The 144,179-nt window shown below is 35.1% G+C and overlaps 2 protein-coding genes and 1 long non-coding RNA gene across 3 annotated transcripts in view; 1 reads left to right on the top strand and 2 right to left on the bottom strand.

Moving 5' to 3' along the window:
* Nucleotides 1-23,385: 23,385 nt before the first annotated feature.
* On the bottom strand, nt 23,386-64,579 carry LOC129232801 (inactive hydroxysteroid dehydrogenase-like protein 1). The gene is made up of 8 exons (XM_054866901.1): nt 64,296-64,579; nt 39,916-40,038; nt 36,674-36,784; nt 34,492-34,550; nt 33,981-34,060; nt 30,539-30,620; nt 27,174-27,401; nt 23,386-23,634 (listed from the first exon to the last, which is right to left on the bottom strand). Exons 1-8 carry the CDS (start codon nt 64,546-64,548, stop codon nt 23,527-23,529), a joined length of 1,044 nt encoding a protein of 347 aa, XP_054722876.1. The 5' UTR covers nt 64,549-64,579; the 3' UTR covers nt 23,386-23,526.
* Nucleotides 64,580-95,510: 30,931 nt separating this feature from the next.
* Nucleotides 95,511-106,496, top strand: LOC129232790 (uncharacterized). Its single transcript, XR_008581395.1, has 3 exons — nt 95,511-95,614; nt 99,396-99,530; nt 106,366-106,496. It is a non-coding gene; the product is annotated as an uncharacterized LOC129232790 (long non-coding RNA).
* A 2,104-nt stretch (nt 106,497-108,600) lies between these two features.
* Nucleotides 108,601-144,179, bottom strand: part of LOC129232827 (hamartin-like) — a 115,516-nt gene continuing 79,937 nt past the window's right edge. Inside the window, exons 14-22 of the mRNA XM_054866926.1 lie at nt 141,358-141,764; nt 139,083-139,249; nt 137,666-137,796; nt 135,624-135,720; nt 129,360-129,597; nt 126,301-126,389; nt 124,556-124,624; nt 112,796-112,898; nt 108,601-108,689 (exon numbers count right to left, since the gene is read on the bottom strand). Coding sequence (XP_054722901.1) covers nt 108,601-108,689; nt 112,796-112,898; nt 124,556-124,624; nt 126,301-126,389; nt 129,360-129,597; nt 135,624-135,720; nt 137,666-137,796; nt 139,083-139,249; nt 141,358-141,764 — 1,390 coding nt within the window. The remainder of the gene's footprint in view (nt 108,690-112,795; nt 112,899-124,555; nt 124,625-126,300; nt 126,390-129,359; nt 129,598-135,623; nt 135,721-137,665; nt 137,797-139,082; nt 139,250-141,357; nt 141,765-144,179) is intronic.

Here is a 144,179-nt window from a genome sequence, read left to right as displayed (position 1 = left end):
GAATAACAAATTTACAAATCGGAATCCATAAAAGATCATTCTTCCGTGTTCCATCAATTCTATTTATTTTATTTCGCTGATTCGCAATTCTATTTATTTTATTTATTGATCGTCTGCTACGATTAACGCCCGCTGTTGCTAGGATATCCACCAGTCACATGGTTTGGTTTATGAGCAGCAAAAGGGTTACCATAGCTCGGTCTACTCTTATTATTAGTCTATGGAAATATTATCTCAATGATTTAAAATTTTTAACTGCTGCCATCTTATGTTTGTTAACAAATAAAATATTTGTAATTAATCCAAGTAAGGCTTTTGAAGTAACTTTCAATTTTCACTCTTTGCTTTGCTTTCGCAATAATTCAGACATTGGGGTGGTCGTCAAGTTTTTGCATGTGTCATTTTGTTTTTGTTGGGAATATTGCTTCCTCGTCAAGCATGGGGAGGGATCAGAAAAAAAAGAAAAATATAGAAGAAAGTTCCGTGATGGCCACAACATATTAGTTTTACTCGTCGTCTTTTCTTTCTCTTTTTTCCGGACGAATAACTTTGTTTCCGGCACAAGATTTTAGATGTCACGTAGGTCTTGTATAATTAAGAGTTATTTTTTCCAGACTGTGCGTGCGCGACGCAAAGCAGGGTAATGTGTTTATGAGTCCATGTACGTATAATTGTTCCTATTTGGCGTTGTACAGGCTAAATCCCTTGACCGATTTACATAAATCTTGCGTCAATCGATTTGTCTTAACCTTGGGAGTGTCCCTAATCACATAACTGTAATCAAAATTCACCGTATCAAAAATTAGTTGTCAAATTGTCCGTTCAGGATCGTGTCGCACGCTATCTGCTTGCTACACAGCGTGCTACAAATGCAGGTAGCGTTTTCGCTGCATGAATTTTTTGTTTACTAAGTTTACTAATTCGATTTTCATCTCTAACATGTTGCTTTTTTGAGCAATCACGATTGCTTATTGTTCTCACTTGACTGTTTTTGGCGTCTTTTGATTTCCCCCCCGCCACCCTCCGCACCATCACCTCCACTCCTCACGATGCTGCTCCTCTAGCGAAAGCCGTCTCCAGGTTGCATCCATGTCCTACACACACGCGCATACACCTACACACACATACACAAACACATACACACGCATACATACAGACACCCACACATACACACACAACTACCCACACATTCATGCCTGCACACAGACTCAAACACATATGCCTACACACACATACACATATCCCCCCACACACACATTCATACACACAACTACCCACACACTTATGCCAGCACACAGACACAAACACACATACCTACACACACACATACACATACCCCCTACACACAAACACACAAACCCCCCACACACAAACACACACGCCTACATACACACGTGATTGCGAAAAACATAATTTGAATTCAAGATGTCGAAATTCAAATTATTTTTTTTTTTTTGAGCAATCACAATTGCTTATTGTTCTCATTTGACTGTTTTTGGCGTCTTTTGATTTCCCCCCCGCCACCCTCCGCACCATCACCTCCACTCCTCACGATGCTGCTCCTCTAGCGAAAGCCGTCTCCAGGTTGCATCCATGTCCTACACACACGCGCATACACCTACACACACATACACAAACACATACACACGCATACATACAGACACCCACACATACACACACAACTACCCACACATTCATGCCTGCACACAAACTCAAACACATATGCCTACACACACATACACATATCCCCCCACACACACATTCATACACACAACTACCCACACACTTATGCCAGCACACAGACACAAACACACATACCTACACACACACATACACATACCCCCTACACACAAACACACAAACCCCCCACACACAAACACACACGCCTACATACACACGTGATTGCGAAAAACATAATTTGAATTCAAGATGTCGAAATTCAAATTATTTTTTTTTTTTTGAGCAATCACAATTGCTTATTGTTCTCATTTGACTGTTTTTGGCGTCTTTTGATTTCCCCCCCGCCACCCTCCGCACCATCACCTCCACTCCTCACGATGCTGCTCCTCTAGCGAAAGCCGTCTCCAGGTTGCATCCATGTCCTACACACACGCGCATACACCTACACACACATACACAAACACATACACACGCATACATACAGACACCCACACATACACACACAACTACCCACACATTCATGCCTGCACACAAACTCAAACACATATGCCTACACACACATACACATATCCCCCCACACACACATTCATACACACAACTACCCACACACTTATGCCAGCACACAGACACAAACACACATACCTACACACACACATACACATACCCCCTACACACAAACACACAAACCCCCCACACACAAACACACACGCCTACATACACACGTGATTGCGAAAAACATAATTTGAATTCAAGATGTCGAAATTCAAATTATTTTTTTTTTTTTGAGCAATCACAATTGCTTATTGTTCTCATTTGACTGTTTTTGGCGTCTTTTGATTTCCCCCCCGCCACCCTCCGCACCATCACCTCCACTCCTCACGATGCTGCTCCTCTAGCGAAAGCCGTCTCCAGGTTGCATCCATGTCCTACACACACGCGCATACACCTACACACACATACACAAACACATACACACGCATACATACAGACACCCACACATACACACACAACTACCCACACATTCATGCCTGCACACAAACTCAAACACATATGCCTACACACACATACACATATCCCCCCACACACACATTCATACACACAACTACCCACACACTTATGCCAGCACACAGACACAAACACACATACCTACACACACACATACACATACCCCCTACACACAAACACACAAACCCCCCACACACAAACACACACGCCTACATACACACGTGATTGCGAAAAACATAATTTGAATTCAAGATGTCGAAATTCAAATTATTTTTTTTTTTTTGAGCAATCACAATTGCTTATTGTTCTCATTTGACTGTTTTTGGCGTCTTTTGATTTCCCCCCCGCCACCCTCCGCACCATCACCTCCACTCCTCACGATGCTGCTCCTCTAGCGAAAGCCGTCTCCAGGTTGCATCCATGTCCTACACACACGCGCATACACCTACACACACATACACAAACACATACACACGCATACATACAGACACCCACACATACACACACAACTACCCACACATTCATGCCTGCACACAGACTCAAACACATATGCCTACACACACATACACATATCCCCCCACACACACATTCATACACACAACTACCCACACACTTATGCCAGCACACAGACACAAACACACATACCTACACACACACATACACATACCCCCTACACACAAACACACAAACCCCCCACACACAAACACACACGCCTACATACACACGTGATTGCGAAAAACATAATTTGAATTCAAGATGTCGAAATTCAAATTATTTTTTTTTTTTTGAGCAATCACAATTGCTTATTGTTCTCATTTGACTGTTTTTGGCGTCTTTTGATTTCCCCCCCGCCACCCTCCGCACCATCACCTCCACTCCTCACGATGCTGCTCCTCTAGCGAAAGCCGTCTCCAGGTTGCATCCATGTCCTACACACACGCGCATACACCTACACACACATACACAAACACATACACACGCATACATACAGACACCCACACATACACACACAACTACCCACACATTCATGCCTGCACACAAACTCAAACACATATGCCTACACACACATACACATATCCCCCCACACACACATTCATACACACAACTACCCACACACTTATGCCAGCACACAGACACAAACACACATACCTACACACACACATACACATACCCCCTACACACAAACACACAAACCCCCCACACACAAACACACACGCCTACATACACACGTGATTGCGAAAAACATAATTTGAATTCAAGATGTCGAAATTCAAATTATTTTTTTTTTTTTGAGCAATCACAATTGCTTATTGTTCTCATTTGACTGTTTTTGGCGTCTTTTGATTTCCCCCCCGCCACCCTCCGCACCATCACCTCCACTCCTCACGATGCTGCTCCTCTAGCGAAAGCCGTCTCCAGGTTGCATCCATGTCCTACACACACGCGCATACACCTACACACACATACACAAACACATACACACGCATACATACAGACACCCACACATACACACACAACTACCCACACATTCATGCCTGCACACAAACTCAAACACATATGCCTACACACACATACACATATCCCCCCACACACACATTCATACACACAACTACCCACACACTTATGCCAGCACACAGACACAAACACACATACCTACACACACACATACACATACCCCCTACACACAAACACACAAACCCCCCACACACAAACACACACGCCTACATACACACGTGATTGCGAAAAACATAATTTGAATTCAAGATGTCGAAATTCAAATTATTTTTTTTTTTTTGAGCAATCACAATTGCTTATTGTTCTCATTTGACTGTTTTTGGCGTCTTTTGATTTCCCCCCCGCCACCCTCCGCACCATCACCTCCACTCCTCACGATGCTGCTCCTCTAGCGAAAGCCGTCTCCAGGTTGCATCCATGTCCTACACACACGCGCATACACCTACACACACATACACAAACACATACACACGCATACATACAGACACCCACACATACACACACAACTACCCACACATTCATGCCTGCACACAGACTCAAACACATATGCCTACACACACATACACATATCCCCCCACACACACATTCATACACACAACTACCCACACACTTATGCCAGCACACAGACACAAACACACATACCTACACACACACATACACATACCCCCTACACACAAACACACAAACCCCCCACACACAAACACACACGCCTACATACACACGTGATTGCGAAAAACATAATTTGAATTCAAGATGTCGAAATTCAAATTATTTTTTTTTTTTTGAGCAATCACAATTGCTTATTGTTCTCATTTGACTGTTTTTGGCGTCTTTTGATTTCCCCCCCGCCACCCTCCGCACCATCACCTCCACTCCTCACGATGCTGCTCCTCTAGCGAAAGCCGTCTCCAGGTTGCATCCATGTCCTACACACACGCGCATACACCTACACACACATACACAAACACATACACACGCATACATACAGACACCCACACATACACACACAACTACCCACACATTCATGCCTGCACACAAACTCAAACACATATGCCTACACACACATACACATATCCCCCCACACACACATTCATACACACAACTACCCACACACTTATGCCAGCACACAGACACAAACACACATACCTACACACACACATACACATACCCCCTACACACAAACACACAAACCCCCCACACACAAACACACACGCCTACATACACACGTGATTGCGAAAAACATAATTTGAATTCAAGATGTCGAAATTCAAATTATTTTTTTTTTTTTGAGCAATCACAATTGCTTATTGTTCTCATTTGACTGTTTTTGGCGTCTTTTGATTTCCCCCCCGCCACCCTCCGCACCATCACCTCCACTCCTCACGATGCTGCTCCTCTAGCGAAAGCCGTCTCCAGGTTGCATCCATGTCCTACACACACGCGCATACACCTACACACACATACACAAACACATACACACGCATACATACAGACACCCACACATACACACACAACTACCCACACATTCATGCCTGCACACAAACTCAAACACATATGCCTACACACACATACACATATCCCCCCACACACACATTCATACACACAACTACCCACACACTTATGCCAGCACACAGACACAAACACACATACCTACACACACACATACACATACCCCCTACACACAAACACACAAACCCCCCACACACAAACACACACGCCTACATACACACGTGATTGCGAAAAACATAATTTGAATTCAAGATGTCGAAATTCAAATTATTTTTTTTTTTTTGAGCAATCACAATTGCTTATTGTTCTCATTTGACTGTTTTTGGCGTCTTTTGATTTCCCCCCCGCCACCCTCCGCACCATCACCTCCACTCCTCACGATGCTGCTCCTCTAGCGAAAGCCGTCTCCAGGTTGCATCCATGTCCTACACACACGCGCATACACCTACACACACATACACAAACACATACACACGCATACATACAGACACCCACACATACACACACAACTACCCACACATTCATGCCTGCACACAAACTCAAACACATATGCCTACACACACATACACATATCCCCCCACACACACATTCATACACACAACTACCCACACACTTATGCCAGCACACAGACACAAACACACATACCTACACACACACATACACATACCCCCTACACACAAACACACAAACCCCCCACACACAAACACACACGCCTACATACACACGTGATTGCGAAAAACATAATTTGAATTCAAGATGTCGAAATTCAAATTATTTTTTTTTTTTGAGCAATCACAATTGCTTATTGTTCTCATTTGACTGTTTTTGGCGTCTTTTGATTTCCCCCCCGCCACCCTCCGCACCATCACCTCCACTCCTCACGATGCTGCTCCTCTAGCGAAAGCCGTCTCCAGGTTGCATCCATGTCCTACACACACGCGCATACACCTACACACACATACACAAACACATACACACGCATACATACAGACACCCACACATACACACACAACTACCCACACATTCATGCCTGCACACAAACTCAAACACATATGCCTACACACACATACACATATCCCCCCACACACACATTCATACACACAACTACCCACACACTTATGCCAGCACACAGACACAAACACACATACCTACACACACACATACACATACCCCCTACACACAAACACACAAACCCCCCACACACAAACACACACGCCTACATACACACGTGATTGCGAAAAACATAATTTGAATTCAAGATGTCGAAATTCAAATTATTTTTTTTTTTTGAGCAATCACAATTGCTTATTGTTCTCATTTGACTGTTTTTGGCGTCTTTTGATTTCCCCCCCGCCACCCTCCGCACCATCACCTCCACTCCTCACGATGCTGCTCCTCTAGCGAAAGCCGTCTCCAGGTTGCATCCATGTCCTACACACACGCGCATACACCTACACACACATACACAAACACATACACACGCATACATACAGACACCCACACATACACACACAACTACCCACACATTCATGCCTGCACACAGACTCAAACACATATGCCTACACACACATACACATATCCCCCCACACACACATTCATACACACAACTACCCACACACTTATGCCAGCACACAGACACAAACACACATACCTACACACACACATACACATACCCCCTACACACAAACACACAAACCCCCCACACACAAACACACACGCCTACATACACACGTGATTGCGAAAAACATAATTTGAATTCAAGATGTCGAAATTCAAATTATTTTTTTTTTTTTGAGCAATCATCATTGCTTATTGTTCTCATTTGACTGTTTTTGGCGTCTTTTGATTTCCCCCCCGCCACCCTCCGCACCATCACCTCCACTCCTCACGATGCTGCTCCTCTAGCGAAAGCCGTCTCCAGGTTGCATCCATGTCCTACACACACGCGCATACACCTACACACACATACACAAACACATACACACGCATACATACAGACACCCACACATACACACACAACTACCCACACATTCATGCCTGCACACAGACTCAAACACATATGCCTACACACACATACACATATCCCCCCACACACACATTCATACACACAACTACCCACACACTTATGCCAGCACACAGACACAAACACACATACCTACACACACACATACACATACCCCCTACACACAAACACACAAACCCCCCACACACAAACACACACGCCTACATACACACGTGATTGCGAAAAACATAATTTGAATTCAAGATGTCGAAATTCAAATTATTTTTTTTTTTTGAGCAATCATCATTGCTTATTGTTCTCATTTGACTGTTTTTGGCGTCTTTTGATTTCCCCCCCGCCACCCTCCGCACCATCACCTCCACTCCTCACGATGCTGCTCCTCTAGCGAAAGCCGTCTCCAGGTTGCATCCATGTCCTACACACACGCGCATACACCTACACACACATACACAAACACATACACACGCATACATACAGACACCCACACATACACACACAACTACCCACACATTCATGCCTGCACACAGACTCAAACACATATGCCTACACACACATACACATATCCCCCCACACACACATTCATACACACAACTACCCACACACTTATGCCAGCACACAGACACAAACACACATACCTACACACACACATACACATACCCCCTACACACAAACACACAAACCCCCCACACACAAACACACACGCCTACATACACACGTGATTGCGAAAAACATAATTTGAATTCAAGATGTCGAAATTCAAATTATTTTTTTTTTTTTGAGCAATCATCATTGCTTATTGTTCTCATTTGACTGTTTTTGGCGTCTTTTGATTTCCCCCCCGCCACCCTCCGCACCATCACCTCCACTCCTCACGATGCTGCTCCTCTAGCGAAAGCCGTCTCCAGGTTGCATCCATGTCCTACACACACGCGCATACACCTACACACACATACACAAACACATACACACGCATACATACAGACACCCACACATACACACACAACTACCCACACATTCATGCCTGCACACAGACTCAAACACATATGCCTACACACACATACACATATCCCCCCACACACACATTCATACACACAACTACCCACACACTTATGCCAGCACACAGACACAAACACACATACCTACACACACACATACACATACCCCCTACACACAAACACACAAACCCCCCACACACAAACACACACGCCTACATACACACGTGATTGCGAAAAACATAATTTGAATTCAAGATGTCGAAATTCAAATTATTTTTTTTTTTTTGAGCAATCACAATTGCTTATTGTTCTCATTTGACTGTTTTTGGCGTCTTTTGATTTCCCCCCCGCCACCCTCCGCACCATCACCTCCACTCCTCACGATGCTGCTCCTCTAGCGAAAGCCGTCTCCAGGTTGCATCCATGTCCTACACACACGCGCATACACCTACACACACATACACAAACACATACACACGCATACATACAGACACCCACACATACACACACAACTACCCACACATTCATGCCTGCACACAGACTCAAACACATATGCCTACACACACATACACATATCCCCCCACACACACATTCATACACACAACTACCCACACACTTATGCCAGCACACAGACACAAACACACATACCTACACACACACATACACATACCCCCTACACACAAACACACAAACCCCCCACACACAAACACACACGCCTACATACACACGTGATTGCGAAAAACATAATTTGAATTCAAGATGTCGAAATTCAAATTATTTTTTTTTTTTTTTGAGCAATCATCATTGCTTATTGTTCTCATTTGACTGTTTTTGGCGTCTTTTGATTTCCCCCCCGCCACCCTCCGCACCATCACCTCCACTCCTCACGATGCTGCTCCTCTAGCGAAAGCCGTCTCCAGGTTGCATCCATGTCCTACACACACGCGCATACACCTACACACACATACACAAACACATACACACGCATACATACAGACACCCACACATACACACACAACTACCCACACATTCATGCCTGCACACAGACTCAAACACATATGCCTACACACACATACACATATCCCCCCACACACACATTCATACACACAACTACCCACACACTTATGCCAGCACACAGACACAAACACACATACCTACACACACACATACACATACCCCCTACACACAAACACACAAACCCCCCACACACAAACACACACGCCTACATACACACGTGATTGCGAAAAACATAATTTGAATTCAAGATGTCGAAATTCAAATTATTTTTTTTTTTTTGAGCAATCATCATTGCTTATTGTTCTCATTTGACTGTTTTTGGCGTCTTTTGATTTCCCCCCCGCCACCCTCCGCACCATCACCTCCACTCCTCACGATGCTGCTCCTCTAGCGAAAGCCGTCTCCAGGTTGCATCCATGTCCTACACACACGCGCATACACCTACACACACATACACAAACACATACACACGCATACATACAGACACCCACACATACACACACAACTACCCACACATTCATGCCTGCACACAGACTCAAACACATATGCCTACACACACATACACATATCCCCCCACACACACATTCATACACACAACTACCCACACACTTATGCCAGCACACAGACACAAACACACATACCTACACACACACATACACATACCCCCTACACACAAACACACAAACCCCCCACACACAAACACACACGCCTACATACACACGTGATTGCGAAAAACATAATTTGAATTCAAGATGTCGAAATTCAAATTATTTTTTTTTTTTTGAGCAATCACAATTGCTTATTGTTCTCATTTGACTGTTTTTGGCGTCTTTTGATTTCCCCCCCGCCACCCTCCGCACCATCACCTCCACTCCTCACGATGCTGCTCCTCTAGCGAAAGCCGTCTCCAGGTTGCATCCATGTCCTACACACACGCGCATACACCTACACACACATACACAAACACATACACACGCATACATACAGACACCCACACATACACACACAACTACCCACACATTCATGCCTGCACACAGACTCAAACACATATGCCTACACACACATACACATATCCCCCCACACACACATTCATACACACAACTACCCACACACTTATGCCAGCACACAGACACAAACACACATACCTACACACACACATACACATACCCCCTACACACAAACACACAAACCCCCCACACACAAACACACACGCCTACATACACACGTGATTGCGAAAAACATAATTTGAATTCAAGATGTCGAAATTCAAATTATTTTTTTTTTTTTGAGCAATCATCATTGCTTATTGTTCTCATTTGACTGTTTTTGGCGTCTTTTGATTTCCCCCCCGCCACCCTCCGCACCATCACCTCCACTCCTCACGATGCTGCTCCTCTAGCGAAAGCCGTCTCCAGGTTGCATCCATGTCCTACACACACGCGCATACACCTACACACACATACACAAACACATACACACGCATACATACAGACACCCACACATACACACACAACTACCCACACATTCATGCCTGCACACAGACTCAAACACATATGCCTACACACACATACACATATCCCCCCACACACACATTCATACACACAACTACCCACACACTTATGCCAGCACACAGACACAAACACACATACCTACACACACACATACACATACCCCCTACACACAAACACACAAACCCCCCACACACAAACACACACGCCTACATACACACGTGATTGCGAAAAACATAATTTGAATTCAAGATGTCGAAATTCAAATTATTTTTTTTTTTTTGAGCAATCATCATTGCTTATTGTTCTCATTTGACTGTTTTTGGCGTCTTTTGATTTCCCCCCCGCCACCCTCCGCACCATCACCTCCACTCCTCACGATGCTGCTCCTCTAGCGAAAGCCGTCTCCAGGTTGCATCCATGTCCTACACACACGCGCATACACCTACACACACATACACAAACACATACACACGCATACATACAGACACCCACACATACACACACAACTACCCACACATTCATGCCTGCACACAGACTCAAACACATATGCCTACACACACATACACATATCCCCCCACACACACATTCATACACACAACTACCCACACACTTATGCCAGCACACAGACACAAACACACATACCTACACACACACATACACATACCCCCTACACACAAACACACAAACCCCCCACACACAAACACACACGCCTACATACACACGTGATTGCGAAAAACATAATTTGAATTCAAGATGTCGAAATTCAAATTATTTTTTTTTTTTTGAGCAATCACAATTGCTTATTGTTCTCATTTGACTGTTTTTGGCGTCTTTTGATTTCCCCCCCGCCACCCTCCGCACCATCACCTCCACTCCTCACGATGCTGCTCCTCTAGCGAAAGCCGTCTCCAGGTTGCATCCATGTCCTACACACACGCGCATACACCTACACACACATACACAAACACATACACACGCATACATACAGACACCCACACATACACACACAACTACCCACACATTCATGCCTGCACACAGACTCAAACACATATGCCTACACACACATACACATATCCCCCCACACACACATTCATACACACAACTACCCACACACTTATGCCAGCACACAGACACAAACACACATACCTACACACACACATACACATACCCCCTACACACAAACACACAAACCCCCCACACACAAACACACACGCCTACATACACACGTGATTGCGAAAAACATAATTTGAATTCAAGATGTCGAAATTCAAATTATTTTTTTTTTTTTGAGCAATCATCATTGCTTATTGTTCTCATTTGACTGTTTTTGGCGTTACGCTGATTTTATTTTCCCGCCAGCACCCTCTGCTGCATCGCCGTTGACCGGCCGTTTCACGATGCTGCTCCTCTTGCGAAAACCGTCTCCAGGTTGCGTCCATGTCCTACACACACACACGCATACATGCACACACCTACATATACTCACATTCATGCCTGCACACAGACACAAACACACATGAATACATAAACACACGAACGCCTACACGCACAGCACTGCATACACAACACTAACACACATGCATACATACACTCACACGCACACACACATGCGCCTACACAAACACACACACATGCGCCTACACAAACACACGCGCATACATACACGCTCGTGATTGCGAAAAACATATTTTGAATTCAAGATGCCAAAAATTCAAATTAATATTTTTTTTTTTAAATTTTTGTCGTGATTCAGGGGATTGATTTTCGCGACGTGTAACTCTCATGAGGAGCTGTTTTAGTTTTGGGAGAAAGATTTGACTGACGATGTTTTAGAGCTCGTGTCATTATGAGTTATACAGGATTTTTATCTAGCTGTGGTTGACTTAAGTTCGCGCATTTTTGCTAAAGGTCAAGCATATGTAGCTTTAAGCCGAGTATGGTCCCTGGAGTGACTAATGATCAGTGGTCTAGACCCAGGGTTGGCAAAAACCCGGGTTATTTTAAAAAAAACCATGGACCTAGGGTTTTTTTTAAATAAAACTCAAAAAACCCAACTAAAGCTGGGTTTTTAAAAGAAATGTGGGTTTTTGTCTTTTTTTAGGGAAAATGTGGAGTACTAGTAGCATATTGTAGCGTAAGTATATGGACAAAGCGCAAAAATTGTCTTGGGGTAAAAAAAGCTGGAAAACGAGTTAAAATTCAGCGTTTTCTGAAGAAAAGTATAAAAGACGACAGAACCGAAGAATGGTGAAGTTTCAGATTTTTTAGTTTCCATTATTACAAACAGTTAAGGCAAATTTACTTCTTGAGTGATAAAATCTATTGTTCGTTTGTTTGTTTTTAATTACTAATTTTATTATTTATTTATTTATTTATTTATTTTGCATTTTACTTTATTGTATTTCATTTTGTTATGCAAAACTACTGTTGAACCTCAAGTATTTTGAATCCTTTTTACTGAATTCCAGCTTAATCAAGACATTTCTTTGAACTTTATGTTGCCTGTTTTTCTATTTCTTTTTACAGAGTAAGAAATATTAAACCTTTTCGTAAGATATTGAAAATACTGTACATCCTATTCTGTTTTCTGTCTAACCGTTTGAGAAACCTGTCAATTTCTAAAAAATATACCTTGTTTATTTAAGATTTGTGACGTGTTGGTTTGTAGAATTCACATGAAAGCCTTTCAGCCAGAGTAGTTTCCTCTGTACAATCTACAAATATTGAGAAAATCAGACGTGACAGGACTTAGTCAAGATAATTTGAGTTATTTATTGACCAGTTAAAGAAAAAAGTTAAATATATTTATTTAAAATCTTTGAAGTATTTTTTAAATGCCGTCAAGAGTTAAGAAATGCTATTTAGGTTCAAAATTCATTTTTTATGTCCATTGTCTGTGGTAAAGAACAAATAAAAAATAAATTTAAACTGTGAAAGTATTTAAATTAATCAATTTTTTCTAAAAACTTCCCCAAATTTTTAAAAAACCCAAAAGTGGGCTAAATAATGTTTTTTTAAATGGGTTTTTTCAAAAAAAACCCATTGGGCTCAACCCAATTGGGTCCAATCCGACCAACCCTGTTTAGACCACCGCAAGTTACTTAATAATCCTCACAATAAAAACTCTCTCAATAAAATGACAATATTGCAAAATTTACCGTCTTGTAATCATGATAACTAAGTCAATGAAAATTAACTAAAAAGTGTAAAATTAAAAAAATATGTTAAATAAAAACAAAAAACCCGACTGCGTAAAAACCAAAAAAACTAAAAAGAACAAAAATATAAACCCAGCAGTTTTTAGAATGTTATTAAGTGCTATTAATAACTACACCATTGAAATAGTTTTATAATCGATGCACACATAAGACAAATTATAAATTCAAAAGCAGAATAGAAGGATCAACAGTCGGGGCCCTTTCAAGTTTTACGAAGTTCCTTGATTGGTCAAAAAAGAATGGGCCCTGATTGTTGTTCTTTTTATGCTGCTTTTGAATTTATGATATGTATTATGTGTGTATCGATTAAAAAACTATTTCAATGGTGTAGTTATTTAATAGCACTTAATAACATTCTAAACTACTGGGCTTATAATTTTTTTCTTTTTAGTTTTTTACTTCCTTTTACGAAAAAGGAAGTATTGTATTCGCGAAAAAATTTTCACTCAAAAATCGATCTTAATTTCCATTTTGCTCACCCCCAAATGAATGCTGAGTTTTTTTTTTCGACTCGACCACACGTACATATATATACCTAAGAACGTATAGACGCCCGAAATATCCATTTTGAAGTTTCCCGAGTTAATTACAACGACTTTTCTCGTGACGTCTGTATGTACGTGCGTATGTATGTCGCATAACTCAAGAACGGTATGTCCTAGAAAGTTGAAATTTGGTACGTAGACTCCTAGTGGGGTCTAGTTGTGCACCTCCTTTTTTGGTTGCATTCGAATGCTCCAAAGAGGGTCTTTTGCCTCTTTTTGGAGTGAAATCACTGTTAATTTCGATGTAAACTCAAGTGGTGTTATAATTTGGCGGACACTTGGCAATATATCGCCAGTCTTTTGGTCGCCAAGTTTTGTAGCCAACTTGGCGACAAATTTGGCGATTTTTTATTTATTATTATTTATTTTTATAATGTCGTTTCTTTTAGTTTTTTTTTTTTTTTTTTGGTTTTTACGCAGTCGGGATTTTTGTTTTTATTTAATAATTATTTGATGTGTGTACTCTAACTCTTCCCATTTCTTTTCAGCAATGGTTTAGAATGCATCACGTTGGACATCTGCAAGTAGACATCGACATGCTTTGACTCACTGAACTTTTATTTGTGCTTTCATCTGAAGGAATTAAACAAATTGTTTGCCTGAAGAAATGCAGCGGGGATTGAAATTTTCCGAAGTTTTTAGATTAGAACTTAGAAATAACATGACATTTCTTATCCAATCCAGGCGACGCAGCATCAGTAGGTTGTTCTTGTGAGCTTTACAAAGAAACATTTTTCATATTCTTCCGCAATGGCACATACCTCCGAAATCCAACACGGATCTAAACATTCGTATTCTTCCGCAATGGCACATAACTCCGAGATCCAACACGGATCTAAACATACCTGTGAACTCTGTTCGAAAGTGTTCGCTTTTCGTTCGAATCTAACGAAACACCTGAAAGTCCACAGCGGCGAAAAGGCCTATTCCTGTGACGTCTGTTCGCGGAAATTCTACGACAAAGGACACCTGAAGAGACACTGGGGAACGCACGATGGCAACAAGCCCTACCCCTGCGAAGTGTGTTCTAAGAAGTTTTCTGAGCTATCGAACCTGAGGGAACACATGAGGACCCATACGGGGGAGAAGAGATTTTTCTGCGAAGTGTGCTCTAAGGGATTTTCTGTGCGGTCAGCCCTGAAAGCACACTCGAGGACGCACACCGGCGAGAAGCCATTTCGCTGCGAAGTCTGCTCTAAGGGTTTTGCTCAGTCATCAGGCATGAGGGCACACTTGCGGTCGCACACCGGCGAGAAGCCATTTTGCTGCGAAGTGTGCTCTAAGGGATTTTCTACGCAGGGAGGCCTGAAAGTGCACTCGAGGACGCATACTGGCGAGAAGTTGTTTTTGTGCCAGGTGTGCTCCAAGGGGTTTTCCCGACACGAAACCCTGAAAGTACACATGAGGACGCACACTGGAGAAAAGTCGTTTTCCTGTGGAGCTTGTTCTCGGGAGTTTTCGCAATCGGTCAATCTAAAACGACACATGAAAATTCATGCTAAGGGGAAGCCATATTTGGAAAGCGATGTTTGACTTGAATTCTTTTCTAGAATAAGAAACGTGGGGGAACGTCTTGGAATCTTCTGCGAAGTGTGCTCTAAGGGATTTTCTGTACGATCAGCCACAGCCATCTTAACACAAGGCCTGCGCGCTCATTCAACATGGCCGCCCGTGAAGGCGGTTTGTTTACATCTCATAATAGCTCTACCGTGAATAAAAATTTAAGATGTTTTTTAAATCCATATAGAGAGTAAATGGTTTTCACATGAAGTACTCTGATACATCTCCCATTTAAAACTTTATATCGTTTAAGATTTAATATCGACACAAATAGTTCTTAAATACTAACTTAAATTAAACTGTATGCATATGACACATTAAAATATTACGCAACATTATACAGATAAGAAAGGAAAATAAAAATTTATTTGCATGGATATGAAGAAAATACTCTTGAAATTTAAATCCTAACGTAAAAGAAAGTACGAAATAAATTTTGCTTACTGTAAATTGTAAAATGAGTTAAGATAAACGGGAAGTGCATATTGTTATTCATAATCTAATAATAATTTTTCCCGCGAATGATTAACAGTAGTATTGATTTTCTTTGATATAAATGTAAACAAATGAAAGAATACTATAAATTGGAATTAAAAACCTATATGTTTAGACATTTTTCTAACTGTTAAAAATAAAAAAACAGCATACGTTTTTGAGAAATGAATCGCTATAATACCCAATAATAATTACAAAACATCTAAAAAAATGAAACAAACCAAACAATTGATATATTATGACAATACTGATGCATATATTTCAGAGCAAAAAATGTATGGATTTATCATAAGCTTTTACTGGGAATCTATTTATTGTGAATTAACTTCTTTATTTTTCTTTTACCTACTTTTTCATTACTACTTCTCTTTTTTTTTTTTGAAAAGTTATTCAACTGTGGTGTTCCCATAGGGTATATTCGATACGCCGTATACTCTCAAACATTTTTTAGACATATAGCGTATACCCTCAAGTTTCATAAATTTTCATATTATGACATGCATTTGATCACATACACAAATTGTGCGTAATGGATTACTGGGAGTAAACCCTCAGAAAAATTGATGGGAACATTATTGTACAACAGTATTTTATAAATCGTTTGCATTACATTCGCAAAATCAAGAAAATGTTGTGAGACCAAAGCTTGTAATGATCATGTACCAGATTTCTAATGCATGGCTCGCCAATATTTGCTTAAAGCTTTAATTAATTTTCATTTGATACGAATTCCTCCTAAAAATTTTCCACAACATTTTGAAATATATTTGTACAAATAGAAGGTGCTTTAAAAGTTGAAACAGTTGGCCCTTTTAAAGAGCCGCGGTCTAATGTATCTATTAAACTGCACTCTTCAGATAATTTATGTAAAAAGTTCCTTTAAACATTAGTTACAAAAAAAAAATCATTGCTTAAACTGAGGGCAAAAAAGCTTCGTCACTAAAATCGAAAGTAATAAAAATATATAGCATGAAAAAAAAACCATACATAAAAATGTGTATCTTACAGTAATAGAATACAGTACCAGTACCTTACAGTAATGGAAGCTGCTTTAAAATATAAAACAATTGGTCTTTTTAAAATGCCGCTATTTATTGTATTCTACCAAAACGCACTCTTAAGACAATTAATGCTAAAAAGTTCCTTGAAACAATATTTACAAAATATAATTATTACCCAAAGTGAGGGCTAAAAACCTTCGTCACTGAAATTGAAAGTAATGAAAATGTATAGCATGAAAAAAACCACACATAAAAATTTGTACCTTACAGGGAAAAAATAATTAAAAAATTATTTAACTAGTAATTATTTTTTATTATCGATTCTATTAAAAAAAAAAAGCATTGATAATCAGACTTACCTTCTTAAAAACATGTTATAGTCCAAAAATGTAACTTCCAAACATATTCGGAAATATTAAAACGTTAAATGTTCACTACTAAGCATCCTAACGGCTTCTGCAGCGTTAAGCACAACAATACAAAGAAAGGGAAAAAGAACATCATTCCAAGTCTTCAGTAAAAGACTACTGAATAACATAAACTGAACATTCACACATACTTTTCGAATAATTATTATTTGCTTACTAATTCCAGAGTTGTTTTGCAACGATCAGCTAGTCCACCAACGTTGTTTGAACTAAAGGGAATTTACCGCTCATCGCCTCTGCGAGGTTACGTGACATCGATTGCGCTGTACAGCACGTAGGCCTGATATAAAGAAGGCTGTGGATCAGCACTTAAAGCACACTCGAGGACGCATACTGGCGAGAAGTTGTTTTTGTGCCAGGTGTGCTCCAAGGGGTTTTCGCGACACGAAACCCTGAAAGTCCACATGAGGACGCACACCGGAGAAAAGTTGTTTTCCTGTGCAGCTTGTTCTCGGGAGTTTTCACAATCAGTCAACCTTAAACGACACATGAAAATCCATGCTAAGGGGAAGCCATATTTGGAAAGCGATGTTTGATTTGAATCCTTTTCTGGAATAAGAAACGTGGGGAAACGTCTTGGAATCTATGCTGGTGTAAAGCAACTTATTGTTATTCATTTTACGGTGTTTAGCAAAAGTGGGTCAACTCACCAAACACTATTTTTGAATAGGGTAAAGGCACCAGTAACACACAAGGGTCCATCAGTAACAGACAGTTATAAGTTTGGATTTAAATAATAAGAACTTTAGGCCGGTAAAACTGATGTTGCTGTGGCCCATGAGTACGGGTCAATCATCTAGTGTTTATTAGAGTGAACTTTCTGAGCCAATACCAATTTATACAAGGCAGTGGTGGAAGGTGATGAACAGCCACCACGAGGTCTGCCGGTGTTTCATGTTCATTCATAGACTAATAATAAGAGTAGACCGAGCTTTTCCAGACTCGCTGATGAAAAAATGGGTTCATGGATACATCATGTGACTGGTGGGAGGTTTGGCGAACACTTTGGCAGCACGGTTGCTAGATGGCAGGATTATCTATGGTTTGGCACTCGACATGTATTTTGAGACCTAATGTGTTTTCAATGTAATTTTTTTTTTCCGGGTGCAGAGATTGAACTGTTTTTCTTTTAGTTATGCATTATTTTGACATTAGTAATTAGTTTTTGATCACAGTTTTCAGTTTTTATTTCATTCGGAACTGCTACGTCAGCGTTTGCGTGAACGTTTTGCGTCAACGCAAAAATGTACTAATCGGTATCTTAAATTGAAAGTGTAGGTAAAAATCTTACCCTTTGCCGATTCTCTTTGGGCTCTTGCATCTTTAATTGCTTAGAGAGTTATTGAAATTGACTAAAGAAAATGCACAATACTATCTAAACGAAAAACTCACTATATTAACAAAATATTTACGACTTAGAATAACAAATTTACAAATCGGACTCCATAAAAGATCATTCTTCCGTGTTCCATCAATCCTATTTATTTTATTTCTCGCGATCGTTGATCGTCTGCTACGATCAACGCCCGCTGTTGCTAGGATATCCACCAGTCACATGGTTTGGTTTATGAGCAGCAAAAGGGTTGCCATAGCTCGGTCTATTCTTATTATTAGTCTATGGGTAAAACTGATATTGCTGTGGCTCATGAGTACGGGTCAATCATCTAGTGTTACCAGAGTGAATTTTCTGAGCCACTTGGTATTTACAAGACAAAGTGGAAGGATATGATCAGCCACCACGAGGTCTGCCCGTGTTTCATGTTCATTTAATTTAATAAAACTTTAGACCTAATAACAGAATTTTATTAAAAAATACTAAGCACTTTTCATAACGCACTCAAAAGGACAAAATAACCTTTCTGGGTCATAAAGGGCAATTTAAGCATTCCTGTAGTTTTTGAAAATTCCAAGAAAGTGACATCACAAACGAAGAAAAGTGCGGCTCAAGTCATGAAGAGAATTTCTTTTCATTATCTAGCTTTCAATCGTAACTTTGAATGTTCAAACATGCATAGTTTTCTTATTGGGAAAGTTTGGTTTGAAATGACTAGAGCCGCACTTTTCTTCGTTTGTGGTGTCAGTTTCTTGGAATTTTCGAAAACTACAGGAATCCTTAAACTGTCCCTTCTGACCCAGAGAGGTTATTTTGTCCTTTTGAGTGCGTTATGAAAAGTGCTTAGTATTTTTTAATAAAATTCTGTTATTAGGTCTAAGTCATGAAGAGAAAAGCTCTAGTCATGAAGAGAATTTCTTATCATTATCTAGTTTTCAATCATAACTTTGAATGTTCAAACATGCATATTTTTCTTATTGGGAAAGTTTGGTTTGAAATGACTACACCCGCACTTTTCTTCGTTTGTGGAGTCATTTTCTCGGAATTTTCAAAAACTACAGGAATGCTAAAATTGTCCTTTTTGCCGCAGAAAAGTTATTTTGTCCTTTTGAGTGCATTATGAAAAGTGCTTAGTATTTTTTTAAAAAAATCTCTTATTTTATTCTTTTTAGTGTAAATGTATTTCAGACCCTCACGAACCCTTATTTTTTAATATAAATGCTCGGTACTAAAAGGAAAAAAAACTATATAAATGACTAAAACTTTAAGCAGTTGGCACTAAAATTTAATCATTGTTCCTCTCTAGGATTTATGCTTGCTTTAGAGAAGCTTTGATTCAAAATTTTCATCATGATTGCTTTTAACATTACTGTTGCTAGGCAACAAAATTTGTAACAATGGGTTTTATATTTAAACATTTAATAGGGAAATTTGCTGTATTCCATCCTAACTGAAATAATAATTTTATTTTAGAATTTTAATTTTTCAGCGCTAAGTTGTACCTTAAGATTAAACAAATCATTTAGTGAAATCCCGAAGTCTCTAAGTGGTCTAGTTGCAGAGATATAAGCAAAACGAGGTCTCAGATTTCTCCGAGACATAATCAGGCCAAGTATAATAAAAGTGCTTAAAAAATAAATAAAAATGAGAAATAAAGAAGAGTCCATTATTTCTGAAATAATAGCATAAAGATTGAATTTATTTAACTTTGTATTTAAGAAAAAAACTTATCTTCACCATTTATTACTTGGCCCTTAAAACATTAATGGATCAACAAAAACATGAATCACCAATTCCAAGCTCTCTGAACAAACTCTCTAACACATTTCAACTTTACCTTAAAAGTTAATTTCATTTGTTTTATTTTATGATTTTCTTTTTTAAGTTTTTGGTAGTTAATATATTTGGACATTGATTTTTGCAAATTCAAATTACAAAAATAAAATGACTGTCTGCACTTTCCAGGTTTTTAAGGACATTTCCCCTCTCCCCCTTTATTTTGAAATCCCTGTATTTTCCCTGCTTTCTTTTATTTGTGGTTTCCCTGTGGCGTGGTCACCCTGTGTGTTTTGTCGCTAACTTGGCGACTAATTTGGCGATTTTTTTTAAAATTTGGCTTCAATTTGGCCACTGTTGGCCAAGACCTAGAGAGTAAACTATTGAATCACATTAAAATTGACTCCCTGGGTTTTTCCTGTATACAGTACAGTATTACAACAGTACAGTATTATTTACATACAGTATTACAAGCGAGCAAACACGGATAGTTGAAAAAGAACATTTATATCTTGATAGTTTCATCACAGAAGGAAAAAAATAAATAAATAAAAATGAGAAATACAGAAGAGTACATGAAATCTGAAATAGCATAAGGATTGAATTATTTAACTTCGTATTTAAGAAAAAAAGAAAAACTTATCTTCACCATTTATTACTTGGCCCTTAAAAAATAAAGAAAACAAACATGGATTACCAATTTCACGCTCTCTGAACAAACTCTCTAACACATTTTAACTTTATTTTATACTAGTGGTGCCCGCACGGCTTTGCCCGTCATAGAAAAATTAAAAGGTCTTTTGGTTCGCCTGTATATTTACAAATGTATGGTGAATTTTCTCGCCAATTGGCTTGTACCCATGTTACGGTTCCACGTTATGATAATTTCGTAAATTACTCGTCCATTTTATAATATTTTTGTTCTTAAAATTTAAATAGAAAAAGAACCACATCGAATTTTCGAAAAATCGCTTCGAGGTGCACACCCCCATGCTATAAACTCACTTTGTGCCAAATTTCATGAAAATCGACCGAACGGTCTAGGCGCTATGCGCGTCACAGAGATCCTGACAGACAGAGATCCGGACAGAGATTTTGACAGACAGAGGGACTTTCAGCTTTATTATTAGTAAAGAAGTTCAATTTTCATTTGTTTTATTTTGTAATTCTCTTTTTTTTTTTTAAGTGTTTGGTAGTTAATATATTTGGGCATTGATTTTTGCAAATTCAAATTACAAAAATAAAATAATTGTCTGTACTTTATTTTTGTAATTTTATTAACTCTCTAACACACTTTAACTTTACCTTAAAAGTTCAATTTTCATTTGTTTTATTTTATGATTTTCTTTCTTTTTTTAAAATTTTTGGTAGTTAATATATTTGGACATTGACTTTTGCAAATTCAAATTACAAAAATAAAATAATTGTCTGTACTTTATTTTTGTAATTTTATTACTCTCTAACACACTTTGACTTTACCTTAAAAGTTCAATTTTCATTTGTTTTATTTATGATTTACTTTCCTCTTTTTTTAAAGTTTTTATTAGTTAATTTATTTTACATTGACTTTTGCAAATTCAAATTACAAAAATAAAATAATTGTCTGCACTTTCCAGGTTTTTAAGGATATTTTCAAAACTCCCTGGATTCCCCCCCCCCTTTTTTTGATATCCCTATATTTTCCCTGCTTTCTTTACTTGTGGTCACCCTGTGTACTATTATTTTGGAGAGAATTTTGTTAAAAAAATGGTTCACCACAACAAAAGAAGACACATAATGAATATAAACTTTATTAAACCGGAATCCAATGTCAAACACGTCCAATAAATGATGAAAAATATTAAGTACTCTCTTGATCCAGTATCACAGAAGAGGGATGACAAAAAAAAGGACATGAAAATAATACTGGGTGTCCTCAGGTGTGCTTGTCCTTGTCCTGTCGATCGTGGTTGTCGATGCTCTTCTGCATGAACCAGGAGATGCGGTACCAGAGGGAGATGGGGGTCAGCTCGTACATCCAGTACTGGAACAAACAGATACAGTTTGTGAGTGCAGATACTGTCTATCTCCGGGAAGTTGAGCTCTGCTGCCCGACAGATTAAACAATTCCATTCGTTGAAATAGGGATGAGGACAAACGACTTAAGAGCTTGCGGATTTAGTTGGAAGTGTTATTGCCCGTTTGCCGAACAATATTGTTAAAAATTTCGTAAATATAGTAATTGTTTTTATGATTTATTTGTAACAATCGAGCTAAATGTGGCATACGTTCCATTAATTTTTATCCAAAATTTTCGTAGTAACTTAACCTGTAAATAGTTTGTAGTAAATATCAAGGGTCCAGAAATTAGAATTTCCTTGCTTTTAGTACGTTTTTCTTTGCAGAAATGTAAAAACATTTCTTCTCCAGACATTAATGAATAATTAATTAAAAATGTCAAAGATTAAAAACTCTAATCTGTACTGAAATCAGTTTCTATGGGGAAAATATCTGAGTCTCCCCCCCCCCCTTAAAATTTTGCATTGGGGCGCCCATGGTAAATGTACACCCCCCTTACATTTGAATGGCGTATATGGTCCCCTGATAAGATTTGTGAATGGAATAAAAAGAAAATATGAGAAATTGGTAGAACGTTGTAGGATTTTCTGGATATTTCTTTGCCGAGTATAAAAGCCATGTGTGGCATTTGAATGAGAGTGTTTAGTTTGCTTTGATCGCATCAGCCATTGTGCTGGAGAGTGTGTATTAGCTTTGTTATTGTGAAGCCTTTGCACTGTGTTTTTGAGTATTTTGATGTAAATACATGTGCTATTGTTGAGTTTATGGTGTTCATTGATATTTGCCTAATTGCTACAGTTAATTTAGCAGTTGTCTACTAGATTTTTTGTACATAGCTGTAAATAAATCTGTGTTTTTCTCAAGAACTGTGTCGTCATTTAAGAATTTCTAGAAGTTGCTGGACTAGTAACAATATATATTGTCGATGGTTTAGGGGGGAGGGGTCGTGACCCCCCATGAAAGGTTGCAAACAAGTATTCCAACGAGTGTTGCCAGATTGGGGGAAATTTCCCCATTTTGGGAAAATCTTGTGCTCCAGGGGGAAATTTTGGGGAAATGGGTTTTAAGGGGAATTCTTTGGTAAAAATATATTTTCTTGTGGAAAACCTGAGGGGAAAAAAAAATTCGTAATTTGAAGACAAAAAAAGCGAAAATGAAAAAAAAGTAAAAATAATAATAATTGGGGAATTTTAGAAGAAAATTTGATTATTTGGAAGGAAAAAAATTTAAGAGAAAAAATATCATAGGAAATTGTGGAAACTTTTCGATATCTATAAATAGCCGTCCTGCATGATAAAAAGTCAGTCTCGATCGAGAATTTGTTCTGAGAGTGTATTAGCTCTGTTTATTGCGAGGCATTTCCCTGTGGTGTTTTGCGTATTTCAATGTAAATACGTGTGTAACTGTTGAGTTTATGGTGTTGATTGATATTTGCTTAACTGCTGATGATTCATTTAGCAGTTGTTTACTACATTTCCTGTACATAGCTGTAAATAAATCTGTGTTTTCTCAAGAACTGTGTCGTCATTTAAAGAAATTTTTAATTTGCACCGAACTCTTAACAATACAATTCAGGTAAGAGGTAGCAAACGGTACAGGATTTTCTCTCCAATAAAAGGGTTGCGATGGTAGCCCAACTCTGCGCCTAACAATTCTTTTCTCTTCCTTCCTCTCCCTTGAAAGAAATGGACTCGTTCAAGGCCATGGCTCAACTTCTCAGAGGCGGACAGTAGTTGATTCTAATGTAACTTTATTCTACGCTTAACCTTTGAGCTGGCGCGCTTATCTCAGGAATACACTAACGAGGAAGGAAATCGCATGAAATAAGCAAACTAGGAGACTGCAGCGTAGGTAACTGTTACATAAAGTTCGATAAACAATCAAGCCAACTGGTTGCCATAATGACAGTAATTTTCTTATTAGTAGGCCTTTATACATGTAATCAAATTAATTGGTAGTCAGTTTTAAAAAAAATGTAAGGAGAGTCAGTGAAAATTAAAGGAAAAAAAAGAAACCCGGAGTCAGCATGTTTTCTCAAGACTCAGACTCCACAGCCCTGTTTAGCACAGGGGCCGCATCCGCTGTGAGGCTAAATTAACTCCATTAAGTTTGATAAAAATGTAAAATGAAATATTAGATATAAATAATGAGAGAAACCTTAATTTTAACCCCTTCAGACCTGGTGTCCGGTATACCGAACAACCACTTTAAACAGCCGCTAATCATTTAATAATTGATTTAATTCGTTGATTTTTTTTTTGTAGTTGACTCTTTACATTCTGCTTATTATAATCTATGAAATAATTTTTCGTTTTGGGATTGACAACAATAAGGATTGAGAGATAGAGAGTGGCTCCTTTTTCCAACCATGGATTTTCATCTGAAAAGCGGGGTTTTTTTCCTGATTTTTAAAAAAACATCTAATCTTTAATTGTTTCAAACGCTTATATTATGTTTTATAATTGTTTGTAGAACATTTTATAATAAAGTTTGTTTGGTATTTTATCGTTTTTGAATATGAAATATTGATTTCAAAAGTATAAGTCCGGAATATGGGACGCGCCATAACTCTTTTATTTTTGTCTTACAAACTCAAAATGTTGTCTATAAGATACCCTTTACCATAGTACACTGTGTACCAAATATCAACATTTTTGGTCAAATGTTTCATAAATCCGACTGAAGGGGTTAAGTCTACAAATTGTAATGTATTTGAGGATGCATTTGCTAATTTGAAAACTTTAGTTTGCCAATTGAAAATATCAGATACATAGTCGCCTCAGAGCAACAGTGAGATATCTTAGTGTTACTTCTGAGATTAAATATCTTACTGTTGCTCTGCGGTGACAATATATCAAAATATCAGATATTTTCAAACTCTGGGTGTTTTATTTTGTAACTTTCTTGTTAGTACAGACAGGGTTTGAAATAGGGTTCGATTTCTAGGGGGGAATGTCCCCCTTTGCTTCAGATTCCAGGGGGGATTTTTTGAAATCGCTTGATGTCAGAGGATCGGAAACGGTTAATGTCGGCGGATCGGAATCGGTTGAGGTCAGCGGATCGGAATCGGTTGATGTCGGCGGATCGGAATCGCTTGATGTCGGTGGATCGGAATCGGTTGATGTCGGCGGATCGGAATCGGTTGATGTCAGTGGATCGGAATCGGTTAATGTCGGCGGATCGGAATCGCTTGATGTCGGTGGATCGGAATCGGTTGATGTCGGCGGATCGGAATTCGTCGATGTAACATGCATTGCTTTGAATTGACGGACGCTTTATTAATTTTTTTCCAGCTTTCCAAAATAAAAATGGATTTTGAAATTTTCTTTATCTTCTCCGCTCTCCCGGTATGGGGTTCGTTAAAGAGTTTAAGAATTTACGCGGGGGGAGGGGGAATCCCCCACGGACCTTCGGATTGCGCGGGATTTACCGATTTTGTGCGCGTTTCGCGCAATCCCGCACTCTATTTCAAACCCTGGTACAGATGTCGGAATGTCAACCAACCTGAAGTCCGTGGGACCAAAATCCGGTGGTCCTGTCGGCCACCCCCAGCGTGCAGATGGCGCTGCGCACGAACCGCTCCGGGTCGGGCACCAGGAAGGAGGGGCGCTGCAGTAGGCTGGAGAAGCGAACGAGGGAGGTGGCGATATAGGAAGGCACCAGACTCTGCACAATCACGCCCTCGTCCTTGTATTCATAGGACAGGGCCCTGGAAAACCAGTCCACGTACACCTGGAACAAAGTACACAGTCAGGGGTAGAAGTGATCGACTTGTCACATATAGGACATTTTCCACAAAAAATATAGGACACATTATCATACCTGCCAACCTCTGAGAAAAAAAATCCGGAAGAGTTTTTTATTTTTATCCACAAGATTTTAACGCAAAATAAAATCAAACAGGACACCTACCCTCTTTACATTTAACAATATATTAGTTAAGAATTTCATATCAATTGAACTTACTTTCGTTTAGTAAATATTACTTTTATTGCTTTTTTTAAAAGTTTGGAAATAACATTTGTTACTCATCTTAAAAAAAGAACGAAGCAAAAACAGCTCGAATTGAGAGAATGAGAAGATAACTGGCGCCGAAATTGTGCCCCTAGTTGCCCGCCGCGGCGCTTGCTTTGATTGGATCCCGATGAAGTCATGCGCTGTATCACTCAGTGACGTCATAATCTTGCCCCGCTTCTTCTCGTGCCATTCTCTTACGGCAACCTTTCCTTGGCTACTTGGCCTAAAACGCGGTGCCGCGTTCCACAAAAGTATCGTTAGCGCCAAAATTGGCGAGATAATTATTTTTTCTACAAAACGTGAAAAATCCGGAAGATTTTGCTCATAACCGGAAAAACGGAAAAGGACATAAAAATCCGTAAAACTTCCGGGAAATCCGGAAGGGTTGGCAGGTATGCATTATATGAATAGTTTCGCTATGAAAAAAGAAATAATACATACATATTATTTATTTATTCTTATCAGTGATTTTGTTTAAAAAAAAAACCTTCAAACAAAATTATAACTTACACCTGAAATGACTTTCCTGTAGTTGAAAGAAACATTATTGAAAAATAGTGTACTTTGTAGACAAAAAAAAAAGAACAAAGTGAAATTTATTGATTATTAACACAGCAACTCACAATTTTTGCAGGGATAGAAGTGTCACAAACTCAGCTTATATAAATAAATAAAAACCGTCTTTGTGTTGAGAACTAACAGGAAATAACCAATGCTTTGTAGCACAAACATACAGATATTTTGTTCTATAAAATTCCACAAAAAGAAAAGATTGCAAAAAGACTATTAGAACATTCCGATCAGAAAATGCACTGAGCACAAAAATATACCCGCGAAAACAAAAACCAAAAAAAACCACGAAAACAAAACCAAAAAAAAAAAAAAAAACCATGCTGGAAAACAAAACAAACTGCTGTTGCCGAACGCAAAATTCTAAAACCTACTTCAGAATTCGTTCTCGAAACTCCACCCACTACAGTGACGTCATATTGCTGTGGCCAATGACAGAAGATGCCTGTTGCAGGATTTAGTGAGTTGTGTTTTTTAATTTGAAATTCGTTTGCACACGTACTTACGACGAAAAACCCGAGGTCAGATAGTTTATTTACTGTTGTTTTAAAGAAATAAATTGGATAAAAAAACAGGAATATAGGAAAATGTAGGACATTTTCCAGAAAAATATAGGACGATTTTCATACTTTTTTTTGAAAATATAGGAAATATAGGATATACTAGGACCACTTCGACCCCTGCACAATGCTCAAAAGCAAGATAAAACAAAGAACATACAGCAGAAGACCATTATGACGCCGACCTGTATAACGCAATTCTCTGTAAACCGCACAACTTTTCAGAAGTAAACAATAGGTTTTGAAGTTTATAACATCCCTCTGTTTTGCATTGCAAGCATAAAAAATGTTCGGCAAATTAAATTTTGAAAGTTTTTCATCTTTCCATCTTAAATTCAAAGCTAGCTTTTAAAGAAAAATTAGTACTTACAGTAAATAGAAAATACCAGATGGCTGTTGAAAATGCAGCTGTTATGCAAACCATGAAGCTAGCAGAAGTGCAGGATATTTTACTTTCTTGTAATAAAGAAACATATTTATTTGTGAATAACTAATTGTAAAGAAGCTTTTAGAAGCATCCAATTTGCTTGCAGGTTTTTGGCTCTAAACCAGGGATGGCCAAATTGGACGCAATGGGTTTTTTTTTTTTTTTTTTGAAAAACCCATTTTAAAAAACCCATTATTTAGCCCACTTTTGGGTTTTTTTTTTTTAATTTTCTGAGAAGTTTTTTAAAAAAACTAATTTAAATACTTTTACAGTTTAAACTTCTTTTTTATTTTGTCTTTACCACACACAAGGGACATAAAAAACGAATTTTGAACTTTAATAGTATTTCTTTACTTTTAAAGGCATTTAAAAAATACTTCAAAGATTTTAAATAAACATATTTAACTTCTATCTTTAACTGGTCAATAAATAACCCAAATTATCTTGACCAAGTCCTGTCATGTCTGTTTTTCTCAATATCTGTAGATTGTACAGAGAATACGACTCCAGCCAAAATGCTTTTATGTGAATTATTTTCTGCAAGCCAACACCTCACAAATCTCGAATAAACAAGGTATATTTTTTAGAAGTTAACAGGTTTACAAACAGTCGTACAGAAAACAGAATAGGATGTACAGTATTTTCATTATCTTACGAAAAAGTTTTAACATTTGTTACTCTGTACACAGAAATAGAAAAGCAGGCAACATAAAGTTCAAAGAAATGTCTTGATTGAGCTGGAATTCAGTAAAAAAGGATTTAAACTACTCGAGGTTCTACAGTAGTTTTGCATAACAAAATGATATACAGTAAAGTAAAATGCAAAAAATAAATAAATAAATAAATAAGTAAATAAAAAATGTAGTAATTAAAAATGAACAATAGAGTTTATCACTCAAGAAGTAATTTTGCCTTAACTGTTGGTAATCATGGACACTAAAAAATCTGAAACTTCACCATTCTTGGGTTTTGTCGTCTTTTATACTTTTCTTCAGAAAATACTGAATTTTCCAGCTTTTTTTACCCCAAGACAATTTTTGCCCTTTGTCTATATACTTACGCTACAATATGCTACATATACCCCACATTTTCCCTAAAAAAAATACATTACTTTTAAAAAATCCAGTTCAGTTGGGTTTTTTTGGGTTTTATTTTAAAAAACCTAAAAAACCCTGGGTCCATGAGCTTCTTTAAAGAGCCCGGGTTTTTGCCAACCCTGCTCTAAACGCATAGAGTTTTCCACGGAACCTTTTTCCCACAGGCTCAAAAGTCCTGTTGGACTCATTGTTACTCACCTTGGATGCAGAGTAGACAGCCATGAGGGGCAGGGGGTTAAAGGAGGAGATGGATGACATGTTCACTATGATGCCTTTCTTCCTGCAGAGACACAAACACACGCATTAACACACAGAAGAATACGTCAAAAAACACATTTTTATGGGGGGGCATTTATGAATGTTATCGGGGTCCGTGGTGTAGCAAGAAAAAATCCTCGGGAGGGGGGTAATTTTTTCTGAAGTTTAAAGTAAAGCCGTGCCCTCAAGTTTATACACACATATATATATATATATATATATAATAATAAAAGTGAAAAATATTGAAAAGACCACACCAAAAGCCCATAGATGCACAACCCAGCAAAACTAAAAAGCCAAGTAAATATAGAATAAGCAAACAAAATTTCAAATATTAAACAAATTATTTATTTAATTCCTATTTAACAGCTTTTTGCAATTTTCCTTTTTATCAGCATTATTTTTATATAATTTGTTTAATATTTGAAATTTTGTTTGCTTATTATATATATATATATATATATATATATATATATATATATATATATATATATATATATATATATATATATATATATATATATATATACATATATATATATATATATATATATATACATATCTACATAGTATAAAATGAAGTCCCCAAAAAGCGTCTGTGTGTTTGAACTCGCAAAACTCGAGAACTACCCGGCCGATTGCGCTGAAATTTTCAGTTTGTTCCTTTGAGTCCTGAGAAGGTTTGCAGACTAGTTCGAATAAAATTCGATGAATAGTTCTTTTTTTATTCCAGTTTAGGCTCAATTTTCACATATATTCCCGAATATGGGGGTGAAAAATTGCTCGCGAATCCACTATAATATTAAAATCTGTTCGCGTCCGTCTGTCTGTCTGAAGATCGATCTTCTCGAGAACCGCTGCGAATCGAGAGTCAAACGAGATACCGATCAATTCGGAATTTTCCAAAGAAAACAATAGGACCAATCTCGTAATTGTGCGATTTTAATTAGCGGATATATTAATTAAAACGTTAATTAACATAACGCTATTCAGGAATTTTTATTTCTTTCCTGTTGCCATTTTGCATATGCGTGAGCGAGTAAAATCCTACTAATTGTTTCAAAAGAGATTTTTTTGGCTGCTGTCCAAATCTTAAAACAACGTTTCCATTTAGAATTTCATTTTAAATTAGTTTAAAATTGGTTGCCCTATTCGGACAACCTTTTATTTTATCGTCTGTCCTTGTTTTATTTTTTACATTCAACGTTCTTAACTCTTTTCAGTATATGAAAGTTGTTTCTTTAGACATGTTTATTGATTGTAGTGTAAGTTTATCATTCACCGGCCTCATATTTTGGTACACTTAGGATGTGCGACTAAATATGGTTATTTTGTTGGACTTTTTGCCGTCACATGGGTGAGTTTTCGAATTGTAATAACTCTATTTTTCCTTCCTGTTTCTATTTTTAAAATACAGTTTATATCATTAAAAGAACATGCTAAATTAAGATTGTTTGGATTTTTTTGTGAAACTGATTTGAACACAAAAGATTGTTTTTAAGGATTTTAACCAAAGCTAAATTGGAATCTAATGACTTGGTATTAAATTAATGCTTATTGGTAGTTATTTAGTCTTGGTGCTTTAGTATCACGTTATCAACCAAAAAGTGTGTGTCATTTTATGTAAAAGGCTGATTGTAATTGCACATAAATATTTCAGATATAGTCTATCAGATGTAATTCATTTTAACGTGAGCACAGATTATAGTTGATAATGCATATATTTTCATCTTTTGTGCTAATTGAAGATACTCATAACTTGTATTATTGATAAATATGTTAAGAGGTTTTTGCCAAAAATATGCTCTACTGGTGTTTTGCAAACCTTGCATTACGCGTAATTATTTACTCCTTAGCGCTTTAGAAACTGATGTCAGAATAATACAAAAACATCAATTGGACATCTCTTTCATTTTTTAAGTAGCCCGTGCAACGCCGGGCACGCAGGCTAGTAGTAATATTATATATCGTTGGAATGGGAAGAATTTTCCGCGTTCTAGGCAATTTGTTCCAATGCTCTAACTTAATTGCGGCAGGAGTTTTTTACGTTTTTAGCTCGAATTTGTTTAGGCTTAGCTGAAATTTAGGCACTACTTTCCTCATTAAATCCATCAACAAAAGTGAAGGAATTGTCCCACAGTTTTCTTTTTGACAGCATTGGAAAGAGCTGATTTTTTTACTCCAGATCTAACTCGACCTATGGTCGAAAAAATAAGCTGTTATCTCGAAAGGAAAAAAAATGTACAAGCCTTTTTAAATCGAGTTTAAGAAATCTAGATTTCATTCAAATTGTGAAACATTTTCTTTCGCATTTTAATTCCTCAAACTTATTTTATTTTGTTTCCATGGTTGTGCATTTTAAATTTTCTTTCTGGATTTAATTTCTTGACAGTATTTTAATGTCTGTCGTAATTGTTTGGCAGGGAAATCATGATGTTTTTCTTATTTATTTTTTACGCCTGGTTGTTGAATATGACACAATTGACACTTCACACAACTTTTATTTTCAAGGTGGACCGGGCAAAGCCGGGCAACGCAGCTAGTATATATATATATATATATATATATATTACTCTTTATCAATTAAACAACAAAGAACATTATAAACGAATTTCTTCTTTGAAAATACTTTGATCAGTGCTGCCGTCATAAAAAAGAAAGCCCTGTCTCCAAGAGAAAAAATGTTGCGCAAAAACATAACATAAGGAAGACATAAGCTTTTCACTGTCATAACATTTATTATATTAAATAAAAATCTTTTAGCTCATAAACAGAGCCCTTCAGGTTCGACTGAAAAATGATTTTTTGGGGCTCATGGGGGGTTCTGACCCCCTATCCCCCCATGGCTACGCCACTGATCGGGGTTAGCCAATAGGGTGCTGTTGTTTCCGATGCAAAATTGTTTTTTTTTTAATTATACAACTTGTTTACTTCTGAAAACAGGGGTGCCCGTTCACCCCCCCCCCCTTCCCCTCACATTCGACACATCTCGCTTTTTTGTTGGCTCCCCACAAACACGATATAACAAGGGGTTGCAGCTTTTCAATTAAATTCATCTTTTCAATATTAGGAGACTCATTATGAGCTTTAAAAAACAGAAATTCCAGTAACAGTAACTAATTTCTCGCAAATAAGTCCAAAGTCGGTCCGTAAAAAAAATACAGCAAGCCTATTCCACTCTCTTCTTTATACTATGCAGGGGCTACCCCAAACTTAAAATTTTTGGAGGGCAGAAATTTTCTATCAACCGATGTCTAATTTTACCAAACCGTCAGGTGAAAATTGTCAAGTAAGGAAATGTTTGGGAAGTCAAAGTGACCTCCCATTGGGACACCCCCTGCACATGCATTAGCAAAAGAGCAAGCACCAGAGAGAGACTCACCTCTGTATCATCTGAGGAATGACGATGTAAGTCATCATGGTGACAGATGCAATGTTGATGTTGATGAGGTCCCACAGTTTCTGAAAGAGAAGAAACAGCGTCACAGTCTCTCACACACACACGTGTTAGTGCAGCAGGCGGTCTACCGCCCTTACTTTATAGCTACTCAATAGATGGCGCCATTGAAATCATTCGCTCATTATCTTTAGTTTAAGTGGCGCCATCTATTGAGTAACTGGGTAAGGAGAGTGGTAGATCACCTGCTACAGTAATACTCTAATGTTATACAGTATTAATGCCATATACATTATGTAATTACATTTTTAAATAAATTTTAACTCTTATTTGTGTGCTGAATATAAATAAAGTTTAATTAAAACTTAAAAAAAAAGCGCTTGGATTCTCGACATTGATTTTTTTTTTAAAGTTAAGTTGATTTTTTTGTAAATATCCTTCATTATTTAAAAACCAAACAACTTTACTCCACATAAAAAAAAAAATGGAAGCTCACCTGTTCGGGAACGTTCATGAAGCACTGGGGGTATTCGTACATGCAGCCCACATTGTTAACTGGAAAAGAAAAAAACAATAATGTCGAATAAATAGACTCTGAACAGAAAATGAAACAATACAGGATGCCTCTAAAATCATTCACTACTGAAAAAAAAAATCATAAAAAAACTAGGTCCAAACATTCTTAAAATGTATTTTATTTTATTTATTTAATTTATTTATTTAATTAATTTATTTATTTTTTATTTCTTTACTTAATTATTTATTTATTCACTTTTTTGTTTTGTAATTGTTTTACCGTAGCTGGTCGATATCAATCTTAAAGATGATTCAGTAAGGTAGAAACTTCTTTAAGGGACAACTCTTTATATCTAGGGACATTCTTTCTGGTGCCTTTGAGTTCGGAATCCCTATTCAAAACTGTCCATAAATGATGGCACACCCCCTCCCCCGCCCCAATGTGTCACTCTTTATCCTTGCCCCCACCCCTTCCCTTGTCACAGTTTTCCATAAGCGTCTACTAAAATAGTGCCCGTCTGTTTCTGTGTGCCAGTAACCCTATCTGCAGCAGAACCGATATCTCCCAGGCCGTTGGGTACAGGATATCTGGATGAAGCTATTCTGCCCTGTCTCACATCTCCAAACCTTAACTGAAGATAAAAATGGAAAACGATACCATTAAAATCCTTAAAACCATACTGGGGCGTCAAATTTGGCGACATTTATCCGATTTGGCCACTAAATCTGCTTAGAAATTACCAGCACTGTAGCCAAATTTGGCGACATTTATCTGATTTGGCCACCAAATCTGCGTAGAAATTACCAGCACTGTAGCCAAATTTCGCGACATTTATCCGATTTGGCCACCAAATCTGCCTAGAAATTACCAGCACTGCAGCCAAATTTGGCGACATTTATCCGATTTGGCCACCAAATCTGCCTAGAAATTACCAGCACTGTAGTCAAATTTGGCGACATTTATCTGCTTTTCCCACCAAATCTGTGTAGAAGTTACCAGCACTGTAGCCAAATTTGGCGACATTAATCCGATTTGGCCACCAAATCAGCCTAGAAATTACCAGCAGCACTGTAGCCAAATTTGGCGACATATATCCGATTTGGCCACCAAATCAGCCTAGAAATTACCAGCACTGTAGCCAAATTTGGCGACATTTTTCCGATTTGGCCATTAAATCTGCCTAGAAATTACCAGCAGCACTGTAGCCAAATTTGGCGAAATATCGCCAAGTAAAATCGATAAGGGGGCGGAGTTTCCGAGGTACACCGACGAAGGCGGGTGAATGAGTAGCCGTCCCAGGCAGTCCCCCGCCGAAGGTAGTAACAAAATGTCTGATGTCACTTTTCTTGTTATCCTGTTCCGTTGTCACAAACTGTCAAAGTGTGACCCAGGGCCGGATTTAGGGGAGGGCAGGCGGGGCTATAGCTCCGGGGCACAACAAAGGGGCCCCCACAATGAAATGTTTTAAAAATATCCTAACTTTCACGGGTCAGGGAATGTATTTACTATTAAAGTGCTGATCGAAAATATCGGATATATACATATACAGTAAACTCCCGATTATCCGCAGAAAAGGGTGGCACGGTAACCGCGGATAAGCGAAAACCACGGATAATCCGAACAATGGGTAAAAGACGATACTACTGTATACAATAGCTAAAAAATATGAATAAAACTCAAACATACATTTAAGTTATAGCTAAAAACGTTGCTACATTGCATCTACTAACATTGAATGTAAAAGAATATACGCATGTAAAAGCTAAAAACGAACAGTAACGCAATCATAAGTTTATAAAAACATTTAATGACCGTTAAAAAAAATTAATAAAATAAATTGTCGAAAGACCAGCGGATAATCCGAACCGCGGATAATAAGACCGCCGATAATCGGGAGTTTACTGTATATCAAAATATTCAGATATAAATCAAAGTATCGGATATTTTCGAAAAGATGATGATCTTTTCGAACCCTGATTAGGGGCCTCCACTCCTTCGTTGCCCCGGGGCCTCCACACTTCCAAATCCGGCCCCTGTCACACCCTCAAAGCGTGACGTCATTTGTGGGACAACTCCTTACCTTAATGTTGTAGCAGAGTAGGCACAGTCTGGAAAAAAAAAGGATGAGATCTAATTTGTTGAAAAGAGGGCGAAAACTTACTGAGGATCCCGATTTCCTTGTCCTTGAGCTGCCTCTCGATGTCCTCGTAGATCTCGCGACCCTTCGAGAAGTCGGCCTGGATCACGAACGTCTGCACCTTGAACTCGTCCTCTGCCACAAACAGAACACTGTTAGAACGTTTCGCATGCAGTTTAGTGGTGCTTATGAAAAAAAAAATGAATAAATCATCAGCAGACCTGCCAACCAGGGTTGGCAGATTTAAAAACAGTGAATACGGGACAGGCTTCTAAAAGTGAAAAGGAGGGGGGGGGGTATTTTAGAGATTGAGTGCTGTTTTATATGCACAATAATATAACATCGCTTATAAAAAAACTAAACATTTAATAACGCTACTACTTATTTGGTTACAACCATATTCAAAAGTATTAATTCATGGAATGCAGTCTTGTTGCCAATCGCTATTATAAAAAGTCTTGTTGCCGAAACATGCTAATACATTACAAGTGCAATTACTGGTTATGGTGTATTTTCAAGGAGTAATAAACAGCGATGTTTTTATAGCTTTCCGAAGATTCCTCTCAGTATGTTTATGGGTGAGCACAATTTTGGAGGAACTCTATCTCAGAGAATAAAGCAAGCAATAGAACGCTGTTCAGTGTACGGATCGACGTTGATAGGAACAGGTCTTAACTAGTTTTTTACTTGCGTTTGCAATAAGAGAAACAGTGCAATCGAAAAAATTTCTTGTTAAATGCGAGTACTTTATCAAAAAAAAAAGTAATAGAAAGAATCGCGGAGCAAAAATTATTTTTGAATGCCACACCAGTCAATGTGGAAATCTGAATGAGTAAGCATCATGGTCTGCCGCCAAAACAAAAACGTACAAACCAAATAAAAACGATAATAATTTTTGCATTTGCTTCCAAATTATTTTCTTTTAGCCCCTTTTTTTCGCGTGTTTTGTTATTTGTTTTCCTTAAAATAATAATTCGTTTTGTAAAATACTGTTATTAGCCAGAGTACGGGACTTTTTAGCCGTCCCGTATCGATGTTCTCCGGGACGCGGGACAATTGTTCAAAATACGAGACTGTCCCTTGAAATCCAGGACGTCTGGCAACCCTGCTAGCAATCTGTGTAATAACCAAAACGTGTAACAATGAAAAATATTCAAATAAGTAGCAATTTCACAAGAACACCTTGTGACATATTTTTGACGCAAAACTGATTCGCCCTCGTCCACCCATTATCGAGATATAAGGTCCGAAAGTCGGCCGAAGTTAAGAAAAGCACCAAACCTAAACACTTGGCAAGAGATCGATCTCACAATTTCGCCATCTGCATCCATCAGCAAAGATGTCTTCCATTACACTCGCTAAATTTGGCGACTTCTCTTAAAACTATGGCAAATTTTGAGACCTTATATTTCCATAACTGGGACACGAGAGCAAATAGTTTATGCATTGAGAAACACGTTTAAGAACGCTCTTTAGATTGCTAGTTAGTTATTTTTATTTTAATTGTTACACTATCGTGAGGCTACAACCAGATAAAGGCTAGTGCAAAAACGATCCGTCTCGTATGTTCTTCGACAAAAATTGCAGGAAAATCAATCCATAAGTTATAGCATGTTTATTTTTAGTTAACAATTTTGAAGACTTTTTTTTCTGTAACAAACATCTGATTCATGATTCCTTTGCTGTAACAGTCATTTTTCCTGAAGATTAAAGCAAAATTAAAAAGACTCTCGACAGACTTGAAAGTTTGACGATCGCACACCTTCATATATATATATATATATATATATATATATATATATATATATATATATATATATATATATATATATATATATATATATATATATATATATATATTCAGCAATCACGATTGCTTATTGCTTTCATTTGACTGTTTTGGCCGTCTCCAGGTGTTTGTGTGTTGACACATACACACAAACACACACATACACCTACAAACACATACTCAAACACACACTCATACATACAGACATCTATACATACACACACACACCTACACACAACTACCCACACTCTCATGCCTGCTCACAGACACAAACACACATGCCTACACACACATACACATTCCCCCCCCCCCCCACACACAAACACTCATACACACAACTACCCACACACTCATACCTGCACACAGACACAAACACACATGCCTACACACACATACACCCCCTACACACAAACACACATACCCCCACACATACACATAACCCCAACACACAAACACACATACACACACTCGTGATTGCGAAAAACATAATTTGAATTCAAGAGGTCAAAATTCAATTTTTTTTTTTGGAAGTTTGAAATTTCTTGTTAATAAACTGTTGCCCCTTTTGCTCCACGTATACCACAAAAATATTTATCTGAATTAAAATATATTTAATTGTCCAGCAGAAGGCCTAAAAATTGTAATTTTCTTCAAAAAATTGATCTTTTTCCATACATTTATATAAAAATGTGAGATATATTTTAAGAAGAAAAATATAAACAGTAAACTCGGCGATTAGTGCTAAATAGAAATTTTTGCTCTCTTGCAATAGTTAAGTCTCCCCTCAAAATATGGATTTTTTCAAGTTTAAGTTAAATTTTCGTTTTAAACATATTTTGACGTCTTGAATTCAAATTATACTTTACGCGATGATGTTTGCAACAGGAACCATTTACAGAAACAAGTGCGGTCCCTGCGCAATTCATGATCACAAAAAACATAACTTGAATTCAAAACGTCAAAATTCAAATGAATGCCAGGGGCAGGATGCTGGTTTGATCCGTCTTTCCCCCTTTTCTTATGCTTGTGACCAGGGCCGTATACAAAGGGGGGGGGGGTCTTAAAGGTTCAAACACCCCGCGAAAAGTTCGGTTTGACATTCAAATGTTCGTTTCTATTTAAAATTTCCAAAAAATTCTGTTTTGTTAATTTGAGTTAGGAAACATTGAATTGTTTTCTAAATGTTTACATCCATATTGTCCGAAGCAGAAAAAGAAATATTTCGAGTCAAGGATCAAGGAAATAGTCCAAACATCTATTACTAAGTTTAAAATTTTAAATTAAATAGCGTGTAATAAGTCGTGGAATGGTGAATAATTATGGATATTTGGAGCAGTTGCTCATTTGGGGTTTTAGAAAAGTAAGTTTTTTTACTTTTTTTCACACCCCGATATTACGAATAACCCAGATTTAACGCATAAAAGTTTCGGTCTCGGTGAATTCGTTAAATATATTTGATGTAGGAAGAGGCACTGACCTATCTCTTTGGCCGTTTTGTCCAGTTTTTCTTTGCTCCTGCTGATGATGATGATGTTGAGGCCGCGCCGAGCCAGCTCCCGGGCGTAGGCTTTGCCGATGCCATCCGTGCCACCAGTCACCACTGCAGAAAGAAAGAAAAAAAATTAATTTGAATTTTGATATCTTGAATTCAAATTATGTTTTTCACAATCACGAGTGTGTGTATGTAGGCGTGTGTGTTTGTGTGGGGGGGGGGGTATGTGTGTGTGTGTGTACGGGTTATGTGTATGTGTGCGTAGGCATGTGTGTTTGTGTCTGTGGGGGGCGGGTATGTGTCTGTGTGCAGGCATGAATGAGTGGGTAGTTGTGTGTATGTTTTTGTGTGTATGTGTGGGTGTTTGTATGTATGCGTGTGTGTATGTGCGTGTAGGTGTGTGTAGGTGTATGTGTGTTTGTGTGTGCGTGCGTGCGTGCGTGTGTGTGTAGGACATGGATGCAACCTGGAGACGGCTTTCGCTAGAGGAGCAGCATCGTGAGGAGCAAGTCGACGGTGATGGTGCGGGGGGGGGGGGGGGGTGGCGGTGGGGAAAAATCAAAGGAACGCCAAAAACAGTCAAGTGAGAACAATAAGCAATCGTGTTTGCTCAAAAAAAAAAAAAAACATTCCATTGGTCGCCGCATCTCTTACGAAAAACAATTCAAAATGCCTCAGAAACCAAAGTTTGAGTCAACATCGACTCCCCGTCAACTTTTTAGGAAACAAATTTTGAGGGCAGATCTGTTCATTTCACAGGCGTGCCCCCCGCCCCCAACAGCAAGGGCGCAACCCTCCTTGAATATCGCGAAGCCCCCCCCCCCCCCCCCGAAATCGATGTTTTAACAAAAACATCGATGTTTCAAAACATCGACATCGATGTCGCACCCCTACTTCAAACTTATAAACCTCTTTCTTTATGCGTCTTATCGCTCGAAAAGGCACGCGTATTGCCATGCCAACGATTGAAATCTTTCTTTTTTATTTGCCTGTTAATTAATCTGTATGCGTCTTCTCGAAAGAGTTGTGTAAGAATTTTTCTAGATGTTAGTAAACAAATTACAGTCTTCTTGAGCTTAGGAGAGCTATTTAAGAAGCTTTTCCAATACAGAATCTTTCACGCTTTGTTGCGCACTTTACGAGGTACAATAAAAAGAGGATCATTCCAGAAAGCAGTGTTGCCAGATGGTCAAATCCAGATTTCCCCAATTCCCTTCCAACTTTTCCCCAAAGAGCGATGTTTTCTATCAAAATTCCCCAAATTCAAAAATTATTTTTCCACTAATATTTTTATAAAATAAATCGACTTCTCTGACATTTTTGTCTCTTGAAAATATATTTTTCTCCCCAAATAGCCAAATTTTCTTATAAAATTCCCCAATTTTTTTTCTTCCCATTTTCGCGTTTTTTTTTTTTTTTTTTTTTTTTTGTCTTTACTAATGATAAAGCTGAAAGTCTCTCTGTCCGGATCTCTCTCTCTCTCAGGATATCTGTGACGCGCATAGCACCTAGACCGTTTGACCAATTTTTCTGAAATTTGGCAGAGAATTAGTTTGTAGCATGGGGTGTGCACCTTTAAGCGTTTTTCGAAAATTCGATTTCGTTCTTTTTCTATTCTAATTTTAAGAACATTTTCCCAAGCAAAATTATCATAAAATGGACAACTAAATTACCAAGTTATCATAACGTGGAACCGTCACGTGGGCAAGCCAATTGGCGAGAAATTCATCATGCATTATTTGTAAATATAGAGGGGAACCAAAATACCTTTTTAATTTTCTACTACGGGCAAAGCCGTGCGGGTGCCACAAGTCCTAAATACAAGCGCCTGACCGAAAGATAAGAAAAAACCAAATATTTTTTTTCTACTTGCATTTACTTACTCTGCTTCTGTATGTACATTTAAACTATGAATTTTGTATATATTTATGTAAGAACATTCTTCATCACACTTATTTTTGCCTGTTTCACGTATCAACTATTTATTCACGCAGAACTATTAATGCGAATTCCGTAGCATAACAAAATTCCACATAATGCGAAATGCGAATTCTATAAAGTTGAGCAAAGCTAAACCAACGCTGTTTGATACAAGCAACATAATTACTAGATTCAAGACGCGAATTTAAATACGAAAAAAAAATTTCCTCAGGTTTTCCCCAAAGAATTCCCCTCAAAACCCATTTCCCCAAAATGGGGAAATTTCCCCCAATCTGGCAACACTGATGTTGGTAAACAAATTACAGTCTTCTTGAGCTTAGGAGAGCTATTTAAGAAGCTTTTCCAATACAGAATCTTTCACGCTTTGTTGCGCACTTTACGAGGTACAATAAAAAAAAGAGGATCATTTCAGAAAGCCCCCTTTTAAAAAGATAATTAATCCTTTCCTAGAAACGTTCTTCGCAGAGCGGCGGGTAGCAAACAGTATCGAATAAAAATTCAATGTAATAAAAATTTGAAATAGAATTATATGCCTTAAGTATCATAGTTATCGAAATATCAACAAAATCAATGTTATTGAAAAAGAAAAGACGAAACGTAGTCGTGAGAAATTGATTTTTTTTTTTAAATTTATCGTCTGCTAATGTTTAATTTTGTAATAATATTGTAAATATGCCTTGGCATCAGTTAATTGTTGTTATTTATGTTCTAAAGATTTTGCACGTCGGTCACTCTTCGTCTTCGGCGAGCAATAAACATGCTTTTTGTGCAATTAAGTGTCTTCTAAATTTATTTCATTTCTCAATGAGGCCGTTTCCGAAGTTTTAAAAGTATTTTTTTCTGAAAACTATGTTTTAAAACATAGGATTTGACCATTTTTAAAACAATTTGACAAAGTTTACTATTTTTAAGAAAATATTGAATTCGGTGCGCAGACTCAATTTCATTCTTTACATTTCTGCACATGACATCACAAATGATGAACTGCCATTCACTGATGCCATTAGCGCAGAGCGCAATAGTTAATTCACTTCTTTACTCATATGTAATAGGAACGATACGGTTGATAGCAAGCGTAGAGAGCATCTTTAATTCGATTCTGAATTATCATAAGCTGGAAACGCGGTAGAAAGATGCGCCAAAAGGCAACATTTGTGACGTCATAAAGACCAAGCCTTGTTTGAAAAATCGGACATTTTAAAAAAGTAATAGAAAAATAACTGTTGGAAAATAAAAATATTTTCTAAGTCCATGTTTTTCGTTTTTTTTTCCTTTTTTTTTTTTTTTTTTGTTCACTCTATCAACTTCAGTGACTAAAGGAGTACTTCTAAATGAAGGAAGCAACCCCATTATGTATGAGTCAGTCTACAAAAACCCCGATATTTTGTACCGTGCATGACAGCTCGTATATTTCACAGGGTGCTTACCCCCCCCCCCCTAAATATTGCAAAGACCCCCCTCCACACAAACAAAAGCACCCCACGCCCCAAAAAAGTCAAAAATACCCCTCAAAACACCCCTCCCCCCCCCCCCCCCAAATTTTTTTTTACCCCCTCCCCCCCCCCAGGTAGCCACCCCTGTACTTCATTACACATAGTTTAAAAAGAGTAACGATCGAAATATGGTTGCTAAAGAGATAAAAAACGCTGCTGTCCTTTCAAGAAGAGTTTCGTTCATTATCTTTTGAAATTATTATATACAAGATCTCTAGTAGGGCTCGACCGATGGCATTTTTTGGCCGATGGGCCGATGCCGATTGTTGGCCGATTGTTCAAAGATGACCGATGGCCGATTGTTTTCCTCCAAATGGCCGATTGCCGATGGCCCATGGCCGATGCCGTTGGCCGATGGCAAAAAAAAAAATCAAACAGAAATAAATTGATAAAATTATCAGGGATTTAAAGGATCATTGATTCATTTCACTTTACTTCCCTTCTACGAATAAGGAATTGTAATCACAAAAAAAAAAAAAAAAACAGATTTTGACCTAAATTTATATTTTACGATCACCCAATTCAAACTTCACAAGTTTTTTCGGCACATCTGCACATGCACCTAAGAACATGTAGATGACTGAAATATCCATTTTGAACGCCTCCTCAGTTAATTATCGCAAATTCTCTAATAATGTTTTCATGCGCGTAAACTTACGTCATTCAAAAACATTATGAAATAGTAAGTTGAAAACTCATACGTACGTAGTATGATCTAAAAGTTAGAGGACAAGTTGTATAAAACCTTACCCTGAATAGTTCACATTACCGAAGCACATCTATCTACAAAAAAATCACCTTGAACGACTATGTACTTCTGCCAATGTTCGTATAGCTTTTAGAAGCACTCCTGGAAGACATTTTTCACAACCTCCTGTAAGGCCTCTTGCGTTGCTGCTTTAACTTCATCGTGGGGAAGAAGGCGACTTTCATGTTGAGGATGCACGGTTCGATTGGTCAATACTCTGATTTGGCAAACAAATAACATAACGTTTCGTCGGACTTAGCTCCGTGTGACTTTTACCTGTTCCCAGCAAAAAAAAAAAAAAATTGCATGGACGCCGCTATCTTCCGCCAGGAGAAGATAAAGCTGCATCATAGAAGGTAGCGAAAAATGGCTTCCAGGAGAGTTTCCAAAAGTTATATGAACACTGGCAGAAGTACATAGTACGTACAATCTGTATAAGGTGTAGTTATGCTTCTCCTTTTTTGACTGCCGTATGATGAAAGAGAAAGAACAACAGCCAAAAAAAAAAAGAAAGAAAGAAAGGAAGGAAGAAAAACAAAGAGGCTGTTAAATAACCAATTGATTTGTTTTTGTTTTTTTTAATTGAACATATAACTAAGATTTCAGTAATATTGTAATGATGTATGGATTTAGGTACACTACACATAGTTAAAAAACATTAAATTATGTTGTTAAATCATTCAAAAAAAAAAAAAAAATCAGAATAAAACTATGAAACCGTCAACAAATTACGCAATTAAGTGGAAAGATTGTACGTAAACATTTTTTAGTCATCAAATTAAACAAAAACAAATTAATTACAATACTAAATCATAATAGGAATATTTTTATAATTATTTAAAATTTATGAATAGAAAATTTTGCATTTTTCAAAAAACTAAAACAGTGACATAAATTTTGCTGAAAAAAAAAATAACTATGAAAAGAGCGAGATTCTTAAAACGCAGCTACAATAAACAAACTCAATATTTACACCAAGTTAATAACTGAATACATATGCTACTTGATCTGATGTTGGCACACATAATGTTGAACAATTTGATTGTTTAATCTTTTATGAAGCTTTACAAACAAGTTCAAATTAAATTGTTCAATTTAACAATAATTTTTTTAAATTTAAAAAATTGCATAATAGAAAATCCTTGAAACTTTTCTATAAAAACGAAAGTAACTTATTCATTGATTTTATATAAATACATAAAAATAGTTACTTACAACAGAAAAAAAAATCGTTCGCTATTAATGATACAAAAAAGATGGCGCATTATGCAATGGGGGGGGGGGGGGGGAGGGTCATCCTCTGATTATTCTAAAAATTCAAAAGTCCCTTCGATTTCCGAATTATGTTACCATTCAAAACGTTTTGAATCAATTTCTTACATTAATGCTCTAAATTCTTTCTAAACAATAGATAAAGTTTGAAAAAAAAAAAAAAAACCTCTAATTTTATGAATGGTGTTAGTTTTAAACAACTCAGAAGTACAACTAGAGTTTAATTTCAGAAATTGAGGGAGTGGGAGGAGGGGCACGCAAGTGTTCTCGGAAATTCAAAAAATAGTCGTAAAAAATAGAGCTCAAAATAATCATAAAGCAGAAAAACCCTTTCAAAACTTGCACCCGAGTTTGTTTTGACGTGCAGTGGCGGATTTAAAATATAGCAAATGTTGCAATTGCGCGAGACGCGCATAACCATAGGGGCACCGTAGCAGTTACAAAAATGCAAATGATAAATGTTTTACAACTTCTGTGATAGAGAAATAGGGCACCAAAATGTATTTCGACGGGCCCCAAACTTGTAACTCCGCCGAAGCAATACAGAAAAGACTGCATTACTGTGATTTATATAACAAATATCGAAAAATTAAAAATTACCGTCGGCTCAACGAGAATCTAACAAAATGTCACAAAAACCGGTTTCGCCATCTCATATTTGCTTCCATAGTCTCCAATTCGGCAATATATCACCAAATGATCGTCAGTCTGAGACGCTATATTAGTTTTGCATTGAAATAAGTAATTAATAGCCACAAAAAATGAGTAAACAGGCTCTTCAGAACACCCGATAGAAAACAAAAAGGGAAGTGCACAACTGGAACGTACGCACACCCCACATGCGAAAACTTATCCTTCTACAGTTTACCATTTTGGAGTTATGACTTATGAGAGATACATACAGTGGCTCCCAAAAGTCTTCGTACACCTACGACTTTCAGCGAAATAGGCCCCAATCCATTGGTTAGAATTAATATTTCGGAATAGGTATTTAATTATAAGATCTACGATCAATTTTTAACAAAACTGCATGAAAAGTTTTTAAAAAATATTAAAACTTGATTTTTTAAAAATCAAAAACCGAAAAGTGCCGGAAATTTTATCTCACAAAAGTCTTCGTACACTTTATAAAATGTCTATATATTATTGAATAATCTAACTTTTGATTAAATTATTAATTAGTCGAATATCATAACACCTTTTAAACGTCTGCGAATAGATTTCATTCTTTTTCTTTCTTCTTTTACCGTAATTTCTGAGTAAGTGTCTACCACACTTCGAGTCTTACTGTTTCTAGCTCTATTTTCGTTTTAAAGCCCTATTTTCGTAATCTAGCCTCCAGATATCTCTAAATACGTTGCATTAAGTTAAAGTGTGGAGATTAAGGGGATATTTTCTAAATCTTAGGACAATTTTCGAGGCACTAGACGCAAACGTTGAAAACCGTGTGCTTCTTATCATTATCTTGATAAAAAAACAAAGTTGTTCCCAATAACCAAATTTTTGGCTAAGAGTTCAAAATTGGTTTTTAAAATATTTAAAGGAACAGCATGATTCATTATTTCATCAAAAAATTACAAACTACCAAGTCCTGATGCTGATATGCACCCTCACACTAAAACACCTCCACCGTCCTGATTAACTGATCCAACTAAGTTCTTAAGATTAAGTTCCTAATTTTTTTCTTTTACTTACAGTTATACAACAATTTAACCAAAAATGTTGAGTTAATTTTTATCTATAAGTAAGAAGTGATTCCAAAACGTTTTTAGCTTATTTATCATTAATTTTGCGACGAAAAGAGTAAGCTTTCTGTTTTTCGCACGACCAAGAAAATTTCTGCGGGAAGAGGTCCCATTTAATCCAGCTAATCAGAGAACTTGGCGAACAATTTTAGGTGAAAATTAAATGTAAAATGTTTCATTTAACTCTGCAGAAACTTTTACAGTACTCAAATGTGTATTTTTCATGAATTTTTTATCTTTAAATCTACGATCACATTTTGTCAACTTTGCCGGTTGACCTTTTCTTACCTTGTTTTCGGTCCGATTCCTTTCTTTAAAGCGTTTTATCAAGCACTTTACTATACAAACAAATAAATTAACTAATTTAGAGACATTTCAAACCAATTTACCACTACTGTGGGAAAAAAATTCAAATTTTGAATGGTGTTTGCAGTTTTTTACGAATACCAGCCATTTTACAGTAATAAGCACAATATTAAAGAATAAATAAACAAAACATTAAAGCCAAATGACTTATAAGGGTCAAAACAATGCAAAAATATTAATAAAACGGCATATGATAATTTTAATCATTAATTTATTCGAAAATATCTGAGTGTACGATGACTTTTGTGGCGTGTTATTTCTCTGTCTCTTCGTTTTCTGACCCATTTCAAAAAGAAGATCCGTCAATATTTTGAAAAAACCAATGGGTTGTATTTAGAATGACATAGGAATGATGTGAAAAAATATTGGACTTTATATTCGAATTCAGTTTCGAGTTATTTTGGTTTTACTAAAAAATTTAAAAGTGTACGAACACTTTTGGGAGCCACTGTACATACATCCAACAGCAAGAAACAACGCAATAATTAACTTGTTTGGTACCTGAATGCAGTATTAAAAACTCTTTCAGGGGTGACTGAAATAGAAATTCATACTGAAATTTAGTAAACAATTCTATATGAAAACAACCTTTACTTTTTATTAAAAGGTAAAACATCAAAGGTTCTTTTTTTTTTTCAAAAACATCGGCCAATTCCATCGGCTTTTCGATGTTTTTAAGGCCGATGGGCCGATGTTTCCTGCAATTTAGCATCGGCCGCCGATGCCGATGCCGATGGCTAGATTGTTAAACCATCGGCGCCGATGCATCGGCCAGGCCGATGCATCGGTCGAGTCCTAATCTCTAGCTGAGTAAAGTTTGTTTATATGCTACCGGAACCCAGCCTTTTTGCGAGTGTAGCAATAATAAATGTTTCGCCAAACAAAAGGTATAAAATCACATTAACAGTAGCTTTCAAATCTTTATATATTAAGAGCTGCGTTGCCCGGCTTTGCCCGGTCTACCTTGAGAACAAAAATTGTGTCAAGTGACATATATTAAACAATTAATTAAAATAATAACTTAATAACTTAAAGAATAACTTAAATAAAAGAAAAAAAAACACCATGCAAAATTACCCTTCCAAACAATGACGACAGATATTAAAATACTTTCAAGAAATTAAAATGAGAAAGATGGATTTTAAAAGCGTAACCATGGAAACGCGAAAATAAAATGGTTGACAACCTGAATCAAAATGACATATTTCGAAATTGATTTAAAAACGCTTGTAACTTTTTTTTCCTTTGAAGATAGAAGCTAATTTTTTCGACCAAAGGTCGAGAGAGATCTGGAATAAAAAAATCTCGCTTTTTCCATTGCTGTCAAAAAGAAAATCGTGGGGCAATTCCTTCACTTTTTATTGATAGATTTAATGAAGAAAGTAGTACCTAAATTTCAGCTAAGCCTAAAAAAGTTCGAGCTAAAAACGCAAATTACTCCCGCCGTAATTAAGTTAGAGCATTGAAATAAATTGTTTAAAACGCAGAAAATTCTACCCTTTTTAACGATACATAATATTAATATGTGCAAGTTATTTTTCACCCTTTAATAGCCAATAATAGCAATTTACGTGAAATTTGGGCCTAAATTGGAATAAAAAAAGAACTATTTATCGGATTTTTTCGAATTATAGCCTATGTTATTCAGTAAGAAAGCACTTTTCATATAGTGAAAGAATTTTTCAAATAGGTGCAGTGGTTCCGGAGATTACCTCGAACATATAAACACACAAAAATCCGCCCTCTCTCTTTATAATATTAGTAAAGATATGAGCTGTCACGGGCGGAACAAAATGGCGCTGGATGGGTGGGTGTTATGGAATGGTGTTATGTCACTTATTACGTATTAGTGTAAGTGTGTGTGTCTTTTGGATAGAGGAACCTTTAAAGATGTTGGTAAACAAATACGCTATACAGTCCACTTGACTTTATGAAACCTATTTAAGAAGTTATTCCCGATGCAGATTTCTTTAACGCTTCGTTGCATGCGTTACGGGGTACAAAAAAAAGCGAATCATTTCGGGAAATTAATTAACCCTTCCCCAGAGCGTCGGCTAATAAAAACGGTACAAAACGAGGGCGGTTGTAAAAATAATTTCGCTTCCTCCTTCTCGCACTGCTGGATTCGAACTTATGATTAGTTCGCAGGACGCTTCGGCGGTTTTTGTGATTTCGAACATCGCGTTCTTCTTCGCTGGCTTCCTCGTTCAGAAGCGCGCACGCCAACTTTTTAAAAGACGTTTAGTGAAGTGAGAAAATGACAGAGATACGATAGTTTTACTTGTTCGTGTCATACTCAGTTTTCCGGGAATTATGTTTAGTTTTTGAGCTGGGTGCTTCTTGTGGTGGCCGGAGTGATATGGGGAAAAAAAAGAAAGAATTAAAATTTGATCGTCTTGAATTGTAATAATGTTTCTCGCAATCACGACGAATTGCGATAGGACCAGGGGCGGACTAGGTCCCCCAAGAGGGCGTCAGACTTTACTTCCAAAGGGCAAGGGAAAAAAAAAGAAAAAAATACCAGAAGGTGCGCAGATTCAAAGGCGGAAAAAAAAAATTATTTGAATTTTGACCTCTTAAATTCAAATTATGTTTTTCGCAATCACGAGTGTGTGTGTGTGTATTTTGGCGTGTGTGTTTACGTGTGTGGGGGGGGGGTATGTGTGTTTGTGTGTATGTGTATGAGTGTGTAGGCATGTGTGTTTATGTTTGTGTGCAGGTATTAGTGTGTGGGTAGTTGTGAGTATGAGTGTTTGTGTGGGGGGGGAATGTGTATGTGTGTAGGCATATGTGTTTGTGTGCAGGCATGAGTGTGTGGGTACTTGTGTGTATGTGTAGGTGTCTGTATGTATGCGTGTGTGTGTGTGTATGTTTGTGTATGTGTGTGTAGGCATACGTATGTGTGTGTGTAGGCGTACGTATGTGTGTGTGTGTAGGCGTACGTATGTGTGTGTGTGTAGGCGTACGTATGTGTGTGTGTGTATGTATGCGCGTGTGTGTAGGACATGGATGCAACCTGGAGACGGCTTTCGCTAGAGGAGCAGCATCGTGAGGTGCCCGTCGACGTTGATGGTTTGGAGGGTGGCGGGGGGAAAATTAAATGATAGCACATCAAAACAGTCAGAGGAAAGCAATAAGCAATGAGATTGCTCAAGAAAAAAAAGAATTAAAATTTGCTCGTCTTGAATTCTAGTAATGTTTCTCGCAATCACGACGAATTGCGATAGGACCAGGGGCGGATTGGGTCCTCCAAGAGGGCGTTAGCCTTGACTTCCAAAGTAACAAAAAAAAAAAATATTTTGAATTTTGACATCTGGAATTCAAATTATGTTTTTCGCAATCACGAGAGTGTGTGTATGTAGGCGTGTGTAATTGTGTCTGCGTGCAGGTATGAGTGTGTGTATGTATATTTGTGTGTGTAGGTGTGTGAGTGTGTGTAGGAGTGTGTGTAGGTGTGTGAGTGTGTATGTAGGAGTGTGTGTGTAGGAGTGTGTAGGTGTGTGAGTGTGTATGTAGGAGTGTGTGTGTGTGTGTAGGAGTGTGAGTGTGTGTGTAGGAGTGTGTAGGTGTGTGAGTGTGTGTAGGAGTGTGTGAGTGTGTATGTAGGAGTGTGTGTGTAGGAGTGTGTAGGTGTGTGAGTGTGTGTGTAGGTGTGTGAGTGTGTATGAAGGAGTGTGTGTGTGCAGGAGTGTGTAGGTGTGTGTAGGAGTGTGAGTGTGTAGGTATGTGTATGTAGGAGTGTGTGCGTTATGTGTGTGTATGTATGCGCGTGTGTGTAGGATATAGACGCAACCTGGAGATGGTTTTCGCTAGAGAAGCAGCATCGTGAAACCGGTCGACGGTGGTGCTGCAGATGAAGGTGGCGGGGGGGGGGGAATAAAATCATAATAATTCAAAACAGTCAAATGAGAACAATAAGCAATGCGATTGCTCAAAAAAAAAATTAAAAAAAGAAAGAAAGAAAACGAAGGCGCACACCAAGGACACAAAGTAAAATAGGAAAGAAAAACCGAAGGAACTCAGATTTGAGGGGGGGGGGAAGAAGATGCTTAGGTTTAGGGGTGTACGAGGGAAAAAAACGCACAGATTTGAGGACGCAATGAAACAAAGGCCCGCAAATAAAATAAAATTTAAAAAAGTTCCGAGAAGATAGAAACGACAGAAAAACAGAAGGCGCACTGGTTCGAGGGCACAAAAAAGCAAAATGTGTTAAGGTTTGAGGGCGAAAAAGAAAACGAAGGTGCACAAGTTTTAGGGCGCAGAAAAAACCCCGAGGGCACACAGGTTTGGCGGCGAGAAAAAAAAAAAAACCAGAAGGTGCAGAGGTTCGAGGGCGTAAAAAAAAACAAAGGCACACAATCTTTCTTAATTTTTGTATTTTTTAAATTTTTAAACACTTCTAGGTGTCCTATCTACTTTAAAATTCGTACGGTAATTGACGTACAAAGGCGAACTCTTTTATAACAAGCCCGGATTTTACGAGAACCCGGATTTAGCGAGGAAATCAGAAATACTTGGTTTGTACAATGGGAGTATAACTCGCTTTTAAAGAGCAAACCCCTTTTGAAGCGAGCAGTATTTTTGCAATTCATAAAATTTATATTGCTTTTTTTTTTTTTTTCGTAAATTTTTGGTTTTGAGCTTTGCATCTTTTGGTAAATTTTCCTCAACATTCCAAAATCAACTTGAACTTAGTGATAAATCCTAAATCCCGAGAACAAGCAATGAGAGCACTCTTTTTAATTTGTGGACCCCCCCCACCCCCCATTTTTCTCAACCCTCTTTCCTTCATTTATTTATTTTTTTAGCTCTATTTTTTCAATTTTTTTATTTTTTAAAAATACTTTTTATTTATTTAATTACAATAATATTCATTATCATTTCATTGGAAAAGTTCCGACTTTTAATGACATACACACACACACACACACAAACTATATAAATAAACTAGAGGACCCGACAGACGTTGTTCTGTTCAAACTTCATAAATTGAAAAGTTAAAAAATTTCAATAAACTATCAAGTGTTTGAACCGTTTTGTTGAAAAAATAAGTAAATAGAAAATGTTTTAAGTTGCTTGGTGTATATTTATTACTACTTGATTTATCTAGTGCCCACTGAGCAGTTGTTTCATCAACTATTTTTTCTTGCGTACTTGAAAGATCTTCATAGATTGTATGGTTTGTTCCTTCAGCCATACCCAAAGGATAAAAATCATCCTTTGATATTAAGTATAAAAAACTAACTACCCATGTAGAAAAAAACGGGAAATCTCGCTGCAACGTCCCTCATATGAAAAAGAATAAAACAATCGAATGGATATCGTTTTAAAAAAATGATCAAGATAAAAATAGTACCCTGAATAAGCGAAATCCCCCCCCCCTCCCGATGTAAAATAAAAACATTCGTCAACTAAAATGACTAAATACTCTTTAAAACCCAAAAACAATTCTTCGCAATTTAAAATATTTCACAAATTGAACAAAAAAATACAATAAATTACATTAACAGTAGTAAACAAATAATAACGCAACTCTATTGTTTTGGCCAAAGTCGCCAAGCCACCACGTTACTGTAATCCAGCCGATCAGTGAGCAAAGCAAACTCCGACTGATTATCGATCTCATCTCTTGTACGATAACTTCATATATATTTGCCTAATTTGTTCTTTCCGCCAAAGCTAAAAATATTCCACTGCACTGATCTTGTGTGTGCAGAACTACCTTGTTGCAATTTATCTGGTCGAAAATAAAATTTATTTCATCTTAAAATTCCACCATCTTTTCCTTTAATAATGTACTGAATAGTTTGATAATCCTTAAAGTATTCTTGCCATTGGTGCCGAAACTCAGATGGATTTGAACCGAGAAACAAATGTTATGTACAGTACTATCCATTTCATTAGGAAAACCTAAAGCACCGATCCGGTCACATGGTTTAACTACGACTAAAAATACGCGTTTTGCGTGAACCTAGTGAAAGAAACCAGATTCCATCCAGTTCTTTACTTTAAAATATATCACTGGATCTAAAAGCGTTGCTTTCAAGAAATGAAAGCCTCACTCTCTCTATCTCACGTTTTTTTCTATTCTCAATCGACATATCACAGTAGGAAATTTCATTACAAAAAGCAGAGCTGGCTTTCTTATTGTCCTTTGGCAGCGGGTTAAATATTTATTTCAGTTCTCGCTCAACAATAGGTTAAAATAAATATTAACCATTTGGGAGATATAACCATCCAATGTCTAAATTAATTAATCAACAGAAACGTTTCCGATTCGATCCATCGCGCTTCGAAACCATGCTTGCCACAACTTAATGACACACAAAAAATTTGATCAAAATCGGTCAGCCGTTTAAAAGCCTTATGGTGACAAACGTCCGCACAGAGGATTTTTATATATTAAGATGAAGTAAAATAGAAACAAAATTAATAATAGAAATTAAAAATAAATCAATAAATAAATTTAAATAAATAAATATTGAAAAATCCTCCCCCCAAAAAAATTTGATGGCGCAACTTGCGCCATAATCCCCCCCCCCCTGTGGGCACCCCTGTTGTCGAATATTCAAATACTTAAAAATGTGTATAAATGTGTATTCCTCAAGAACAATGACAAAATGAGACATTCAGACAGTTCAAAGCAGCTTCTTTGGCACTGTATAGCGATTAAGGTATCCGACTGCGTTAAAATCGACATTTTCGATGAAATATTCGTAATTTTTTTTATGATTTCGTTTTGTAGCCAGATTCATTAGATTTCCAAAAATGTCTTAGTATTACTTTGCGCGAACTAGAACTGGAATTATAGCTGTATTATTGCAGAGTCGTTCACTTAACTCCGTACCAGAAGCTGCATTTAAATGCGTTTTCTGAAGAATGATATTTTTGAAGAAAACTGTCTACTGTAACAATGATATCTCAAAAAACTATTCGCGTATTGATGTGAAATTTTCTGAGATTGTTCTGTGTAACATGCTTGATGTTTTCTTCTAAAAGCTAAGCTAAATTTTATTATCAAATAGTATTTTTATGTGAATACGTTTAAACAAATGCGTTTGTTTACGAAAAAATACCAGTGTAGAAGCTTTGTTCGGCTATATTTCAGAACATTTTTGAAAAACAAGAAATCTTTTAGAGCAAAACACACAATAATGTCATGCAAATTTATTACTACAAGGATTTATGTGTAATTAGAACCAAATTTTCTCCATTGCTGTTAGCGTAAGACACGTTTTTTCGCTATTTTTCTTCAAATTTGTCCACTTTTTAAAAAAATAATGTTTTAAAAGCTTATTTTTACATTTTTTTCATAATTTTGAAACATACGTAGTTAAAAAAAAAACACATTTAAAAAAATGCCCAAGTTATTTTCCAAAAAAATGTCTTCGAACGCAGTCGGATACCTTAAAAAGAAAAAAAAGCAACTATGATGTACGATCTAATGGCATCATTCACAACAGTGCATATTCATTTCTAACTCGAACCAATTTCTTCCAAGAAAATTTCATTGTCACAGTTCTGAACAATGAGAAGGAAAATAAAATTAAATGTTGCTATTTGTAACAACACACCAAAAAATAACACAGCCAGCTCGAGATCTGTCCGATAAAAAGTGCTAAAAAGAACATAACACGTTGAATAACTTTTTTTTCTAATTAAATCGTCACAGATCTTCAGTGTTACACATCCTTTTAAGACAATGCACAAGCCACGACCAGGAAAAAGAATATAAGACTTTGAAGGACATTTCGGTGGGGGGGGGGGGAGATTGCTTCTGTCAATGTTGACCATCTTCTCACTTTAGACGTCAAAGAAGGGAATGAAAAAAGGTTCCATACAGCAGTAGGCCATCAGAACAAAAGACTGTTACGTTTTTTTTTTCCTTCTACAAATTGGAAAACTAATGGAACTAGCAGTTTCTAAACTTAACATTGTAATGAGGGCTCAAGAGAGGGAACTAATATTTCCTCTCTGATGGAAGAATTTCAACATGCAAATCATTTTCTTTTTAACACGCTTTTATTAGCTTCACCTGCATGTATGTATGTATGTATCTTGTAACGGAATCTTGCAGCTCAAATTTCGCCCACTTCCTGCGATCGGATTCTTTTGAAATTTGGCACGCGACCTCAGACCCGATGACAATGCGATATTCTATAATCAAATTAATTAATTAACCCTTTTAATTGTTAGTTTCCTCCAATCTTAATCAATATTTTGGCACAAATCCAACAATGTAAAAAAGGAAAAATTAAAAAAATACATTAATAAATGCTCGTAAAAATTATTTAAAAATATCTACAAAAACCTTTCATTTTTCTGCATCAGACAAAATTTGTTCTAAGGTTCCAAGGTAATTAGAACATGAAATACAATTGTTTTTAACTCATTTCATGCCAAAATTTAGGTGAGCCTTCAATTGGAAATTCATTGCTGATCAGACCATTGTTCAACAAAACTTTTATTCAAATGCATTTCAAATTTTCAAAGTAATATAATTTCCGCAAACATTCATCGATGACTCATAGTAGTTGCAATTTTACCTGATAATTCTCCAACATAAGACTAAAAAACAGAAAAATAAAATAATAGTTTAAAAAACTAAAAAAACCCGCTTTGGTAGCAAAATGAACTAAAAAGTGAAAAATAATCTTTGGATGATAGTAGTTGACCAATCACTTAATATTAATGTAATACAAAAAAGCGTGGGGGGCTTCTTATCAGTTGTCTTGAATTTCTTCCATTTGTTGTCCAAGCAAAAATGTAAATAGACAGAGCAACCCATGCTTTTTTGTATTCCATTAAAATTAAGTGATTGGTCAACTACTATCATCCAAAGATTATTTTTCACTTTTCAGTTCATTTTGCTACGAAAGCGTGTTTGTTTAGTTTTTTAAACTATTATTTTATTTTTTAAGCATCTTTAAACGAAAAACTTGTTTTAAGCAGTAAATTACCGCCCTAAAACCAGGGCTAAGCAGGGTTCGTTGATTTTAATATTGAGTTTAAAAAATTAAAAAATATCATTGATTTAAATCAATTGATTTGAATCAAATGATTTATTTGAAACAAAACCATTAAAATCAGTTCATTTTATTTTTATTTCCTTTTACAAAAAAGGAAGTATAGTATTCGCGAAAAAAATTTCCCTCAAAAATCGGCCTTCATTTCCATTTTTCTCACCCCCGAATGAATGTTGAGTTTTTTTTTCGACCCGACCACACGTGGATATGTGCCTAGGAACGTACAGACACACGAAATATCCATTTTGAGGATCCCCGAGTTAATTACTACGCGTTTTCTCGTGACGTCTGGATGTACGTATGTATGTCGCATAACTCAAGAACGGTATGTCCTAAAAAGTCGAAATTTGGTACGTAGACTTCTAGTGGGGCCTTTAGTTGTGCACCTTCCCTTTTGGTTGCATTCGGATGTTTCTAAATGGGTCTTTTGCCCTTTTTTTGGGGGGGGGGGGGGGAATCGTAGTTAATTTCGATGTAAACTCAAGTGTTGTTATAATTTGTCGGACACTTGACGATATACCGCCAATCTTTTGGTCGCCAAATTTTGTCACCAACTTGGCGACAAATTTAACGTTTTTTTCTTATTTGGTTTCAATTTGGCTACTGTTGGTGATATTTAGGGAGTAAACTATTGAATCACATTAAAATTGCCAATAATGGGGAAATAACATAAAATTGGAGTAAAGGGAAGTCATATGATGCACACATCAGCTCGTTTTTTACAGTGTAAGGTGTAAAACAGTAAGTTACCGCCCCAAAGTAAGGTCAAAGACAGAACTACATGCAAGATACCGACAGCTCGGTTTTGACATCGAGAGACTGCAAACTTGTTGTGATTGTAAAAAATACTCAAAATACTTGCAAATAAGTTTTTACTTGTACATGAAGTACTGCAATGGTGACGTCACAATCCCATGGTTGCGCACTTGAATGTGAGGGAGATTTGGCATAAATTTAGCGACAAAAGTTTGTGAATGAAAGGGTTTGTTTGAATATAATTCTGAAACTGAGCTTGTATAATACCCGAAATGAGACGTCTGGACAAGCGACAAGATCCGAAATTCGGAAATTGCAATAATTGTTCCTAAGGTTGAAGAATGAATAATAAAAAAATATAACTTTATATTTAAAAAAAATTAAAAAATGCTTTTAAAAAAGGCACAAGAAAAATCGGAAATTTTTTTTTTTGCATCTATACAATAAAACCTGTGCATTTTTGTCTTTGAGTGTGTGTCTGAAACCCTATCGCCTCTGGGCTGGCATGGGTAAGGAACATCCAGGGTAAGCCATTTCGCCCTGTCTCACCACTCAACCTTGAGGGATTGGACATCTCAAGTCCTTATGATGTTCTGAAAAAATCCTTAGGCAAAAGCATTAAACTCATCATTGAGCCCCAAGAAGTGGCGAACGGGAAATGGGAAACGAAACGAGCGGGGGGCGGAGCTCCTTAGTTCAAATAATGATAGAAATAGATTTATAAAGAAAAATTAAATAAAAATGTGTTTCAAAAATGATCGAATTTATACGATTTTTACACTCATGAGTGCAAAGGCATCACTTTTGCGACCACGATCGTTATACTGTGGGGATTTTCAGCGAAAATCTGACCCCAGAAAAATCCCTTTAGGGAAATTTCATTGTTTTGATGAAAAAATCGGGAGAAATCTGTTTTATTAGGGAATTCGGGAGAAGACATCAGAATTCCGGAGATCGAGAGAATTCAGAGTTAGCAGATATACATGTATAGAGGAATTTTCTAATAAGTTACCTCCCTAAGCCAGGGATAAGGCAGAAATACTTAAATACACCGCCAACTCAGTTATTCCATCCAAGGACTGCAGTTTCGTGCTTTTTAGCACTCATCAGCACGGAATAGGAACAAACTGAGCTGGAGGCGAAAAACCTCTTCAGGTTTTAAGAGGTTTTTCGCTAAAAAGCATGAAACTGCAGTCCCCGGATGGAATAACTGAGCTGGCGGTTTTTTTAAGTATGTCTAGAGGAAGTTTATATTCAACCATCTTGTCTATAGTTTTTTTAAAAAATTTGACATTTCTTTAATAAACCTGAAAGTCTGGATCTCTGTCCGGATATCTGTCTAGATGTCTGTGACGCGCATAGCGCCTAGACCGTCCGGCTGATTTTTATGAAATTCGGCACAGAATTAGTTTGTAGCATGGGGGTGTGCACCTCGAAGCAATGTTTCAAAAATTCGATTTTGTTCTTTTTCATTCCAATTTTAAGAACATTTTATCGACTAAACTACCATGATATATGTGAGCCATTTAACATAGCAAATTGGCGAGAAATTCATCATCCATTGTTTGCAAATATACATACGAACCAAATGACCTTTTAACTTTGTACTACGGGCAAAGCCACGCGGGTACCGCTAGTATGAAATAAATCAGTAATAATTGGCCTCCGTGTCTCTATGCGAGAATATTTGCTTCATGTAGCGGAGGTCGTGGGTTCGATTCCCACCGGTGCTCTGGGTGTTTTTCGGTCTCTTTGCGAAGTAAGTCTTTCTTGTGTCCTCTTATCTCTACATAGTACAGAATGAAGTCCCCAAAAAGCGTCTGTGTGTTTGAACTCGCAAAACTCGAGAACTACCCGGCCCATTGCGCTGAAATTTTCACACTTTGTTCCTTTAAGTCCCGAGAAGGTTTGCAGACCAGTTCGAAAACAATTCGATCAATAGTTCTTTTTTCATTTCAATTTACGTCCAATTTTCACATAACTTCTCAAATATGGGGGTGAAAAATTACTTGCACATATTGATATTACATATCGTTGGAAAGGGTAGAATTTTCCGCGTTCTACGCAATTTGTTTCAATGTTCTTACTTTATTATGGCGGGCGTTATTTGCGTTTTTAGCTCGAATTTTTTTAGGCTTAGCTGAAATTTAGGCACTACTTTCTTCATTAAATAAACCAATACAAAGTGAAGGAAATGTCCCACAGCTTTCTTTTTGACGCCATTGGAAAAAGCGACCTTTTTTACTCCAGATCTGACTCGACCTACGCTCGAAAATATAAGCTTTTATCTCGAAAGGAAAAAAAGTGATAGTTCTTTTTAAATCAAGTTTAAGAAATCTCGATTCCGTTCAAATTGTGAACCATTTTCTTTGGCATTTTAATTCCTTAAACTTATTTTATTTTGTCTTTCCATGGCTACGCATTTTAAATACATCTTTCTGGATTTCATTTCTTAAAAGTATTTTAATATCTGTCGTCATTGTTTGGAAGGGAAATCATGATGTTTCTTTTATTTATTTTTTACACCTGATTGTTGTATATACGTCACTTGACACAATTTTTATTTTCAAGGTAGACCGGGTTTTCAAGGAGTCCGTTTTTTAGTGCCAAAAATGAGAACTTTTTCTTTTTTTCCAGGTTTTATTTCCCAAAGATCTTTCCTGAGAATCTACTGACAGAGGTCTGTCGGGGAAGCAGGGGGGGGGGGGGACTGCTCCCTCACTATAAAAAGTAAAGGGGCCACTTTCAAAGTTCAAAATTAATGATCATTCAAAAAATGATTGTGTGGATTGATTACTAAAGTGTGTTTCATGATTTTCTTAAGTTATTATGACACAAAAATGAAAGCTTAATTTTGTTCGAAGAATTTTTAAAGAGCGAGTCGGTCATGGTGACCCCATTTATGAAGCCATGTTCTGAATTTTTTAGAGTCTTTATTTTTTAATTTTGACATTAAAGTGCAATAATGTACCCCAATATCCTGCACAAAAGCCAGCTTTAGGGGACACCCCCCCCCCTCAAAGCATTTCCTTTGAGAAACTTCCATTTTTAATGCTCCAGCTGCAGTAGAAACATCCGAATCAAATTTCTAACTCTTTAAAAATATTTATGTTTATGTACAGTTTTAGACTATGATAGTAGGGATACACGTAACTATGAATACACCAAGCATTCGTTTTATATTTTGATTAAATCTACAGCTACTGCATAGTTGGTACAATGAATTACACACACAGGCATGTCCATCTCCTAAGAGCAAGGGAGCACCCCACAAATATTGCAAAGACCCCCAAAAAAGCAAAAAAATACCCCTCCCCCCCAAAATTTCAATCCTGCAGTCTGCGCCATACCCCCCTCCCCCTAGGTGGGCAAGCCTGAATTATAGTGCAGTAGAAGACCGTTATAACACACACCTTGGGACCAGAGCTTTTGCGTTATATAGATCATTTCACACATTTTGAAACTAATATTCAGAATATATCTATATATTAGCACTTCAGAATGAGTTTTATCTGCAATGAGTATTAAAGCACCCATATTACAATGAGTTATTCACAAATAAATATGTTTCACAATCAAAATCCTGCACTTCTGCTAGCTTCATGGTTTGCATAACAGCTGCATTTTCAAGAGCCATCTGGTATTTTATGTTTACTATGAGTACTCATTTTCAACTTAAAAGCTTTGAAATAAGATGGAAAACTTTCAAAATTTAATTTGCTGACAGAGGGATGTTTTAAACTTCAAAACAGATTGTTTACTTCTGAAAAGTTGTGCGGTTTACAGAGAATTGCATTATATAGGTCGGCGTTATAATGGTCTTCTACTGTATGTAGCATGGGGATGTGCCCCTCGAAGCGATGTTTCAAAAATTCAATGTGGTTCCTTTTCTATTTCAATTTTAAGAACAAAACTATCATAAGATGGATGAGTAAATGACGAAATTATCGTAATGTGGAGCCATAACATGGGCATAAGCCAATGGGCGAGATACGAAATTATCCTAACATGGAACCGTTACACGGGAAGAAGCCAATTGGTGAGAAAATTCACCATCCATTATTTGTAAAAATACAGGCGAATCAAAAGACCTTTTAATTTTTCTATTACGGGCAAAGCCATGCGGGTACCACTCCTTAAAAATAAATAATGATTTCACTCAGAATCGAAGTACAATGTTATCATTGATAGGTTTCCAAATGCCAAGACAAGAAAAAAATCTCTTATTTGTTGATAAAATATCCCCTTAAAAATTTGATCTCTTTGCAAATCTCACAACCACTCCGAGTTAATTCAGCATTTACTATTAAAAGTTATATCATAGATATCTTTGATATTTATCATAAACTGGCAAAGTTTAACCACATCTTATATAATTATTGTATACCATATCTCGACCACTTTTTAAATGTTGTGATATGAGGTACCACCAAATTTAACATGGTTGTAATACGCAAGTATTAAAATATTTTATACCTTCAGAATAAGTGAGAATAGGGGGAGGGAGCACAAAATGAATTTCTGCACAGCGTCTTCAAAAATCTTGGTCAGGCTCTTCGGGGGGGGGGGGGGGGGGGGGGTTAAATAGAAATGTACCCTATGTTCAATATCAGAATGATTGGGCTCTACATATCTTGTCATTGTTTATGTAGATAGTTTCTGATCCACAGCATGATAATCATTTAATATTCTCAACAAAAAGAGAAGATGATTATTGCTTAGTCGGGTTTATACCTCGATATTGCCATGAGGATGATGCAAGGTAGTGCAGCACCAAAAACACTTCCCTTTTCCAAACTCCTCACAAAAAAGTGTAAAAAAACGGATCCGACATTGTATTCTATGTAATTCAAGATTCAAATGACTGCATTCAATGCAATTACAGTGATCTCTCGCTTATACACGACCTCTGTTATACGCGTTTTTCACTTATACGCATTTTTTTCACGGGCCCAGGCAGCGATATAGGAAAACAATGTTAACTCTTGTTCATTTATACCCGAAACCTAAAATGCACCTTTCACTTATGAGCGATAAAAAATTTTCAAGTTTTAGTTAAATCGCGTATTTGCACTTCGCTTATCAAAAAATCTGTACCCTTCTTGTTCTGTCTCTTTGAAGGTATCGCACGCCTTTATTCCATTTTTCGAATTTTTCCAAACACGCGTTCTTCATAGGCGGATTTAGGACTGAGTTCCTGGGGGGGGGGCAGGATTTTTTTTTTTTTTTTGGAGCAACATTTTTAATTGCACTCCCCCCTCCCATGTTTTTGTCTGTTTTCTGTGATGCGTAAGGCCATTCTTTACTTTTGTATATGTCGTTTTCATTACTGTGTGTAATCATGCTGTCCTTTTTAAATTGACCTTAAAAGAGAGGGGGCTGGTATTAAGAGAGTAACGCAGTGCTCCCTTTTAAGTGGGATATAGAATATCTCCAGTTTTAGGGGGGCCCGGGGGTTACTCCCCCGGAGGAAATTACCTAAAATGGATATAAAATTCTGCATTTTGAGGTCTTATAAGGGTTAATTGGAAATAATAGGCAAATAATTTTTTTTTTAAGTTTTACGCTTTAAAAGTGCTTTCTGATGCAAGTTAATACTTTAAAAGAAATGGTGCACAGATTTAGAGAATAGGTATCAAGGGAGTAACATACTACCCATTTGAACAATTCTTAATTTATACACTTGATAAAAAATAAAATTGAAGCACACTTTGCTTAGGAGTTTCAAAGACTTGTCCAATTATTTTCAAGGTTTGGTTGGTTAGATTGGGTTTTTGGCTCAAGAGTCCTTGTAGGCTATACTGCGCCAATTCTTTTCAAGGATTTTAGAACCTATCAATAATTTGCACTTTCCAGTCTCTGAAATTGAGTAGTAGATTATACAGTTGTACAGTATTGTTCAAACTTTGTAAGAAAAATTGTATTTTAAGTTTAAAAGAAAAAATAAACTTGAATTTCCTATTCAAAAAAGAAAAAATCATGATTTTTTTTTTGTTATAAGATTTTGGAAGATAAGTTGTTACTATATAAACTCCTCCCAAAACTGGGGGGCATTGTCCCCTTTGCCCCCCCCCCTCCCCATAAATCCACCCATGCTCTTCTAAACTATTCAAAAACGAAAAAATAATGATTTTTTTTTAAATTTTTGGAAGATGTGTTGTTACTACATAGAGTCCTCCCAAAACTGGGGGGGCATTGCCCCCCTCTGACCCCCCATAAATCCGCCCATGGCGTTCTTTTTTGCACAAATGAGCAATTGGGGGTGGAATTAATCTTGTGATTGACATCGAGAGGGGAGAACGGGTTACATACGAAAAGGTTGTCGTCATTAAAAGTCGTGGTCAAGCGGTAAGCATTGACGTTGCCTTGTACAAACATAACTTCATTTTTTTAAAAATTAAAATGCATAAACTGAAATTATGTGCATATTGATTCATTTATATTAGTAGTGTACTATTAGTATTACTATAACTGATGTAAACTTATTGCTTTGAAGCTTATTTTTGGGTTTTTCGCTTATGTGCGAATTTTACTTGTGCGCGAAAATTTTGTTGTCCCCTTGGGTTGCGTATAAGTGAGAGGTCACTGTATAAGTAACCAAATATTATTTTTAATTGTAGTCAAAGTAATCAGCAAGTAAGAATGGAATTTTAAATAAATTTCTATACATATTGCATGAATATACAAATAGGTAACTATAAATAATGATATGCATGACAATATACCTGTCACATTTGGAAAAGGTTTAATTTCACCTTTCCCCCCCCCTCCTCCCCCTAGATTTGAGAAGCATAATGTAGTCATGCTTTTTTGTATGCATTTTGCTCTTTAGATAGATATAGGTATGTTCAAATGGATACATAGGTAGATGAATGTGTCAAACATTATAAATAGTATTTTTCAGAAAAGAAATGTTTTGACTGGCGGTACATAGGCATGAATTCCGTTCTTCGCGGGAAGGGGGAGGAAAGCCCCCCCCCCTCCCCGCGCCTCGGGAATGTTCGAAAAAAAAACTCACCTGCCCACTTTCCGTACTTGTTGAGGTCAAGTCGCCTGGCCCTCGCCAGCACATGCGTCCGGAATCCCTGCAAAACCTTCCACGTCAAGGCGAAGGCGCTCTTGCTGACGTAGAGGAGCCCTATGATGGCCAGGACCTCCTCTACGGCCCGCAGGTTGCGGTTGAGGCCCTGGAAAAGGAACGAGAATTGATCGACGGCGGCCATTCTGCTCCTCTGTTTACCGCTCGCCCTCTCCAAAAAGTCGATCATCATCTGTCAAGAGGCTCGTTGCTCCGGTAACGCCGGAAGTGACGCGGACACGCGTCACTTCCGGCACATACTTCTTCTTCCCTCGGCTCGGCCTTTTAAATTCAAAGAGGTCAGACGCGACTGCTTTGGTGGCTGCCTGCGCGCTTTAAGGAGGAGGCAAGGTAGAATCCCTAGGGACATAGACGCCTGGTGCACCAAAATAATGGGGGAGAGGGGCAGGGTTGCCAACTTAGGGGTTTTCCCCCTAAATTTAGGGGGAAAATTTTAGAATGGGATTTTTTTAGAGGGATAAAATTTTTAGGGGTAAATTTAGGGGGTTTGAATTTCTAGAGACATAGACGACTGGTGCACCAAAATAATGGGGGAGAGGGGCAGGGTTGCCAACTAAGGGATTTTCCCCCTCAATTTAGGGGGGAAATTTTAGAATGGGATTTTTTTAGAGGGATAAAATTTTTAGGGGTAAATTTCAGGGGTTCGAATCCCTAGAGACATAGACGACTGATGCACCAAAATAATGGGAGAGAGGGGCAGGGTTGCAATCTTAGGGGTTTTCCCCCTAAATTTAGGGGGGAAATTTTAGAATGGGATTTTTTTAGAGGGATAAAATTTTTAGGGGTAAATTTAGGGGGTTTGAATCCCTAGAGACATAGACGACTGGTGCACCAAAATAATGGGGGAGAGGGCGCAGGGTTGCCAACTTGGGGGTTTTCCCCCTAAATTTAAGGGGAAAATTTTAGAATGGGATTTTTAGAGGGATAAAATTTTTAGGGGTAAATTTAGGGAGTTTAATTTTAGGGTTTATCAGGTAAAAATGTTTTTCTTTTACCTTTGGAAATGTAATTTTTCGATTGTTTTATTTATTCTTTTTACTTCCGATTCCGAGCCACAATTGACTACAACTGTATTTATGTCGAGGCTTGCATACTAAGTGCCTTGCCTCCATTATTTTTTATACTGATAGATGGCAGCACCATCACCGGATCGAACAGTTAATGAGAATTTAGAACTAGTCCTGGAGCTAATAGCTACCTGGTACTAGCACCCCCAGAGGTATCGTTTCACTTGGAGGACATTGAGACCACGAGCATATTTAACGTCGCCCAGTCCCCTTTAATGACGACGGTGGGTCTTCGATCATCGAGGTTCGAACTCAGGACCCTCCGGCCCCGAATCCGACACTCTACCGATCGGGCTACCACGGCCCTTCTTTTTACTTACATACATTTTTTGAGCCTTTGTAGCCCAAGGTTTTGATCAGAAATGACATAAAAGTACTTTATATTATATTACTCACTCGCAGTAAAAAATAACAGTGGTCACGTGACCTTTTAATTCCATGTGTGACGTCACAGTCAAAGGATCACGTGACTTTCCGACGTCATTTAGGGGTTTTTAGGGGTTTTATGAGTTAAGTTTAGGGGGGAAACATTTTTAGGAGTTGGCAACCCTGGGAGAGGGGTTATACGAGGTGCAGTGGGGGGGGGTGGCAGGTTAGGTGGACGCTTTATCTACAGCAGACTTATTTTTATGATTTGAAGTTTAACATTATTAATGATTCAATGAACTCGAAAAATTAGGGACAGTAGACCATTTTCTTCTAATTTAAAGCTCCATTTACTTTTTATGCAGTAATAACTTGAGAAAAAGTACATAATCCATACTCATTAAGTCAGTTGTTGGGGCCGTGGTAGCCCGATCGGTAGAGTGTCGGATTCGGGGCAGAGGGTCCTGAGTTCGAACCTCGATGATCGGAGAAACACCGTCGTCATTAAAGGGGACTGAGCGACGTTAAATAGGCTCGTGGTCTCCATGTCCTCCAAGTGAAACGATACCTCTGGGGGTGCTAGCACCAGGTAGCTATTAGCTCCTGGTCTAGTTCTAAATTCTCATTAACTGTTTGATCCGGTGATGGTGCTGCCATCTATCGGTATAAAAAAAATAATGGAGGCAAGGCACTTAGTATGCAGTCCTCGACATAAATACAGTTGTAGTCAGTTGTGACTCGGAATCGGAATCGGAAAATAATAGGGCAAAGGGGTTAAAGGAGGTGCGCTGGGGGGCAGGTTAGGTGGGAGCTTCGTCTCCAGCAAACGTTTTTTATGAATTGAAATTTAACGTTATTAATGATTAAATGACCTCAAAAAATTAGGGACAGTAGACTCCTAGATAGGCAGTTGACCCCTTTCTCTCCCCCCCCCCGTAATTTGAAGCTCCATTTTACTTTTTATGAAGTAATAACTTGAGAAAAGTACATAACCTATACTTATTAAGTCAGTTGTTCATTCTTTAAACATGTAAACCGATCCATTTTCTCATATTTTTCATATTTTGAGACTGCGCCATTGAAATTTTTAGGGGGTTTAGGATATAATTCACTTTATGGGGGGTGCTCTTGCTTTTGGGGGAGAGTGCGCCCTTGCTCTTAGAGAGGTGGGCACCCTTGTGTTTTAGCTGACCTTACCGATGTGAGATGAGGACTCGAAGGGAAAATGACCAACTCCGACTCTTTTACCCCAGAATAAAAGTCCAACTTCGGCTCCACGACTCAGACTCTACAATTCTGGGACTTAACTTCCATCTATGAAAACGTAGTTTCGGAGTCCTGTCCCCGCCCCGGTTGTAAACATTTAATTTTCTTCGTGATGTAAGGCAAGCCGCTTCGTGGAGCTGAGCCGCATTTACTCTGTGGTAGAAGCTTCGCTTGGTATGCCGGAGGTAGAGCTTTCTATTCCCGCCGGTGCCTTGTGTGCCATTTCCTTCTCTTTGTGTTTTAAATTCCTTTTAGATTATGATTCCAGGCTTAGAAGGCTTAAAATGTACAGTCTTGAGCAAAGAAGAGACCGAGGGGACATGATTCAGCTGTTTAAATTTATTAAAACAAAAGATGTTGCGGGGCTAAAGTTTAGCACGGAAAACAGGACAAGGGGTCATTGTTTTAAGCTATTTAAATCTCAGGCTAACATGGATATTAGGAAAAATTATTATTATAGCAGGGTAGTGGAACCTTGGAACAGCTTACCGGAAGAGGTGGTCATGAGCAAGGGAGTAGACAGTTTTAAGAGGGCCATTGATCTTCGCTGGGGATTGTAAATGGACCAGGACCAGTCTAGCTGGGCCCAGAGCCTGTTGCTGGTAGTCACTTTTGTATTTGTATTTGTATTTGTAAATCTTCCTTGTGTGATTGCCCTTTAGGCCGGACGCAAAATTACTTTCTACGTGACATTCCATGCGGCTCCTGATTGTCTTCTGCATAAATAAGTAAAGTTCCTTCTTTTTCGGATGCAAATCTCACCTTGTGTGGCTTACGGAGGCAAAGCGATATATTGGTAATCCTCTGGTGTACGTTAAGTTTCTGATTAGCTTATTGTGAAGTAAACAGGAGTGTCCACTTAGGAGGGGGGGTCACGATGCACTCTGCGCCATTGAAATGTTCAGGGGTGTGTTTTTAGGGGTATTTTTTCCTTTTTTCGGGGGGGGGGGGCTCCTTCTTTGGTCTTCTTTGCGATTTGGGGGTTGCGCCCTTGCTCTTAAGGGGGTTGGTATCCCTGAAGTAAAGAGTGTTAGAAAGATGCAATGAGAGGTGACATCAATGGTGGGGATAAAGGGGTGATAAAGGGGTCAAAGTCCCCAGGGCAACAGAGAGCCAAGGCGGGTTCCTTGTCAGTTTTGTCAAGCCCCCCCCCCTCCCACCTCAACAAAAAAGGTAAAAAATTTATTTGAATTTTGACATCTTGAATTCGAAAAGGTTTTTCGCAATCACGAGTGTGTGTACGTAGGCGTATGTGTTTGTGTGTGAGGGGTATGTGTGTTTGTGTGTAGGCGGTATGTGTATGTGTGTGTAGGCATGTGTGTTCGTGTCTGTATGCTGGCATAAGTGTGTGGGTAGTTGTGTGTATGAATGTGTATGTGGGGGGGGGGGTATGTGTATGTGTGTATAGGCATATGTGTTTGTGTCTGTGTGCAGGCATGAACATGTGGGTATTTGTGTGTGTGTGCGTGTGTATGTTTTTGTGTGTGTATGTGTCTGTATGTATGCGTGTGTGTATGTGTTTGTGTGTGTTTGTGTATGTGTGTATATGTTTGTGTGTATGTGTGTGTAGTTGTGTATGTATGCACGTGTGTGTAGGACAAGGATGCATCCTGGAGACGGTTTCGCTATAGGAGCAGCATCGTGAGGAGCCGGTCGACGTTGATGCTGCGGAGGGTGGCGGTGGGAAAATAAAATGATAGGACGCCAAAAACAGTCAAATGAAAGCAATAAGCAATCATGATTGCTCAGAAAAAAAAAGAAAAAGGAAAAAAATTCAAAACTGTTTGCTAGAAAGCAATTAACTCTATTTTTAAGTGCCACAAGAGTTAATATCTAAAGAGATAATTTTACTTGATCATTACGTTTTCACTTATTCGGAGTTTTCCCCTCCCTTTTTCTTCCTCCATTTCTATTTTTGTCGCTTGCAGCTGCACCGTAACAAAAGAGTCGCAATGACAAAACACTCGCTGTCGCAATAACGAGACATTTGCCAAACTTTCATTGATCGCTGCGCCTTTTTTGCTACGCATGTTACTACTACTAAACACAGTAAATTTTAACAACTTCTCTAAAAATTTCTTAAAAATTGAAATGTTGTGTAAAACCGTATTTGTTTATTAATTTGCGACCTATTTTGCATCCATCGGTGTCTGGCTTTATGTGCATGTAGCGCGTCAGCTAGCATATATTCCTACATAATTCTCGCTTCTTATCATCTCCTCAAATACCTCCCCCCTCCAAAAGTTTAGATTCATCCTGTATACGCGTCTGAAAGTGCCCCCCCCCATTTCCCCCATGAAAAATTTCTTGGTACGCCACCAGGCTCGGACTTAGAATAAAATTCGTTCGGGCATCCAGAGAGGACCGGTGCCAATCAAATAAAAAAAAACTCACACATTCATTGTTATTAGTTAAATATTAAATTAATATTCAGAAACATAAGTTATAAAAATATTTCATAATTCATTTTAAATTGAATAACTAATCAATTAATTATAAAAAATAAATAACAAATATTGATTTAAAATATTAGCTAATATTTATTAAATTAAATCAATAGCATTTTACAAAAAAAAAAAAAAGAGCATATAATTTTTTTTACTTCGTTTTGCTGTAGCAGGCTATGTTTGAGATATACCTAGTACAATGGCGAAATCAGAAATAAGTTTTTTTGGGGGAGGGCGGGGGAAATTAAAAAAAATTTGCCTGAAAATCTTTATAATCTGACAGAAAAGGGGGTCCAGGGGTTATCCCCCTGAAATTTTTAAAAAATTTGTAGCCTTAAAAACACAATTTTAGAATTTTTTTTGTTGACATTAGGGGGGGGGGGAGGTCAGCGATCTCAGCGGAAATTTCTAAAGATTGAAGCCTTAAAACAAGATTATAGGCCGTATTAATTGACATTAGGGTAAGTAATGGAACTCAGGGACTGTCCCGACCGATTTCTTTTTAATAGATCGAAATCAATTCCTCCTCCCATTGCAAGTTTTCGAATTTGAATTTTAAAAAATTCCATTGCAGACAATCTTTGAAGATTTTACGGAAAGAAGGTTCTGGTGCTCTGCCCTGGGAAAATTTTCATACTTTTGGTCCCAAAAACTTAAGCAATAATTTACATTCAGGAGCTATTCAACTTTATTTTTTGTAAGCATGGTTTAAAAAAACTAACTGTGTATGATATTAAAAAAAGACGGTATAGGTACAATAATTTCCGAAATTCAAGTCTTAAAATCGCTATGTAAGATCATATTTTGATGTTATTATTTCTTGCTTTACATATTTTGTATTATTAGTAGGGCCAGTAATTTTCGAAGATTAAGGTTCCAAAAACGCAATTTAAAGCAATTTTCGATGTCGCTGAGTATTTGGGGGGCTTCACCTGGAAATTTTGCGAAATTGAAGATATGGAAACGAAATTTCAGATGTTCCATTAGTCTCATGTTAGTAAGAAATTGATGATAAAATTATCTGGAATGGTTTTGTTTCTTCTCCTTGTGTTATGTATGATTTTCGACACCCTGTTAACTACTAACTACTAGTACATATATCCACACACCTTAATGGTAGGGGTCCGCCCTTAATATTGGTCTATGAAAGGGGTCCGTTGCCTACAAAGTTTGGAAAGCACTGGTATATAGCAGAGAATGAGAAAAACTCTGTATTACTAATTTTCATATCGGTTTTGCTATTCCAAAGTAAAAATATAATGAATGATAATATAGTAAAACGATCAGTGATAAATTCGTAGCAAAGTAATAAAGTAGCTTAATATCTGAAAAATTACTACATTTACTTACAATATTAAGGATTTTTAAGAAGTAAAGGGTGACAAAAGGATCAGCACATTACATAATAAGGAGAAATTTCAACAGTATTTTTTCTTGCTAAGTTATGTAAAATTTTATCAAAGTTCAGTTTTTCCATCGAAATTCATTTCTTCTAATTTTACCGAAGATCGCCAATAAGGCGGTTTTAAGACTAAACATTCAAAAAATTTCCGTAAGTAGGCCACGAATTTTTCCCCTTCTGACATCACCAAATATCTTCTAAAGCTGCGTTTTTAGAGCTACGATTTCGAACGTTTCCGGAGAAGAGCCTCCAAAACCCCTCTGTCCAATATAATCAGACCACAACTACATTCGTAAAGTTTCCATTTTCCCCCTAATTCTTTTCTTTTCCCTAATATTACCAAAGTTCGTCTAAAATGCATTTTTAAGGCTGCAAAAATGACTAATGATTCCCTCTTAAACCATAAGCTGAATACTCCTCCTCTTCTTTATCTCTCTACACACACACACACACACATTGACTACCTTTAAAAGCAGGTTATAAATTACAGCATTTATCTGTTTTACCTCTTTCAGCCGCCATTATCCAGAGGCTTTAGCGCCTCTCATAGTTCATTGGAATTATGAATAACAGGAACTCAAAAATTAAAAGAAACATTAATTGGGAGACTTTTTTTAAGTATAAAAATTACAATTACGAGAAAATAATCATTTCCACAATTGTTCATCATTTTTTAAAGTCGAAAAAAAAAATCGTTTTTGTAGCTTAAAAAAAAATTGTAAAACTTGAAAACAGTGAAATAAAAAAAACAACGTTAAAAAAAGCACAAATTTGCCAATTACAGCAGACACGTGTTTCGGAAATACAGGGAACGCTTTTGTCGGATGTCTTTTCATCCATAAGCTCAATACTTTTTTGCAATGAAAAAGGCGTTCCCTGAAACGCCGAAACACGTGTCTGCTGTAATGGACCTCATTCACGGTTTGGCAACGGTCCCATCAGCTGTCCGTCTGCGGGTATTTTGACCAATCACGCAGTGTCAGTAGTGCTAAAAAAACTCGTTTTATTTAAGGATTACTGGACTTTATGCGCATAATGAACATGTTTAGAGCTTAAAAAGACTTAGGAATGCATGGAAAATGCCGAGAAACGGAGAAAATAAAAAGAGAATTCGAGTTTTCACCATGTTTGTGATTCGCAATGCCAACGAACTACCCAGACAGGACAGATCTTCCAATATTCGTTGTTATATCGTTGAACTGGTGCAAAACTCGTGACATATCACAAACGGATATCGACGCGATGTAGATTTCCTCACGTAGTTGGGCTTTTCCAAATAGGGTTGACAAAAGTACGAAATTGGCACAGGTATCAAAATAAATCCAAAATATGTTTGAAAGTTTACATTTATAGTATATAGCGTATCTCTAATTTTTGTAATCATTTTGACGAGTTTTTACGTGTCTGAAAACTGTTTAATCTGCGCATGCGCAACAATTTCAGTTTAGAAAAATGGCTATTTACTGACTGTAGTATGTTTCCACGTTGTCAGTTGTCGGCTTGTGTATTGTTGTGATCGTGAGTGTGTAAATGAATTAGCGATTTCTTGTATTAACGTGAAGTATAAGTAATTGCCTGCTTTTAAAGTTTTTTTTAATTATGTTTTCTAAATTCAAGAAATAATGTTCTGATCGTCAAGAACGACGTAGAGATAGCTTTGAATTAAAAATTCTCATATTATTATTATTATTATTTTGTTTGTTTGTTCAGATTATTGCTGGAATAAAATTTGTGAATTGTGCATACAAAAGAAATGGTTTATTGTCTACTTAAATATGAATACAAAATAGGTTATCAATGATTCATAGATTACTGCCATGTTTCTTATGGAAGTCTTAAATCTTTAAAATTACTTTTTTAAAACGCTAAAAATAGTTAACATCAGACATTTTTTCTTAAATTATTTAAATAAAATATACATATTTATTTATGTTTGAAATTAATTTAAAAATTATTTCATTTTTCTTGTCTTTCTTAATTATTTTATTGAGTTATATTCCAAATTTGAATTTTATTTATACGATTTTTTAAAAAATCTTAAGTATATTACTGTTTTAAAAAGTTTGAGGGTAAAAAAGTTTTTAAGACTTTCAAAAAGTGTGTAAACAGTCTATAAATTATTGGTAATTAATTTACCAAGATGCAATTTATGTAGATATTTCGTGACACAAACACATGAGAAAATCGTTGATAAATCCTCTGAAACAGGTTGTTAGTTCATCTAATATTAGTAGATAATTCCATTTAACCTCTAAAATCCGTTGAAAACTCCTCCAGAGTACAATATAACCAAAATAGAAATATCGTTGATATTTTGTAAGCATCCAAAAAACGTTGATAATTGCTCCCAAAAATGTTGAAAGTCATATCATATCTACAGCGATTTCACGTAAAATCGCTGTGCTGGGCGGACATTTTGCTGTTTTATCAACCAGTTCTCTACGAATTTAGGAGGATTTCGGTACATGTGATCACGTTGATGTTACATTACTTCTACGATTTTGGGACGATTTGTGCTGTTTGGGTATAGGGGGCACTGAAGTCACTGTCTAATGGCGGACTTAAAAACTAAAACAAACGCACATGGTAACGAAGAAAATGCTAAAAGTGTTGTGATTTTTGTTCGTACGTATGATTTTTTCGCTTTATTCTTTTAAAATTAATTTTCAAAGTCTTGTGGATATTCTGGCCCACGTAGAAAGAAATGAGAATTCAAGAAGCATTACTAAACGTCAAAGATTAATGCAAACTACGTAGTTCGTAGTTCTAAGCAGCTATTTCCACGATGTTGAATTCGATATTTATCAATTCTTGATAAAACTAAATAATAATTGTGGCCTGACAAGAATAACAAATAATGCTAGAAAATTCAATATGACATTACAAATTGTTATCGAAAGAAGATACTTTTTTGCCTTGTTTGGCTAGCGATTATTGTTTTCCATTTGTAGCTGAGTTATTTCTCTCGAATTCCCGAATCGGTTAATTTAAAAATTTTCTGTTTCGATTTTTCTAATTTCTGAGTTACGATTTAATTGTGTCATGTTATGCAAATCATCAACAAAATTCTCTCGGATATATGGTGGTAGTTTTCTTTTCAGTTGGTTGACCATTATTTCTTTTCATTTAACGAATTCTGTAATCTTACTACCATTTTATTCCACTCATGATAAAAATTAAAAATGGTTTAACTAAAAACGCGAAATCTCGCCAAGGCTACTTTGCTCGCACTATACTAAAACTATAACCCTAAACAAATTTGGCGAAACCTTTCAGCTGAGAATAAAAGGAATAAATTAAATTCTTTCTCTGTTATTCATTTTGTTCTACGATAATGTATTCAAGAAAATATTTTGCATACTGTCCATTCCAACTAAATACTGCTGTAAAATATGGTAAGTTTAATTAATTTAAGATTAAAAAAAAAACCCATATTCTTACAAATTCATACAAAAAAATAAAATTTTTTACCTTGTATAACGTTATCCAAGTTTGTTAATCCAGAATTTTCGCTTTCACCAATTATTAAGGAAATAATGAAAACTAACATTATTTTGAGAAGCTCGAGAATACTACTAAGGGACGAATTAATTTCTGTAGCACGTCCATAGACACACGTGGAACGCAACGTGGCAATGTTTTAGTTTCATTTGCAGTTTTGTAAATCATCGCAAGGTAGCGTATTCGAGCGCTGGAGTTCCGAATAAGGAACCAAAGAGGCTTAAACCCATGAAAATACGATAATAAGGAAAGTATTTCGTATCAAATGAATCGTTCATCATTCTTTTACAGCGTTTCTTAGTTAGAAACGTAAATAATCTCCCATTTTTAAATAGCAAAAAGAGTTTATAAGCCACACGAAAGCAAGTGTTATTATACGCTGTAGTGCCGGATTTTCGTCTGCTACACTTCCCACAATGCACTGCAGTGAGGCTTTTTACCCGCAGTGACGTCAGCTGAATACTGTCCATCGGCAAATTTGTGCTTTTTTTAACGTTGTTTTTCTTATATTTTACTCTCCAGCACAAAGGTATTTATTTATCTTGAAAACAGTACTCTAGAAATGTTTTTATACATTTTTTTATCAATCCGTAGCAGTAACATCAAAGTACCTGATGATTTAGGTGCCAGAAGCGTCCATTGCAGTCACGTCACGTGACTACAGTGAAAAGTTCGCTTATGGTGAGCCTTCAACTTCATCGCTCCGAGAAGAAGACCACTTTCGATCTTTTTTCCTATTGGTCCAAACGAGTCGTAGCTTTAAAAAAAAAATGGTTTGAATTGTTTGTGGGAATTTTGAAATCTCGATGCGTGATGAAGAGTAATAAATATTAGAAAGAGTCATTAATCAAAAGTTTGTGTCAGATTGGGATCATCTGAAGTATAATTATGATGTGTTCTTCGTATTTGAGTGGCGGTATGTATCTTTTTATGGATTTTTTGGCGGACAACATCATTTATTTGGGTGTGAGCTTTCATTTACCGTACATTTTATTCATGCAAATTTTTGAAAAACCACGTGTTTGAAAAGTAGGAAATGCCTATTTTTTTTAGGTGTGTGAAATGTGTTTTTTGATTTTTTTTTGCGTTCAAATGAGTCGATTGCGCAAGAAAAATCAATCTACTTTCAATAGTACGGGAGCATCCTTGGATTGTCAAAGTCTTGCGACTGCTCGTTACTAATTATTTGATTTAAAAGGCGTAAAGTAATTTTTGCAAAGAGTTTCGTAATGTTTTATTGCTTGTTGATGCTAAGAAACATGCAATAAATGATGATCATATAGCCATCAATTTTACACATGGTTCATTTCATGTCATGTTTACATGTCGAAATGACAGCTCAGTGATGAATTCAAAGACTCTTCTTATAATATAGAAAAAATGAGGTTTTTGTGAGTTGTTGGTTCATAAGTATTATTAGAGTTATTAAAAATAATTTAACACTCAAAATGATGATTAAAAAAATGCATCAGAAGTGTTATGAGAAAATGTATTATTGCTCAAACTTGCTTCAACTCATAGTGCATATCACCTCAGAGCAACAGTGGGATGTCTTAGTGTTATTCCTTGGAATAGATGTCTCAGTGTTGCTCTAAAGGGACGATATTAATTCTCGCTTAAGATGATTAAATAAGATTAATTTTAGAGACGTACCGAGTACTCGGTAACTACTCGTTACTCGGCCAAATTTTGATCAGATACTCGGCCAATACCGAGTAGTTGCAATATATTGAATATTGTCCAAGACAGATATTAAAATTTATAAAAAAGCGCAAGCATATATAATGTTCTGTAATCATTACAAGCCAGATTTAAAATGTGAGAATAATGAAGTTTAATGCTTCAATGGAGTAAATCTTTATTTTAATGTCCCCAATGTTAATATAACTTATTTATTAAAAATTGCGCAAAAAGGTAAGTGTAGAAAATATGGAATTTTTATATTAAAAATGGATTTTTGCTACAAACAATACTTTACATTCTTTAGCTCACATTTTATGCACTGAAAAAGACGTTCATTGTAACGCAGAAACACGTGTCTGCAGTGTTCCTGCACATTTGTTTTATTTGCTTTTAAAAATTATTTATGTTTGGCGGACTAGAACTATAAAAGATTGGTATAATTTGTTTTAATTCTAGCTTGATTAATCATGCCTTTTATTTTTTAAATTAAAAATAATTTTTTTGTAAACTCACTTGACAGAATTGAATTCCTATGATTTTATTTTCCCGCCGCCTCCCTCTACAGCGACACCATCGGCCGGCCACCTCACGATGCTGCTCTACTAGCGAAAACCGTCTCCAGGTTGCGCCACTTACTTGTCTACACTTACACCTACACCTACACACACAAACACATACACACACACGCATACACATACACCTACACAATCACACATACAGTTACACATACACACAACTATCCACACACACACACATGCACACATACCTACACACATACACATACCCCCACACATGAACAGACATACCCCCCTCCCAACACGCCTACCTACACACACACCTCATGATTGCGAAAAACGTAATTTGAATTCAAGATGTAAACATTCAAATTATTTTTTTCCCCCGCGGCAAATTTTTTTAAATTTACTATTTTTTGCATCTTCTCTTCGCCGCCCTAAATGAAAGCTATCCACAACTCGCAATTGTAGATCTTGAATACGCCATCTTGGGGTGATTTAAGAAACTACCGAAACAAAGGTAATGCAATTCGTTCCCCTTTTTTTTTTCTTTGTCGTAAAATAATGGATTCAGGCAATGTAATTTCAAGAAAACAGACCCCCTCCCCAAACACGATGAAAAAATACTGTCATTGACTACGTTTAAAAGCAGGTTATAACAGCATTTATCTGTTTTACCTCTTTCAGCCGCCATTATCCAGAGGCTACAGCGCCTTTCATAGTTCATTGGAATTATGAATAGCAGAGGAACTCAAAAATTAAAAGAAACATTAATTGGGGGACTTTTTTTTAAGTGTAAAAATTACAGTTACGAGAAAATAATCATTTCCACAATTGTTCATCATTTTTTAAAGTCGAAAAAAAAATCGTTTTTGTAGCTTAAAAAAATTGCAAAACTTGAAAACAGTGAAATAAAAAAAAAACAACGTTAAAAAAAGCACAAATTTGCCAATTACAGCGGACACGTGTTTCGGAAATACAGGGAACGCTTTTGTCGGATGTCTTTTCATCCATAAGCTCATTACTTTTTGCAATGAAAAAGGCGTTCCCTGAAACGCCGAAACACGTGTCTGCTGTAATTGACCTCATTCACGGTTTGGCAACGGTCCCATCAGCTGTCCGTCTGCGGGTATTTTGACCAATCACGCAGTGTCAGTAGTGCTAAAAAAACTCGTTTTATTTAAGGATTACTGGACTTCAGAGGCGCCTAATGAACATGTTTAGAGCTTAAGGTATCCGACTGCGTTCGAAGACATTTTTTCGAAAAATAACCTGAACATTTTTTAAATAATATTTTTAATATATATAATATATAATTTTTAATATATAACTACATATGTTTCGAAACTACGAAAATAGTGTAAAAATAAGCTTTTAAAATATAATTTTTTAAGAAAATGGACAAATTTGAAGAAAAATAGCGAAAAAAAGTCTCTTACGCTAACAGCTATGGACAAAATTTAGTTCTAATCACGGGTCATTCCATAGTGACTAATGTAACATTCGCAGCAGATTTTCAAACTCTTTTTACTTACACCGGGAGTAAAAATAAATGTGTTTTGGTTTAATATGCAGATGTAAAATGTACAAGGTGACTATTTTACATTTCTACCAAGAATTTAAAGCAAAATAAGCCCTGGCAGGTGTTTTTTCACCAAAAAAGGCATCGTGACTAACGTAGCATTTTTGCAACCCTGAGAAACAATGCTTATGTTACGAGGCAAATTTTTCTGAAACTTACGCAGGCATTTAAAATTGGCCGATATATTTGTATGAGGTAAACAATCTATTTTTAAAAATGTACTACAGATTTATTACAGATGACTCTTTTTTGGCCTTTAATGGTACTTTTACAAACACCTGTGTGTGACTAACGTAACCATCGAATAACAAGCAATGAATGCATATAAAAAACTTTTTGTAACTAATTTCTTGCTCTTACATTACTTTTACACTTTTTAGGAACCTTCTTTGTGTTGCTTTATGGTTCTTTCTTTACTTTTTTTCTGTATTAGTGTAAGAAATTGAATGGAAGGATTCAGTTCAATTAACTCAATTTAAATGTGCGAAAAAAATAAATTAATAAAAAACTTCTTTTACAAACTGAATAACATCATTTTGGGCTAATTAAATCCTAGATATCACTCTTTTAAAAAATTAACTTTATGCAAGTTGATAGTTTCATCGAATTCTTGTATTCTGCAGATATACTAGTTATCGTCATAAGAAACTCCTAGTACTTTTCAAAGGCATATTATTTTTTAAGGTTTACTGCTTCATCGAAGGAAAAGTGTTGTGCATCCTTTTGAATAAAAATGTAATATTGAAAAAAAAAAAAAAAAAAAAATTCGAACGTTTTTGCAGAATGCATTTTAATTCCCGATATCACTGCAAATGTTTGAATTTCTAAATGATCATTCTTGCATTATCTGAAATATATGGCAGCAGCTCTTATTGTCACTGTATCATGTAACATCTTCAAATGTTTTCCAACGAGCGGCCATTACTTCATTTTAATGTATCTTCTTAAAAAATAGAGACGTTCTCCTTTGTTAAGACTGTATTTCTATTATCTTAATTTTTAAGTTTGGATTCTTGTGTTGAATGCACATTCAGCAGAGTACTCATTTTGCTTTATTCACCTTTTTTCTTTTTTAATAATTCTTTAAATTGGAAAGACTTTTTAGACTTTTAAAAAAGTATTTTTCTAAGTAAACAGAAGTTCTACGATGTAATATTACTGATATTTTTCACCCTTTATTGTTTTAATCAATGTAGAATGCCTACAGATTCAAAATTGTTCATGAAAATGTACATTAAATTAAATAAGTTTTAAATATTAGCAGTCATTTTTAAACTGCCACGTTGGTCACATGCAAACTGTTACGTTAGTCACAGCTCAAATGTTACGTTAGTCACACTAATTATTTTACATCTACTAATACTAAAATAAATATTTTGCACTTTTTAAGTAGATATGACACTGATGTAAGAAAATAAAAAGTGCTGTTTGGTTCAATCTTCTGGTTTCGTTTTTAAGCAGAAAATAATACATTTTCGTGACTAACGTAACGTAAATATTTTCAGTGAAATAACCAAACTAATTCAAATACTTATCTTACAGTGTATGCAAAAAAAAAACAGTCAATTTTATTGGGCAAACATCTAATCATTTAGAACAAACATAGTTGTTTTAAAGATTTTCTAAAATTTTTATATTACACAAGAAAACTTAGACGCATGTTTTTTGTGTATGCTAAGCCTTTTCTACAACCTCGCACGTTTAGAGTCAGAAGAAAAACACCGAATGAAATTTTTGCAAACTGTTACTGGATTTATGTACTAGAAAGTACGCTGGATGAAATGATAGGTCACAATTAAGGCTTTGTGGAAAAAAAATTTCTGAGGTTGAGGTTGACATTTCTATGGAATGACCCTCACATACAAACCCTTGTAGTAATACATTTGTATGACATTAATGTGTGTTTTGCTCTAAAAGTTTTAATATTTTTAAAAAAAGTACTGAAATATAGCCGAACAAAGTTCCTATACCGGTATATTTTCGTAAACAAACGCCTTTGTTTAAACTTATCCGCATGAAAATATTACTTAATAATGAAATTCAGCTTAGCTTTTAGAGGAAAACATCAAGCATATTACAGAGAACTATCTCAGAAAATTTCACATCAATACTCGAATAACTTTTTGAGATATAATTGTTACAGTAGACATCTTTCTTCAAAAATATCGTTCTTCAGAAAAGGAGTTTAAGTGCAACTTCCGGTCTGGAGTACAGTGTACGAATCTGTAATAATACAGCTATAACTCCAGTTGTAAGTCCCGTAGAGTAAAAACTAAGACAGTTTTGGAAAGCTAATGAATCAGACTATAAAATGAAATCATTAAAACAATTACGAATATTTCATCGAAAATGTCGATTTTAACGCAGTCGGATACCTTAAAAAGACTTAGGAATGCATGGAAAATGCCGAGAAACGGAGAAAATAAAAAGAGAATTCGAGTTTTCACCATGTTTGTGATAAGGAACCAAAGAGGCATGAAAATACGATAATAAAGAAAGTATTTCGTATCAAATGAATCGTTCATCATTCTTTTACAGCGTTTCTTAGTTAGAAACGTAAATAATCTCCCATTTTTAAATAGCAAAAAGAGTTTATAAGCCACACGAAAGCAAGTGTTATTATACGCTGTAGTGCCGGATTTTCCTCTGCTACAGTTCCCACAATGCACTGCAGTGAGGCTTTTTACCCGCAGTGACGTCACGTGAATACTGTCCATCGGCAAATTTGTGCTTTTTTTAACCTTGTTTCTCTTATATTTTACTGTCCAGCACAAAGGTATTTATTTATCTCGAAAACAGTACTCTAGAAATGTTTTTATACATTTTTTTATCAATCCGTAGCAGTAACATCAAAATACCTGATGATTTAGGTGCCAGAAGCGTCCATTGCAGTCACGTCACGTGACTACAGTGAAAAGTTCGCTTATGGTGAGCCTTCAACTTCATCGCTTGGAGAAGAAGACCACTTTCGATCTTTTTTCCTATTGGTCCAAACGAGTCGTAGCTTTAAAAAAAAATGGTTTGAATTGTTTGTGGGAATTTTGAAATCTCGATGCGTGATGAAGAGTAATAAATATTAGAAAGAGTCATTAATCAAAAGTTTGTGTCAGATTGGGATCATCTGAAGTATAATTATGATGTGTTCTTCGTATTTGGGTGGCGGTATGTATCTTTTTATGGATTTTTTGTGGACGACATCATTTATTTGGGTGTGAGCTTTCATTTACCGTACATTTTATTCATGCAAATTTTTGAAAAACCACGTGTTTGAAAAGTAGGAAATACCTATTTTTTTAGGTGTGTAAAATGTGTTTTTTGATTTTTTTTGCGTTCAAATGAGTCGATTGCGTAAGAAAAATCAATCTACTTTCAATAGTACGGGAGCATCCTCGGATTGTCAAACTCTTGCGACTGCTCGTTACTAATTATTCGATTTAAAAGGCGTAAAGTAATTTTTGCAAATAGTTTCGTAATGTTTTATTGTTTGTTGATGCTGAGAAACATGCAGTAAATGATGATCATGTAGCCATCAATTTTGCACATGGTTCATTTCATGTCATGTTTACATGTCGAAATGACAGCTCAGTGATGAATTCAAAGACTCTTCTTATAATATAGAAAAAATAAGGTTTTTTGTGAGTTGTTGGTTCATAAGTATTGGAGTCATTAAAAATAATTTAAGACTCAAAATGATGATTAAAAAAATGCATCAGAAGTGTTATGAGAAAACGTATTATTGCTCAAACTTGCTTGAACTCGTAGTGCATATCACCTCAGAGCAACAGTGGGATGTCTTAGTGTTATTCCTTGGAATAGATGTCTCAGCGTTGCTCTAAAGGGACAATATTAATTCTCGCTTAAGATGATTAAATGAGATTAATTTTAGAGACATACCGAGTACTCGGTAACTACTCGTTACTCGGCCAATTTGCCAAGTACTCGGTACTCGGCCAAATTTTGATGAGATACTCGGCCAATACCGAGTAGTTGCAAAATATTGAATATTGTCCAAGACAGATATTAAAATTTATTAAAAAAGCGCAAGCATATATAATATTCTGTAATCATTACAAGCCAAATTTAAAATATGAGAATAATGAAGTTTGTAATGCTTCAATGGAATAAATCTTTATTTTAATGTCCCCAAAGTTAATATAATTTATTTATTAAAAATTGTGCAAAAAGGTAAGTATAGAAAATATGGACTTTTTATATAAAAAATGGATTTTTGCTACAAACAATACTTTACATTCTTTAGCTCACATTTTATGCACTGAAAAAGACGTTCCTTGTAACGCAGAAACAGGTGTCTGCAGTGTTCCTGCACATTTGTTTTATATGCTTTTAAAAATTATTTATGTTTGGCGGACTAGAACTATAATAGATTGGTATAATTTGTTTTAATTCTAGCTTGATTAATCATACCTTTTATTTTTTTTAAATTAAAAATAATTTTTTTGTAAACTCACTTGACAGTTTTGAACTCCTATGATTTTATTTTCCCGCCGCACAGTGGTTCAAGGGCGGAAAAAATAGCCATTTTTAAGTTTTAAGATAAAAAATATTTCTTGCCGTAATTACTTAGCCCTTGAGTTGTAGTAACTTACTCCATAAGAGTTTTTTGAAAAAAAAAAAAAAAATCGTTTTTACAAAAATAAGCCCAGATTGTTGAACAATTATGTTTTTACTTTTTTCGGACGTACGCCTTATACTTCAGTTTTAATTCATTCGTTCAATAAGAAGGACTAAAATTTAATAAAAGTCATTTCTGATTGGTTTTTCACACTTATAGGATGCATATTACATTGTAGTTAAAAATTAAAAATTCATCAAAATTGAAAACTACATGAAATAAAAAAACATTATTTTCTTAAAAATATAATGAAAAGTATTGTGGAATATACTTTTATCGGCGGCTTCCGGTGTGCTAAAATTTACATATATCAATAGTTTAATCCTTCCTGTAAATAAACAACAACATTTTAGCGGCGACCACCTGCGACTGCAGTCGTGGCAGATGTTTTTGTTTGATCTTCGCTATTTACGAATACCAATATAATAAGTTAGAAAATAACTCGTAGCGATATGACGGGGGTAAATTGCTTTTTTATCAAAGAAATTGGTCATCCAATTTGACATGCTCCAGACTAACGTATGTCACAGTTTCACTACTTTTCATGAGAGCCTAAAAACGTTTGTTTACTGTTTCCGAAAGTTGGGGCTTTTGAAACATTCAACAATAAATATAGAGGATTTTTTAAAACAGATTTACGTTGTTATGACTTAATGCGGAGCATTATTCTACAAGCAATGCAGTGGTAACCTGAAAATAACAATTTTCGGACCCGTTTGGCTTTAAAGAAGGTACATATGAGAAAGAAATTTTTAAAACTCATACAGAATTCTATATAAAAAGATTAATAACCATTCTGTTCACAAAACAATGAAATTAGAAAATCATTAAACGTTTGAAATTTCTGATTTCCTTTTCGAAATCATTCTAGTATAAAGTTGTTCTCAGTTTGTCAACATTGCCAGAAAATATTGTTCGAGGGTATCAATTACAATAAACATGCAATGCATGCGTGTGGCATACGACAGATTTAATTTATATTTTTCACTAAAAACAAAAATGAATTTGAACTGCACAGAAACCCCGATTTCACGTTAATCAAACATAAAATACATAAAATTGGGAAAACGTCAATTCAAACCCAAAAACATAAAATATGGGAAAACGTAAAATACGGGAAATATATAAAAAGCAAAAATCAGATAAGGAAACAAAAATAGTAATAAAAGTTGCTACGATGACTCTTATAGGTAAAATGTAAAAATGCGATATTTTACGAAAAGAACTTTATTGTATACACACCACTTTAGATTATTCTAACACATTAAGTAACGAATTCGGGCGTTTAGGTTGAAAATAGTCAGTAATATTGAGTCGTTGAATCCAAAGTAAATACCGCGTCTTCCAGGATTGGAACACTTTGCAAAGTTTTTTTTTCTGGTCTTTATGATAAAGAAAAGTTTTTCACTATTATTAAGCTCTTAAATGCAGTATTGAAAGAAGAAGCGAGTTGTGTTTCCTCTTCTTCTTGTTCATCTTCATTGGCGGCCGAAAAGTCCATAAGGTCAGCTATACGGATGGAGCAGAGGCGTTTCTGTTTTCATGGATTAACTTTCAACAGAGTGGATTATGTTTAAAAATGCACAGAGGGAAACACTTTTCTTAATTTTGAAACATTTTTTCTCTTTTTTTTTTTAACTACCAAGGAAAAACGTAAAATGCGGGAAATTCATAAATAACAAACTTTCCATCCGGGTTAAATTAATATTATTAGTGTACGGAAAAACTGGGACCTGATGATAAAAAACGTAAAATGTGGGGAAAACGTAGATTCGAGGGACGTAAAATCGGGGTTTCACAGTGAATACGATCAGCAAGCATGGAGATAAATATTACCATGCAACAATTTTAACAATTTTCCAAAGCATTTTTTGAGAATATTCAAAGTTATTGAATTTTTTCCGCTTTTTCGTCGTTTCGAACCACTGTGCGCCGCCTCCCTCTGCAGCGACACCATCGGCCGGCCACCTCACGATGCTGCTCTACTAGCGAAAACCGTCTCCAGGTTGCGCCACTTACTTGTCTACACTTACACATACACCTACACATACACACGCATACACATACACCTACACAAACACACATACAGTTAGACATACACACAACTACCCACACAAGCACACATACCTACACACATACACATACCCCGCACGTATGAACAGATAAACCCCCTCTCCCAACACGCCTACGTACACACACACCTCATGATTGCGAAAAACGTAATTTGAATTCAAGATGTAAACATTCAAATTATTTTTTTCCCCCGCGGCAAATTTTTTTAAATTTACTATTTTTTGCATCTTCTCCTCGCCGCCCTAAATGAAAGCTATCCACAACTCGCAATTGTAGATCTTGAATACGCCATCTTGGGGTGATTTAAGAAACTACCGAAACAAAGGTAATGCAATTCGTTCCCCCCTTTTTTTTTCTTTGTCGTAAAATAATGGATTCAGGCAATGTAATTTCAAGAAAACAGACCCCCTCCCCAAACACGATGAAAAATTACTGTCATTGACTACGTTTAAAAGCAGGTTATAAGTTACAGCATTTATCTGTTTTACCTCTTTCAGCCGCCATTATCCAGAGACTACAGCGCCTCTCATAGTTCATTGGAATTACGAATAACAGGAACTCAAAAATAAAAAGAAACATTAATTGGGAGATTTTTTTTAAGTGTAAAAATTACAATTACGAGAAAATAATCATTTCCACAATTGTTCATCATGTTTTAAAGTTGAAGAAAAAATCGTTTTTGAAGCTTAAAAAAATTGTAAAACTTGAAAACAGTGAAATAGGAAAAACAACGTTAAAAAAAAGCACAAATTTGGCAATTACAGCAGACACGTGTTTCGGAAATACAGGGAACGCTTTTGTCGGATGTCTTTTCATCCATAAGCTCATTACTTTTTGCAATGAAAAAGGCGTTCCCTGAAACACCGAAACACGTGTCTGCTGTAATGGACCTCATTCACGGTTTGGCAACGGTCCCATCAGCTGTCCGTCTGCAGGTATTTTGACCAATCACGCAGTGTCAGTAGTGCTAAAAAAAACTCGTTTTATTTAAGTACTAGCCAGCGTGCCCGGCGTTGCACGGGCTACTTAAAAAATGAAAGAGCTGTTCAATTGATGTTTTTGTATTATTCTGACATCAGTTTCTAAAGCGCTAAGGAGTAAATAATTACGCGTAATGCAAGGTTTGCAAAACACCAGTAGAGCATATTTTTGGCAAAAACCTCTTAACATATTTATCAATAATACAAGTTATGAGTATCTTCAATTAGCACAAAAGATGAAAATATATGCATTCTCAACTATAATATGTGCTCACTTTAAACTGAATTAAATCTGATAGAATACATCTGAAATATTTATGTACAATTACAATCAGCTTTTTACATAAAATGACACACACTTTTTTGTTGATTACGTGAAACTAAAGCACCAAGACTTATTAAATACCAATAAGCATTAATTTAATATCAAGCCATCAGACTCCAATTAAGCTTTAGTTAAAATCCTTAAAAACAATCTTTTTTGTTCAACTCTGTTTCACTTAAAGAAATCCAAACAATCTTAATTTAACGTGTTCTTTTAACGATACAAACTGTATTGCAAAAATCGAAAAAGAGATTTATTACAATTCGAAAACTCACCCATGTGACGGAAAAAAGTCCAACAAAATAAACATAATTAGTCGCACATCCTAAATGTACCCAAATATGAGGCCGGTGAATGATAAGCTTACACTTCAATCAATAAACATTACTAAAGAAACATTTTTCATATGCTGAAAAGAGTTAAGAACGTTGAATGTGAAAAAATAAGAAAGGACAGACGAGATAAATGTCCGAATAGAGCAACCAATTTTAAACTAATTAAAAATGAAATTCTAGATGGAAACGTTGTTTTAAGATTTGGACAGCAGCCAAAAAAATCTCTTTTAAAACAATTATTAGAATTTTATTTGCTCATACGCAAAATGGCAACAGGAAAGAAATAAAAATTCCTGAATAACGTTATGTTAATTAACGCTTTAATTAATATCTCCGCTAATTAAACTTGTACAATTACGAGATTGGTTCTATTGTTTTCTTTGGAAAATTTCGAATTGATCGGTATCTCGTTCGACTCTCGATTCGCAGCGGTTCTCGAGGAGATCGATCTTCAGACAGACGGACGCGAACAGATTTTAATATTATAGTGGATTACTGGACTTGATGCGCATAATGAACATGTTTAGAGCTTAAAAACACTTGGAATGCATGGAAAATGCCGAGAAACGGAGAAAATAAAAAGAGAATTCGAGTTTTCACCATGTTTGTGATAAGGAACCAAAGAGGCTTAAACCCATGAAAATACGATAATAAAGAAAGTATTTCGTATCAAATGAATCGTTCATCATTCTTTTACAGCGTTTCTTAGTTAGAAACGTAAATAATCTCCCATTTTTAAATAGCAAAAAGAGTTTATAAGCCACACGAAAGCAAGTGTTATTATACGCTGTAGTGCCGGATTTTCGTCTGCTACACTTCCCACAATGCACTGCAGTGAGGCTTTTTACCCGCAGTGACGTCAGCTGAATACTGTCCATCGGCAAATTTGTGCTTTTTTTAACCTTGTTTTTCTTATATTTTACTGTCCAGCACAAAGGTATTTATTTATCTTGAAAACAGTACTCTAGAAATGTTTTTATACATTTTTTTATCAATCCGTAGCAGTAACATCAAAATACCTGATGATTTAGGTGCCAGAAGCGTCCATTGCAGTCACGTCACGTGACTACAGTGAAAAGTTCGCTTATGGTGAGCCTTCAACTTCATCGCTTGGAGAAGAAGACCACTTTCGATCTTTTTTCCTATTGGTCCAAACGAGTCGTAGCTTTAAAAAAAAAAATGGTTTGAATAGTTTGTGGGAATTTTGAAATCTCGATGAGTGATGAAGAGTAATAAATACTAGAAAAGAGTCATTAATCAAAAGTGTGTGTCAGATTGGGATCATCTGAAGTATAATTATGATGTGTTCTTCGTATTTGAGTGGCGGTATGTATCTTTTTATGGATTTTTTGGCGGACGACATCATTTATTTGGGTGTGAGCTTTCATTTACCGTACATTTTATTCATGCAAATTTTTAAAAAACCACGTGTTTGAAAAGTAGGAAATACCTATTTTTGGGTGTGTGAAATGTGTTTTTTGATTTTTTTTGCGTTCAAATGAGTCGATTGCGTAAGAAAAATCAATCTACTTTCAATAGTACGGGAGCGTCCTCGGATTGTCTAAGTCTTGTGACTGCTCGTTACTGATTACTTAATTTAAAAGGTGTAAAGTAATTTTTGCAAAGAGTTTCGTAATGTTTTATTGTTTGTTGATGCCAAGAAACATGCAGTAAATGAATATCATATCGCCATACATTTTACACATGGTTCATTTCATGTCATGTTTACATGTCGAAATGACAGCCCAGTGATGAATTCAAAGACTCTTCTTATGATATAGAAAAAAATAAGGTTTTTGTGAGTTGTTGGTTCATAAGTATTAGAGTCATTAAAAATAATTTAAGACTCAAAATGATGATTAAAAAAATGCATCAGAAGTGTTATGAGAAAATGTATTATTGCTCAAACTTGCTTGAACTCATAGTGCATATCACCTCAGAGCAACAGTGGGATTTCTTAGTGTTATTCCTTGGAATACATGTCTCAGTGTTGCTCTAAAGGGACTATAATTAATTCTTGCTTAAGATGATTAAATAAGATTAATTTTAGAGACATACCGAGTACTCGGTAACTACTCGTTACTCGGCCAATTTGCCGAGTACTCGGTACTCTGCCAAATTTTGATCAGATACTCGGCCAATACCGAGTAGTTGCAAAATATTGAATATTGTCCAAGACAGATATTAAAATTTATAAAAAAAGCGCAAGCATATATAATATTCTGTAATCATTACAAGCCAAATTTAAAATGTGAGAATAATGAAGTTTAATGCTTCAATGAAATAAATCTTTATTTTAATGTCCCCAAAGTTAATATAACTTATTTATTAAAAATTGTGCAAAAAAGTAAGTGTAGAAAATATGGAATTTTTACATTAAAAATGAATTTTTGCTACAAACAATACTTTACATTCTTTAGCTCACATTTTATGCACCGAAAAAGACGTTCCTTTTAACGCAGAAACACGTGTTTGCAATGTTCCTGCACATTTGTTTTATTTGCTTTTAAAAATTATTTATGTTTGGTAGACTAGAACTATAATAGATTGGTATAATTTGTTTTAATTCTAGCTTGATTATTCATACCTTTTATTTTTTTTTAATTTTAAAAATGATTTTTTTTTTGTAAAATTTTTGACATAAACAAAATTTTTTAGATGATGCGTAGTTAAATTTCAGCAGGAATTTAGTTTTAAAAACTATTATATAGACAAGGAGGCCTATACTACTATTTCAATAAGTTCAAAATTCATCACATGAGTGTCGATGGTTCTTCTTAAAACATAATTGGTACTTGGTAGCCGTGTAGTGAAAGGCTGAGTACTGGCTACTCGGCCAAAGTGCTACTCGGTAGGTCTGTAATTAATTTTAATCTTTTCCCTTTTGAAGTTTGATTACTGTTAGAAAAAGTTTTACGCTGTTTTGTAATTTTCATCTTCAATGTTTTTTCATCCTTTTGAGTAAATTTTTAACATGAATGGCTGTTTGACCCATTGATAAATATTCTAGACGCACGAAATAATTTGTTTTGAATGTAAATAAACAGGGTTGGCAAGTTTTTGCCAGAGGCGGAAAAAACCACGGTTTTTACCGCCGGCAAAAATAGGTTTTTGCCAAAGTTCCCCCATTAACAACAGCTCAGTTAGTGTCTTTGAAAATGACAAAAAAATGCAAAATCGAAAAATTTCAAAAGTCTATAAAATTAAAATACATTGAGGTTGAAACAAAAGAAACTAAGGGGTTGCTTTTAATCACAAAAAAAAAGTATAACAAGTTTCATCAAAATCTAGATGGCAGGTGTTATAATCCCATTTTTGTGATTGATTTGACAAATTTTAAACTATTTCAAATAAAATAGAAGCTTAAGTATATTTTTTTTATATTTGAGTTCCATATTCAACACATTATATTTGAATTTTTGTCATAATTGTTGACAATTCTGTTTTTAAGAATATAGAAGAGATTGTATGATGTTTTATGCTTTTTTTCCAGAATGGGGGGGGGGGGCGGAATCCCTTAAAGTCCCCTAATGTTTTTCATTGGATAAGTTAGAGTACATATTCATGATCATTTTTTTAAAAAAATCATGATTTTTAAAGCTGACCCTCTTGTTGAAATTCAGTTTTTTGCCAACATCTTTTTTTGAAAAAAAAATTCAAAATTTTCAATTTTATAATTTTTTAAAAAAATTTTGGCCAAACTAAGATTATTGAAATATTTTTTATCAACATATTCAAAGTCTTTCTATTTTGTGTAAAAATTTTCAAAAAGATTATAGCATAAGAAATAATTTTTTTCGCAAACAACAACATCTCAGTTTGAGTGTCTCCAAAATGACAAAAAATGTAAAATCGCCTAATTTCAAAAGGCTGTAAAATCAAAACGCATTGATACTGAAAGAAAAAAAATTAGGGGGTTGCTTGTAACCATAAAGGGATAAAGTATACCAAGTTTGATCAAATTCCGAGACGGTGGGTGGTAAATTCCCATTTTTGTGGTTGATTTGACGTGGAACGACCCTTTAGCAAACATTTAAAATCTTAAGTTTTGCAATCCCAACATTTGTTTTTTATTTATTTTTGACCTTATAAATTAGAAGTAACATGGAGAGACATAACTAAAATATTAAAGTGCATTATTTATATTATAGTGTCACTACTTCTTGATTAACACTATGACGCTACTTTATTTGCAATTAGGTTTTTGCCTTTTTTTTTTTTTTTTCATTTTTGCCATGGTTTTTTCCACTGGCCCGGCAAAAGTACCTTTTTGCCGGCAAAAAACTCAACCCTGTAAATAAATGCTTTGAATTATCATTTCTTTGTTTTTTTACAAAGTATGTGGTACAGTATGTAATGAGAAATCACTTCTTAAAGTAGATATTCTACCCACGTACTACCACAAATTAAGCATTTGTGTGAACTAAGTTTCCATTATTTTGTTTCTGGATAATGCAAACCAAATAAGGGGTAAATCGGGGGTTGTCAGTTCAGAATTTTATGTTCAGTTGATTGGGCGAACATTAATTTTTTTTTGTGAACTATATTTGTTTTGGGAATTTTCTTTTTATTTGTACTTATTTATTTTCTGAAAAATATTTCTTCTCTTATAAGAAATATTTTTTAGCCGAGTCATGATTCTAGAAATCTCTTTGGCCCAAAGAAATAGGAAGCTAAAGTTTTTCTTTCTTTCTTTTTTTTTTTTTTTACAAATAAAAATTTTGTGAAAGAGCTGATTTCGAGATGGGAAATTTTGAGAAGTTGCCTCAAAGAGAGATCTAGATAGACATTGAACATTTTGTAAAAAATTAAGTTTGGAAAACTTTGAAACGATACAAGATAAAAATTCTGAATGAGTTATCTATGGAGGACATTCCGACAGATGTTTTTTTTTTTTTTTTTTTTTTTTTTTTTTAATTTGATTTGCAACCTTCTAATAAGGAACTACTTTTCATTGCCAAATGATTAAAAAAAATTCTGGGTTAATGTTGTAATTTTATTTCTTAAGCAATCATCATAATTGTTCAATTCATTTATTAATATTTTCTATTTTAGAATACTTTTTGTACAAAATAAGTGTTAAGTAAGTATTCAGTGCTATATTCAATCCTTTAATGCACTTGAAAATTAAATTTGGGGGATGCTTCCTTTTTATTATGAAAATTTTTGTCTTGGGAATTTTCGCAACATTCAACCCTAAATGTTTTAGCTACTCTTGATTCGTTACGAAGGCTAGAACAAAGTTATGGAATATGTGTTCAGAAATTTATGATACTTGAACTAGAAAATGCGTTTTTTAACTTTTTTTTTTCTGTTCAGCATTCTGCATGAAAACATATTAACTTTGCTATTGCAAGCTCTAACATAACTTTATTCCCTCCACACCAAAGTATTATTTATCACAGATAGTGTAAATGTTTAAGTCAAACATTTAACATATTTTCATTTAATAAATGTTTTTATTTAGTACACATATACAAAAAAAAACCCTAATGGACACCCCTCTATTGCGGACAAAAAAAATTGTCCCTTTAGTGTCTGCATTTGAGAAGTTTTACTGTACATAAAAATGCATGAAAAAAAATTTAATTAAAAAAAAACTTGGTTAAAAATCTTGGAATATGAAGAAAAAAAAAAGGATTTTTTGACAAAAAAAATTTAATTTGATAATTCACAAAAATCACATTCAACTTGGGCTGATTGATGATTTAACAAATTGGGATAATTTTTATTGTTCAGAACCAAAAAAATACTTATGACCTTCTTTTTTAACAGCAAAATTTTATGAAAAACATAACATGGATTGAACGTATCTTTTACGGCTCCATCATTTTTTATGTTTTCTGAGAAAATATATGAATTTTAACTAACAAAAAATCATTAATTTTTTTTCAGTAAAAAGCTTTTTTTCCCACCAGCTCAAGTATCTAGAAATTTTACTTTAATTTTGAGTTAAACGCTTCATTTATCTATTTCCAGGCAAGTTCTTGGCAACGAGCACTCCAGTCCGATGGCTCAAGGACGGCACTTCGACCTTCTCGGGAGACAGCGGCTATTTCGGCAGCTGCGAGCGGAACTCTTCCGGCAAAGGTTCTTCCCCGGCGGGCTCCTCTGCCCTGTTTTCCTCGACGGACTCTTCCGTGGGGCAGGTCCCCCCCACGGGGCAGATTGACTTCCTGAATTTGACGGAAGAGCTGATCATCCACGAGAGGATACCGCCATTCCATGAAACGCTCTCCGAGTACGAGCTCAACTTCAAGAATTCCTCGTTGCAGGTAAAGATCGTGCAGATTTACCTGTACTATGAATATTTTTGTTGGTGGTAGTGATGTAAAATACCCGGGTATTTATTTTTAGGGGTAAATACCCAGGGTATATACCCGGGTAAATACCCAAAATGGGTAAATACCCGGGTATTTATTTCAAAAATTTATATTCATCTAAAATACTTTTCTATATGTATTCCATTATGTATATATACAACCAACCATGTACAAAACAATAAATTTTTGCCCAAAAATTGTATTTTGATCACATATTTAAAGAATTATTGTGTGAAACAGCTTAGCAATCTAATATGATATTCACATTAAATGTGTTGGATATGCCTAATCAATGTTGATAGCCAAATTTCAGATATAAAAAGCCATTCTACAAAAAGAAAAAAGCTTAACTGGTTACAAAAAAAAAAGCAAACATCAATTTTTTAAGGTCCTAGTCTTTTCTAACCCAGTAATATGTCCCTGCACGACATCAAAATGTAACGAAATGTCGCTCAATTTATTATTACAATTTATTTACCTATATCTTATGCAGACATTTCCTCCAAACTTAGTTCAATTGTTCAGGTGTATTCTGTATCACACACACATATATATATACACACACACATAATATACATAAACATTTAAAATTCATTTAAAATTTTTAATCTTTTATTTTAGAGTTTATGTTTAAAAAAGATAATAATCACCTTTTAATACTACCTAAAAATTTTTTGCAAAATGCGCAATTACTAGGGGATTTACCCTGCCTTCGGATAAATACCCAAAAAAATATTTACCTTCCCACCCTACAGGGGAGCAAATGCAAATGAGCAAGGCAACAGAAAAGAAAATTTTGCTTTTTTTTTTTGTTTATTAATGTGAAAACTGTTTCTATATTTTCCATGATATCACTTAAATATCAATAAAATAAATAACACCATAGTTTCTTAATAACTTCTCAAGTTTATTCTTCCAAACATCCCTCATGCTTCCTTTTTTTTCATTTTGGATATGACTAACCTAGATTGTGATTTTGAAATCCCGAAGTTCATAATGAATTGCTTATACTTCTCCAATTATGACATTGAAAAGAAAGGTTCTTTGGTTCACGATATGCTTCTTTCATGATTTCATCAAGTCTTCCAATAAAAAATATTATAAACTGTGTAATACATATGTATATATCAGTTTTACCAATTATTTCATATTTAGATTTATAAAAAAAAAATTCTCATTCGCTTTTTTGCATTTTTTATTAAATACCCAGTTTTTGGGTATTTACCCATGCCTTGGGTAAATACCCAAAAAATATTTACCTACCCGCTGGGTATTTACCCGATCCACATCACTAGTTGTTGGTAAAACATCCCTCCTAAAAATGAAATGAATGTCCTCCTAACACTAGATTATGTGATGAATGTTGATGCCACATCACTTATCCTTACCTTTATTTTAAACCCATTAAGTAATGGATTTCGACCATGATCGCGTTCAGTCAAAATTACTGCGAAAAATATTTGAAAATCACCCAAACTGGCTATTAGTCATGGATTTTGAGTTATAAAATATACTTGACAAATTTTCGTATCTGGCGTAAGATTTATGCATTTTAGACTTCAATTTTTAAGTGTTTCGAAATCCAATTTCATCTGCTCCTGCAAAATTTCCAAATTTTTGTTTACAATGTGATTCTACTGGTTGGAAATTGAATATTTTATGATCAGAATATTTTTTTAACCCTTTCTATATTTTAAAATTGAAGACTCGTGCCTTCCTCATTTTGCTACTCGAAAATTTCGATCCAGTTGACATCCTGATTGGTTCGATCCCCTAGTAAAAATGATCGCCGATTCATCAGTATTTATCAAAAATTTATGAAAAATGTCAAAAAAAATTTCGAAACAGTTGATGAAAGACATTTGGGATGGCAGTGAGGTATGAAAATTATTGAACAGTCATTGTTGCACTGTTTTTTAGTCATAATAGTAGCTTAATTTGAATTTTTAGGAACGTATGGTGCCAAGTGTAGCTCAGCTAGTGCAATTTAATTTTGACAAAACATGGCGTTTGTGGAGAATGTATGTTTTTTCTGAAAACATTTCATCCTGTGAGTCATGGATTTGAAAAGTCTTAAATGTAGCAGAGAAGTGGCAACTCATAAATTTTCCTATTGGGTCACCCCTAATGACCCACTAATTCCCAAAACAATGATTGGTAACTAAACATAAAATATTCTTTTGGAGTGGTATTGAGATAGAGGGGCATAGAGTGGTACTTGCATTAGCAATATTGCTAACCCTAGTATACTATTTTATGCAATTGCCTGTAAGAGCGCCTCAAGGATGGATCCAGAAATTTTTCAACGGTGGGACGATTTATTTTTATTTTTTACTTTTCGTTATGTATACTAATTTTAAAATATTGATAACAAGTGTTATGGACTTTCATTCCGAATAGGGTCATAAACCCCAACATCAATGAAACTCGTCTAAATTTGTGTTTTTTGAACTTCATTTTCCAAAAATTTCCTGATCTCGACCTCCAATTCCAGGTGCGGCCGGAATGCGGGACGAAGAAGCGCAGGCACGTGGACTTCCTGGAAGAGCTGGGCCGGAAGAACTGTCCCCGGATCGTGTCCCGAATCCTGGAGGAGCTCTCCGCGGAAGACCTGAGGAGCGCCAGCTGCGTGGGGAGGGGGTGGAGGGACGCCATCGCCGGGGATCGGGACGCCAATTGGCGCCGGAAGAAGAGCGTCCTGGAGGCCAAGAGGAAGAGGATCCTGGCTCTGTCTGAAAAAGTAAGTGCTTTTCGATTCAAAATTCGATTTTTTTGCTTCCATCCAGGGTTGGCTTTCTGCCGGCAGAAACTAGTTTTTGCCATGCCAGTGGCAGAAACTGGTTATAACCGGTAAAAACCGGCCGAAACTGGCAAAAACTTAAAAGTGTCTTTAATAACTTTAACTTTACTTAACTTTTAAAGTAATTACTAAATGATGTTCGTTTAAAAAAACTGATCAAACTTCATTTCATCATTGAAAAAAAATAAAATACTATGCTAGTGCCCTTGATTTAGTTCAAAAAGGGAACTTTTCAATTGCAGATGCTCGTAATATTTGCATTAATCTAACAAAGGACAAAAATCAGATGGGTTCTTGGGCAAGAGGAGTGACATACAGAACTAAAAACAAGAAATTACTGATTGTAATTTGCTCGCTTTATATGCTTCATCTAAATTGCTTGTGATTGAAATTATCACATGCTTCAAGAAGAAAGTCAAAATTTTACTTGCCAATATTAACCTAGATTTTGTATGTGCCTAATGTCACAGCTTTACAAAACAAATTGGCCCCATTTCTCGATATTTTTCCAGTCAAATTTTTACCGTTTCCCAGTTATTAGATGGTGGACCAGTTTGAAAAAATATACAACAGATGAAAGTTTCACGAATATTGCTTGTTCTTTGATGCATTGCCTGCTTGCTCTTCTGTCCCTAGTCCTAAGTTCCTCATTTGTGCACATTAAATTGAGAAAACTGTTTGGATTTTTGAAACCACCTTTTCTAAGAAGCAACTGCAGGGTCCAAACAAATTAATTATTTTTTCCGTGTATTTTCTACTATGTGTCAATAATTAATTTTTTGTCATTTTGTGAGTTTTTGCCAGTTTCTGCCGCAAATGTGGCAGAAACTGGTTTTTGCCATGCCGGTTTCTACCAGTGGTTTTAACCGCCTTGGCAGAAACTTGCCAACCCTGCTTCCATCTCCTGATTTCCCGTTTTTGCAGATTTTTCATTCAATCATCAAAAAGTTTCACTTTCTTCTCAACAGATGGTGCCTTTTTCTAGTCATCTACCAATGTCAGGGAATAAGAATTTTTCCAATTAATGCATGTTAAACAAAGCACGTTCTTAGCCGAAAATTGCAGCAGATTTCAATCCTTTTGCATCTTGAAAATATTTCAACTATTTTGAGAGTTTGAAATTATTTTAACATGTGCTACTTTATACCTACTTATTTTATATTTTATTTTCATTATATATAGATTTTTTTTTCGGAGTTTAGAAATTAAATTTTTGTAGCTACTTTTTTTGGTAGAGACTGGGGAATGTACAAAACTTTTCGCAAATTCACCCATTATTATTTATTTTTTCCTTTGCTGTATATTTTTCTTGCTGCTACCAATTAGTTTACATCTGCGAAAAATCCCCGTTTCACTTTGAATTTAGTATCCATGTTATTTAAAAGCATAATTTAATAATTCTGTTCTGAAGATATGTCGCTGTTGAATCACCTATATACTTCTAGTGGAACCTCTTGTTTTTTTTTTCTTCAAAGGTTGTCAAGTATGCTTACCGGTGCCAGTCCATAAAATTCTTTAAATATAGTGGAAAGATTATGAGTGGGGTGAAAAAACTTTGAGTTTCCTGTCAAATTAATGAAGTTCAAGTTAGATTCGTAAAGATTTTAAGACTGAAAGTATTGAAATCCAGATGAACTTAACCCCCTTTTAAGAAAATTTTGTTTTCTTAAAAAGACGTGGAATTTTGTTGTCTAAAATGCATTCTTAGATTTCAAAAAAAAAAGAAAAAAAATTCTGAACAGAAATAAATTTTTTTTTTTTTTGAGTATAACAGTTTTAATTCCATCATTCATCAACAACTTATGGATTATGTTGATATTCAAGTCGAAAATTTACTTTTAAAAAGGGCACTTACAATGTCCAGAGGGGTGCTCAACCACTGCCCTGCATTATGGGACCATGCCCAGGGTGGTGTCCTTGCGAGTTTACACTATCTGTCTAGGGCAGGGAAGGAAAAAAACGTGTTTATATACTCAAAAATGAATTTGCACAGAATTCATTCTTCCCGAGAAAGTCCCAAGGAAATCTTAAAAAGTCTTAAATTGAAAAAAAAAATCCGTCATTTTTTTTCAGACAAAGTTTTAAGAACCCTGCTTTCTGGCATAAGTTCCGTTTTTCTCATGAGTGACAGTTGCGTCGAAAGAGAACAAGAGGGAAAGGATCTTGGATCTGTTTGAAAAAATGAGCACCCATGGCCTTGAGATTATTTCGCTTTATTAGTTTTCAAGTCCCTAAGAGTGCGTTTCTTCAAAATCTGATCCCTTTTTAGCCTACTTTCCCAGTAAAAGTCAGAAAAAGAAGAAAAAAGCATGAAAGAAGGCTTAATGCATCTTAAAAATATCGCGAAAAAAAATCAAAAATAAGTAAATAAATATTGAAAAATTAAAAATTGGAAAGTAGGGTATTGAGATGGGGGGGGGGGGAATGTCTGTCTGTCTGTCCCCCCTAATAACTTTTGAATGAGTTGTCCGATTCAAACAAACTTTTTTTTGTTCGAAAGATCTCGGCGAGGACACCTGATTCCCATATTTCACTTTTTGATTTGAACTATTTTTTGTTCAATTTTGAACAGTTCAAAAAAAATTAACATTAGCGCCTACGGGGAAATTAGAGGCAATTCCGAACTGTGAGGCGAATTTCATTCAAACAAACTTTGTAGGAAAAAGCGTTTGATGTAAAACTTCTATATAAAATATCTTTTTGATTTGAACAATTTTCCGTCCAATTTTGAACAGCTCAAATCCTTTAACATTAGCGCCTACGGGGAAACTGAAAGTCAATGTAGATTCCGTACTTGAAGGCGGATTTACTTCAAACAAATTTTGTTGGAAATAGCTCTTGACTCCAGACTCCGACTCTGACTCCTGTGCCCGACAATTAATCGGACTCCAACTCTGACTTCGTAGCTTTGGCAAACATTTATACACGGAGGACAAATGACTGACTCCGATTCTTGGATATTCAACTCCGACTCTTTTATCCCGAAATGAGATTGGCTCCGACTCCGCTGCTGTGGTTTTAACTGTGAAATAATTATTGTTGATATGACTTGTTTTTATTTTCACGCTAAAGTTTCAATTTAGGTATTCAGTTTTCGGCGAATAAACTTGAAGTCATTTATGTTAAAGATATGCTCAGAAGATTTTATTTTTTTTTTTTTGACAATGAAAATTATTTCTTTGAGTTGACATTTTATTATTTTTATTTATTTTGGTAAGTGCATTAATTAATCTAAAAAATTATTTTTGGCAACAGGGGAAAAAGAAACAATTTTTTTTTTTGATATGATGTATTTATTTTAATGAATTTATTATTATTATTTTTTCGTTTTGAAAGCTGTTAAAGATTTTTTTTTTAATGGAAAGAAGTGTATTAGCTGCTTCGTTTAAAAGATGATGCTTTTTTATTCGTTCATTTTTTTTTAAAAGAAAAGTAAGGAATATTTTATTGCTAGAAATCAGCTTAAAGTATTTTAAAAATATGTTTGAAACAATTTGCAATTTTAGCTATTTTTGAGAGTATTGATCAGGTACTAGAAAGTAGTATGGTTATACGGGAAAGTAGGCTCGTTTAGTTCTAGACAGAGCTTCTTGTTCTTTCAAAATTTCAGTATCATTTATAATTTTTCCACGTCTGTTTGACTTTAAAATAAAAAGAAATTGATCATTTTTGATTGCATTTACTCTGATGCGATGGCATAACTGAGGTTTCTCTGTTCCAGGAAAACAAGCTGGGGCAGCACCAGGTGGATGAAAGGGAGCACAAGACTGCCTTCTGCGACATCACCAACCAGCCCCATAAGAAAAAACAGCCTCTATACACACAGGCAGACACCAGGTTCAATTCCTACCTCCAGGTAAGCCAACACATATCACCACATGACCGGGAAACGGGGTCGTTTGCAAATAATAATGATTAATCTGCCATTGGAAGGATTCTCCCCTGATCTTCAGCCACTGACATTTCTGATAAACATACACGTTTTGGAAACATGCCCACTAAGGTGGTTCAGAAATACATGTAAAAAATTTCTCCTCAATAGCAGCATACCCCTCACTATTTTTAGACTTACGGATAACAATATACTGGAAGAATTTTAGCTTCCTATTTCAACTGAAGGTGGGTGCTCAACCCCTCCACCAAACTTCATCAGTATGGCATACTTGCCAACTCTACTGTTTTTACCGGGAGACTCCCGTTTTTTGCTTCCATTTCCCGTTTTTTACGATTTTCTTCCGTGCTTTTGCCGAAAATTGCAGCAGATTTCAATCCTTTTGCATCTTGAAAATATTTCAATGATTTTGAAAGTTTGAGATAATTTTAACATATGCTACCCTATACCTACTTATTTTATAGTTTATTTTCATTTTAAATTGATTTTTTTTCCGGATTTTAGTAATTGAAAGTTTTGTAGCTACTTTTTTTGGTAGAGACTGGGAAATGTACAAAACTTTAAGCAAATTCACTCCTTATTATTTAATTTTTCCTTTGCAGTATATTCTTGGTGGTACCAATTAGCTTACATCTGCAAAAAATCCCCATTTCACTTTAAGTTTTGTATTCATGTTATTTAAAAGCATAATATAATTATTCTATTGTGAAGATATGTCGCTGGTGAATCACCTGTTTTGTTTTCTTCGAAGGTTGGCAAGTATGGTATGGAGAGGGGGTTAAAAAATACATTAAACTAAAAAAACAATTGCTACATATTATAATATACATGAGTAATATGTATATACATTGCAATAAAATAATTATTTACAAAAAAACAGCTGGGGAAATGAAATGTTTCTGAATGTGTGACATTTTCTATGCTACGGATAATGTTAAATGAAGGGGTCCTTGAGCACCCTCTTAAAATTAGAGTAAGAAGCTGAAACTTTTACAACATAACACTATTTATTAGTTTGTCTAAAAAAAAGGAGTGTCCTGGATTCTAGCTGAAAAAAGGTTTTTTGAACCACCCTAATGCCTACATGAAACGTATACAAGGGCGGATCCAGAAAATGTTCAAGGGGGGGGGGGGCAATTTTTACGCTTTGAAATTTCAATTTCTAAAAATTTTCGGGGAGCTGTAATCGCTTTCCTTTACGCCATCAAAAGTGTCCTATAGTTGTGTTTCTTTCGAAATACTCGTTCTGTTTCTTCTGAAAAATATCCAGGGTAAGCCCTTGAGCCTATCTCTCAATATCATCTAAGGTCTAAATTGAGGTTTTGGAACTTCAGTTTTGAAAACAATCCTGTAGAAAGTTTCGGTTCGGTCTCCCAGAGTAATTAGAGATGGGCTGCGATCGCGTTTTCAAGATTTCAGTTCCGGAAGAATTCCGGCGAAGATCTCCCTTTTCTATTAGCACCATCGAAGATTATGTAAAACTGAAGTTTTTAGAACTTTAATGTTAAAATTATAACCCGAAGAAAGTTCCTCAATATCGCTCAAAGAGGGGGCCATCGCCCCTCCCTTGCATCCGTCCTTGAACGTATACATCCTTGAAATCTGCAATCCTTTTGCAGATTTCAAGGTCAGTGTTTCGACTATTTTCAATTTCAGAAAGTAGTTTAACTATGCTGCCTTAAATTGGCATCAATTCCAGTTTATTTTAGTAAGTTATTCATTTGTTAACTTTATTTGACATGGGGATGAACCAGCAACTAAACAATGTTCGAGAAAAGCAAATGTGATTCCATTTTGATGAAAGGGCCTGTTTGCTTTTTTTTGTGAGAAAGTAAACAAAAGATGTGTGGTAAAACAGAAATGTTCAAGTGAAGTTTTCGGGATTTCGGACCACTCTTTGCCTTGTCACTAAAAATTGCATGCTAGTGTTTGACAGCGGATTGTATGTAATTTGGCAATCTGCCAAGTAAAGACGATTCCATCTGAATGAATGTAGCAGGGGAGAAGGGAAAACAACGATCGGGTTTTGATGCATGCGTTTTATGATGTCACTAGTGCCTTATTCATTTATTGCATTCTCTAAAATAAAATAAGGGAAATCAAAAATAGTTACCCTGGAAACAACAAAAAGAAAATAAAATGTTTTCATTTCGTTCAGAAATGTATAAGCAAAAGGGTAAGCTCAAAACTTTGTTGTGAATAAATAAATCAATTATTTTTTGCCGTGAGAATAAAATCGAATGTATTTCAGATTTCAGAATGTTGCTGCAAGCAAATTTTCATTTTTACAAAACCAAGGCTAAATAATAGAGAGGCAAAAGTGCCCATCTGTAACGAACCAACTAACACCCCTATTAAGTAATAGATACGTCCATTTCCGCCTATAAACTGGATATTAGCCTTTCCATGTAATCGATGGTCAGACAATAAGACTGTCTGAATTGTTGTTGTGAATAAATAAATCAATCAATTTTTGCTGTGAGAATATGGATTGAATATACTTCAGATTCGAAAAATGCTGCTGTGAGCAAATTTTCATTTTTATTAAACTAAGGCTAAATAATAGAGAGGCAAAAGTGTGCATCTGTAACAAACCAACTAGCACCCCTATAAACTAATAGCTACGTCCATTTCCGCCTATAAACTGGATATCAGCCTTTCCATGTAATCGATGGTCAGACAGTACCTGTTAACTCCACAAAACCATCAACTTAAGGTTGAGACCATAGACTAATAATAAGAGTAGACCGAGCTTTCTCATTCTTGCTGATAAAGAAAATTGGTTCATAGATGTATCATGTGACTAGTGGAAGTGCTTGGCGAAGACTTTGGCAGCATGGTTGCTAGATGGCAGCATTATCTACAGTTTGGCACTCGACATGTATTTTAAGACAATGTGTTTTCATTAAAAAAAACTTCCAGGTGCAGAGATTGAACTGTTTTTCTTTTAGTTATGCATTATTTTGACATTAGTAATAGTTTTTGATCAGTTTTAGGTAACTTTTATTTCATTTGGAGCTGTCAGCGTTGGCGTGAACGAAATGGCGTAAACGTTTTGCGTTAACGCAAAAATGTACTCATCGGTATCTTAAATTGAAACTGTATGTAAAAATCTTACTGTTTGCCGATTCTATTTCGGCGCTCGCATCTTTAATTGCTTAGAGAGTTATTGAAATGGACTAAAGAAAATGCACAATACTATCTAAACGAAAAACTCACTATATTAACAAAATATTTACAACTTAGAATAATAAATTTACAAATTGGACAATATAAAAGATAATGCTTCCGCGTTCCATCAATTCTATTTATTTTATTTCTCGTTGATCGTCTGCTACGATGAACGCCCGCTGTTGCTAGGATATCCACCAGTCACATGGTTTGGTTTATGAGCAGCAAAAGGGATGCCATAGCTCGGTCTACTCTTATTATTAGTCTATGGTTGAGACAGATTCCATTTTTGAGCAATTAGATATTGCTTATTAGCCTCACTCGACCAAAGTGGATGTTGCTCCGATTTGTCGGATTGCCATTCCGACGAGAAGAAGCACTCTCATAGACGCATGTTCGTCTCTACAGTCACACATCGCTTGTGTTCATTCGAGTCGAAATTTGAGCAAATGTTACTTTTAAAAAAAGTGTAAAATGACGTTTTTTTTCTGGAAAAACATCAACATAGATGAACTTAAAAGGTTAAACCTCATCAGAACTCAAAAGTTCCAGAGACCGATTTGAGTCATATAAAATTGATAGGAAATAAAAAAAAATGCCGTTGTATGCTGAAAATAATCTTTTTGATAAGTGAATATCAGGCATGAAATCTTGATCCTTTTTACTGTGTCCTAATCACACTTTCGTTTTTATGGATATGCATAGCTGCCAAGTGCTCCGTTTTTCCCGGAGTTTCTCCGATTTTTATTGCGTACTCCGAAAATCCGATTTTTTCCAAAAAAACCCCGTTTTTTTGACTTTGCTTGTACACTTTTCGATTTTTGAGGAAAAAGGAGAGATTTCCCTATCCTCGAAGGCAGGAATTGTGCGCAAACTCAACAAAAGAGAAGACAATTTGATGCTTTGGAAGCTTAGTGTCAGGATAAACACTGAGGGGGAGCGCCGATTGGAGATCGTCGTTTTTTCATCGAGCATTTCAGCTACGTGTAAAACGTAGCCGCCATGTTTGGTCATTCACAAGATGGAAGTTAGCAAACGATACTTAAGCGGCTTCGTTTTCAAAGACAAAGCAGAATTGGGTGTTGCTTTTAACTGAAAACTAATGAAAATAAGCAAAATGTGCTGCAAAATGTTTTTTTTTTTTTTTTTTTTGGTTATTTTAAATAATTTTATTGAGAAATATGAAAACAGTTATACCATTTAAAATTTCATTTTATCCTTATTGCTTTGGACACGAATGTGCTAAAAATTCGCAATTAAATTGTAGTTTCATGAGGATTTTTTATTTTTGAATTATTTTCATGCTATAAATTCAAAATTTTATATCTGAATTTTTGACTTAGTCGCCATATTTGGTCATTTGCGAGATTTTAGTACACAATACTCTTAAGTGGCCAAGTTTTCAAAATCGGAATTAGATGTTTATTGCAATGCAAACTATTGAAAATAATGCAAAATGGGCTGTTTCCCCCCCCCCCCCCCCGGAAAATTCAAAATTTTTTTCTTGAAAAATGCAAAATTTTTTCTTCAGAATATTATTTTATCCTCATTGGTTTAGACTAATGTGCTAAAAACTCGCTATTTCGTCTAAATTTTAGTTTTTTATGGGTCATTAATTATTTATATAATTGTTTTTCATGCTATAAATTCAAAATTTTATATCTGAATTTTTGACTTAGTCGCCATATTTGGTCATTTGCGAGATTTTAGTACACAAGACTCTTAAGTGGCCAAGTTTTCATAATTGGAATTAGTTGTTTAGTGGAATGCAAACTATTGAAAATAATGCAAAATAGGCTTTTTTTTTTTTTTTCAAAAAATTTTAAAATTTTTTCTTGAAAAATGCAAAATTTTTTCTTCAGAATCTTATTCTATCCTCATTGGTTTAGACTCTAATGTGCTAAAAACTCGCTATTTCGTCTAAATTTTGAGTTTTTTTAAGGCTCATTAATTATTTATTATTACTTTTAATGCAACAAACTCAAAAATCTATTGTCTTGACTTTTTCGCGTTGTTGCCATGTTTTGTCATGTGCAACATGAAGTAGACAAGACTATTAATAGCCTAAGTTCCCGAAAACAGAATTAGTTGTTTGTCTCAATACAAACTATTAAAAATAACAGAAGGCAAAAAGTTATGTTTTTTTTTTTTAAATAATTTTCTTGAAGGGGAAATTTTATCTTTTTTTAATTTTTTTTTTAAATTTTTTTTTTAAGGAAGTTGTAAAAACTCCCTCCCCCTCTGCAGTTTGTATTTCAAAACTTAATGACATTGGTGGCCACAAAGTTTGGAGTCGAGTGCCACTGGCCACTTTCAAAATTTCAGAGTCTTGACCTTTACTATGAAGTTGCTTTACTTCCAAGTATAAGAAATAATTGTTTTTTTTAATCTTCAATATGTTCTTATGCATGTAGGATATGTATAAAAGCATTTTTAAAAAGGATTGCAGTTTTATTAAATCAAACAGTAATCATGTTTTTTTTAAACTTTTCAATATGTATCTATGTAATGTTGCTTTTTTAATGTAAAATAATTTTGTTTTAAACTTGGTTGTAGTTTTGTTGAAAATCTAACATGAAAATTTAGAAAAGCATTTTATAAGTGCTTAGAATTTATGGAAACATATGGTACAGAAGGAAGGTTTTGCGCAGGCCACGATTTCATGCTCCTATTTTAGCCCTCAGTGCTCCTATTTTAGCCCTCAGTGCTCCTATTTTTTCCCTTAAGTGCTCCTATTTTTTGTATCTTGAGGTTGGCAGCTATGGATATGCCTCGTGTTACCTATTCAGAAAATCGCCAGTCGTAATAGGAGGGGTGCAAATCTCTCCTCAATTCCCATTCCATTTGTAGGAACAAGAAACCGAAAAAGTAAGAGTTTTATTGCCATTCGTGATTTAAAAAACATACAGTAGATCCTCTCAATTAAGGGACACTAAAGGGGAAATTAAATAGAGGTGTCTGTTTTTTAGAGGTAAATGAATTCATGCGTGCTGTGTAAACTTTCACTATATTGTGTATAATTTCACTATAAATGCACTCTAATTACATTTAAGAATAATTGTGGAAATGTTTCATATGTCTGTCATATATTATAAACTAAATAAAATTCAGAATTATTTATTCAAACTGAAAAAAAAATTATTAAAATTGTATCAAATTTTGTAGTATCAAAGTTTTGTAACAAATTTTCATAAATTACAATTTTGAATTACTGTTTAACATGGATTTGTTTGAAAACATGTAATCCAATACAAAGCTTGTCATGGGCGGCACACTATCTATCAGGGCTTAGCCTACTTGAAAAAAATTATGAGAGGGAAAAGCATGAATCTTAAGCCTCAACAAGAATATTAGAATACTTTAATTTACCTATTAATGTCAAGACAAACTTTTGCCAGTTAATTTGACAAAAAGGGAACCTTGAATTCCTGTAAATTTCATACTTCTGATGCATTTATACATAATTTTCTTGTAATTTTTCTCTGACGGTCCCTTAATGAGAGGTAAATGCATGGAGGTCCCTATTCAAAGGGACTGGGACCGGAAAAAGTCCCTTACAAGAGGTACTTCTGTAATTTGAATTTAGGATGTCAAAAATTAAAATTTTAATTCATTTCTTCTACCACAGGGAGCAGAAACTCTAGCCAAGGGAGAAGTCCTGAGCAAGTGTCCCCGGTGCAGATTCGCATCCAAACTAAGAAACGGAAATTACGTTTGCACGGGTTGCAGTTACACATTCTGTGCCAAATGCAGGGGCCCAGCCAACAACAACCACGACTGTGGAAACTCCCAAGTACCAAGCATCGTGATTGGTAGCAAAAGGAGCAAGAGAAATCTCAAGCGGTTGTGAATGTGATGATGTGGTTTTTTAATCTGTGTATATACAGTGATTTTATCTTTTACAATGAATGTGTCTATTTTTATGCAATAAAGTGTTGAAGTTTAAGCTTTCGGTTTTCCTTCGATTCGTGTTCCTGTAGAGATGCGAAGTTTTTGGACATTGAGGTGGTCAGAATTTTTTTTTTCTTTTTGGAAAAAATAATGTTTTATGAATTAAAATATAGATTACTAATGATAGTTTAAAGTTCAAAATTCATTTTGTATGTCCATTGTCTGCGGTGAAGAACAAATTAAAAAAAAGTTTAAATTGCGAAAGTATTTAAATTAATCAATATTTTCTAATAACTTCTCGGAAAATTTAAAAAAACCCAAAAGTGGGTTAAATAATGGGGTTTTTTAAATGGATTTTCTCAAAAAAAAAAAAAACCCCATTGGGTCCAACTCGGCCAACCCTGCTGAATTATGTAATCGGGCACAAAATAATACTGCTATCAGGGTTCATACTCTATTCGGATGAAAAAATTCCATGACTATTTCATGACTTCATAAAAAAATTTCATGACCTTGTTACATGAAGAGAATAGTACTATTTAACTTCAAACTGGAAATTTTTTGGAAATGAGCATTAGCGAAACTTCTACGTGAATGCTTCTACCTCATCGAAGCACTTACTTGTGATTGAAAAAATATCAGTGTACACCTAAAAACTAAACTATTCTTATTTGTCTTCATCATATAACTTTTAGTAAAGTTAGTAAAACTACAGTGAATGAAATATAACGGTGCTTAAATGTTAATAATCTTCATAAACAGGTAGAATGATAATGAATAGGACAAAGTTGAATGAGTCATTACTAAGTTTCAATACATTTGCTTCAAAAATTGTCTTTTAGCATCAGCAGTGCATTGGTTCATTAAAGAAAAGCCATTTTTTAGTAAATTCATGTTTCTAAACCAGATGTTTATATTTTAGAAAAAAAGAAAGAAAAACATTCAGTAGCGAATAAATCTTCTGATTCAAATGTACTTGTTTACTTATTTGCACATTTTCAAACGCATATAAATTAGTAGGTTCAGAAATTCTTGAACATAGGGTTTGATTTCTGACATTGAACGTAGCAGTGGGTTGCATGAATTAGTTCTGCGGACTCTATGCTGGGCAGTACTGTTTTAGAGTATTAGAATTCCCCTATTTCTGTGTCTTATCACCTGACTAAAGATCTTCATTTTCTAAAACTTTCAACAAACTGAGATAAACTCTGATAAATTTAGCAATAAAGTTTTACGAGTGATGGAAACAAACTCGGATGCAATTGAATTGCATTTTTTAAGTGGGCGAGGCAAAATCAAGAATGTGCACGTTCGCTACTACAGAATAGAAAAAGTCTTGAAAATAATGGTAAATGCAAAATGAGTGATGTCCAAGCAGTAAAATCACATTGCAAAAAAAGATGAGTGGCTGCTACAGAAGTAGATGTAATGAGATTTAAAAATTCAGAATTGTTTTTGGGATCGTTTAATTTTCCAGTTTTAATATGTAAGACTGTTAAATCACTCAATATTTCTGATGCTCTTTCAGCTACTGTTACTTTCTCTTTGTCCAGGACATTTTTTCATGACTTAAAATAATTTTCCATGACTTTGAACGAAAATGTCAATTTTCCATGACTTTTACAGGTCTGAAATTTGCTAAAAAAATTTCCATGACTTTCCAGGTTTTCCATGACCCGTACGAACCCTGTGCTATGATGTTTGCGATTTTTGTGCCTATATAGGGATGAAAAATCAATCAATACAATTAAACATATAATTTATTTAAAAATATACATTAATTACATTGTGTTTTAATTGCTTTAGCCAAAGTTCAATTCTCGATTTCAACACGAATCAACTCTCGATACAAATATTGATAGATTTGCACTCGATGGAGATTTTCCAGTTTAGGTGAAATATCTTGTTTTGAATGAATAAAATATTACGGTATTTACACTTGCATTGGCTAAAACTCTGGATCGATGCAATGTCATTGCACACAAGATTCTTCGGCACCGGTCTTTCTTCCGGCATCCTGGGATGTGGAAGGGAGACTGTCCCTCGTTCTCTCCATTTTGACTGCAATAGAATGAAAACAATTTTTCACAATGGGGTCGTTTCCAAAATTTTAAAAGTATTTTTTTCTGAAACAGGGTTGCCACTTAATTTCGGGAAAAAAATTCCCTGTGTTTTCCCTGTATGAAAATAAAACATTACAAACGAGCGAGCACTGATTATTTGGAAAAGAACATTCATGTCTTGATCATTTCACCACAGGGTAAAAAAACGAAACACACATTTCTAAATAAACAAGGGAAAATAAATAAGAATTCATAATAACTGAAATAACAGCATAGTGGTTGAATATATTCAACTTTTTATTCAAAAAAAAAAAACTTCTCTTAGCCATGGACCTAAAAGTGTGTAAGTGACCCAGAACAATGATTAGTGACGACTCATTTCATACACTCGAAATGATCATGAAACTCAAGATTCTATTTTTATGATAAATATTTTAATATTTACTTTTTTAAAAAAAACTTTCAAGCAAAATTACCATTTTTTATTTTACTTTATTTCTGAACTTTATTAATATTCTCATTATAATTGTTACTATTTGTTTAATTTTTGGTAGTTTATGTATTTGGGAATTGAATTTTGTAACTTTAATTTAAGAAAGAAAAAAAAATTCCCTGTATTTTCCAGGTTTTTGAGGAAATGTTCGAAATTCCCCAGATTTTCCCTGTTTTTTTGTTGATTTTTGAATTCAGGTTTTCCTGTGGCGTGGCAACCCTGTGAAAGAGCATGCTTAAAAACATAGCAGGGGCCAATCCAAGGCCATTTCTCCCCTTTAAATTTCCTCACAATGCGTAAACTTTTGACTACCCTTTAACTTTTTAACAGGTTTGTTTTCATTTTTTTAAACTGTTATTATTCTTTTTATTTTATTATTTTTTCAACAAGCAAAAATTTGAAATTTTTATAGGCATGTTTTTTTTTTGAAGTCATTATTCTTTCAATGTACTTTTAAATGATTTAAATTTCTTATTCTTTAACATACAACGTACTTCTTAATTATATAAATTTAATGTCTAATGATCGATACTAACGATCAGTTTCATGGCAAAGTTTTAATTCGATATGCTTTCCAACATAACTTTCTTTAAAATAATTGTATCTCTATGTATTTTTTGTGTATTTTATTAGTTCTTATTGTGAAAAAAATAAAGATATTAAATCGAGTTATTCACCATTTTCAGAATATGTCTTTAAAAAAAACTAATTTTGAATTAAACTTTAAAGTAAGAAAAAAAATTACTAAAAGCTTTTTGAATGTTTCCATAAATATATTTATCAACTAAAAAAATATCCGGTGTTGCCTGGATCAGTAATAATTATGAGAAACAATCGCTACTTTCATTTGTTTTCTGTTTTAACTGATCAATATATTTATCAATTGTGCTTGATAAAGCATATGTAATTAATTTTTGCATAATAACACTAAAAAATTTTTTTTTCTCGATACAAATTATTGAGCACAGTTCATATGTTTAATAGACAGTATGGTTTCATCAATAAGATGTAATGTTAAATTTTACAATATTACGCATAAATTCATTCAGAACCAAATTTACAATATTTGTTTTTTATAAATTGGAAGCAGAAATTCCCCCCCCCCCTCACCCCCACCCCCCAAAAAAAGAAAAGAAAAAAAAACATTTCCAAAACATTTTATTCACATACGTTTTCAAACAGAAAACTTATTTCTAAGCTCGTTTGAAATCGTTATTTAATGTATAAATTGCGATAAATACCAACTCCTATTTATATTTATTTAAGGTTTGCAGAAGTTACATTACTCAAATAATTTTAAAAATGCTTCATTGAGAAAAGTTGTAATAATTTAGCACAAAATTTTTTCACACATGGAATTTACATTGATTTAACTAGATAAACATCTTCCTCAGCTTATATTTATGTGATTTTGTTTCAAAACTTAATTTTTCTTGAAAACAAAGGTTTACATTTTTTTTTTTACTTTTTACCTAAAATATCATTTCATACACACACTTTTTTTCATGAAGAAAAAATCCGCTTTTAAATTAACTCATATACTTTTGGAGTCAATTTTGAATATCTATTCTCTTTGAAAATAAACTTATCTGATGTTTCATAGATAAATGTTGCCACAAGATCCAACAGATGTCGCTGGAGTCTGACCGGGTTTTTTGTTTGATTAATTGATTTCATACTACAACATTTATTGAAATGACTGACTACCTAACGGCACGAACTTGAGGGTCACGGATTTGGAGAAAATCTTAGATATAGGTCAGTCGTAATGGGGGTCCAAAGTGTCCAGTTTAGCTCCCGAAAAGCAATGGTTTTCCTTTGAAATAAATCTTTTTTCACTCTTTTCTTGATATTGCATTGCAGTATCGCTCAACTGAATGCATTCAACGTATAGAATGAATTCCAACGCCCCTACGTTGTACTAACAAGAGACGCGACAGATGTTAGGGGAACAAACTTTGTGCCAAAGTTTTAAATCCCAAAGAAAACGCTATTGCAGCTCCGGAGCCAAACAAGCAAATTTAGACCCTCCTTGGCAGGGGCGTAGCTAAGGGGGGGGTTTGGGGACAAACCCCCCCCCCGAAAAGTTAGTCTCAAAAAAAAGAAGAGAGAAGAGAAAGAAAAAAGAAGAAAAGGAAAAAATTCCAAGCGATTATACATATATATATATTATATTATATATATATATTATATATAAATATATATATATATAATATATATATATATATATATAATATATATATATATATATATAATATATATAATATATAATATATATATATATATATGTATATATATATATATATATATATATATATAATATATACATATATATATATAATATATACATATATATATATATATATACATATATATATATATATATACATATATATATATACATATATATATATATATATATATATATATATAAAAGAAGTAACCCCCCCCCCCCGAAAGTCGGGTCTAGCTACGCCACTGCTCCTTGGTGCCGAACTAGAGCCTATGCGCTCAAACTATTTTACCCAGCCTCAAATCCAGTACGAATCGACCTAAATCCAGAAATTTATCCAGAATCGTGACTCCCAAGTTTTTCCCGTCTGAATCACACCGATTTGCAGGGTTCCAGAGAATTGCATTGGCGTTTTCGTTTTGAATTTGAAACTTTGGGGCAATATGTACTCATTCAAAGACATTCAGCGTCTCTTGTCAGTACAAAGGAAGGGGGGGGGGAGATTAATTCTGTGTTGTGAATGCATTTAAGTGGCTCATACTGTAATGCAAATGCAAGAAAAGGGTAAAAAAAAAAAGTTAAATTTTAAAGGAAAAAAATTGCTTTTCTGGACTCAAATAACAACTTTGGACATCCACTGTAGCCCAACTAGGGCATATGCAGTCAAACCGCTTCACCTGGGTTAATATCTAGTGGGAATTAACCGAAATCCAGAATTTCGTCCAGATCTGTGACCTTCAAGTTTGTGCCGTTTGGCAGTAAGCCTGATAAGACACGTATTAAGTGAAGCCTTGGTTAAACATAACCAAAACATATTATCAAATGACCATGCCAGGGCACGATTTTCACTGTTGTAATACGCGGGTTACTCGATCATCGGCTATCGAATACACGAGGATATGAAAACTTACTCAATTTCTGCTGGAGAAAAGCACCATTTAAGCATGGTTTACTTCACTTATGAAATGTTTTAGCCCTCTAATAAAATTTTCGCCTTCAACTTTTATGACTTAAAACTGATCAATTTGTAAATCACATCTTTATTTAAAAAAATAATAAATGCACAAAATTACTACATTAAAATCGCGCTTGTGACAAAGTTAATTGTTGGTCAAAGTGTTGTAAGTCACTGTCATAGAAAAAAATTATGTAGTCTTGAACTAAAAAAGAAGGAGTTTTGAAGGAGTTTAAACCAAAATGAAGGAGTTTGAAGGGCCCTTCAAAACATTTTCCCAAATGAAGGAGCAATGGAGGAGTTTTGAAGGAGCGTAAGAGCCCTGCATTATCAAATGAACATGCCAGGGCACGAGTTTCACTGTTGAAACTCACGGGTTACTCGATCATCGGCTATCGTATACATGAGGATATGAAAACTTACTCAATTTCTGCTGGAGGGTTTCGATATCCTTGTGAAGCTCCAGAATATAGACGTCTTTCTGAACGGTGATCTTCCTCAAGTCTCTCAGGCGCTCTTCCCTGATCTGAAACGGAGACGAAATCGTCAGCACTGATTTTACACCAACCTGTCACTTTTGAGTAATGACAGATGATTGAGCAATGATTCATGATCAAACATAAAGCTGGGGTACTCCATGAAAATACAGTGAAACCTGTGTAAGTTGACCACTTGCGGTGCAGTACTTTGGTGGTCAACTTAGACAGGTGGCAGGGTTGGCAAAAACCCGGGTTTTTTTAAAAAAGCCCATGGACCCAGGGTTTTTTGGGTTTTTTTAAATAAAACCCAAAAAAAAAACCCATCTAAAGCTGGGTTTTTTAAAAGAAATGTGGGTTTTTTTTTTTGTCTTTTTTTAGAAAAATGTGAGGTACTTGTAGCATATTGTAGCGTAAGTATATGGACAAAGTAAAAAAATTGGCTTGGGGTAAAAAAAGCTGGAAAATTCAGCATTTTCTGAAGAAAAGTAAAAAAGACTACAAAGCCCAAATGTAGTGAAGTTTCAGATTTTTTAGTTTCCATGATTACCAACAGTTAAGGCAAAGTTACTTCTCGAGTGATAAATCTATTGTTTGTTTGTTCGTTTTTAATTACTACTATTTGTTTTTGCATTTTACTTTATTGTATTTCATTTTATTATGCAAAACTACTGTAGAACCTCACGTAGTTTAAATCCCTTTTTACTGAATTCCAGCTTAATCAAGACATTTCTTTGAACTTTATGTTGCCCGTTTTTCTATTTCTATGTACAGAGTAAGAAATATTAAACTTTTTCGTAAGATATTGAAAATACCGTACATCCTATTCTGTTTTCTGTCCGACCGTTTGTAAAACCTGTTAATTTCTAAAAAATATACCTTGTTTATTCGAGATTTGTGACGTGTTGGTTTGCAGAAAATAATTCACATGAAAGCTTTTTAGCTTTTAGCTCGAGTAGGTACAATCTATAAATATTGAGAAAATCAGACGTGACAGGACTTAGTCAAGATAATTTGAGTTATTTTTGACCAGTTAAAGAAAAAAGTTAAATGTAATTATTTAAAATATTTGAAGTATTTTTTAATGCCGTTAAGAGTTAAGAAATGCTATTAAAGTTCAAAAGTCATTTTTATGTCCATTGTCTGTGGTGAAGAACAATTAAAAAAGGAGTTTAAATTGTAAAAGTATTTAAATTAATTAATTTTTTAAAAAAATTCTCAGAAAATTTAAAAAAAACCCAAAAGTGGGTAAAATAATGGGTTTTTTTAAATGGGTTTTTTCAAAAAAAACCATTGGGTCCAATCCGGCCAACCCTGACAGGTGGTCAACTTATAAAGGGGGTAATGATTATTATTTATTTATTTTTTTATAATTCTTGCACCATGTATTCATTTCTTGACTAATTGACACCTACTCTTTCTATTCAACTCGCCTTCATTGTTTAGCATTACTTTGAAACAATAATTTAAAATGTTATTCAAATATTTTTAGAGATTATTTTCCCAGAATGATTTCCCAGGATCAGTAAATTGATCAAAAAAAAAAGTCTTATTGTTTATGAAAAGTTACTCATTTTATATTAATAGTTCCTAAAAATTTATAGCTAATCAAAAATCACAAATTTTTCGCTTAACAACAGAAGAAAAACAAGTTTGGAGAAAAAAAGGTTCTTAGTAGTTTTCCCATGTGGTTAAACTCAAAAGGAGGTTTAGTTATGCTGCTGTTTCATTAGTTGGTAAAATGCTGGTCTGGCTTCAGAAATATTTTTGGAAAGCTATAAAAAAAATAATTTGCTAAATAAAATTTAAAAAAATAAACCAAGTGGTCAACTTACAAAGGGTTTTTTACAGTACTCCAAACCAAACTTGGTGTCCATTAGTGGTCAAGATAGACAGGTGGTCAAGTTACAGAGGTTTTCCTTCATTATACAAGATAAGACTAATTCCGTTCCTGACAAAAGCGGTCAATATAGTCAGGTGGTCAACTTACAAAGGTGGTCAACTTTACAGGTTTTACTGTAACAACATTTATGATTTTTTTTTTACTAATTTTATTCCAGTGATTTTATAAATCATTTCACTCACTACGCATTATATCCAGTCACTTTATATGAGCAAAGTGCTCTGCATTTTTTATATTTGTTTCCTTTAAAATAGGGCTACTTTTCGACAAATACAAATGCAGGGTTGCCACTCGATTCTGAGGAAAAAATTCCCTGTGTTTTGATTGTATGGGTGGGTATGCAGTCTTACAAACAAGCAAACACTGATGTTTGGAAAATATGAATGTAAAATAAAAAATAAATAATGTTTGCTTTTTATGATAGACATTTTAATATTTGACAAAAAAAAACTTTAAAAATTACAACTTTTTGTTACCGTAATTTCTGGTAGAAAAGCAAGGGCTTATACGTGTTTTAAAGTTGAAATTTAGCATCTGCGGCGTATCTTCCAGGGCGGCTTATCTGAAGAAATTTCCCCCCCCCCACCCTTCTTTTTTAGTGTTTCTCATGTTCGCCTGATCGAGCGGCAATGTTAAAATTCGTTAATAAATGCTAGTAGAGCTCTCAAATTGCACCATGAAACAGGTTTCTCATTAAACAGGGTGGCGACAGGAACTGTGGAAAAAAGTTCCCTGACTTTTCCCTGATTTCCCTGATGAAGTTCACCAAATTTCCCTGATTTACGTTACCAATGGTAATGGTTTCCTTTCTTTGCTTTACTTGAAATCCATTGTATGTTTGTATAAAATGCAGTATTTTAAACGTTTTAAGTTGTGTTAAAGTTGATGAACTAAAGATATATTTTAAAAAGATGCTACTTTTATAATAAAATGGCAAAAAAAAAGTCTTTTTTTTTTTGGAAAAAAAACTACAAAACAGTATATTAAATTTTTCTACATGGAAAGATACTTTACTTCCAGAAACCACTTAGCATAAGAATTTTAAGACACTATTAACATCACTCTTAAAAACATATGTGTATTTATGGTAGAACTGAAAAGTAATTGAAATTAATTTGAACTAAGTTTTCAAACAGTATAATAATTGTTGCAAGAATAACAAGTAATAAGGAAAGAATAGAAGTAATGTAGTTATTCTTATATAACTAATTGACATATTTATGCAAAACAGATGAAACCTTTTGACATCCATTCATAGGGAGCTTTTCTCTAATCAAGAACGTAGGTTTTAATGAATGAATACAGCATTTTAACGATAAAAAATATATTTACATAAGTACAAAAGTTAACTCTATTCCAAATGATTTAAGTATGTAACGAAAAAATCTTAGATTGCTTCTATATCAAACTTTAAAATGCAAAAAAAAAAAAAAAAATAGTTGATTTCAAAATATATAAAAACCCTTATAATCTGCGGCAACAGCAAATAGTATAACGGTAAAAAACGAAGTTTTTTTGATTGAAAGTTCAATTTTAGCAATTAAATTTAAAAAACGAAGAAGTAAAAACTTTTAAGCTTTTATAGTATTAATTCGAAAACCAAAGATTTCTTCTTGAAATCGTGATTACAGTACTTTGAGACAGTGGAATAAAGGCAAAGGAGCTAAGGCATTAATGAAGGCTTCCTCTTTGCCAGTATGGTTGTTTATTTTACCTCGTATTGAAAGCGTGAAAAAAAATTTTAAGCTAGGCAAAATAAACCACCTAACAGACACAAAAACAATCTTAGGAAGTTCATCCTGTGGTTAATAAGTAAGATTCAATACTTTGACGTTGAGGAAAAAAGATGCACAAATATGCGGCATTAGTTTGTGCCGATTTTACCGCTGTTGGCTGTTGTTCTTTCCAGTGCTGCCAGATTCGTGATGGTAAAAATACGTTTCACGAAGCTGAAAAAAATGGAGGAATCGCTAGCTTGTATGAGTCAGAGTCCCTATAGTCTGAGTAATGTTTTAAAATGTCTCAATGATGATAAATTTTTAAAAAAAGAATCAATTGATAAAGGGTGAACAATTTTTTGATCAACTGCTAAGTATAACATGACATATATAATGATTTAAAAACTTCTCATCCAACCAAATGTAGATGTCATCTGGCAACACTAGTTTTTTGCGTAACCATAGCATTTTCTAAACTTATTTTTTTTACACGAAGTTAATTCCATTTCTATCCATCAACAAGTGCAGTTGCTTGTTACAGTTTCGTTCTAACTACAGTGCCCGCCGCTTATTAAAATCACATTCGTTCGGATGACATTTGATTTTATAAAGCGGCTGATTTTATAAACCGGCATTCATGCACTGAAAAAAAAAAAGGTTTTAAGTATAAATACTCTAAAAAAGAAATAAATTACGATTAGTTGTATTTTACTTTTAGTCTACTTGTATTGTATTATTTTAGCTGCGTTGCAAAATACAGTTGACATTTTAACTTACATAAGGTACATTTTTAAAATTTCACAAGGGTCTTAAAATCTTGACTTATTGTTGTTTGAATAAGAGAATTTGAAAGTCAAGATTGAGAAATCAGTTATTTAATTGCAGCATCACACTAAATACATTTAGGAAGCGTGTCATACTCATTCAAAATTTCGAATTAATCTTTCACACTCAAGTCATCACGACTTGCTAGCTAACAATTTTTACTCAATTGTAAAAATGAACTGTCAATCCCTGTAGATAGCTGAATGAGCACGAACTGATTGACTCAGTGTTCAGTGAGCAGGGCTGCATGTCGAAACAGTTCTGCGAAGTGGAAACAGGCAGCACCAACTAAATATATAGCTCTGAAACAATTCTCTTGAGACTGCTTCATTCTTCTTTTTTTTCATTCAATTCCCCAAGAAAAAAAAAAACGTACAACCTTCACCTTTTGTTTGTTTATGCGGAATTTGTTATTTTATTAGTGCTGCAATGTTTTAAATCCTTGAAAGAAAAAATAAAATCCTGGTTCTCTTCAGAGAAGAATTAACATATGCTCTCCAAAAGTTTGATTTTATAAAACGGCGAGGATGATTTTATTAAGGGATAAACCTAACATGTTTTGATATAGAAATGATTCTGTTCTTCCACATTTGATTCTATAAAGCGGCTGATTTTATAATCCAGTGATTTTATTAGTGGCGGGCACTGTATAATAAATGAATATATCCATACATATGTATAGAGATATACATAAAAGAGGTGGGGTGCCACATGTTTTGATACGCTCTTCTACAGCGTATACCATGGGGCAGCTTATCCGATGAACTTTTGTTTTTAGTTAGTAAATTATTGCATGTGCGGCGTATACGTAGGGTGGCTTATCTACCCGAAATTACGGCACATTTCATTTACCAGGGTGGTAACACACCTGGAAAAACCTGGAAATCAGGGAATTCTCAGGGAAGTTTTAATTTCTGGAAAAAATCAGGGAATTATCAGGGTATTTTAAAAATTTCTCAAAATATCAGGGAAAAATATAATTTTTAACCACAAACCTCTGAAGTTTTCCTTCCCGATATTTCTTTTCATTTTGACACGAAAGTTTTTTTTTTTTTTTTTTTTTTTTGCCACACCAAACTTTATACACATTCTAAAATTATTTTTAACTGCTACAAACCAGCAAAGCCTCAAGATAGAACTCAACAAAAAATTATAAGAATTTGTAAAACTACCTTAAATCAGATATGCTGCTTTTCATTATTTCTTAATTTACTTTAAAGTTCAGAGGATCGTATCTGTAATTATTAATATTTTAATATTTTGTTTCATACAGCTGATCTCAATATTTTTGCATCTGTGTTTGGAATTTTATTTATTTATTTTTTTAAATTTTTGATTATTCTTAAGCTTTGTTAGAAGGCTTGTAGATAAAATTTGTTTACATTCTTTAAAACCTCAATTTGGAATCGTTTAATTGAAATTCTCTAATAATTTTGAGTGCGAGTTTTCAAATATCACAAGTTAAATGTTGAACTGGACAAAATTTAATTTAAAAACTTTAGTCTTCAAGTACTTTGAATGTTTCATCTTACTGTTTTCTTTCTTGTTTTCTGATATAAAAATCTGTTTACCTCATATTTTTCAAACTAAAATCTACTGTTTGCCATGATTGTAAAATCAGGAAAATTTATGGAGCTAAATCAGGGAATTATCAGGGAACTTTTTTTCCATGATTTTGTTACCACCATGTTTACGAATTTTATTATTATAATATTTATGGTAGTTTCTGTGTGTGAACACAGATTTTTGCAATGTCAATTTTAAAAAAATAATAATAATTCCCTGTACTTTCCAGGTTTTTGAAGAAATTTGCAAAATTCCCTGTTTTTTTTTGGTTGATTTTTGAATTTTCTGCATTTTTCCTGTTATTTCCTCATTTCCAGTCCCAGATTTGAACAGCTTAAAACAATGACCCCTCGTCCGTCTTTCTGCAGAAAAATCCAACCCATCGACGTCTTTCATTTTGATAAACATTAAACAACTGATCATGTCTCTCCCGACTCTCTTCTGCTCCAGGCTATACATATTAGATTTTTAAGTCTGGCATCATTATCTATATCTGAAAGTCCCCTCACTAAATGATGGGGGGGGGGGTCACAGCGCCCGTGTCCCCCCCCCCCCCAGAACGCTAATCTGAACAATTTTTAAGTGATTTCATGCCATTTTAACGTGTTCCTTTTTTTTTACTTCCTTTTACAAAAAAGGAAGTGTTGTATTCACGAAAAAAAATTCGCCCAAAAATCGGCATTCATTCCCATTTTGCTCACCCCCAAATGAATGTTGAGTTTTTTTTTTCAACCCGACCAAACGTGGATATATGCCTAGGAACGTACAGACACCCGAAATATCCATTTTGACAATCCCCGAGTTAATTACAACGACTTTTCTCGTGACGTCTGTATGTATGTGCGTATGTATGTCGCATAACTCAAGAACGGAATGTCCTAGAAAGTTGAAAATTTGGTATTTAGACTCCTAGTGGGGTCTCGTTGTGCACCTTCCCTTTTGGTTGCATTCGGATGTTCCTAAGGGGGGTCTCTTGCCCCTTTTTGGGGGGAAATCATTGTTAATTTCGATGCAAACTCACATGGTGTTATAATTTGGCGCACACTTGGCGATATCTCGCCAGTCTTTTGGTCGCCAACTTGGCAACAAATTTGGCGATTTTTTTCTTAATTTTTTTTTTTAAATCTGGTTTCAATTTGGCCACTGTTGGTGATATTGAATCATATTAAAACTGCCAATAATGAGAAAATGACATTAAATTGGAGTGAAAGCTCGTTTACAGCCTAATTTAAATAATTGGTGGATTACTCTCCGTTCGAGCAGAACAAAGATGGATCATTTTCTTTATCATTTAAATTAAATTCCCAATTCTAAAACCAATTGTTTCTTTTGTGCAAAGAATTCGTTTAGAAGAAGAAAAAAAAAAGCTCAAGAGAAAGATGGTAGGGGGAACACAAACGAATTGCCTCCCCCCCCCCCCTTAAAAGCAGAGGTCCCTAACTGCAAGTTAAATACCGCAAGTTGTGGTACATGGAACTAAGCCAGCCAAAGATCATTAAGTTATTTCCATTTTAAATACCGTGTTGTATTTCTCTCAGATTTACACTAATCCATATCTTCATAGCAGAAAAAAATCTCGTAAAGACTTTAAATTAGTTTTACATTGTTTGTAAAAATTTTTCATAAAATTGAACATAAATGCACTTTTCTTGGTTCACAGGGACATTGAAACTTGGACTCCCCCCCCCCTCCCCCCCAAAAAAAGCGATTTGTTCAGGGTTCATACTCAACTTGGAAAATCAAAAGTAAGGAGTTTTTAAGGAGTTTCGCAGGAGTTCATTATATTTTTTAAGGACTAGTTACCTGTTTAAAGAGGTATTTTTTAAAACTTATTTCAGAAAAAATATGTACAACTCTAATATTATTTATTTATGTTTTCATACAAAACATTGAACGCACAAACATATTAAAATTATAGTAAAATATGCATTTACTGCATTTTCTTTGACGTGAGCCGCCTCGGTATCAAATTCAAATGCAAGGGGGGGGGGGGGGGGGTACATAAAAGAATTTATAGAAGCAAAAAAAAAAACTTTGGAATGGTACTTTAACAAAACTACAAGATGTTATTTTACAAATAACTATCTACATAATCGTCATAAATTTGAAAAAAAAATTCGGATGTGGGGAAGAAATTTGTCTAATGAAAAAATCGGATTTCCGGTATTAGCAGACGAATAAATAGCGGAATTTTGGTAAAATTTGGTACAACGTAATCACTCCTATCAGATTGGCGATAGAAAAACATCTTTAAAGCAAATGTAGAATAAAAAAATAAGGAGTTTGTAAGGAGATAATAGCAAAAGTCAGGAGTTTTAAGGGCCCTTATTTTCTTTTCTTAAAAAGCAGGAGTTTATAAGGAGTTTGTAAGGAGCGTACGAACCCTGTTGTTATAAAAGGCACTTTAAAGCACTCAGTTCTGGATTAAAATTCTTAATTGTTTTTTCATGGTGCTTTGTTCCCCCTCCCCCCCAAAAAAAGGGGGGGAACAAAGCACCATGAAGGCACTTTAAAGCACTCAGTTCTGGATTAAAATTCTTAATTGTTTTTTCATGGTGCTTTGTTCCCCCTCCCCCCCCTTTTTGGGGGGGAGCAAATATTTTTATCAAAAGCAAATATTTTTTTTTAGAAAGGCAAAGAAAAGTGACAGATGCGAATGACTTTCATGGTAATTCTTACCCATCATTTTTTTTTTCACTTGAAAGTGAACAACTTTTTGCTCTCCTAACCAAATATATAGCAAATCTGTCGTTGTCTCAGAGCAACGGCAAAATATCTAATCCCAGAAATAACACTAAGTTATCTTACTGCTGCTGAGGCGACAATACACCCTTACAAGTTCAGCAAAAACTTCAGCTCTTGTAACAACAGGAGAAATTTATTTACAAATACGTACAAAAAATCCAATAACAATTGCTAACTACCAAACGGCACGACCTTGAGGGTCACAGATTTAGACAAAATCCTACACATAGGTCAATCCCCATTAGTAATAAAAAAAGTATAATTTGGACCCGATTTCCAATGGAGTTTCTTTTAGAATTACCATTTTTACCTCTTTTTCTGCTATTGTACATAACTATAAGCCATTTGCATGCACTTACCTATGAATTAATTACGCTGAATACGAATTTTTAACAAGTGGTTCTCAAATTTAAATTGGACACTACTTTTAATTTCAACAACTTGAACGCCAAATAACACAGTTACAGGATATTTATCGTTCGCAAATGAAATTAATTATTTTCGCTTTATATTAATCGTCTGCTGGTAAAAAGTATTTATCGTTTGCTAACGAAAACATTAAATTTAACTAGATATTTATCGTCTGCTATCAAAGATACCCCACAATGATACGCAAAAAGTAGGAGAGGAGAAAAAAACTTCAATTCATTGCTCACGGCACATAAAAAAACAAAAATACAAGATCGTTTCGACTTTTCAAACAACTTAAAAAATGCTAATAAATAAACAGACGTTCTCCCTTCTACTCGTTGTACTAACAAAAGATGCCTAATGTGTTGGGACGTCAAAATTCGTGTTGAAGTCAGAAATTCCAATAGAAACGGCATTGCATTTCTGGGGCCAAACTAGCAACTTTGGACTCTCGTTGCAGCCAAACTAGGGCCTATCAGGGTTGGCCGGATTGGACCCAATTGGGTTGGACCCAATGGGTTTTTTTGAAAAAACCCATTTAAAAAAAACATTATTTAGCCCACTTTCGGATTTTTTTAAAAATTTTGAGAAGTTTTTAGAAAAAATTGATTAATTTAAATACTTTCACAATTTAAACTTCTTTTTTTATTTGTTCTTCACCACAGACAATGGACATAAAAAATGAATTTTGAACTTTAATAGTATTTCTTAACTCTTAACGGCATTAAAAAAAAAACTTCAAAGATTTTAAATAAATATATTTAACTTTTTTCTTTAACTGGTCAATAAATAACTCAAATTATCTTGACTAAGTCCTGCTGCATCTGATTTTCTCAATATTTGTAGATTGTACAGAGGAAACTACTCTAGCTAAAAGGCGTTCATGTGAATTATTTTCTACAAACCAACACGTCACAAATCTCGAATAAACAAGGTATATTTTTTAGAAATTAACAGGTTTTTCAAACGGTCGACGGAAAACAGAACAGGATGTACAGTACTTTCATTATCTTACGAAAATGTTTAATATTTCTTACTCTGTACACAGAAATAGAAAAACAGGCAATATAAAATTCAAAGAAATGTATAGATTAAGCTAAAATTCAGTAAAAAGGGATTTAAACTACTCGAGGTTCTACAATAGTTTTGCGAAACAAAATGAAATACAATAAAATAAAATGCAAAAAAAAAAAAAAAAAAAAATGGGGAAAAAAAAAACGAACAATAGATTTTATCACTCGAGAAGTAACTTTGCCTTAACTGTTGGTAATCATGGAAACTAAAAAATCTGAAACTTCGCCATTCTTGGGTTTTGTCGTCTTTTACTTTTCTTCAGAAAACACTGAATTTTAACTAGTTTTCCGGCTTTTTTTGCCCGAATACAATTTTTGCGCTTTGTCCATATACTTACACTACAATATGTTACTAGTACCCCACATTTTCCCCAAAAAAAGACAAAAAACCCACATTTCTTTAAAAAACCCAGCTTTAGTTGGGTTTTTTTTTGGGTTTTATTTAAAAAAACCCAAAAAACCCTGGGTCCATGGGCTTTTTTAAAAAAACCCGGGTTTTTGCCAACCCTGGGGCCTATGCAGTCAAACCTCTTTACCTGAGCTTCTATCTAGTGGGGATGAATTTATATCTAAAATTTTATCCAAATCCGTGACCCTCAAGGTCGTGCCGTTTGGTCGTAAGATATTCACAGCAATAATACCAACTAAAAACGATGTCGCCAATGCCACAAGCGCAATGTAAAAAAATGATGCACAGCAGACAAAATCAACATATAAAGTTTCAATAACCAAGGTCATTTTGAGGGGTAATGAATGGAATAAACACCAAACTTAACCAGATTACAACAAATTAAACACGTAAAAACATTAAAGTAATGACTATTCACATCATTCGCATGTAAATATTAATGAATTGTTGAACTTGTTTGAAAAATTGAACACTTAAAAAAAAAATATTAAAAAATAACTGTTGGGAAAATTAAAGTATTTTCTGAGCCCATGTTATTATTTTTGCTTTTTCTATCCATTTCAGTGACTAAAAGTACTACTTTTGACTGAAGGAAACAGCCCCATTGCTTGTTTCTTTGTTCAAACAGTTTAGGTTTAGGAAAAAAAAAGCTAAAGAGAAAGAGGGTAGGGGGACACAAACAAATTGGTTATACGTATACTAGGTCATATGTATCTACTACTAATTACTAAAACACTGCTTTTTATTACTAAGTTATACTTTTCTAATATTAGGTTCGAAATGTCCCCGAGCTTGGCAACATTTGGCGATTTCTCGCCAGATTTGGCATTAAAAATAAGTTGCTAAAAATGATACCAACTTGGTGATATCTCCAACATTTCTCATCAATCCCACAATAAACACCAAACTTAGCCAAATGACAACAAAGTAAGCACGCAAAAACATTAAAATAATAACTATTTACATCATTTGCATGTAAATGAAATGAATTAATAGTGTTTTGAACAGCCTCGGTCGATCAGATTTCCTATGGTTAGAATAGCTTGGTTTCGCTTACCTCCACTTCATCCTGATGAACTCGTTTGATGCGTTCCACCACCTGACTTTGCTCCTTCTGTTTTGCTTTCTAAAATGGTAAAAATAAATGGAATTACGCAAGGCTTAAATATCCCATTTCAGGTAAAATTCACTCATCATTTATTATTCAAATTTTATTTTAAGAGAGTTTTTACTTGTATAAAATGTCGAATTAATCACATTTATACAAAGATACAGATAAGTAATGATATTTCACGTAACAACTTGTTTTATCCCAACCCTGTAAAAAAACACATTAAGTTTGGAACATTATATAGTAAAAAATATACAATTTTTTTTTTTTTTTTTTTTTGAGGGTAATATTAACATAAACTTTTTTTTCAATAGTCAACAACGCATACCCCCCAACAGAAACAATTTAGTTTCATTAAAAGGCGTTACATTAGTTTGAGTTCAATTGTCGAATTTTTAAGGTTTAAATAGGTACATGTATTAACCCTACAGCAAAATTTTCCCTAATCCATTTTAGGTGTGCAAATTGCAGTGGTAAAAACATTCCCCGAATTTCAAATTCACTCCCCAATCATGAAGGGAGTGAAATTGCTCTCCAAAAATACTTTTTTGCCAAGGGGTAAGCCGTCGAAAACCATAGAATGAATATTAATAACGTGAAATTGAATAATATTAATGAAAATTAATTTTGACGTGTGTGAATGTTGTAGGGAGGTCCAAAGTGATAGACTTTGCAGGGCCCAATGCAGGCTGATTTTGCTACCGTTTTTGGGCACCTTCACAAAAATCTTGTTTTGAAATCGGCACTTTCACAAAAATCAAGTAATAAAATCAGGTAGCTTCGCAAAAACATCGAAAATTTCACAAAAATTCGCATTTTAAAATATAAAATTTGTTTCTCTGTTTAAAACAGAATTTACTCATAACATAAAATTCCAAGCAGGTTTATATGAACAATCGCTTCAATAGCAACCTTTTTGTGGTATTTTAACTCATTTTTAGCCGTTTCTCGCCAAAGTGTATTTATGCAATAGTATCGCAATCTTTCAACATCTGCTTTGGGGAACCGTGTTTCTCATGATTTGCAATACTGTACAAAGTACATAGCCCATTAAGCTGAAATGACGATGGTATTTTTAGTACTTCTTAGGATTTTAGCTCCCCCCCCTCCCCAAAAAACAAAACCTGTTAAAAATAATACTAGATGACATTTACACTTTTCAAACTAAAATTTCACTTGTTCTACTTCTCTTTTACAAAAATTAGGATGCCTCTAAAATTTACAAAAAAAAAAAAAAAAAAAAAAAAAAACAATGCTGATAAAAAAAAAAAAACTTTCACAAAAATAGAATGATGCAATACTTTCACAAAAATAGGTAGCGAGAAAAAAATTCTGGATTGGCCCCTGCTTTGGTAGCAGTTTGACTGGATAGGCCCTTGTTCGGTCGTAATGGGGGTCCAAATTTTCTGGTTTAGCTCAAGAAAAGCAATGGTTTTCTTTCGAAATAAACCTTTTTTTCACTCTTTTCTTGATATTGCATTGCAGCATCACCCAACTGAATGCATTCACAGTATAGAATAAATTCCTCCGAAAATACGTTGTTCAAACAAGAGACACGACAGATACAATATATCAATACATTCTATAATACCACATAAAACAAAGACAGGGGTGTGGCTTTCCAAATTTCTCGTTTTTGGGCCACCCTGATGGATAGATAGTGCGATTGGACCAAAGAAGAGCTGACTCACCATGGCAGCAAGAGAAGACTCCAAATCCGCAATCCTACCCTTGGTGGCATCCAGGAGACATGTCTTGGAGTCCAGCTTCTGCTTCAGGTCTGGAAAGACAGAATGGAGTTGAATTTGATCACTCAAAAACCAAAAATGAATTTTTTTTTTGAAGTGTTCAGCAAATCTGAAGATTGGTAGACCAACAAATTCGGCTCATCATTTCATGAGTTCTTATCAGTTCCTTTATTTTATACTAGTGATACCCGCACGGCTTTGCCCGTAATAGAAAAATGAAAAGGTCTTTTGGTTCGCCTGTATATTTACAAATAATGTATAGTGAATTTTCTCGCCAGTTGGCTTGTACCGACATTACGGTTCCACGTTATGATAATTTCGTATCTCGCCAGTTGGCTTGTGCCCATGTTACGGTTTCACGTTACGATAATTTCGTAATGTATGATAGTTTTTTTCTTAAAATTGGAATAAAAAAAGAACCACGTCGAATTTTCGAAAAATCGCTTCTAGGTGCACACCCCCATGCTACATACTAACTTTGTGCCAAATTTCATGAAAATCGGTCGAACGGTTTAAGCGCTATGCGCGTCACAGACATCCTACGGACATCCTACAGACATCCTACAGACATCCTCCGGACAGAGAGACTTTCTGCTTTATTATTAGTAAAGATAAAGAAGCTTTTCAACTCTATGAAAAAGAACAGGATTTAAAACCAAGTAGCAGATTATTACAACGCACACCAAGGTTTTGTGCTATATGGAGAAAAAAAGTTTCTCCTAGATAACAGGACACACCACATTATTTTTAGACTTGTGGATAGTCATATAATGGAAGCATTTTAGCTTCTTATTTCAACTGAAAGAGGGTGCTCAACCCTCCTCCCCCCCAAACCCCATATTTATGGGGAGGGTGTTAAAAAATACGTTGAACTCGCACTTGCCAACCTTCGAAGGAAAAAAAAAACAGGAGATTCTACTAGAGGTATATAGGTGATTCACCATCGACATATCCTCACAACAGAATTATTAACTTATTCTTTTAAATAACATGAATAAAAAATTTAAAGTGAAATGGGGATTTTTTGCAGATGTAAGAAAGTTGCAAGACAAACATACTGCAAAGGAAAAACCAAATAATAAGGAATGAATTTGCTTCAAGTTTTGTACATTCTCCAGTCTGTACCAAAAAAGTTGCTACAAAAATTTAATTACTAAAATCCAAGCAAAAAAAAAAAAAAAAAATATATATATATATATATATATATATATATATATATATATATATATATATATATATATATATATATATATGATGAAAATAAAATATAAAATAAGTAGGTATAGGGTAGCTACAGAATTATTAAACTATGCTTTTAAATAACATGAATACTAAATTTAAAGTGAAATGGGGATTTTTTGTAGATGTAAGCAAATCGGTAGCAGCAAGAAAAATATACTGCAATGGGAAAACTAAATAATAAGGAGTGAATTTGCTTAAAGTTTCGTACATTCTCCAGTCTCTATCAGAAAAGTAGCTACAAAAATTTAATCACTAAAATCCGAAAAAAAAAAAGGAAATCAATATATAATGAAAATACAATATAAAGTAAGTAGGTATAGGGTAGCACATGTTAAAATAACTTCAAACATTAAAAATAAATGAAATAATTTCAAGATGCAAAAGGATTGAAATCGGCTGTCATTTTCAGCAGAGCACGTGCTTCGTTGAACATGCAATGTGGAAAGCTTCTAAAAAATTAATTTTCACTAAAGGAGTTATTAATTGGAAAAATTCTTGTTCCCCGACATTGGTAGACTAGAAAAGAGCGCCATTTATTGAGAAGAAAGTAAAACCTTTTTGATAATTGTCTGAAAAACTGCAAAAACGGGAGAAAATCGTAAAAAGCTGGAAATCGGGAGATGGAAGCAAAGTCTCCCGTTAACAACAGTAGAGTTGGCAAATATGTGAACTGGAAAAAACAATGCTATATATTATCATAAAAAACTATATGCATATTTATTGCAATAAAATAATTTACAAAAAAAAATAGCTAAGGAAATTAAATGTTTCTAAATGAGCGACATTTTCTATGCTACGGCTAATGTTAAACGGAGGGGTCATGCAGCATCCTCTTAAAACTGGAGTAAGAAACTAAAACGTTTACAGCATAATACTATTAGTAAGGCTAAAAGAACAGGGGGTGTCCTGCACTCCAGTTGAAGAAAAGTTTTGAACCACCTTAAGGTTCATATGTATCTTAGAGGAAAACTATAATATAAAAACGCGTATTTATACTGGGAGGGGGGGGGGGGCTTGAGAAACACTAGTTCTTGGGACTTGAAAACCAAAAAAGGATTTTTAGGGAGGGAGGACTTTAGAAACACTAGTTTTCGGGACTTGAAACTAAAAAGAGGATTTTTAGGGGGGGGGGGAGGGATGGGACTTGAGAAACACTAGTTCTTGGGACTTGAAACTAAAAACAGGATTTTTTTTTTTGGGGGGGGGAGGGATGGGACTTGAGAAACACTAGTTCTTGGGACTTGAAAACCAAAAAAGGATTTTTAGGGAGGGAGGACTTTAGAAACACTAGTTTTTGGGACTTGAAACTAAAAAGAGGATTTTTAGGGGGGGAGGGATGGGACTTGAGAAACACTAGTTCTTGGGACTTGAAACTAAAAACAGGATTTTTAGGTGGGGGTAGGGACGGGACTTGAGAAACACTAGTTCTTGGGACTTGAAAACCAAAAAAGGATTTTTAGGGAGGGAGGACTTTAGAAACACTAGTTTTTGGGACTTGAAACTAAAAAGAGGATTTTTAGGGGGGGAGGGATGGGACTTGAGAAACACTAGTTCTTGGGACTTGAAACTAAAAACAGGATTTTTTTTTGGGGGGGGGGGGTAGGGACGGGACTTGAGAAACACTAGTTCTTGGGACTTGAAGCTAAAGAGAGGATTTTTTAAAGGGGAGTGGGGGGGAGCTCTGAAGTCTTTACACTGTAATTAGCGGGGTTGGAATTAGATTTTCCAATCAACGGGCTGACTGTGGAATCATCAAATACCTTTGAGCTCCGCCCTCTCTGCCTCCTCCAGGAGCACCCTCCCTATGTCTGGGGAGGGCCTCTCCCTCATCAGCTCCAGCTTGTCCCTGTAGTGGGAGTTGAGCTCCTGAAGCAAGATCAGCTGCTTGGAGGTGTAGATGGCATCCCTCTTGAAGCTCTCGCATCTCTCCGTCTCCCTTCGAGCCATTTCCAGCTCGGCCCTCAAGTCCAGGCTCTCGCTCTGGCAGTGCTGGCACAGCTGCAATCGGATAAATAATTCATCGAAGGAGAGATTATTGTGAGTATTATGTGTAGTGAAATTAGACTGACTACACCGCTAGTAGAAGTGAACCCGCAAAACATGTCCACAGTCTGAAGTTGAAGAAAATGAAAAACACGTGGAGCATTTTTCCTCAAGGAAAATCTGTATTTATTATCTTCAAAAGATTTCTTAAGTTGTAGGACAACATCTTCATTGATATTTAAAAAGCATTTTGAAAAATAAATATATATTAGCCGCTATGAAACAACGAAACATTCAGTTTACGAACATGCTGGTTCCATAGAATATAAGGCATAACCGTAACACACTAAATAGGCCTAAAGGCGTTTTATAACTTTAAAATTGACATCACGTTGTATAACGATCTGCCAGGAGTAAAGAGCACTGGCAGACATCACGAAATTACGGCAAATTACTACATTCAACTCATGACGGCTACGAGAGGTGAGAGAGAGAGCGAAAAAGATCGCTCAAAGTATTTAAAGTATTCAAATTAAGAATATGCAAAACACAAGATGTGTTGCCAATGCAAGAAAGTTAAAGATGTGTTGCCAATCAAAAAGTAACTCAATCTAAAAAAACTCTCGCGGTTATAAGATACAATGAACTGGTGACTCGGTTCACCCAAAAGTTCATTCATTTGACCGAGTTATCGCGACCGATCGCACAAATGACGTCACAACATGATGCAATGTTTACATCGAAAAAGGATTGATTCTGCATGATGCAAAAACGTATTTTTAATTTTTTTTTTTTTTCAAATTAAGTGACTCTTTCACTTTTCGTGAAAGTTTAAATTAAAAATCTAACAACATCGATCGCGCTGTATTATCCTGCGTATTATCCTAACTACCAAACGGCACGATCTTGAGGGTCATGGATTTGAGCAAAATTCTAGATATAGGTCATTTCCAACTAGATATGAACCCAGGTATAGCGGTTTGACTGCATGGGCCCTAGTTCGGCTGTAACGTGGGTCTCAAGTTGATAATTTGGACCCAGAAGGGCAATGGAGTTGCCTTTAAAATTACTATTTTTAATGTTTTTTCTGCTATTGTACTGCAGTATGAGCCGTTTGCATACTCGCCTTTGAATTAATTATGCTGAATACTAATTTTTAATAAACGGTTCTGAAATTCAGATTGGCAACTACTTTTAATTTCAATAACGTGAATTCCAAAATAACATAGTAACAGGATGTTTATCGTTTGCGAATGAAACTAATTACTTTCGTTAAATATTAATCATCTGCTGGCGACAAATATTTATCGTTTGCTAATAAAAACAATTACTTTAACTGGATATTTATTGTATGCTATCAAAGATATCCCACATTGATAAGAAAAAAATAGGAAAAATAAAACTGATTTATTGCACATGGCACACTAAAGAACAAAAATACGAGATCGTTTCGACTTTTCAAATAAATTAGATGCATAAATAAATACCTGTTCTGTCTTATGCTCAATTTACTTACAACAGATGAAAAAGGTGTTGGGAGATCGAAAAAGTGTCAAAAATGGAAACGCCATTGCAAATCTGGGGCCAAACTAACAACTTTAAACCCTCGTTGCAGAGATCGTAGGGCCTATGCAGTCAAACCGTTTTACCTGCGCTTATATCTAGTGTGAATGAATCTATAGCTAGAATTTTGTTCAAATCCGTGACCCTCAAGGTCGTGCCGTTTGGTCGTAAGATTGAACTGAAGAAAAATAAAATCTTCAGACAGTCGGACCCCGATTTATCTATTTAACAAACAGGGCCACATTTGGAATTGTGGAGGCCCTTAATCAGGGTTCGAAAATATCATATTTTCGAAAATATCCGATACTTTGATATATACCCGAATATTTCGATATATATGTATATATCCGATATTTTCGATCAGCACCTCAATAGTAAATACATTCTGAAGTGACTGCTATTTATTTTTTTAATATTATTTTTATTATAAATTATAGACTTAAAATTACTGTTTATTTATATCTAAACATACATTTCATTTTAAAAGTTATGTACTCTTAAGGTTATTTTCATATGATATTTAGAAATACATTCTTTGTAGAAATACAAAAAAAAAAGTCTGGGAGAAAAAACCTAAAATTGGCTGACTCGTGAAATTTAGGATATTTTGTAAAAATTTAACTGTTGGGGCCCCTTTGTTGTGGAGGACCCGGGGTAGTAGCTCCGCCTGCCCTCCCCAAAATCCGGCCCTGTTAACAAATTTTACATTTTAGCGATTCCCCCCCCCCCCTGACTAAAATGAAGGCAAAAACCCATATTTACCGAATATTAAACCCCAAATTAATTATTTTAACAGCTGAATTTATTTATTTATTTATTTATTTTTTCCTCCCCCCCCCCCCAACTAGAATGAAGGCGAAAACCCATATTTACTGAATATTAAACCCCAAATTAATGAATTATTTTAACAGTTGAATTTTTTTTTTTTTTGCTAGTTGGAGTTAGGAATTGGATTGTTTTCCAAATGAGGCAGTGAGAAGCAAAGGGATGCAAGCCGCAAAATTAAACATTTGGAGATAACTAGTACAGATGCTACGTGAACCTCTTTTCTGTCTTGGGGCAGCATTTTCGGGAAAAGAAAGAGACAACAACCAATATTAATATTAAGTATACCGGCACTGGAATACCGGCATCAGAAAATTCTCAGAAAAGAATTTAAACCATACTTATTTCTTTGCCATAGATCATAGTTTTATATAAAAATGCATTAATAATCATTTAGGCGACTAATTTTAAGTTAACTAGTTAAACTAGTTTAATTTAATTTAAGTTAAACTAGTTTAATTTAATTAGTTTAAGTTAAACTAGTTTAATTTAATTAGTTTAAGTTAAACTAGTTTAATTTAATTAGTTTAAGTTAAACTAGTTTAATTTAATTAGTTTAAGTTAAACTAGCTTAATTAGTTTAAGTTAAACTAGTTTAATTTAATTAGTTTAGGTTAAACTAGTTTAATTTAATTAGTTTAAGTTAAACTAGTTTAATTTAATTAGTTTAAATTAAACTAGTTTAAGTTAAACTAGTTTAATTTAATTAGTTTAAGTTAAACTAGTTTAATTTAATTAGTTTAAGTTAAACTAGTTTTAAGTGAAACGCATTCAAAGTTTGGGTGCTAGGTCAGCTTTTATTGAAAAGTATTTCTAAAATCATGCCGTATAGCAGAACCCACCAGGGCGACTAGTACCCCCTCTTGCCCCAAGAGAGAAAAAGTTCCCCTACTTTTTGTACTGGTTATCTCCACATTTTAAATTTTGGCACCATGCGTGCCCATACACAAAATTGTGGGGGGGGGGGGGGGCTCCGATATTTTAACTACAGTCGAGTCCCGACTTACGCAAGGGATGCGTTCCAAGACTCCTCGCGCAAGTCGAAATTTTGCGTTGTGGAAAAATATGTGTGTACAAATTTTTTAGAAGCATACCAAATTCTTTTAGACACTTATGAACGTTCTCAAACTGCTTTAAAGCACTCCTCAACCATACACTACAGTTTCTTAAATAAAAAACTGAACTTTTACTGTATTGAAAAAAAATAAAAAAACTGTTTTATTCAAGATGAAACACAAAGATGCACAAAATGAATGTTCAACGGAAGGGAAAGACATAAATTAAACAACACGACAGTATGTAGCAATAACAAAATGTTGCACTATAATAATACTGTACAGTATACAGTAACATATTTATTAGTATGCATGGAATATTCACTCATATATATTGTCGCCCTACCGTCGACGTTTTGTAGTTGTTCAAGCATCTCGAGAATGTTAGCTCCCCCCCCTTTTTTTTTTAATCAGAAACTTTCTTTTTCTTCCCATTTTCACGAAGATTAGATAAAGGTGCCACTAAGGTACCATTATATTTCATCAACTTTAATATTTCAAATCCAAAAAATCAAATGAATGATGCTGAGTGACTAACAACGCGATGCGTAGACTAGTTTGATGTGGAAACTTTCGCTGTAAGTGATGCCTAATTGGATGTAATAGTATTTACGAAATCAATATTTAGTGGCTAATAACGAAGCCGATACTTCCTTGTTAAAAAATTCGTATTATGGACGAAAAATTCACGTTAGCTCTAAAATTCGTAACTCGTGAAAAATTCGCGTTATAGCCGTTTCGCGTAAGTCGAATCTTGTTGCAGCGGGAGTCAACTGTATAGCTTAGCAGGATATTTTCAACACAGAAACCGATTTCAGAACAGATTAGGGTCATTAGAATTTGACATTTTTAATTACTTATTCTTTAATGGCTGGAGAAGGAATGTTTTTCCATTTTTTGCAAAGAAAAAGTACTAAAAGCAAGGAGATTCTAATTTCTAAGGGGGGGGCTCGAGCTCCCCCTTGCCCCCCTATATGGGCGCCCTTGTGTATAATATTAAGCTGCTTACGCCTAATGTAAAATATCCTCAAAAACCGGGTATCTGTACTCATATTCCAAACATTTTTGAAGTACACAACATGTTTTACGTTTACGTTAAATAAATATTTCCAAACCAATAAATATTGAAGTGTCATTTTCTCTTTACATTATAAAGATTATCAGCTATTCATATCCGTAGTTTCATATAATATATCATGAAATTGCTGTGAAAATATTCTAATCGCATTCATTAAATTGTTGAGACTCTAGCTCAGCCTAAATGTAAACAAGCAACATAAAATCTTAAAATGGAAAGCCCAAAAAGCTAAGTCCGCACCCAAGTGCAGTTGAAATGGCAAATTTGTGATAACCGGAATTTAACGTCTAGTGTAATAAGCAAGGGGGTGGATAGCTTTAAGAGGGCCATTGATCTTTATTAGGGACTCATAAGCTGATCAGGACCAGCCTAGCTGGGCCCAGAACCAGGGGTAGAAGTGACCGACTTGTCACATATAGGACATTTTCCACAAAAAATATAGGACAAATATAGGACACATTATATGAATATTTTTGCTATGAAAAAGGAAATAATACATATCATATATTATTCAGTTATTCCTATCAATGATTTTGTTTAAAAAAAACTTGAAACAAAATACCTTACATCTATAATGACTTTCCTGTAGTTAAAAGAATAATTTTTGAAAAAAGTGTACTTTACAGATTAAATAACTAAACAAAATTTGAACAAAGATAATTTTTATTTTTTCTTCCTCCCTCATGACCCAAGTACTAATTCCACTGCTCTTAGATTTCATATTATGAAGAAATAATGTCCTCCTGGTTCAACAACTCCACACGAAATGTTGTTAAGCAATGCGATTTCGCCATTATAATTCCACTTATTACAACAAACTACGTTTTAACATCATAAGGAACTAACCATTCCACGATCCCAAAATTCCACAAAAAGAAAAGATTGCAAAAAGAATATTAGAACATTCCGATCAGAAAATGCACCGAACGCAAAAATATACCAACGAAAACGAAAACCATGATGGAAAACAAAACAAACGGCTGTTGCTCCCCCCCCCCCAAATGCAAAATTCTAAAACCAACTATACCATACTATACTAGAACCAACACTAGTTCTCGAAACTCCACCCACTATAGAGTGACGTCACATTGCTGTAGCGAATGAGAGAAGATGCCTGTTGCAGAATTTAGTCATTTGTGTTTTTTAATTTGAAATTCGTTCGGGCACGTACTTTCGGCGAAAAATTCGATGTCGGAAAGTTTATTTACAGTTCTTTTTAAAAGATATATATGGTATAAAACGGGAATATAGGAAATATAGGACATTTTTGAAAAATATAGGAAATATAGGACGATTTTGATGCTTTTTTTTGAAAATATAGGAAATATAGGATATATAGGACTACTTCGACCCCTGCAGAACCTGTTGCTAGTCCTCACATTTGGAATTGTCTAAAAGTAGTCCTAATTTAAAGAAAATACATAAAAAATATAGAGCACTTTGCTACTATTAAGCAGGGCTGCGGAGTTTGGCACCCTCTTTTGGACATTTTCTCATATAAGACTCAACAAACAACTCACCAATCGGAGCTGGTCGTTCTCTTCCTTTTTGGCGCTCAGGAGACTCTTTAGTTTCTCGTTTGCCGAAGACAACAGGCTGTTCTCCTTGCCCAGCTTCCTGTCGCAAAGAAAACACAGTTCAACTCGGTGAATACTGCGGAGTATTCTTTCATGTTAATAAATGATAAATACAGTCGAGCCTCCATATATCGAACTTCCACATATCGAAATTTTCTATACATCGAAATCCCAGCAAATTTCTATGTTCATTACATAGAAAAATTGTTTCTATATATCGAAAGTTTTTTCGAGACATTCATAGATTTTTTTTCCCCACTTTAGACTGTTTGTCTCGTGAAAAATAAAGGTTAGAGGAGAAAATTATGTTCACTAAAGGTTGTTACGAAACTCATAAGGAATCTGGGATTGAGGGGTGTGTAGATAGGTTGTTGTTTCGTTATAGAGTTCTTAAATTCCCTCAAGTCTATTTCAAATATCTTATTTGTAACCAGTAACATTGTAAAATCAGTTTCAAGTCATTCCTTTTGTCTGTTGATTATCGTTCCCAGTCTACTCAGCTTCAGTAAAAATCATTCAAGTAGATTGATTTTTCACTTTTCTCTCGATCGCATTCTTAAAACGAAAATCCCCTAATGTTTCGATCAAGTTGAATTGCCGAAGAATATGAAGATGTATGTTGACGTAAAAATGTCATTTCTGTTAATTTTTTAATTATTAACTTTCATTTAATCCGAAGCTCATATAAATTAGGTTTTATACACGAAAATTAGCTTTAGTTTTAGTGTTTTAGGAGATTTGTACGATGAAATAAGATCGTTTCTATGTATCAAAATTTCTATATATCGAATTTTTTTCCGGAAATTTGCTACTTCCGATATATAGAGGTCCGACTGTATATTTAATTATCTATTAAAATAAATATAAAATTAATTTCTTTATATAAAATGAGTGATTCAGTATCTTAATTGCAGCCAACATGTGAATGGTCAACAGCCAGAAGCTCATTTAAATAAGATGATGTTGATGGACCCATCCGTTTGTCGGTTGTACACGTCACTGCATTTACATCTGTTGGCTTTCAGCCACATGTTTTGTTTTTTTTTCACTATGTGTTCGGCTACTGTATCCTGCAAGAAGCAAGTTGTGTTCTATGTTGAATAAAAGGTTTTTACAGTAAGGTTTTCACTGCTGATTTAAAATAGATAAGTTATTTTGAATTTATATAATAAATACAAAATGCCAAAAATCTACGCAGTTGTTCATACTGGCCATCATTCGTAACAACTGTGAATAAGTTTAATACGGTGAGAAAAAAAAAAAGAAAAAAAATCATTACTACTTATTGTTAGTGCCAATACACACATTATAATCTAATTAGTAGTACATTCAGCAAAAATTCAAGTTACTTGAATGTTTATGGGAAAAATAAGAGATTGTAATCCACAATGGATGATAGAAATTTTTTATCTCCAAGCATATTGAAATGACCACAGACAAACAAGCTGATGGTTTTTATTCTAAATGATGCAAAAAATTCCACATTTCCTTCCCGACACACAATGGAGCATCTACAACCTCAAAATTAATAAATAATTTCTAAAGAAAAAAAAATTAGGGTTACAGAACAAAAATTTTCAGTGAAGAGGTCAAAAGTTTTTGTCTTAACCCAGACTTTCAATTTAATACACGTATTATGCGTGAAATTTTTTATCTAATTAAACAGTAAACCAAACTTAACGTAAAAAAATGTTCGTATTAAATCACGTTTCCTCTTCGTCATGGACTCGTCGATCCGAAATGGTCTGATGTTTTTTCGTTGAAGCCGAGATCACAAACTGGTAGCTAAAATGAACATGGCACATCGGCAAGAGTCTGCATGCAACAATGCAATGTCATCTCCAAATTTGCCGAAACAGGACATTTTCGGGAGGGCACAATGACCTCCCATTGGGGCACTCCTATCCAGATGGCGGTCATTGATAAATTGTGTATTTTATGGAGAATTTTGTCGTTTCCATGAGCATTTCAAAGGTATATCTTACGCCACGTGAGACTTGAGTTCGGCCACCACTTGTTGCTTTTCGCTCTGAACTCGATGGATGAGGCTCGTGAGGGAATCATTCTCGCTCTTCATGTCCTGGTTGTCCTTTTCCAGCAGGCTGATTTGCTGCTTCTGAAAGACAACCAATCAAAGAAAGAAAAAAATAAAAATAACATAATAAAGAAATAATTTTAATTTTGACATCTTGCATTCAAATTACGTTTTGCGCAATCACACATTGCGAAGAAACTGATGATGGGATGAAACCCATCTCTAATAAATTCGTAAATTAGCAGAGTATAATAAATGAATTCAAACTTTTATAATCCCTCTAATGCAGACATTAACAGGACAATTTTTTGGTTCGCAGTAGAGGGGTGTCCGCAGGATAGGGGTTTAATAATTCTATTTGCCTTGGAACCGGGGAATTAAAAATTGTCCGCATAAGAGGGGTGTCCGTCAGGAGGGGTTTTACTGTAATTTAAGTGTTGATAGCAAATAAAGCTATTTCTTCTTTCAAAAAGTTGAAAGTCATTTATTATACTCTGCTAATGTACGCAATTACAGTCAAACCTCCATATATCGAACTTCCACATATCGAAATTTTCTATATATATCGAAATCCCAGCAAATTTCTATGTTCATTCCATAGAAAAATTGTTTCTATATATCGAAAAAATCTCTATATATCGAATTTTTTTCCGAGACATTCGTAGCTTTTTTTTTTTTCCTCTTTAGACTTTGTCTCCTGAAAAATAAAGGTTAGGGGAGAAAATGATGTTCACTAAAAATTGTTATGAAACTCATAAGAAATCTGGGGTTGATTGGTGTGTAGATAGGTTGTTGTTTCGTTATAGAGTTCTTAAATTCCCTCAAGTCTATTTCAAATATCTTATTTGTAACCAGTAACATTGTAAAATCAGTTTCAAGTCATTCCTTTTGTCTGTTGATTATCGTTCCTAGTCGTTTCAGCTGCAGTAAAAATCATTCAAGTTAAGTAGATTAATATTTTACTTTTCTCTCAATGTGTCAAAACGAAAATCCCCTCATGTTGCGGATCAAGTTGAACTGCCGAAGAATGAAGATGTATGAAGGCGAAGGCATAAAAATGTAACTTCTGTTAACTTTTAAGTTATTAACTTTCGTTTAATCCAATGCTCGTATAAATTAGAAATTGGGTTTCATGCACGAAAATTAACTTTAATTTTAATGTTTTGGGAGATTTTTATGATAAAAAAAGATCATTTCTACGAATCAAAATCTCTATGTATCGATTTTTTTTCTGGCAATTTGCTACTTCGATATATGGAGGTCCGACTGTATTAGAAACGGGTTTCATCCCATCATCAATTTGCAGAGACACCACCGAATCTCGCAGATGCGAGATTCGGCGAGATTCACCGGGGGAGGAGACTCACCAAGGCATCCACCAGCTCATCATGCATCCTGGCCCTCTTGGCCCTTCCCAGGATCCTGCGGTTTCGCTCACTGTGCACATCCTTGCGGTGCCTCTCGAACAGCAGCTGACTGTACAGGAGCAGTACCTCGTTGCGCAGGATGGTCACTTCATCTGCGGGAGGAGGGCCTGCGTATGGAAATGCACTCGTCAATGGCCATTGATACTGTTAGTAGAAGGTACAATAGAAGACCCTCATAAAGCCAACCTTGGGACTCGATCCAAGCAGTGAGAAGCAAAGGCATGTAAAAGGACATTTTCTAGTTTTGAGCAATTGCATTTAAAAATAAGGTCCTAGGTAGGCTTTCAGCTTTTTTTTTCCTAAATCATGCTGTATAGCAGCAAATGATAGAGCTACTAGTACAAACTCTCACCCCATGATAGAGGAGAGGTTCACCTACCATTTGTACTGGTTTATTTCTAAATTTATTTAGTCACTGACAACCCTTTGCTTCTCACTGCCTCAATTGTCCTTCTGGTGTTTAAGAAAATCACCTTGGAAAGTTGAAAACTGCAGTCTTTTTTCATTGTAGAGTAAAATTAAGGGGGACTTCTTTATCTATTTAAGTAGAGCAACAAATTGTACTTGACAAACAGGTTGCCATACTGAACTTAAGTTGAACAAAAAAAAAAAAAACAATACAATCCATGCAATCTTCTGTCGAGAACTAGACAGAATCTGGGATTTGCAGTGTTGATGAACAGATTTATTTACCATCAGACATCATCATTACAGATTATCAGACAACTGCTAGATACCTGGACAATTTTGTTAGAGGTTATAGGAAAATTATTAGATTATAGGAAAGTTAGTGGTTAATCACAATACTATATAGATTATTGGGCAATTAGTGTAATTTGGGCAAGTCTGTAGAGATTAACGAACAGTTACTAGATTAAGACAACTATTGCCTAGTAATCTACTATACATTATTAAGCAATTACAAGATTTAGACAATTACCAGAGAATTGGCCACTTACCACAACTACTAGATACAATTATTGGAAAATTACCAAATAAATTATTAGACAATTACTAAATTAGAACAATTACTACAAAATTGCACAACTACCTTACAGATTAATGGACAATTACTACATTATTGGACAATTGTTAAATTAGTAAAATGATTGGACAATTACTGGATAATTGGAAAATTACGAGGTAATTGGACAATAAATACCCTTATATATTAAAGGATGATTAATTGATAATTGGACAATAACCTTACATATTAATGGATAATTACTTGATAATTGGATAATAATCTTATATATAAATGGACAATTACTTGATAAGGGCAATTATTGAAAAATTACCATATAGGTTATTAGACAATTACTACAAAATTGCATAACTTACCTTAGAGATTAATAAACCATTACTAGATCATTGGGCAATTGTTAGATTAGTAAAATGATTGGACAACTACTGGATAGTTGGACAGTACCCTTGTATATTAATGGACAATTACTGAATAGTTGAAAAATAACCTTATATATTAATGACAATGGCTTGATAATTAGACAATAACCTATATATATTTATGGAAAATTGCTTGATAGTTGGACAATAATCTTGAATATTAATGAACAATTATTTGATAATAGGACAATAATTATACATATATTAATGGACAATTACTAGATAATTGGACAATTAACTTATATATTAATGGACAATTACTAGATAATTAGGCAATAACCTTATATATTAATGGACAATTACTAGAAAATTGGGCAATTATTGAATAATTTGGCAATAATCTTACATACTACTGTACAATTACTAGATAATTGGGCAATTACTGGATAATTGGACAATAACCTTACATATTAATGGACAATTACTGGATAATTGGGCAATAACCTTATGTATTAATGGACAATTACAGGATAATTGGGCAATAACCTTATATATTAATGGTCAATTACTGGATAATTGGGAAATAAACTTACATATTAATGGACATTTACCGGATAATTGGGCAATAATCTTACATACTACTGTACAATTACTGGATAATTGGGCAATAACCTTATATATTAATGGACAATTACTAGATAATTCGGCAATAACCTTACATATTAATGGAGAATTACTAGACTAGGACAATTATTGGACTATTACCTTGTGGATCAAAGCAGAATTACTAGATCAGGACAACTATTGGACAGATAATGTCCACATAGATCAACGCAGAATGACTAGTCAAGGACAAGGACAGGACACTCACCGTCGAAGTGCGTCCAGTCGGTGGTCTTCATGGCCGGGATGGGTATGGGGCTGGGCCGGGCCAGGTAGGCGCCGCTGCCCATCCGCACGTAGTCGTCCAGCAGCTCGGGCGGGGAGAGGCTGGAGAAGAGGGGGGCGGGAGGGGCGCCCGCGGAACCCGGGAGGGGCTGGGGCGCCACGGCCAGGGGGATCAGCTGCTCGTACCCGGCCCTCTCCGCATCGGGGGGTGCCACCGAGGCGTCCGCATCCGCCGCAGCGGGGTGGTGGGGGGAGGCTTCCGCCCGGGCGGCGGCGGTGGGTCCCGGATCCGGGGCGGACATTTCCGGGCAGGAGCGGGAGCGGGCCAGCTTCCGCTTGCCGACGGGCTCCTGGGGGATGTCCGGGGGAGGCCCGCAGTGGCTGAAGTACCTGCGGGGGGAAGTAGAAATTAGTAAAAATGACACTTACTAATAAATTATTTCTATAAATATTGTTAAAAATTCTGTAAATATAAATTATTTTTGAGATTAATTTGTCGTAATCTAGCTAAATTTGGCGTTTATTAAATTAGTAGAAATTAGTAAAAATGATACAAATTATTTCTATAAATATTGTTAAAAATTCTGTAAGTAGTAATTATTTTTGAGATTAATTAGTTGTAATCTAACTAAATTTGGCGTTTATTAAATTAGTAGAAATTAGTAAAAATGACACTTACTAATAAATTATTTCTATAAATATTGTAACAAATTCTGTAAGTAGTAATTATTTTTGAGATTAATTTGTCGTAATCTAGCTAAATTTGGCGTTTATTAAATTAGTAGAAATTAGTAAAAATGATACTAATAAATTATTTCTACAAATTTTGTTACAAATTCTGTAAATATTAGATATTTTTGTGATTAATTTGTCGTAATCTAGCTAAATTTTGCGTTTATTAAATTATCTTTCATCTAGAATTATTGTAGGAACCTGACCTGTAAATAGTTTCTTGTAATGAATATACAGTCCCCAAAATAAATTAATACAACGGCTAATTTGCTGCGGAACCCTTCGTGTACTTCGGCGGAACCCAAGGGTTCCATGGAACACATGTCAAAAGCGTATTACTGTTTGACCTCGGATTGTATGTAATCTGGCAATCTGCCGAGTAAAGACGATTCCATCTGAATGAATCTAGCAGGGGAGAAGGGAAAATAACGACGGGGTTTTGATGCAAGCATTTTATAATGTCACTAGTGCCTTATTCATTGATTGCATCCTCAAAAATAAAATAAAAGGAAATAAAAGTAGTTACCATGGAAACAACGAAGAGAAAATAAAATATTTTCTATTCGTTCAGGAACGTAAAAGCGAAATGGTAAGCTCAAAAATTTGTTGTGAATAAGTAAATCAATTCATTTTTGCCGTGAGAATATAGAGAATATACTTTAGATTTAAAAAAATGTTGCTGTGAGCAAATTTTCATTTTTACAAAACTAAGGTTAAATAATAGAAAAGCAAAAGTGCACATCTGAAATAAACCAACTAACACCCCTATAAAATAATAGATACATCCATTTCCGCCTATAAACCGGATATTAGCCTTTCCATGTAATAGATGGTCAGACAGTACTAATAAATTATTTCTATAAATATTGTTACAAATTTTGTAAATAGTGATTATTTTTGAGATTAATTTGTCGTAATCTAGCTAAATTTGGCGTTCATTAAATTATCTTTCATCTAGAGTTACTGTAGTAACGTGACCTGTAAACAGCTTCTTGCAATGAATATACGGCCCCAAAATAAATTAATATAACGGCCAACTCACAGCTGAACCCTTCTCGTACTTCGGCGGAACCCGAGGGTTCCACGGAACACACGTCGGGAAAAGCTACCCTAACATATCAAAATAAGGATGCCTATTTCTATTTGATGTATGTACTGACAAGAATAATGTTACAAATTCTGTAAATAGTAATTGTTTTTATGATTAATTTGTCGTGATCTAGCTAAATTTGGCGTTTATTAAATTATCTTTCATCTAAAATTGTCTTAGTAACGTGACCTGTAAATAGTTTCTTGTAATGAATGTACAGCCCCTGTACATTCGAGCAAAGTATACGCTCCCTCATTTCTGAATGGTAAAATTTGTGAATGGAAAGAAATAAGATGACGGTCTACGATTTTCGGGAATCTCGTGGAATATTTGAGAGTTCTCTTTCGACGTCTATAAATAGCCGTGCCGCGTGATAAAAAGTCAGTCTCGATGGAGAACTTGTACTGAGAGTGTATTTATTAGCTCTGTTTATTGCAAGGCATTTCGCTGTGTTGTTTCGCGTATTTGGATGTAAATACCTGTGTAATCATCAAGTTTACGGTGTTGATTGATATTTACTTAATTGCTGATATTTAATTTAGCAGTTGTTAACCATCTTTCCTGTACATAGTGCATACTTGCCAACCTTCGAAGGAAAAAAAACAGGAGATTCCACTAGAGGTATATAGGTGATTCACCATACATATCCTCGCTACAGAATTACTAAATTATACTTTTAAATAATATGAGTACTAAATTTAAAGTGAAATGGGGAGTTTTTGCAGATGTAAGCAAATTGGTAGTAGCAAGAAAAATAGACTGCTAAGGAAAAACTAAATAATAAGGAGTGAATTTACTTAAAGTTTCGTACATTCTCCAGTCTCTACCAGAAAAGTAGATACAAAAATTTAATCACTAAAATCCGAAAAAAAAAAGGAAATCAATATATAATGAAAATACAATATAAAATAAGTAGGTATAGGGTAGCACATGTTAAAATAAATTCAAACATTCAAAACAATTGAAACCATTTCAAGATGCAA

Source organism: Uloborus diversus, unplaced genomic scaffold (genome assembly GCF_026930045.1).
Source record: "Uloborus diversus isolate 005 unplaced genomic scaffold, Udiv.v.3.1 scaffold_14, whole genome shotgun sequence".
NCBI lineage: Eukaryota > Metazoa > Arthropoda > Arachnida > Araneae > Uloboridae > Uloborus > Uloborus diversus.
The sequence above is the reverse complement of the archived record's forward strand: the minus strand, read 5'-3'. Positions and strand labels throughout refer to the sequence as shown.

Excerpts from the sequence above, each read along its gene's own strand:
- LOC129232801 (XM_054866901.1), bottom strand. The coding sequence starts at position 64,548 with ATGATGATCGACTTTTTGGAGAGGGCGAGCGGTAAACAGAGGAGCAGA. Across the intron at positions 36,785-39,915 it reads CAAAACGGCCAAAGAGATAG|AGGACGAGTTCAAGGTGCAG; the intron begins GTCAGTGCCTCT and ends TGTTTGTGGCAG. Across the intron at positions 30,621-33,980 it reads ATTCCTCAGATGATACAGAG|GAAGAAAGGCATCATAGTGA; the intron begins GTGAGTCTCTCT and ends GTGTCTCTGCAG.